Genomic DNA, 144,179 nt, shown 5'->3' with positions numbered 1-144,179 from the left:
GAGAACCAGCAAGATGGTGGTGGAATAAGGAGCTCCTAGACTCAGCTCCTGCTACAGAGCAGTTAGCAAACACCTAGAGCTTTCTGGAGCTAGCCGAAGCACTTATTTAGGGGCTCCAGGAGGCCAGAAGAACATCCTGCAACATCCTTGGGGAAGTGCCCATCTGCAGAGAAGACTGGTAAGTAGGGCACTCCATGCCCTGGAGGCTGGCGCCCATCATCCACTGGAGGCACAAGCTGCTTCAGGAGCTGTTCTGCAGCTGGAATTGAAAGCTCCACTTCCCAAAACGGGGGAAGAAGAGATGGTTAGGCACCAATTTCAGCTATAATGAGGAAATTCAGTGGGCTACATTATGATCCTAAAACAGCTAAGGTTTGGGCCTGTCCAGGTAAGAAAGAAGCCAGGAGCCACCATCTTAACTCTGCACGTGGCACAAGGGGAAGCAGGGCAGACTGAAAATCCCAGTGCTGGTGGGGACTGGCTTCTTCCCATCCAGATCATACTGCAGTTCTAGCCTAGGCCCCAGTGCCACCTCCAGCCGGGAGGAAACTGCGGGGACCTGCGCCAGCCTCTCCAGGAAATTACCTGCCAAGCCACGGAGGCTGGTGATCATCCTACTCTGGTGGCACAAGCCACCCTAGGAGCTGTTCTGTGATGGGAATTGGAGGCTCCATTTCCCAGAAACAGGGGAGGAGGAGACAGCTGGCTGCCGATCAGCTACTGATTGAGAGACTTGGCAGGCTAAGAGATAACCCTGGGAACAGCTGGAGTGAGAACCCGCCCAAGTCAGAAAGAAAGCAGTAGCCACCATTCTGACTCTGCTCCCAGCCTGAGGGGAAGCCAGGCTGTTTCTTTCATGCAGATCAGCCTGTAGCTTGCCTAGGCTTCAGCCCCACCTCTGGCAGGGAGGAGGCTGAGGAGCCCTGCACCAGCCTATATAGGTAACTGCAGGGAACTTTGGCTGCCATAGACTGAAAATCAGAAGTCTACCAGGGCAACTGGGGTCATCTTAGGACCCGCACTGCATAGATTGCTGCCCAGACCTGCAACTCCATCTCTGCCCCAGGTAGGGGAGAAAGGGATGTGAAGCTTCATCAGTCTCTCTGGGCAGTCTAGGCCTGCATGTGGATTATTCCACACAGCTGTGACTCTGTTCCCATCCCTGGCAAAGGAGAAAGTTGGAAGAAGTTTCATTGGTCCCTTGTGCAATGAGGGCCGCTTGAGCCTCCACAGTTTACAGTACCAATTACATGCTTGGCTCCTTCTGCATAACCAGCAAGGGAGAAATGATAGGAAGCCCTAAACTAGAGAGAAAAACTGCACCCAGAATAAATATTCTAGTAAGCCAGATGTCAAGACACCAACAAAAAATTACAATCCACACAAAGAAACAGGAAGCTGTGGCCCAGTTAAAGGAACAAAATAAGCCTCCAGATGACATAAAGGAGTTGAGGCAACAAATTATAGATGTTCAAACAAATCTCCTTAATAAATTCAATGAGATGGCCAAAGAGATTAAGGATATTAAGAAGACATTGGATACGCACAAAGTAGAATTTGAAAATGTACATAGAAAAATAGCAGATCTTATAGGAATGAAAGGAACAATCAATGAAATTAAAATAACATTGAAATCATAATGGCAGATTTGAGGAGGCAGAAGAAAGGATTGGTGAGCTTGAAGAAATGGCCTCTGAAAGCAAACATACAAAAGAACAGATGAAGAAAAGAATGGAAAAAAATTGAACAAGATCTCAGGGAACTAAATGACAGCAAAAGGTGTGCAAACATATGTGTCATGGGTGTCCCAGAAGGAGAAGGGAAGGTAAAAGGGGCAGAAGGAATATTTAAAGAAATAATGGTAGAAAATTTCCCAACCCTATTGAAGGACATAGATATTCCTGTCCAAGAAGCACAATGTACTCCCATCCGAAAAAATCCAAATAGATCAACTCCAAGACACATACTCATCAGAATGTCAAAGGCCAAAGACAAAGAGAGAATTCTGAGAGCAGCAAGAGAAAAGCAATGCATAACATATAAAGGATATCCAATAAGATAACTGCTGATTTCTCACCAAAAACCATGGAAGCAAGAAGACAGTGGTCTGACATATTTAAGATACTACAAGAGAAAAACTTCCAGCCAAGAATCTTATATCCAGCAAGACTGTCTTGCAAAAATGAGGGCAAAATTAGAATATTTACAGATAAACAGAAACTGAGAGAATTTCTAAGCAAGAGACCAGAATTTTAGAAAATACTAAAGGGTGTGCTAGGGCCTGAAAAGAAAAGATAGGAGAGAGGGGCCTGGAAGAGAGTCTAGAAATGAAGATTATATCAATAAAAGTAACTAAACATGTCAAAAGAGTGGTGAAAATAAAATATGACAGATAAAACTCAAAAAGTCAGGAATAAACTTAACCAATGATGTAAAGCCCTTGTATTCAGAAAATTGCAACTCAGTGTTAAACAAGTCAAAAAAACCCTAAATAACTGGAAGAATATTCCATGCTAATGGAGTGGAAGACTATATATGATTAAGATGTCAATTCTTCTCAAATTGATATACAGATTTAATGCAATACCAATAAAAATTCCACCAGCATTAAAGAAAAAATTGAAAACATGATCATTAAATTTATTTGGAAGTGTAAGGAGTCCTGAGAGCCAGAAACATCATAAAAAGGAAAAGTGAACCCTCATCTCCAGACTTTAAATCATAATATTTTTTTAATGTCAATTTTTTGTCATAATTATTTTTTTAATATTACATTAAAAAAATATGAGGTCCCCATATACCTCCCACCCCCCCTCACCCCACTCCTCCTCCCATAGCAACAATCTCCTCCATCATCATGAGACATTCATTACATTTGGTGAATACATCTCTGAGCACCGCTGCACCTCATGGTCAGTGGTCCACATCAGAGCCCACACTCTCCCACGTTCCACCCAGTGGGCCATGGGAGGACATACAGTGTCCAGTAACTGTCCCTGCAGCATCACCCAGGACAACTCCAAGTCCTGAAAATGCCTTCACATCTCATCTCTTCCTCCCATTCCCCACACCCAGCAGCCACCATGGCCACTTTCTCCACACCAATGCCACATTTTCTTCGAGTAAATCATTATAGTTTGTGAATAGAATATCAGTAAGTCCGCTCTAATCTATATTCTATTCCTCCATCATGTGGACCTTGGAATGGTTGTGTCCACTCCACTTCTATATCAAGAGGGGGCTTAGATTCCACATGGATGCTGGATGCAATCCTCCTGCTTTCAGTTGTAGGCACTCGTGGCTCCATGGTGTGGTGGTTGACCTTCTTCAACTCCATGTTAGCTGAGTGGGGTAAGTCCAATAAACCAGAGTGTAGGAGCTGAAGATTGTTGAAGCTCAGGGCCTGGCTATCATATGGTCAGTCCAGAGATTCAGATCCCCTGGGTATATATTAAGCCCCAGCACCAACTACAGTTCTGGTAAAAGTAACAGGAGAGGCTTGTGAAAAAAGGTCACATCTGAGTCAGCTCCATCACACAGAAACACAAACTCCAAAATAGGGCCAATTGACATGGCACTGAACTCCATCTGCCATGACCATAGAACCTGTGGGTCTCTGTAGCCCTCAGAAGAACCAATACCCGTGGTTGTAACTGCTTTATCTGTCTCTGGGACTCCACTGAGGTGTGCATAAGGGCAACCCCTCTGATAACCTCCCGGCTCTTTTTGGAGACTCATAGCCATATAAACTCATTTGTCCTTTCCATTTCTCCCTTGATTTAGGTCAAAAAGCATTTTTAACTCCTGGTATTATATGTAGACTGAGATATTCTGCTGGTCCAAGTTGACCCTTTTATTCAAGGTCATTTTCTAGTTACATCATCAGCTGGTACTTGGTAGTAATCCCTCGGCGCCAGGGAGGTGCATCATAATAGCTACCTATAGTGGTAAAAACAACATGGTACTGGCCTAAAGACAGACACAATAGAGCAACAGAACCAAATTTATGGTTCAGAAACAGATCCTCACAGGTATGGTCAAGTGATTTTTGACTAGCCTGTGAAACTCACACAGCTTGGGCAGAACAATCCATTCAACAAACGGTGCTGAAATAATTGGACATCCATAACTGAAAGAAGGAAAGAGGACCCCTATCTCACACCTTATCCAAAAACTAACTCAAAATGGATCAAAAAATTAAAAGTAAAAGCAAGAACCATAACACTTCTACAAGAAATTATTGGTAAATATCTTCAAGACCTGGTGGTAGGTGGTGGATTCTTAAAGGAGATAAGAGAAGGACTGAGTAGACTACTGATGTTTAATGTATGTAGAAGTTTTAATTAGCTTTACTGTAAAATTGTGGAAATGTATAGAGTAGATGGTAACACACAGTGAGTAACAGCTAGTATTTAAATGGGGATGTGACTGAAAATGGTAGTCTAGTTATGTAAATGCCAATTGACAGAATGCTTGAGAATAATCTAGGAACTGAATAGCACAGTAAACCAATAAGTGGGTAAGAATTGTGGTTGATGGTACAGATACAAGAGTGTCCTTTGTTAGCTAGAATAAATGTATATCACTACTGCAGGGTGTTGGGAATGTGGATAAGCATGGGAAAAATACAGCTGGAGTGACCTATAGACTGTGTTTAGTAGAACTAATATAATATTCTTGCATCTATGTAAAAGATGTACCGTGATGATACTGAGACAGTATGGAAAATGTGAGCCAAATATATACTATGGACATGGCAATAATCAGATGATATTATTTCATCTGTAGCAAATGACACACCACATTGTGGTGTGTTGATGGAGGGGTGTTGCTTGGAAATTCTGCACATGTGCATTATTGTTTTATAAGTTTATAACACTTGTCATAAAAAATATATTTAAAAAATAATAATAGGGTGGGTTGGGGGAAAAACACACCAAATGTAAGGAAAGAACTATGATTAGTAGTAAGATTTTTACAGTGTTCTTTCATAGTTTGTAACAAATGTCTCATGACAATGCAAGATGTTGGTGGAGGGTTGATGTATGGGACCCTCGTATGATGTTATGCGTGTTTGCTTTGTAAGTTCACAACTTTTACTATACACTTAATTGTTTATATATGTTCATATATAAATGATATAAAGAAAATAATCGGATTGCTAGGGGAAAAATACTTTGTTTAGTAGTAATATTTTGATAATTCTCTTTAATCATTAGTTAAAAATGTTTAAAAACAATGCAAGTTATTGGTGGTAGGGTGAGATGTCATATATGTTTGATGTTATATATGTTTTGTTTTGTAAGTTCACAACTATTATGCATTTATTGTTTATGTATATTTGTGTATGAGTGATATAGTTCAATAAATTAAAAAAATATAGAGGAGAATCTTTGATTACTTATATTAAGTTTTAATGCCGCTCAAGGAACAATGCTCAAAGCATTCATTTTATACAGTCAAGGGACAAATTTGCTTGTCTTGTGTGTGTTTTGCTTTTTGTTTGTTTAACTCGAGGAATGACTCCTATACAAATGTGATTTTTAAATAAAACCATTATTTACGGGCTGCCATACTATTAAAAAATGTGTATTTTATGAACTGAGGATATGAGGTAGAATTATGCATAAATACCCATCTAAAATAAATCTCTCTATTAAATAAATCTTTACAATTTATTAAAAAATGGAGATTATCACTGGTTGAAAGTGAATGCTATTTCATCAATTTACTTGTATGGTAATAAAGACAAAAAAAGGAAGTCTAGATCCATAATAAATTCTATTCACAGGTATTAAATCAGAAAAGGAGGTTGGTTATTTTTTAATACAAACTAAGGAAATATATTTAACCATAATATTTCTTCTTAAATATTAAAGTAGTTTTGTTATATGAAACAGCATTATTTCTCACATACACTGATGTTTATTAAGTAACCTAAACCATACCCCCCCATTTACTTTATCTTATGAATATTTATAGGACTATTTTTCCAAAGAACATGAAAGAATTAAAAAATAATATCTTAAAAATATTCATAAGATTTCCTGGTACATTACTATTAAAATAATAGCTATTATTAAAATGTATGGGAAAAGACCATTTATATTGTTTTCTTCTATTTTTACATTAAATTATTGCTCTATTTTGATTGATCGTTAAGCAACAAAGTTGCCAAAGAATTAAGCCTTCAGTTTGTTTTCTTTCTAGCATATCACTCAAGTTATCAATGAAGTATTAAGAAGCATTTAAGTATACCAATTGATAATTCATTTAAATAAATTGTTTTTTTACAGTGACTTTCTTTAGAAATACAAGTAAACTGTTACCAATTAATAGATTTCATAATAGTCACCAGGCAGAATTATAATATCATCACATGTGGGGTTTGAAGCTGTATATTCCCCAGGAAAACATGTTCTGTGTGTGTGATAAGGTCATCTCAGTTAAGGTGTGGCCTACCTCAATCAGGATGGGTCTTAATCTTATTACTAGAGAACTTTATAAATGGAATGAAATTTAGACAGAGCAAAAGGCAGAGGGAGCAGCTAGAAACTGATCATCAGTGGAACCCAGGAGAGAAAGAAGAGACCAGTAGACACCTCCATGTGCCTCAACATGTGACAAACAAAGAACCAAGGATCACCAGCAGCCAGTCCCAGAATGCCAGTCTTCAGGAAGAAAGCATCACCTTGATGATGCCTTGATTTGGACTTTTTCCCAGCCTCGAATCATGAACAAATAAATTCCTATTGTTTTACTCGACCCTTTTCATGTTATTTGTTTGAGCAGCCTAGGACAATAAAACATGATGGAAAAAAATTATATCTGATTTTCTTAGATGGTCAAATTTATTTGTCCAACAATTCAGTTGTTAGTGTTCTCATTGCCAAGTAGCCTGTAGTTCTGAAATAAAGATTTCTTTCATTTTGGTCTCTTTTCTAAATGAATCAAGCAATATTATCTATGCACAATTATTCTCTCCAAGGAAACTATGACACTTTTGAAAGTTGAGAATGTGTCTTTCCCATTTTTATATTCCTGCACCTTCCATGCCTGCCATGTATTAATAAATGTCTGACAAATGAATGAGTCAGTTTTATAATAGTGTTCAATGTTCCTTCAATAATAAAAAGGAATTATTCTTTTTATTTCTCCATGTCCAACTTCTTCATTTTCAATATCAAATTTTATTAGGCAGCTAATTGTATGGGCTCATTTGAATTGAATATTTTTAACAGGTATCCTTAAAAATAGGCAAATATTTGTGCTCATCAACATAAATGCCAAACTGATTTTTAAAAGAGACCAAAAAAACACAGTGGCCTAAATAAGGTAGATTGGCAGCATGGGTTTAATTTTTGGCACTCATACTAAGACACATTCTATCAGCAATAAAATTAAAACTTTGATCTTTATCTGCTTGACTCATATGTGTCTTTCTCAACTGGTTCACATCTTAGGTGATGAGGAGAAGGAGTGATATATTAAGCCCTTCTTGTCCCAATAGTAATTAAATTTATTGGGGAAGCTTTGGTCCCACATGATTTGTGAGTGTAAAATGGTTCATCAGAAATGTTCCAGAAGGACTGCAGTCAAATACTATTTTAATATTATTATAAAGAAAGCACTACATTTCTGTCCAAGGGAGGAATTTTCCAGCTTAGACCCAATATGAAAATTACTCTCCCATTTAAAAAGAGCAAACTATAGCACGTACCTTCCCTGCACTGCACCCCACATTTCCCTCCCACTCGTCTCTGCATCACTCCTAACTGGCAACACAGAGGCTGCAAGAGAGTTACAAGGCAGCAAAAACAAAGAGAAGCTATAAGTATGTAGCAAGGAGGACTAAAGAAAGCACCCCTGAAAATATGAAAAGAGTATTTACAAAGATATACTGATGTAAAATTCAAAAATTGCAAAAAGATTAAAAGGGCTTGGTTACAAAGATTTCAACAGCCCTGCAAGAGGAAAGATCAGCATAAAGCACACAGAACAGGGTCAGTAGAACCTGGACAATTTAAGAAGAAAATTTAAAGGAAAAGAGAAGAGAACAAGATCCTTCCTTAAGCATATGTGGCTTAGGGCTCAATAGTTGTTAGAAGGAAAAACTGCAAGTTGAAATCAAAACTTTACTGTATGTTAATATACATTCAATATAATTAGTCCCAAGTTATTCAGTATACTTCTTTCCATTTTGTGGCTTCACCTCTTCTTAATTTATCATTCATGTTGTTTCTATAAAATCCTATGTTTGGGGGACCTCCTACTGTTGTTAAAAGTATGTAGTGAGGCTGAAAAGACCACAAATGATACTTGCAGCCAAGATTCTGATACTCATTGGACACCGTGGGTACACAGCAAGCACCCCTGTATAGTGCTTCCTTAACAAGGCTTGTTTCTATCTGAGGGGACTTCAGGTCACACGGTGCAGCCACTGGATGTCCAGAGCAGAACCATCTCCTTTTCTGGTGATGTCTTAGTTTTCCAGGCTGCTATGACAAATACCACACAAAGGGTTGGCTTAAACAATGGGAATTATTGGCTCATTGTTTTGAGGCTAGAAGTCCAAAATCCAGGTGCCAGCAAAGTATATAACATTCTTTTGCTGGCTGCCGGGATCCTCTTCTAATATGCCTGCCTTATGTCACATGGTGATGTCCTCTCCTTTTTCTTCCAAGTTCCTTTGACTTCTAGCTTCCACTTCCTCCCCATGGCTTTCACCGCCTATGTCTGATTTTTTTTCTGCTTATAAAGGACTCCAATCATCTGAATTAAGACCGAACCTCATTTAGCTGAGCCACAACAATTTAAAATAACATCTTCAAGAGATTCTATCTACAATGGGTTCACCCCCTGAAGAACGTGGATTAAGATTAACAATATTTCTAAATTGGGGTACATAGTTCAGTCTGCCACAACTGATAAAGACCTAATCCATGACACTGGCATGTAAGTGATTTGAACCTTTGTATGGTTCATTGGAACCCCTTTTTAAGATTTTGTTAGGAAATGATTTGATTAATATATAAATGTAGTATTTCTTTTATATTATGAAACATACTTTCAGCATGCTGGATTCCTTCCCTTTCTCTTCTTCCCCATATTCAGTCATTTCAAGTAATCTTGCTTCTGCCTCTCAAGAAATTCTCCCATCTGTTTCATCTTTCCATTTAGCACAGGTCCACTAATTCTGTCTCTTGGACATGTGAAATAATCTACCAAATGTTTTCCATCTTAATTCCCCTTACAGCTCCAAGTAAATTTTCTAAAGCCAACTCGGATTATTTCTTTCTCTTGCTATAACCATTCCAATGACTCCCAAGTGACAATGGGATATAATCCAAACTCTCAGAGCAGGGGTTCTCCAAGTGTAGGAACCCCAGACTAGCAGCATCAACATCACTCAGGAATTTGTCAGAAACGCAAATTCCCTCCTCTCCCCCAGGACCTGTAGAATCAAAATCTTTGGGCTTGTGTCCCAGAGATCTGTGCTTTAACAAGCCTCCCAGGGGATCTGATGCATGTACAAGATAGAAAACCACTGCTAGAGGAAGGCACATATAGTTAATGCTATTGGCCTTGCTTCTGCCAGGATTGCCCTTGAACTTTGTGTACCTTAGAATATCTCAGAACTTCCCCAGCATGTCAAGCCCTTTGACACATCTGTACTTTGGCACTTCCTATGCCTTAATGCTATTCTACTGCTCCTCTGTCTGGTCAAATCCTACTTATCTTTCAAGCTTCCTTAAATCCTTTTGGAGTAAGCAGGATATAAATAAGTATATACTCATCTTCCCTGACCCAGCTCAAATATCACCTTTGCTGTGAAACCTTCCCTAACTCCCATACAGATTTACGCATTCCTTCCTTGATACTGTCAATGGATTTAACACTGTGTGATAATTGTTTATGCTTTCTTTCACTAGAGGAACCCTTAAGGGTTCATTGTGTCCCTTACAAAGGTGAGAACACAGTTGATATAATTAATTTTTAATAAGAGTTTATTTGGTGGTTTACCAGGAAAACCTGTCTAGTCCTGCTTCTTTTTTTTTTTTTTTTTAACTCCTTTCTTTTAACTTAAGAGGTATCCTTTCCTTCCTGGGAAGGTTTCCCTTTTCTTCTTTGACTAAGAGCATAGGTTTGTGAGGGAATGTCATGAAGAGATAAGAGGAAAGAATGCCAGCCAGATGTGTCACATTAATCTTGGAGATCAGCAGAGTACATTTCTCCCACCCAACTCATACCTAATAAATAAAACAGATAATTTTGATGTAAATTCAAATTAAATATCTAAAGAATTTCTCTGATCATAGATTTTCTCTTTCTTGATTTGTAAGAGGAGTTTAAAAATCATAAGGGCTTAATAAACATCAAAAAACATATAAACGTGGGAAAGTGTGGGCTATGGTGTGGAACACGGGACATGGGGTGCAGTGATGCCCGGAGATGTACTCACCAGACGCAATGGATGTGACATGATGATGGGGGAGAGTGTTATTGTGGGGGGAGTGGTGGGGTGGGGGCGATGGGGGCGAATGGGGACCTCATATTTTTTTAATGTAATATCTTTTAAAAAAATGAATAAATTGAGTAGAATTTGGAAAAAAAAAAAATCTAATATGGTGTGTGCATTGCCATGGAATGGAAAAGCCAAAGAACCCTAAAGATTGCTGGCTAGTGATACTGACCCAGGGAGGAAGCAAGCCTTTTAGCCTTTGAAACCATGAGCCAATAAATTCCTGCTGTTAAACCAAAAAAAAACCCAAAACTAATACAGTGGATTTTGTCAATTACTCCTTCCAGCAATTCTGTTAGGTCAATACAAGTTTAGAATTATGGTATCTTCCTGGCACTTTTTGTTTCATTTATATAGTAATCCATCTAAAAATGCCTGTGTTTGGGGAATATGAACTTGTATTTGTTTAATAAATGTCTATTTATTAGCAAAAAAAAAAAAACCAAAACATATAATTCTGTGTATGGTAATGTGGCTAAAAAATTAATTTCTTCTGTGGAAGTTAATCACTTTGATCATATTTTCCTATACCAGGAAACAGGGCTCATTGCAGCAGCATATTCTGAATTTTTCTTTTATTTGCTTTTTTTTAAACCAAAATTTAAAGTGAATATTTTATACTCATTTTTCTTCCTAATACCCAATATGGTATAAAGTAGTGGCTCCACTGAGCAGCTCTTTGTGCATACATCAACTTGTATAGTTACAAAATTGTAATAACGCCAAGGTTTGACATTTCACCCATTGTCATGAATGAACAAAACAGTTTTCTAATTGTTACTCTGAAATATTGTTCTCCATAGAATTAAGAATGGTGAAACCTGGAAACCCCAAATCCTCTGCCTGTTCTGGACTGGATGTTATGTCTGTAGAGGTAGCTTATAATTTTTCATTTGCCTACAGTTTTAGTTGGTTTCTGGCCTAACCAAACAATTCCTTAGCTAATATGATTGATTTCCTCCACTTTCTCCATTAATCCTTATCTGTGTCCTTGGTCAAGACCCACTTCTTCTGGGACACTCCTCGTCTGGGCAGGCAGGTAAGCACAATGATGGCAGAGCAAGGCTGGGTGCAATGACAGCATTTCCCAGCACAACTTTAATGCTGGATAGGGGAAGTTAGTGGAAGAAGATTGTAGCTCCAGGTGCAGAGGAAGACTTCAGTTTGAAGTGCCTAGATAAATACAACCAATACTGCTGAAGACCAGTATTTGGAAAGGGCTGCCCATCAGGAATCATTCTCCATGCCTTTGCCACCCTAGTCCTCTGGGTACCCCTCAGATGCACTCATTATACATGTCTTGTAATTGTAAGGTAGTTATTGTTCTCTTCTTCATAATTAGTCTATATCCCTTGAAGATATGAAATGCCTTTAATTCATCTTTACATACTCGAGAGCCCCGCAAAGCAAAGAGCCTCTTGTGGAAAAAATGGGATGGCTAAACATGTAGAAAGAATTAGTTGCCAACACTGAGATAGCAGTTTCATACAGGGTTTAGATAAACCCACATAGATAATATATTGTAAGCAAGTCTGAAAAGGGAAGGTACCTGTCTTCTGTAAAGTGCTCCTAAAGGGGTGTTCAAACTCTTCCTCTCGCTGGCCAGTGAGCCTACTGAAGTACAGCATGGTTGTGATGGGCCATGTGTGCTGTACACTTCTCTTTCATTTGCTTTGGGTGCAGGAGGAGTCGCTGAGGGATACCTGGCATATATGTTTATTTGGCACAGGGTTGTGTGAAGAATTCAAGGTTTCTTAAATCCCATTAGAAAAATAAGGTATTTTGAACCCTAAATTCTGCCATCCTCTTTCCTGCCTTCACGTTCAAGTTTACAAGATTATCAAGAGGGCTATCTAACTCTTTCTTTTTTTTTTTTTTAAAGATTTATTTATTTATTTCTCTCCCTTCCCCCCCCACTCCTCCCCTGCCCCGGTTGTCTGTTCTCTGTGTCTATTTGCTGCATCTTCTTCTTTGTCCACTTCTGTTGTTGTCAGCGGCCCGGGAATCTGTGTTTCTTTTTGTTGTGTCATCTTGTGTCAGCTCTCCATGTGGACAGCACCATTCTTAGGCAGGCGGCACTATCTTTCGCGCTGGGTGGCTCCCCTTATGGGGCGCACTCCTTGCGCATAGGGCTCTCCTACACGGGACACCCCTGCATGGCAGGGCACTCCTTGTGAGCATCAGCACTGTGCATGGGCCAGCTGCACACGGGTCAAGGAGGTCTGGGGTTTGAACCGCGGACCTCCCATGTGGTAGATGTACGCCCTAACCACTGAGCCAAATCCACTTCCCTCTAAACTCATTCTTTGCATTCACTTTTCTTTTGAAACTACTTTCCCTAAGGCACTAGTGACTATTCTTTTTTTTTTTTAACAAATCAGTTTTATTGATAAATATTAATAAAACATAAATCCAGTCAATGGTAGTCAGTATAAAGACATAATTGTACATTCATTATTTCAGTCATTTTTAGAGCATTTTCATTATTCCAATAGTAATAATAAAACAAAAAACTCTTCACCTCAATCTCTATGCTTCCCCTGCCATATACAGCTGCTATTCTGTTTTCATCTCTCTGGTTTATTTGTATTGATATTGTGTAAAAAGTCTTATACATGCCAGATCACCTGTATTTGTATTTTCCCTGAGGTCTCCCTATGTTATACAGTCCCTTGTTAACTTTTTAGCTTTCCTTCTAATACTATACATGACCTTGACTTATTCTTTCCACCACTCATACCCATATGATAGCTCTGCAAGTTACAAACCCTCTATGTGTTTTCACCATTTCTATTCCAAAAATTTACACAAAAAACCTTTTCAACAATTCTGCACAGATTAACCCTCAGCTTTCCGTTCTTCACCCTCATTCTTTTTACTGGTGACCTATATTCTAATTATTACCTCCATGAGTTTACACAATATATTCAGTTCATAATAGCACAATCATATAGTATTTGTCCCTTTGTGTCTGGCTTGCTTCACTCAACATAATATCCTCCAGGTTCATCCATGTTGTCATATGCTTCACAATTACCTTTCTTTGAACCGCTGCATAACATTCCATCATGTGTATACACCACAATTTGTTTATTCATTCGTCAGTTGATGGACACCTTGTTGTTTCCACATTTTGGCAACTGAGAGTAATGCTGCTATGAATATCAGTGTGCAGATGCATGTTTGTATCACTGCTCTCAGTTCTTCTGAATATATATCTAAGAACGGTATTGCTGGGTCACATGGCGAATCTATATTCAAATTTCTTAGGAACAGCAAAACAGTCCTCCACAGTGGCTGTACCATTTTATATTCCCACTAACAGTGAATAAGTGTTCCTTTCTCTCCACATCCTCCCCAACACTTACAGTTTTCTGGCTTTGTGGTAGTGGCCAATCGATAGGCATAAAATGATATCTTAGTGCAGCTTTAATTTGCATTTCCTTAATTACTGCTAATATTGAACTTTTTTTCCATGTGTTTTTATACCATTTCTATTTCTTCTTTGGACAATTGTCTTTTCAAGTCTTTTGCCCATTTTTTAATCAGGTAGTTTGTCTTTTTGATGTTGAGTTGTATGATCTCTTTATATATCATGGATATTAAACCCTTATCAGATATATGATAGCCAAATATTTTCTCCCATTGAGTTGACTGTCTTTTCACCTTTTTGACAAAGTCCTTTGAAGTGAAAAAGTGTTAAGTTTTGAGAAGATCTCATTTATCTATTTTTTATTTTGTTGTTTGTACTTGGGTGTAAGATTTAAGAAACTACTGCCTACCACAAAGATCTTGAAGATTTTTTCCTGTATTTTCTTCTGGGAGTTTTATGGTTGTTACTTTTATATTTAGGTCCTTGATCATTTTGAGTTAATTTTGGTATAATGTGTGAAATAGGAGTCCTCTTTCTTTCTTTTGGATATGGCTATCGAGTTTTGCCATCACCATTAGTTGAACAGACTGTTCTGGCCCAGCTGGGTGGCTTGACAGCCTTCTCAAAAATCACTTGACTCTAGATGTCTGAGTCTATTTCTAAGTTCTTCACTTGGTTCCAGTGGTTAATTTGTTTTTATGCCAGTACCATGCTGTTTTTTACCACTGTAGTTAAGTAATATGCTTTAAAGTCAGGAAGTGAGATTCCTCAAACTTTGTTCTTTTTTAAAGACATTTTTGACTATTCAGGGCCCTTATCCTTCCAATCAAATTTGATAATTGACTTTTCAACTTGTGCAAAAAACAAAAAACAAAAAAAAGCTGTTGGGATTTTTATAGGGATTGCATTGAATCTGTAAATCAGTTTGGGTAGAATTGACATCTTAACAATATTTAGTCTTCCAATACATGAAATGGAAGAACAATGACCTTCCATTTATTTAGGTCTTCTTTGGTTTCTTTTAGCAATGTTTTGTAGTTTTTTGAATACTTAAGTACTTTATGTACTTAAGTTTATTCCTAAATATTAGATTCTTTTAGTTGCTATTATAAATGGAATTTTTTTCTGATTTCCTCCTCAGATGGCACATTGGTAGTATATAGATATGCTATTGATTTTTTCATATTATCTTGTATCCTGCCACTTTACTGAACTTGTCTATAAGTTCTAGTAGCTTTGTTGTGGATTTCTCAGAATTTTCTCAGAAAATTCTATCTCAGAATAGATATAGTATCATATCATCAGCCAATAGTGCAAGTTTTACTTCTTCCTTTCCTATTTGGGTGCCCTTTTTTTTTTTTTTTAAGATTTATTTATTTCTCTCCCCTCCTCCCACCCCAGTTGTCTGTTCTCTGTGTCTATTTGCTGCATGCTCTTTCTTTGTCCGCTTCTGTTGTTGCCAGCAGCTTGGGAATCTGTGTTTCTTTTTGTTGCTTCATCTTGTTGTGTCAGCTCTCCATGTATGCGGTGCCATTCCTGGTCAGGCTGCACTTTCTTTCGCACTGGGCAGCTCTCCTTATGGGGCACACTCCTTGAACATGGGGCTCCCCTATGCAGGAGACACCCCTGTGTGGCAGGGCACTCCTTGCATGCATCAGCATTATGTGTGGGCCAGCTCCACATGGGTCAAGGAGACCTGGGGTTTGAACCGCGGACCTCCCATGTGGTAGATGGATGCCCTAACCACTCGGCCAAGTCTGCTTCCCTGGTTGCCTTTTATTTTTTTATCTAGCCTAATTGCTCTAGCTAGAACTTCTAGCACAATATTGAATAACAGTGATGACAGCGGGCATCCTTGTCTAGCTCCTGATTTCAGTGGGAAAGTTTTCAGTCTTATACCGTTGAGTACAATGCTAGCTGTAGGTTTTTCATATATGTACTTTACCATATTGAGAAAGTTTCTTCTATTCCTATGTTTGGGAGTGTTTTTTCAAGAAAGGGTGCTATATTTTGTCAAATGCCTTTTCTGCATCAATCAAGAGGATCAAGATTTTTCTTCAATTTATCAATGTGGTTTATTACACTAATTGATTTTCTTGTGTTGAATCACCCTTGCATACCTGGGATAAACCTCACTTGATTGTGGTGTATAATTCTTTTAACTTGCTTTTGGATTTGGTTTGCAAGTATTTTGATGAGGATTTTTGCATTTATATTCATTAGAGATACTGATCTATAATTCTCTTTTTTCATATCATCTTTATCTGGTTTGGTATTAAGGTGATGTTAGCTTCATAGAATGAGTTTGGTACCCTTCTTTCCTGTTCAATTTTTTGAAAGAGCTTGAACAAGATTGGTATTTGATCCTCTTTGAATGACAGGTAATATTCACCTGTGAAGTCATTTGGTCCCGGGTTTTTCATCTTTGGGAGATTTTTTATGACTTTCTATCTCTTCACTTGTGAGGTTTGTTAAGGTCTTCTATTTCTTCTATATGGTCAGTGTAAATTGTTCATGTTTCTAGGAATTTGTCCATCTTATCTATAGTGTCCAGTTTTTGACATCCAGTTATTCATAGTACCCTCTTATGATCTCTCTCATTTCTGATTTTATTTGTGTCTTCTCTCTTTTTTCCCTAGCTAATGGTTTGTCAATTATGCTGATCTTCTCAAAGTACCAGCTTTTGGTTTTATTGTCTCGACTGTTTTTTGTTCTTGATTTTATTTATTTATGCTCTGATCTTCACTATTTCATTCCTTCAGCCTGGTTTCAGATTAGTTTCCTGTTCATTTTATAGTTCTTCCAGGTGTGCAGTTAGAAGTACAGTTTTAGCTCTTTCTTCTTTTTTAATGTAAGCATTAAGTCTATGTTTTTTGATTGGAGAGTTCCCTCTCAGCACTGCTTTTGTGGTGTCCCATAAGTTTTGATATGATGTGTTCTCATTTTGATTCATCTCAAGATATTTGCTGAATTCTCTTAAAATTTCTTTTCTGACTCACTTTTTATTTAAGAGTATGTTGTTTAAGCTCCATATATTTATAAGTTTTCCCTTTTTCTGTCTGTTATTGATTTCTAGTTTAATTCTGCCTTGATCAGAGAAAGTGTTTTTTAATCTTTTAAAATGTATTGAGTCTTGCCTTGTGACACAATATATGGTCTGTCCTGGAGAAGGATCTATGAGTGCTTGAAAAAAGAATGTATATCCTGCTGTTTTGGCATAGAATGGTCTATATATGTCTGTTAGATCTAGTTCATTTATTATATTATTCAAGTTCTCTATTTCTTTATTTATCCTTTGTCCAAATATTCTACCCAATATTGAGAGGAGTATATTTAAGTATCCAACTATTATAGTAGAGACAGCTATCTCTCCCTTCAGCTTTGCCAGAATGTGCCTCATGTATTTTGGGGCACTCAGGTTAGGTGCATAAATATTTAGTATAGTTATTTCTTCGTGGTGAATTTCCCCTTTAATTAATATACAATGACCTTCTTCATCCCTTAAAAAGTTTTGCATTTGAAATCTATTTTGTCTGATAGCAGTATCTCTACTCCATCTCTTTTTTGCATACTATTTGCACAGAGTATCTTTTTTCAACCTTTCGCTTTTAAGCTGGTTGTGTCCTTATGTCTGAGGTCAGTCTCTTGTAGACAGAATATATTTAGCTCATATTTTTAAAATTCATTCTATCAGTCTATGTCTTTTGATTGCAGAGTTCAAGCCATTAACATTCAAGGTTATTACTGTAAAGGCATTATTTACTTCATCCATTTTGTCCTTTGACTTTCTGTTGTCATATCTTACTATTGTCTGTCTTTTTAACCTTTTAATTTACCTTTCTTAATAATCTTCATTTCTACACTTTTTTCAAAGTCTTTACTTTTTTCCCTTCAGGCTTTAGTATCTCTTGTAATTCTATTCTTTTAGTAACATATTCTATCAGTTTTTGTTGTTCTGTGAAGACTCTGAACTCACCCTCATTTCTGAAGGACAATTTTGCTTGATGCTGAATTCTTGGCTGGCAGTTTTTCTCTTTCAGTACCTTAAATGCATCCTACCACTTTCTTCTTGCCTCCATTGTTTCTGATGAGAGGTCAGCACTTAATCTTACTGAAGTTCCCTTGTTTATGAAGCTTTGCTTTTCTCTTGCTACTTTCAGAATCCTCTCTTTATTTCTGATATTTGTCATTCTGAATAGTAGGTGTCTTGGGATAGGTCTATTCAGAATTATTCTATTTGGGGTGCTTTGTCCTTGCATATTGATATTTATGTCTTTCATAAGAGTTGGGAAAGTTTTCAGTCATTATTTCTTCAAATATCCTTTCTCCCCCTTTTCCATTCCTTGTGGGACACCGATAACGTGTATGTTTATGTGTTTCACCTTGTCATTCAATTCCCTGAGACCCTGTTCCATTTTTACCATTCTGTTCTATTTCTGTTTTTCTGTCTTTTTCAGTTCAGATGTTCTGTTTTCGAAATCATTATTTCTGTCTTTGAGGAATTCAGATCTGCTCTTACATGCCTCTAATGTATTTTTAATCTCATTCACCATTTCTTTCATTCTCATAAGGTCTGTTACTTTTATTTGCAGGCTTTCAAACGTTCTTTATGCTCACCCAGTATCTTATTATTCTTTAATTCTTTAGTTATATTTTCTTTCAATTCTTTGAATTGATTTATGAGATTTGCATGATTATCATTCTTTGTCTTAATTTCTGTATATCTTCATGATATTTGGTTTGTTCCTTTGGCTGGGCCATTCTTCCTGTTTTGTAGCATGGCTTGTAATATTTTGATAATGTCTAGCATCTGAATATGTTGGTGAATTTATCCTGATGGCCAATTTCTCTCTCTTGCATATTGATTTGTGTGTGTGTGTGTGTGTGTGTGTGTTTCACAGCTCTTCCTTGATATTTGGTTTAACTTTCTAAGTTTTTAAATTTTCCCAGCTTAAGTTATCAAAATCAGGTCAAGGATTTGCTACTGGGGTGCCGATTTTCTCTCAGGAGTTCAAGGTAAGGGAACCCTAAAGCAGTTTTTCTCCTTGCAAATTCTTGGCTGGCCAGCAGATGGCAGTCATTGATGTACCATTCCATGGAGGTGTGTTTTGCAAACTTAACCTTCCTGTGTTTAGGTCTGGCCAGAGCTGAGATTCAAAGTAGGCTCTCCTAGCTGAGTTCACTGAAGAGTAGCCCAACAACTCCCCCTCCCTTTTCCCTTGTAAGAGCTGATGGGGAGGAAGTCATCTGTTACCCTCTCAGTCAGCTTCAGTGAGCCAGGGGTTTTATCCAGGCTTAGTATCTTGGGGGTGGGGTAATGGGAGCCCTTCCTTCCTGGCTGCCATGGGTGTTTGGTAACTCACATTTCTTGTTTCAGGTTCTTCATCTATCTGTCCCTCACCCTCCTGGGAGTTGTGGAGCACTGCCCTGGTCTTCTGACCCCCAAAGTAGGTCCCTCAGACAGTTTTTGGCACTTTCTTCATTGATTTTGTGAGAGAGTTGAGCCCTGCCTGCCTATTTCAGGTGCCATCTTCCCAGAACTCCCATAGTGGCAACTTTTAAAAGAGATGTCCAAGGGTTGTCAACCAGCAAGATGGCAGCAGAGTAAGTAGCTCTTAGAGTCAGCTCCTGCTACAGGGCAGTTAGTAAACACCCAGAGCTATCTGGAGCTAACTGAAGTACCTGTTTGGGGACTCTAGGAGACCAGAAGAGTGTCTTGAAACAACTTGAAAGAATGGAAGGAGGAGACTGCCCATCTGCAAAAAAAGATTCATAAGTAAAGCGCTCCAAGCCACAGAGGCCAGTGCCCACCCTCCATTTGCCTCGGGAGCTGTTCTGTGGCTGGAATTGAAAGCTCCACTTCCCAAAACGGGGGAGGAAGAGATGGTTGGGCACCAACTTCAGATATTGATGAGTAAATTCAGCAGACTAAAGGAAAATCCTGAGAACAGCTAAAGTTTGACATCTGAAACTGTCCAGTCCAGAAAGAGGCCAGTAGCCACCATTTTGGCTCCACACCTGGCATGAGGGGAAGTGGGACAGACTGAAAATCACAGTGCTGCTGGGGATCGGCTTCTTTCCATCCAGATGAGATTGCAGCTCTAGCATAAGCCCCAGCCCCACCACCAGCAGAGAAAAAGCTGAGGGGACCTGCGCCAGCCTCTTCGGGAAATTACCCGACAAGCTGCAGAGGCCAGCGATCATCCTACTTCAGCAGCACAAGATGCCCCAGGAGCTATTCTGTGGCTGGAATTTGAAGCCCCATTTCCCAGGAACAGGGGAGGAGGAGACAGTTGGCCACTGATATCAGTTACTGATTGGTGGATTTGGGTGGCTAGAGTATAACCATAAGAACAGCTAAAGTTTGAACCTGTCCAGGTCAGAAGGAGGCTGGTAGCCACCATTTTGGTTCCACCCCCAGCCTGAGGGAAAGCCAGGCTGACTGAAAATTACAGTGAGGATAGGAATCGGTTTCTTTCATCCAGATCAGCCTAGACGTCAGCCCCACCTCTGGTGGGGAGGAGGCTGGTGGGCCCAGCACCAGCCTATCCAGGTAACTGCAGGTGCATTTGGCTGGCACCAACTGAATAATTGGAAGTCTGTTGGGGCTACCACGGTGACCCACACTGCATAGATTGTTGCCCACACCTGCAGCTCCATCCCCACCCCAGGCAGGGGAGAAAGGGGAGTGATGCTTCATCAGTCCCTCTGGGCAACTACAGTATAGGCCTGCATGACTTGGATTATTCCATACAGCTGTGACTCTGTCCCTACTCCTGGCAAAGGAGAAAGTTGGGGAAACTTCATCGGTCCCTGGGGTAATGAGGGCACCTTGAGCCTCCACAGCTTATAGTACCAACTACATCCTTGGTTCCTACTGCATAACCAGCAAGGTAGAAAGGGAAGGAGGCTCTAAACTAAAGAGAAAAACTGCACCCAGAATAAATACTCTAGTAAGCCAGATGTCAAGACACCAACAGAAAATTAGAATCCATTCCAAGGTACAGGAAGATATGGACAAGGGACCAATTAAAGGAACAAGATAAGCCTCCAGATGACATAAAGGAGTTGAGACAACTAATCATAGATGTTCAAACAACTTAATAAATTCCATGAGATGGCTAAAGAGATTAAGGATATTAAGAAGACATTGGATGAGCACAAAGAAGAATTTGAAAGCATACACAGAAAAATAGCAGATCTTATAGGAATGAAAGGTGCACTAAATGAAATAAAAAATTTTTGGAATCTTATAATAGCAGATTTGAGGAGGCAGAAGAAAGGAATGGTGAGCTTGAAGAAATGGTTTCTGAAAGTGAACATACAAAAGAACAGATGAAGAAAAGAATGGAAAAAGTTGAACAAGGCTTCAGGGAACTAAATGACAGCAAAAAATATACAAACATATGTGTCATGGGGTCCCAGAAGGAGAAGGGAAAAGGGACAGAAGGATTATTTGAAGAAATAATGGTAGAAAATTTCCCAACCCTACTGAAAGACAGATATCCATGTCCAAGAAGCACAATGTATTCCCATCCAAAAAAAATCTGACTAGACCAACTGCAAGACAGATACTAATCACAGTGTCAAATGCCAAAGACCAAGAAAGAATTCTAAGAACAGCAAGAGAAAAGCAATGCATAACATATAAGGGATACCCAATAAGATTAACTGCTGATTTCTCACCAGAAACCATGAATGCAAAAAGCAGTAGTGTGATATATTTAAGATACTACAAGAGCAAAACTTCCAGCCAATAATCTTATATCCAGCAAGATGGTCTTTCAAAAATAATGGCGAGTTTAGAATATTCACAGATAAACAGACACTGAGAGAATTTTTAAGCAAGAGACCAGATTTTCAGGAAATTCTAAAGGATGTGCTAGAGCCTGAAAAGAAAAGAAAGGAGAAAGAGGCCTAGAAGAGAGTCTAAAAATGAAGATTATATCAATAAAAGTGACTAAAAGTGTCAAAAGAGTGGTGAAAATAAAATATGACCGATAAAACTCAGAAAGTCAGCAATAAACTTATTCAATGATATAAAGCACTTATATTCAGAAAACTGCAACTCATTGTGCAAAGAAATTTAAAAAGGCCTAAATAACAGGAAGAACATTCCATGTTCACAGATTGGAAGACTAAATATCATTAAGATGTCACTTCTACTCAAATTGATATATAGAGTCAATGGAATCCAATAAAAAGTCCACCAGCATTTTTTTAAATTGAAAATACAATTATCAAATTTATTTGGAAGGGTAAGTGGTCCTGAATAGCCAGAAACATCTTAAAAAGGAAAAGCAAACTCTCCTCTCTAGACTTTAAATTATTTTACCTAGCTATAGTGGTAAAAACAGTATGGTGGTACTGGCATAAAGACAGGCACATAGACCAATGGAACCAAATAGATGATTCAGAACAGAACCTCACAGATATGGTCAAGTGGTTTTTTAACTGGCCTGTCAAACCCACACAGCTTGGGCAGAACAGTCCTTTCAATAAATGGCACTGAAAGAACTGGATATCCATAGCCAAAAGAAGGAAAGAGGACCCCTATCTCACATCTTATCCCAAAATTACCTCGAAATGAATCATAAACAGGGAAGCAGACGTGGCTCAATCAATTGGGCTCCCATCTACCATATGGGAGGCCCTGGGTTCGCATACCAGGGCCTCCTTGTGAAGGCAAGCTGGCCCATGCCCGTGGAGAGCTGACGGCCCGCACATGTGGAGAGCTGGTGCAGCAAGATGATGCAACAAAGGGAGATAAGCAGACACAGAAGAATGCACAGCAAATGGACACTGAGAGCAGACAGCAAGCAAGCGGAAAGCAGGAGGGGAATAAATAAATAAAATAAATCTTTTAATAAAAAGGATCACAAGCCTAAAAATAAAAGCAATAACCATAAAGCTTCTAGAAGAAATTGTAGGAAAATAGCTTCAAGATCTGGTGGTAGGTGGCAGATTCTTAAAGGAGATAAGAGGAAGACTGAGATGGACTACTCATGTTTAATGTATGTAGCAGTTTTAATTAGCTTACTGTAAAAGTGTGGAAATGTATAGAGTGGATGTAACACATAGAAACAGCTAGTTTATAAATGGGGACGTGGCTGAAAATGGTAGTCTATGTATGTAAATTCCAATTAACAGAATGTTAGAGAATATTCTAGGGACAGAACAGCACAGTAAACCAAGAGGTGGATGAGAATTGTGGTTGATGGCACAGATGCAAGTGTGTCCTTTGTTAGCTAGAGCAAATGTATACCACTAATACAGGGAGGTAGGATTATGGAGAAGCATGGAAAAGATATAACTGGTGACCTATGAACCGTGGTTAGCAGTAATAATATAATATTCTTGCATCTTTGCCAAAGATGTACTGTGTTGATAATGAGAACAGTATGGAAAATGTATGCCAAATATACACTACAGAGTGGTAACAATAGATGATATTATATTATCTGTAACAAATATTTCACCAGTGTCATGTGTTGAAAGAGGGATGTTGTTTGGGAATTCTGCACATGTGCGTGATTGTTTTGTAAGTTTACAACTTCTGTCATAAAAAATATATTTAAAAAATAATAACAGGGTGGGTTGGGGAAAAATACCAAATATAAGGACTATAATTAGTAATAAGATTTTGACAATATTCTTTCATAATTTGTAACAATCATCTCACGACAATGGAAGGTGTTGGTGGAGGGTTGATGTCTGGGACACTTATACGATGTTATGCATGTTTGCTTTGGAAGTTCACAACTTTTACTATACACTTATTGTTTATGTACGTTCATATATAAATGATATAAAAACAATAATAATAATAGAGGGGGTTTGGGGAAAATACTTTGGTTCGTAGTAATATCTTGACAATGCTCTTTAATCATTAGTTTAAAAAGTTTAACAACAATGTAAGATATTAGTGGTGTGGTGAGGTGTGAGAATCCCGTATGATGCTTTATACATTTGTTTTGTAAGTTCACAACTATTACTGTACATTTATTGTTTATGTATGCTTATGTATGAGTGATATACTTCAATAAAACTAAAAAAAAAAAAATGAGAAGTCCAAGGAACAATTTTTGGTCTTCTTTTACCTGAGCCCTTTTCTACTTCTGGTGTTGCAGACTCCTTTCTTCTTGACCCTTTCCCCTCCTTGGACTTCTAGTATAAATGTTTCTCCTGGTCTCCCCTTAATTTCTGAATTTACTTTGAATTTGAAGTCCTGTAATACCACTTCTTCTCTGTATGGCTTTGGGTAAAGCTATGTGGCCTTAAGTGATACTTACACTGAACATGTCAGCCTCTGACCAGTCCCTTCACTGATAAGGGTCGCAGCAGGAAACAGAAGCTGTATTAAGGAGAGTTTAATTGAGGAATCTTAATAAGGGATGGTAAAGCATCAGGAAACCATTGCCAGAGTGGGGAAAGAGCTGGAAACTCCTTAAAGGGGCCCCTCAACATGAACTTTGGAAGAATTTGGCCATTGCCAAAAGTACAGTGAAGCTGGGTTTGGAAGAGATAATCTGACTACCTCTCACTCATACTAGTTTCCAGTCTTCTGCTGATGCCTCTCTTTAGTCAACTCTAACTGGAAATCCAGAGGACCATGGGACCTGGGTGACAGTATGTAAATGTCAGTCTCTTGAGATGCACAGCAAGATGGGGAATGCTGGAGAATATCCCTGGATGGAGGAACAATAGAGAAGAGCCAGCGTATGGTCACGACTTCCACCAGCTCCTTCGTTCATTAATAATAATAATAATGATAATAATTTATTGTGCCAGGGACTATTTCAGGGAATAAGAGTACAGGGGTTCACAAGACCAAAAAAGTATACACTTTCATGGTGCCTTCATTCTGCTTGGGGAACACAGGAAGGAATAAACATGCAAGGTAACTTCAGATGGTGATTAGTGTTGTAAAGAAAATAAAAAGAAATGCCATGATTTCTATTTAGGGAGGGCATGAACTAAGCTGAGGACAATCAGGGAAGTCATTTCTGAGGACATGACAGTAGAGCTTAAAGTGAATAAGAAAAAACAGCCTAAGAGCCAGGAGAAGAGTGTTCAGAGATATGAGCAAGGGCAAGTGCAATGATCCTGAGGTGGAAACTGGTTTGGCTCATTCATGGGAGAGAGGAGGCCAATGAAACTGGCGCATGTGAAAGGGAGGGTGACAGGAGATGAGGTAGGAAAGACAGGAGAGGCTAATCATAAAGGGCTTTGTGGCCCAGTAAGGAGGGTTTATTTTTATTTTTTATTTTTCTTCCTTCAACACAACAGAGGGTTTTAGACAAGGGGTAGGGGATTGGTGTGTGAAATTTGAACTAAAGAATAAGAGGATTAATTCACCAGTTGCTAGTATGAGAACAAACTAAAAAGGTAGAGATTTATTCTTTGAGGTGCCTCTGTTCCTAATAGCTCTTCATATATCCAAGTAAATACTCTCCACTCTTTAATTAAGGTAATCTCTAAGCTTCTCTTTCTTGTAAGCAAGAGCCTAACAAGCAATTGGTGTCCTTGAGGCTTCATTCTTAGGTGCCTTTCATTCACATCAGTCAGCAGTGACACATATATTCTTTGGTAACAAAATCTTCAAATCTCTGTGGCTTCAAACAACCAAGGTTTAGTTCTCACATTACATGTCCATCCTGAGGGGGCAGGGGACTATATCCTGCATCATCCTCCCTCCAAGACCAAGGCTGGTAGCACATCCACATTCTGAACATTGTTGATTGCCATGGCAAAAAGTCAAAAGAATTCTGGAAGGTCTTGCATCAGCAAGTAAATGGTACACTCACAATTCATTGGCAGAATGTCATGTGGCCCAACCCAACCAGAAGAGGGCAGATGTGTCGCACTATGTACCTGAGAGTTAGAGACCAGGAAATATTTGGCTCCATTCACTAACCGATAACCATGGCCTCAATAGCTGCCTATATATCATTGTCTCCCAAATCAAAATTTCTAGGAGAGATGCCCCACTTTAACTCTGTATCGTTATTTTCAATCAGTTACTGGGAGGCCACACTTGGATGTATTGTAAATCCTCATGTGCCAAGACTGAACCCATCATCTTTCTCACAAATTTTCTGTATTCTTTCTTTTGGTCAGTGGCACCATTATCTATCCATTACCTCAAATAGGAAACATTATCCTTGACTCTCTCTTCACTCACCAAGACTGCAGATGTTTTAAATTTATCCCCATCCTAATTACTGCATAAACTCTACTTTAGCCCCTTATGGATTCTTGCTCAAACAATTGTATTAGTTTCCTATCTTGTCTGTCTGACTTCATCAGTTTGTCCATAAACTGCAATAATATTTTTTCAATTCACATACATTTAAAGAGTGCTTATTGTTTCTTACATGAAATTAGTAATACATTTATCTTGGAGAAATCCAAAGTTTAAAGGAGATGTGATGTAAACAAAAGATCACAGCTCAGTAGAGCAAATGTGATAAAAGCTATGTAGAAAATAGAGTTGGAATGGAAAGGGTCGGTTGTGGTGTAAGGGTGACAGGTATGTGTGGGAGATCTTTGGAGACTTCACCTAAATGCTGAGAGAACAGTCGGAGCTGCTCCTCTGCCTGAATCACAGGGACATGGCTGTTGGAAAAAGGACTGAAAGAAGCAGCATGTGCCTAACACCTGTGAGGACTATATGACTTAGCAGAACCAAAGTGGATTGAGGAGAATGAAAGGAAGGAACAAGCAGGAAGAGGATCAGTAAGGACCTAAGGAATCCTGGTCAGTTATTCAACAGGCCACTTTGTGGAAAGTTCAAACATAAAAGATAACACAAAAGACAGGGTAGGTTTAGGAGGGAAATCATAATTTATTAAACACTGATTCCAGGCATAGTGCTAAGCACCTTTATTATTTTATTTAATCTTCACAAGTCTTATGAGGTATATATGTACTATTATCTTCATTTTGCAATTATAAAAAAAAAATTTGAGATTCAGGAATTAATGACACGAGCAGTTCCACAGTTAATAACTCTTGCTTGTTCCAGGGCCCAAGTTGACATCTACCAAGCCATGCTGAGTTTGAAGGGCCTACAAGCAACTCTGACGAGATGTGGTCACAGGTTGGAGTGCAGGGTAAGACTGGGGAGAGATACAGACTTGGTGCTCCTCAACATAGGGACAGTACCTTAAGATCAAAGCTGGGGGCTTGGATGAGATAGCTAAAGGAACTCTAAAAGGGAAGAGTGAAGAAGATCTGATAAACACCTTCTTTAAAGGGCAAAAAGAAGAAAAGAGACCTGCAAATGAGATTAGAAGACATCTTATAGCGCGAACCCTTAAAATGCCACTAGTATCTCTTTGAGAAGCCTCTAGTCCAATGCCTGGCACTCAGTAAAGGACCTTTGGGGTTAGAAGGGACATTCTGTCAAGGATGGATCTTCATGTCTAATTTCTCCAGCTCCTTAAGGGTCAAGCGATCTCCTGAAACCCTCACGGAGACCTCCTAGATGGGGACACAAATCTGAGGCGGGGAAGGTGGGGTGGAACACAATTAGCAATCCACCTAGGAGCAGACCAAGAACTCTTCTTCTAGTCTCCCCGAGGGAGCTGGGGATGCGAGCGCCTTAGCCACGCTCCGATCAGGTTACTGCGGAAATCACCAAACGGTATCGGGTGAGAATCCAAACAGCTTGTGGACGGAGGCCCCACGGTCCGCCGGGGAGGGCGAGCGCGGCGACACGCAGAAAGGCGCGAGTCCGCCAGGGAGGGCCGGGACCGCGCTGCGACCCCACCCGCCACTCGAATCTCCTCCGCAATGCAGCCCCTTCCCTCTCCTGGGCCGGCATAGCCCCGGGCTCTTCCCCTGCTCCCCGCGATTTCCGTGAGCAGCCCCCAGCCCAGGCCTCGCACCACAGACGCCCAGCCGGCACCCAGGCAGGGCCCTACGTCAGGGGGCGTGGCCAGGAGAGCTCGTGGCTGCCCCGCCCCCCCGGGCCGAAAAGGGGCGGCTCGGCCGGGGCGGGGCCCGGAGTTTTACCACTCTCTCCCAGACCTTCGCTCCGCGGCCCAGTCCTGGGCTTTCGCCGACGTCCTCACCTGCCCCCGAGCGGACGCAGGGACTCGAGGCCGGGCGTTCGGAGCGCCATGAAAGACCGCTGCCCGAGGGTCACCGCGGCGGAAGGGCTGGCCGGCTGACGGGCCCCGCCGGGCCGAGCCATGTGGAGCCCTGGCGGGAGCCTGCTCCAGACGCTGCCCCGTCTCCTGCAGCTCGCGTCCCTCCTGAAGCGCTCGGAGCTGCCGGCCCGCTGGGCGCTGCAGCGGGCGGCGGCGGGCGGGGACGAGCCCGAGGACCGCCCCCCCCGCGGGGGCGGGGCGAGCGCGGCGGCGGCGGCGGCGGCGGCGGCGGCCTCGGGCGCCCTGCTCGGCGCCTACCTAGAGCGCCACGGTCCGCCCGCGGCCTCGGAGCTGCCGGCGCCGGGCGGGGCTTTGGCGGGCGGCCCCGGGGGCGGCGGCGGCGGCGGTGTGGTGGTCGGCGTGGCCGAGGTGAGAAACTGGCGCTGCTGCTGCCTCAGCAGCACCTGTTGGTGCCGGAGCCTCGTGCTGGTCTGCGTGCTGGCCGCCCTGTGCTTCGCTTCCCTGGCCCTGGTCCGCCGCTACCTGCAGCACCTCCTGCTCTGGGTGGAGAGCCTCGACTCGCTGCTGGGGGTCCTGCTTTTCGTCGTGGGCTTCATCGTGGTCTCGTTCCCCTGCGGCTGGGGCTACATCGTGCTCAACGTGGCCGCCGGCTACCTGTACGGCTTCGTGCTGGGCATGGGACTGATGGTGGTGGGCGTCCTCATCGGCACTTTCATCGCCCATCTGGTCTGCAAGCGGCTGCTCACTTCCTGGGTGGCCGCCAGGATCCAGAGCAGCGAGAAGCTGAGCGCCGTTATTCGCGTCGTGGAGGGAGGAAGCGGCCTAAAAGTGGTGGCGCTGGCCAGACTGACCCCCATACCTTTTGGGCTTCAGAATGCAGTGTTTTCGGTAAGTGGTGCCCAGCTGGCCCCTCCCTCTCAGAGGCTGTTTTTGAGCCGTCGCGGGACCCCCCCCTCGGAGGGCGCGCAATCACATACTGGCAGTAAGAGAGCTGACCTTTACAATAGGAGTTAAGATGACTTTCCATAGCAGTTTCAGAAATCTGTCACACAAAGCAACTCCAAATCAGGGCTTCAAAAGGAGGTATGGTAGACAACTATTTCTTTTCGAAATGTAGTTTGATTAAAAATGAACAAGTCATTTTAAGTCATCAAAAGGACCATGGGGGTAGGCTAAATGGAAAGGTCCATTTTAAACCTTTGTCATCATAGTTCTGTAGCAGTATTGGCAAAAGGCAGGGAGTAAGGACTCTGCTTAGCTTTCTCTTGCTATAATGCCTCCAGGGTTTTGACCCGAGTTTTTAGTATCATGATGCTAAAATAGGAGAAGGGGAATAGGACAACTGTACACCCAGGATTTTGGAGTTTCCCAATATTTGTTTAGGCTTTTCTTCTCTATGAAAGAGAAAATCCTTTTGTGTTTCCTTGTTTGGAAGAGCTTGGACTTCGTTTTGAAATTACTGGGTGTTGAATAAAACAAAACAGGACAGATCATCTTTTGCCCAGTGAGCATAGGTTTTTCTCCATTAGATTCCTTTCTGCCCTTCTATTAACATGTTCTGCCTATCCTGCTTAGGTTTCTATAGCTAGCATGCTTCTCTGTGCAACTATTTTAGTAAAAGAAACTCTGCTAGTGAGGAGAAAATCGGTTTGGAAGAAACAAATCTGGTCTTTACAAACTTTGTGACTTGGGAACAAATTACTAACTGGATCTGGCCTGGCTTTTCTGTTTTCTAAGATGCAGGAGTTAAATTAGATTACTGAGTTGTCCAAATTCATTAATTCTAAACTACAAAGAGTTCATATAAAGATTTCTCAAGAACTCAACCCTTCACCTAGATTTAAAGAAAACTTGTATTGAAATAAAGAGATAGGACTTTTGAACCATAGGAATTGATGTGTTTTATGTTATGATTCGTGATTTTAACACTTGGTTTAGAAGAAAATTGTTAGTCTATTGAAACTTTCTCATTTTGCTTTGTATTAAGAATAATTCTAACTAGCTTACTGCTTCGTGATGAAATTAAGATTTTTTTCTTCATTTTTATTTTCAAAATGTCTTTTGAAAATCTGGTGATTCTAACCAACAGTAGCAGTGACTGTAGAATGTTGTGTTTGCTTATGTAGAAATTGGGGGTTTCCTGTAAAGTTTGGTTTTTACAGTAATTTGATATGGTCTCAGCCTTAAATTTTTCCCGTTTCCCAGCCCCCTGTGGTATGAAATATAAATATGATCTTTGACCCAAACTTGGGTAATAATACATCAGTGTCTGAATACTCTGAAAGAGGATTGGGACTAAAGGATCTGCATAGTTTCGTTTGCTGTGTCCTCCAGAAAGCTTGTGTTCTTGTGCATTTTCTTGTGTACTTACTCTGTGCCAGTAGCTGTGCTAAACTCTTTTCATATGATATTTCTAATCCTAAACCAGCGTGGCAGAAGGTGACTATACACGTATCACAGACACATTGTCTAATGGTCAGGAGCCCAGGACTGGAGCCCAGTCCTCCTGTCTGCCCTGGAATCTGGTGACCTTAGTCGACTTGCTTAGCCTCTCTGTGCTTCAGATTAGTTAGAAAATGGGAAAAGTGGTGATACTACTTCATAGTAAGGAGAGGATTAGATAAGATAGATACCTGGGACAGAGCTGACTTAACAAACACTCATGTTAGCTTTTGTGGTCATTACTGTTGTTACTTCCCAAAGTCTCCTAAGTTGTAAATAATTGGTAGATCCAAACTTTGAACGATGGTCTGACAGCAGGTAGTACATGTCTCTGCTAGTTCTTTTATGTTTTGTGCCTAGCGTGGTCATGGGTATATAGTAAGGACTCACAAAATATTTATTGATTGACAATGAGATAGGTTTTTCTTTTTGATAATGTCTCTTTTATACATTAAATATGTAAATACAAACTTGTACTTAGAAATAATTTAAAGTAATTATTGTAGTTGCAGTTAGCTTGACAAGGGGCAACTCTCAATTTGGCTGGCATTGTTGGGTCAAGAGAAAAGAAGAAGCAAAAAGAAAACCACCTTTTGAAACCCGTGTTATTGGCCCCATTTTCTTAAGGAAGAAATGGAGGTAGGGGGATCTCACACCTACCAGGTACAGCTGAGTTTGAACCCAGGCTCAGCTAATATGGTGCCTTTACTGTAAAATTCTTACTAATAGCCATTGCAGGGTAGGTTGTGAAGTCACTGGATATGATCCACCATGTTATTTTCATTGTTCTGACCTGTCTGCTCACAGACGCAGACCTTTCAACCAAAACGGCATACTGAATTCACCCAGGGAATGTGCTCAAAAAGAAAGCTTCCTTTAGGCTGATGTTGACTTTAGTCTAACCTTCTCGTTTGTCTTCTGGAACTTAATTCTGTCACCACTGTCTCCATCCAGTACCTCTCTGGCTGCCCAAAGCTGTTCTCTGTCCAAGTATAGTCTATTTTTCCTCCCTAACCTTTAATTAGCCTTTTGTCGTTTCTGTTCCAGTTAAAACTCATTTTCTCAATGCCCAGGATTAAAGAACTTTGTCTGGCCTCCCCTGAAAGAAGAACTGAGGTGTAATGTTCATGAAAAGCACAGGTTTTGGAATCATGGTCCTTGATCAGTCCATGCTGTGTGGCCTTCTCCATGTTTCTGCATATGTAGAATGGAGTAGGCTTGTGAGGATTAAGTGAGCGACATCATTGAAAGCATTGAGTATTTTGCCTGGCATATACTGTTATTACTGTTGGTGGAGGTGATGGTATTTATTTACATTTTAGGAACAGAAGCTGATTTAAAAATATGATATGGAAGGAAAGGGACTTTTGATTGCTTCTTGACTCTTTAACTGTAGTTCTTTCCTTCTCCCATGTGTGCCAAAAAGGATAAGCAAGCTGCTACTGTACTTTTAAAACTCTTGAAATGGAAAATATGTACATAACACTTTTTAGTATTATAGTTACTATATCTACAGGCTGTAAGAAGTACAATTTTTTGAGTCCTTATTTAAATTTTTCCCTTTTAAAAATGAACCCATCATTTCTGCTGCGATGTAAAGGCTTTTTTCTTTTTCTTTAATGTTTTTAATGTAATCTTGGATCTGTAGGTATTGCTGCCCAATAAGACAGATTTTCACACTTGTAGTTTGTGTTCTAATCTGGACACAGTTTTATCTGGATGTGTCAGTAAGGACAGCTAAATTATGCTGCAGTAACAGACCCCAGATCTGATTGACACAGCTTTTAAGTGCAGCTTGGTTGGGGTGGTGGAAATGGGTGGGGTGGGGTAGGCAGGCAGGGACTTCTAGCTTTTTATTTTCACTTTAGGATCTAGGCTTGATAGAGCCACCACCATCCTGCACTTAGACTTGTAGCATGAATTGTACACTGGCTTTTAAAGGTTCCACCTGGGAGTGATCTTAATTTTCACTGGTCACAAAAGTAAAGTGGCCAAATGAATTTGAACAGGGAGATGTGTGTGCCGCTTTACAGGTAGGAAAGAGAACTGGAGCATTTTGTAAGCCTTAGTGACTCTGAGCCACTTGCTTGGGCTACCTCCTCTCTCTCAGCCCCCACAGCTAGTCACTGAATCCTTTTCTTCTGCCTCCTAAAAGCTTCTACCACTACCCTGAGTCAGGCATCCTGGCCTCCCACCTAGTCTTTCTGCCTCTGGCCTAGGCTTTCCAATCTTTTCTCTATCCAGTAATACCTTTCTAAACTACAGATCTGATCTTGATAATCTCCTGCTTGAAACACTTTTCCCCTTGGGATAAATTTCACACCCTCACTGCTTACCTGTACTGCCTCTCTTGCCGTTAGCATGTGGTCTTTCATACGCTAGTTTATTAAATCCTCAGCACTATCCTAAGCACTTACCTACTCAAAGGTAGATAAGATATCTCTGACTCAGACATAGCATTAAACAATGTCTGTGGCCTTGAAACATCAGGTTTTCTTTTTTGGCAATTGCTGGTATAAGAGATAGATTAAGACTATTGATGCAGGTGCATAAATAGCTGGAAATCTAAAAGAGTAAAGCGAGCCAGAAGAAACTTGTAGGCAAAATTGAAAACTGAAAACATTCACAAGAATAACATCCCACTCTGTATTTAGTTCACAGTAAATTATTTTTGTAAGCTTGACTCTAAGATGCCCCCTTGGAGACATCTGGAGTTCTAAAGTTTAAAGTGACCTCCTGTGAAATGTGGCTTTTAATCCAAAAATATTATGGGACAATTGGTTGTTACTGGTAACAGTATTCAAATTGGTGCTTGCAGTTTCCAAAGAGGCCTGATTTTTCGTGGTGGTTGTTCTACAGATGATCGTAAAAATCATTTTCTTTTCTCTTTATACTTTGGTCAAAGGAAAACTTTAAAAAGTTATAAAGACTGGTAAGTCCCCTCTCTTAAACAATGGGAAATTTTGTTTCAGTCATCCATAAGTCTTTTGAAACCTAAAATAGAAAACATAAAGCCTAGCATGAAATGTTCTTTTAGTCATACGCTATATACCACTTTACAGTTTGTAGAACACATTCATGTTATATCTTAATCTTCACCAGAATCCATTGACTAGCTATCCATGACTGAAACAGGACAAAAGGAAGGAAAAAAACCCAACCCAGATAAGAAATCATACTTGGTTCTAGCTTTTACTATGTCGCCTTGAGCTAATTGTGCTTTTGAGCCACACTTTCTGATGTTAAGATGTGTTTAATAATGGCTGCCACAAAGCTATGAGAAAATACAGAGTTTGCCTGTTATTTACTATTTTCCTTCTCTACATCCTCTGCATTTCAGATTAAGGATTGAAGCTCAGGCTTTTTTTTTTTTTTTTTTTTTAATTTATGTCACACTAAGTGTAAGGCACTGTTCTCCTTACATGCTCATGTTATTCATTTAATGCTTACATCAACCCTACTTCTCATCTTACTGCTTAGGTAGTTGAGGCACAGACAGGTGAAGGAACTTGTCCAAGATCACACAGTTAGTAAATGATAGGGTCATTAACTCATCCAAATTGCTAGTTTAGTCAGAGAAAAGCTGAGTTTCTCACATTTCCTGGTTCCAGTTGCAAAGTTCCTGGCCTAGCATGCATCACATATCAAACATGGGGACCTCCCATGTACTGGGGCACTGTACGAGGTTCTACCTAGTTGAATTAAACATCACCATAGATCTTTAGAGCAGGCGTGGGCAAACTATGACCCATGGCCAAATTCAGACCACTATCTGATTTTGTATGGCTCAGCAAGTAAGAACGGTTTTTCCATTTTTAAATGGTTGAAAAATGATCAAAAGAAAAATAATATTTTGTGCACATGAAAATTATATAAAATTCAAATTCCAGCATCTATAAATAGAGTATTATTGGAACATAACGGTGTTTGTTCATGTATGTATTGTCTGTGACTGCTTTTAAGCTACAGTGCAGGGTTAAGTGGTTGTCACGGATCTGGTTCAGTCTGCAAAGTATAAAATATTCACTACCAGACCCTATATAGAAAAAGCCAAACTTTGCTTTAGAGCTGCAACAGTCACTACCACAACATAACCAATACAAAGCATGAGTTCCTGTAGGAAGAGACCCTTAAATTCTCACATACATCCTATTTAACATTTTGTTTAACTTTTTTTTTTTAAAGAAAAGCAATATGTGGGTACATGAGTAAAATTCAAACAGAATAGAAATGAATAACTTAGAAGTGTAAGTAAGACCTTGCTGGTCACCCTGGTTCACCCCTCAGTGGAATCACTTTAAAGAATTGTATGTTATCAAACTTAATTACTTTGCTTGTTTGTATGAGCAACAACAAAAAGATATCTTGTTTGTTTTGGGGTATGTGCAGGGGGCTATAAAATCAGGTATATTGACCAAAATATATAGTGACAGCAAAGGATAATTAAGAACAACCTGAAACTGATAAAAACTGTTCTCTGATAAATTCTCCTAGAGTTGACATTGAGTTATCAAGGAAAAGATAAGTTACTTTTAGTAATCAAGTTCACAATCAAACTGAAATTTATTACAATTTAAAAAGTTTTGACTGCTTAGTGACTGTAAGCCCACAAATATGGTAAAGTTTGAGTCCCATGGACTCTTTGGAGACTTCTAGTTCTGCCTCAGCTCTTGTATGACTTTGGTGACATCATTTAATGATTATGGCCTCCAGTTTTCTCATCTGTAAAATGAGAAGGTTGGGCAAGGTCTTAGAGCAGGGGTTCTTAACAAGGGGTCTGTGAGCTTGAATTGAAATTCAAAAAAACTTTATTGTGGGAACGCATTGGTGTGGGTGTGATATATTTATAAAATAATACACATTATAGCATGGACTTAGTAAGGGGTCCGTGGTTTTCATCTGACTGGCAGAGAGGTCCATGGAACAAAAAAGGTTAAGAACCCCCTGTCTTAGAGTTTGTGTCTAAAAAGCAAATGTTCTTAATAACAATCTGACATTTCCTTATGTTTTTAATTGTTTGGTAAAAACATGTTTTGTAAAAACAATATGGTCATCGTCTTATTACATTCTTATTCTGTATTATAGATAAAAGTGTAAATTGAATATAGAAGATGGGTTGTAATATTTCTCACTGTACCAGGGTATCTAATGATTGTTTCTTCTTACTATTGAAGTATTCTGATTTGCTATCTGTAGTGCCAACATCCTTAGACCTCTCAACACCTGAGTACATGAACCATTACTTCCTTGAATCTGTTTTCCCCTCTCTGTGCCTTTTTAGTTACATCATTAGCTTCTTTCGTTTTGGGGTGTCTCATAGGCTTTTGATTCACAAATTTCTCTCTATTTTATCATAGTAACAAAAATGTGGTTGCTAGATGTGTGTGTGTGTGTATACCTAGGAAAAAATATTTCTTTAAAGGCAGAGAGGTCTTATTAAAACTTTTAACAATGTATATTTCTGCTTACAAAATAAGTGTTCATTGTAAAAACTTTGAAAAGTATAGCAAGTATAAAGAAGAAAATAATTGTTAACGTTTTAGTGGAGTTTTTTTTCAGTCTTTGCACTTACTAGTACATGATTTTTTTCAGATGTAACACTGTGAATGTTATAGGTGATTTTTGCAACCTTCTTTTACTTGGCATAATGTGTTGCCCTACAACACAATTTTTAAAAAAAGATTTATTTATTCTCCCTTCTCCCTTCATTTTCTCCTTTCTGTGTCCATTCACTGTGTGTTCTTCTGTGTCTGTTTGTATTCTCATTAGGCAGCTCCAGGAACTGATCCTGGGACCTTCTGGAGTGGGAGAGAGGTGATCATTCTCTTGCACCACCTCAACTCCCCGGTCAGCTGCCTCTCTTACTATCTTTCCTTTGTGTAGCTTTCTGTTGCATCATCTTGCTGCACCAGTTCTCTGCATGGGCCAACACTCCTGTGCAGGGCAGCACTCCCACGCCGGGCAGATTCCATGCAGGCCATCACTCTGCATAGGCCAGCACTCTGCCTGGGCCAGCTCGCCACATTGGCCAGCTTGCCTTCACCAGGAGGCCCTGGGCATTGAACCCTGGACCTACTATATGTTAGACCAGGAGCCCAATTACTTGAACCATATCTGCTTCCCAGGCATAATTTTTAATGAACCCAGTGAGTTATGGTTTTCTAATTATTTTTGTCGTTGGATGTTCTACAACATGATTTTCAGTGACCACAGTCAGTTATGGTTTTCTATTTTTGTATATTATTTGCTACTCAGAGCTAGGCTTTGTATAGGGTGAGCATATAAATTTTTGTTGAATGAGTGAAAATAATAAACCTATTGTTTATCGTAAGTGTATAAAAAGATCCTTTCAACCTATTTTCCAGTATGTAATAAAGTGTGTGCTTTTTTTTTTTTTCTGGGGAGAAGCTTCATTCTCCAGCGTGTATATTTTTTATTCTCAAATGGATCAGTGACCCCCAAAATATTTAGGAACCATTAAAAGCAGTTTCTAATTTAGAATATTGTATGAGTGAAAAAAAAAATCTGTTTAGAGCAAGATCGCTTCTGCCTTAGCCATGTCTGTCAGTAGACACCTCTGTACCCTGAAGCCCTCCCCAGCTCTTAAAGTGGGATCTTTAGAACCCCTGCCCTGTTCTTTTTCCACCCTTTCCCTGTACTTTCAGGACTGCTCATACGAGAGGATATTAATGTTGACACAGTTCCTCTGAGGTTAACCTCAGAGCTGACTACAGATGCTTTAATACCACTCAGTGTTCATTCAACAAATAACTTATGTACCTACTGCATGCCCACTGCTGTTCTAGATGCCGGAGATGCAGCATTGGATAAGCAGAGACCGTCCTTCATCTTGCCTGGTGTTTGCAGTATAGTGGCAAAACTGAATTCTAATGGCCTTCTAGCTCTATCATGGCTTAAGTTTTGCTGATAATTTCCGTTTATAGCATTATTTCTGTGGGAGTGAAAAGGTATTCTCACTTTCTACATAACCAATTACAAATGAACTTTTGTATCCCAACCTGTTTATAAACTGGCAACTATTGTTAGTCACCAAATTTATACACAGAACTTTAGTTTTAATGTTGAGGCATTCAATATCCAATTAACATTTATTTACCATCAAAGATAGCGGGCATGGTGCTCAGTTCTAGAGGCACAGTGAAGAACAGGAAAGATAGGGTCCCTTCCCACACAATTTATAGTCTGTGGAAGGAATGAGAGGCAGACAGCCAGGAACCTTCAGTCCCCTTCTCGTGTGAGAGGGGCAGGGACATGTGTTATCTTGGAGCACTTGGAAGTTCTCACACAGACAGACCCAGGGGATCAGGGAGGGTTTCTTAGAGGACTGAGGAGTGGAAGGAGGGAAGTGAGTGTCCTTTGCTAGAAGGAACAAGGTACAAAGGCCCTGGGGGAAAAGAGAGCCAGGAGTGTTCAAGGAACTGAGGGTTTTGATGTGTCTGGAACACAGTGTGAAGCTAAGCATGAGACAGTCAGGCCAGATCTTGAAGCATTTGGCAAGTTGAAGAACCTGAACCTCATTCTGATGACAGCAGGAAAGAGTTTAAGGAGGATTTGGTTAGCGTTTTATATTTGTTGGTTTGTTTTAGTTTTTTTAGGTACTAGGGTCTGGGATTGAACCCAGGACCTCATTTAAGTGGGAAGCTGGCACTCAACCACTGAGCCACATTGGGTCCCCTGAAGTTTGTTTGTTTGTTTGCTGTCTTTTTAGAAGGCACTGGAAACCGAACCCAGGACCTCCCATGTGGGGAGCAGGTGCTCAACTGCTTATCCACTTCCGCTCCCCAGGTTAGCGTTTTAAAGATTTCTGCAGGATTTAGCATTAGTGGTGAGTGAGGTGATAAGAATGGGTGTCAAGATTGGGGATGGGCATTCCTTAGATATATGGAATGTGGGATCCACAAGATGTGGGGGATGAGCTGTGTGACTGACACTGAAATTTGCAGCAAGGGCAGTTGAGGGTGAGAATACAGAAAGAGATGAAGTGGTAGTTCAGTCGGAGGGGAGGGAAGGGAAAAGAATGGGCAGTTAATGTTTCTCCTTAAACCAGTATTAAAAATCTGGTATTTTAGAATGTCAAAACTAGTTACCATTTCTTAACTCCTTCTCCCTCTTCCTCAGCTGTTTTTGAAATAATAGTATTTGGGGGATATAGACAAGAGAACATAATAGCTTATAAATAGTAACTAGGTGAAAAAATAAAGATGTAATTGTGTTTCTTTTTACCTTTCTTAAACTTTTGTAGGGAATCCAGTTATCTTAAATATCTTCTTAAAAAGAATTTATATAATACCTGCCTTAATGGTAACTTCGTCAGTAAACACTATCCCTATTATACAATCTGAGAAACATGAAAGAAAGTATAATTTGCCAAAATTAATAATAGGTTGACAGAACTAGGAGTGGTGTAGCTCAGGGTTTGAGTGCCTGCTTCACCTGTGTGAGGCCCTAGGGTCAATCCTGGGTACCTCCTTACAAATAAAGATTCACAGAGTTGTGGGTAAAATTTGAGTTTGTCCAGTAGACACAGATCACCATGATATTCTTCATTACATCAATGTCAGGATATTCTATGTAAAAATGATAAAGTTTCTAAGTTGGTTAAATTAGGTAAAGCCTATGCGTAAACAACTATGAAGCGAGAAAGTCGGGGAGCAGGTTGGCAAGGGAAGCTGTTGTGTCTGAGGGGACACAGGCCCCAGGTTCAGTGAGCATCCAGTGATAGAACTACAGAGAGAACTTCTTGCTGGCTCCACAGATGCCATCTTCAGAGATGAATCAGCTCCTGCACCCCAGAATTAGGTTTTTGGTGTGTTTTTTTGTTTTCAGGTTTTTTTCCCCCTGATGGGCACTTCTGTGTTTTCACGTTCTGTTCCTTAAAGTAATGTTCTACATTAACCCTTACCAATGTAGATAAATGAATTATATCTCCAAGCAAATTACAGTGCCTCTGGAAAGAAGAATGTTTATACTTTTATGGTGCTTCTAGGGTTTTAAAAGCCTGGGAGGATGCAGTCACCGTCCCTGAGACTCACTGGAGAATTTCTGATCATAGAAACTAACCAGCAGGATAACATCCATGTCCTATATTGAGATTTCTAGGGATTTTTCTGATTAGAAGGACAACTACTGAGCTGAGATTCCAGGGTACTGTGGATAGGAATTCCAAGGGAAATATTCTAGGTTCAGGGTTAATGTCTTTCTGGAAAATAAGACAGGGAGAAAGATTTTTAAAAACTTGTTGGGAAGGGGTTTGCTAAGGACAGAAGTGTGGATGGGTCTCTTGATGGGAATAAATATTCTAAATTATGTTTGTCAGAAAATAGAGCTAGATCAGGATTCTGTGTGGGATCCTAGCTTATAAAATTTTCATTTTAGAATATTGTTTCTCTTTAGTAAAGTTATTAATAGTTTAAAAGCTATTAAGTTGTTGTTCCATTGGGTTAAATAATTCAACATTCCAGCAAAACTGTTTGCAGTGATTTAACCTAAATTAGTTTTTTTTTTTTTTTTTTTTTTGCTTTCTTTACATATACTGCTTCTCAGAAGGGAAATATGTATAAATAATAACACTTGCTTTTTTCCCTAGGATGAGGTTTGGTCATGAAGGATGTCACAAACTTCAATTTATTCTTTGTACAAGAGTCTTGCTAAAGAGTTGAGTGGCAGAGTTATTTCAGATTTATGATATTTTTTCTTAAAATAGCCATTTGGATAGTATTGATATTATCCATGAATGTCCAATTATGTGGTCTGTTTAGAGAAATTTCATTACATTTAAAGGCTATGAACTGAAGCTTTGCATTCTGAAATTTTGAACTCAACAAAAATACCTATTTTAAAAAATGACTTCCATGACACAATATTTTATGAACTGCAATATAGTAATTTTTATAAGAATAATTTTTGTCATATTTACTCATTCTATATACTTTCTTTTACAGGATTCTCTTGCATGTGCCTTTTAAATAATCCAAACTGCCAACTTCATTAATACATTCTGTACTTTCTCCTGTCTCATTGTTCTGGTTCATTCTCTTCCTAGAACATCCTGCCTTCCTCATCCCACCTGTTTTTGGCAATGTCAGTGTCCATTTTAAATGCCTCTTTTATCCACAAAGTTACCTCTTGGCCCCTACTCCTACACGAATTTTAAACCCTCTTTAATGCCGTGCGTGTTGTTCTTTTCAAAGCTCCCTTTCTGCCTGTCCCTAGGGTAGTTGGTGTGTACTTGCCAGTGTGCATATCATTGGAGGGTAGAGATTATGTTTTGTTTTCTGTCCCTTTCAGGCATGTACTGGAGCATCTTGCCTGAGGCAGTAATTATTTTAGTTGAATTGTTAACAACCAGTCACTACAGTGTCCTTCCTAAAACCTGCAGTGGTGTATCTCTAGTTAATGTCTTTAAATAGAAATGGCTAGCCCTTTATTGAAAACATATTTATATAATTATTAGATTGCATTGTAGTTCCAGAATAATATATAACTGATTAAAATACCAGGTCTTGAAATTAGTAAAAAAGCTTAGTTATTTGACCAATAGCTTTTGTGTAAACCAGTAATAGCCAGATAGGGGATATAGAAAGTTATGCTCAAAATTAATTAGCAGTAGTAATAACAAGATAAAATACATACAAATAAAATAATAATAAATGCATGAGATATGTGTGAATGAAACTACCAAACTTTAAGACATGTAAGAGAAAAGTTTGGGTAAGTATAGGAATATTTCTGGATGAGAATACTGAATTTTGTGAAGAATTCAGTTCTATACAGATTAATTTGTAAATTTATTTTAATCCCAACATAAAATGCCCTGATATTTTTTTCTTTTTGAATGACTGAATGATTCTATAAGATTAAATAGGTGTGAATAACTTCTCAGTTTTTAAAAGAAGAGTAATGAAGAGATTTGAGGGATGGGAAATTCCCTACCAGTTACTTTTATTTGTAGATTTACTGATAATTTTAGTCTTTTGTAATATTTTAGATGTTTCCTGTCATACAGGTTAATATACAAAGGTTTTTGGCATAGTCTTTTTTTTTTTTTAACAGCAAAAAATAAAAATCACAAGTACACAAAGAAATAATTAAGGAAGCAATTTATATGTTCCTCAGGAGAGGAGTAGTTAAATTGTGCTGTGTCCACACAGTGGTATATATGCATAAGAATAATTTTTACCATTTTGGAGTACTTGTCATGTGCTTAGTCATGTGCTATATACATTACAAAAACTTTTCATCCTTATGACCACCTTGTATGGTAGTGGTCATCTTCATTTTATAAATGAAAAAAACTGATGCTCAGAAACATAGAGTAGTTTGCTTAGGATCATTGAGCTCTCAGCACCTCAGTGTCATCCTAGGCTTATCTGACTTCAAAACCTAGTGACCAGGCTGCCATTTATGAATGCTGTGAAGCATATTTAAAGGCATGAGGAAAACTTACAAAACTGTTTTTACAGTGTTTGCATATGCTTATCCTATTACATGGAAGAAAAAAAGATAGTCATAGAGCTGGTCTGTCAGTGGTTGAATAATAGAATACAGAAGTTTTTCTTCAAGTTTTATTTTATTTTAAATCTATATTGGGCTTGTGTTCCCATTATCGTTTTTTTTCAAAATATGCATTGTTTTTTAAAGTTTCTTAATTTCCTCTATTCCCAAGGGGAAAAAAATGACTTAGACCCAAAGTTTTATGTTAAATTTAAATTTTGGTTGGTAATGAATAATTCCCTTTAATCTACTCTTCTAGATTACTGATCTCTCATTACCCAACTATCTGATGGCATCTTCAGTTGGACTGCTTCCTACCCAGCTTCTGAATTCTTACTTGGGTACCACCCTGCGGACAATGGAAGATGTCATTGCAGAACAAAGCGTTAGTGGATATTTTGTTTTTTGTTTACAGGTGAGTTTAAGGTCAAGGGTTGACAGTTTTTTGTTTTCTGTTTTTTTATTTTTTGTTTTTCAGTATTGAATGGCTAATTTAAACCTAACAGATTTCTTTCAAAAATAGTTTGAGGATTTTTCCTTCTTTTTGTTCTTTCAATAATCAACTTCATATTTTGGTAGCCTTTGATTTTTTAAAATTGTGCAGATGGGGTATGTAGAGCTGAATTAATACTTATTGAAAATTCTCTACAACAACAAAACAAAAAACAAAGGAATGATAAAATAGAAACTTTTTCTGCAGTGATTATTTTGAAAATCATCACTACACCAAATACTCTTATTTTGACTTTATATGAAGCATTGTGTTTCTGAAGGTACTTTTAGTAAGATTTGGTGAGTCTGAGTTTTTATCTTATTTATTGTGTTTTCAAATTATTGAAATTTTTATTGGTAATTTTTAAGAGTGTTCATTATACTAGCAATGTAGGGTTTTTTTCCTAGAATAATTTGATTTAGGACAAAAAAGTTGTTTTAGAAGTTTTGCTTTATAAGAAATGCCTATAGCATTCCATTATAATTAGGGTAATGCATTATTATTGCCATGGAAGTTTTAATATAGTTTTGAACACATATGATTCCATGTAAGAAGTTGATAAAAGAGCAAAATACTGTCATACAGGCAAATTTATTAAATCTGCTTTAAATCTGCATACAGGAAGAGTTACAATAAAAATTCACTTGTTTAATTGTGATATATTTCATTCCTGAGATTTATCCAAAATATAAAAGCATCATAATTTTTGATGGGTTAGCAAGATGATGATGATGGTAGCTAACTTATTGAGTGCTTTATCCATCACTAAGTTCATTTAATCCTTTCTACAATCCTATGAGGTGGATACTATCACTATATTTAGCCAGTTTCGTGCATCTCTTCCCAACACTGGGTTCAGTGACATCGTGTTGTAAGAATTTTTACACCATGGGAATTAACAAATGTTACACATCAAGCCCCCTCTTCCTTTCCACTTCCCCACCCTGCTTAGCCTGGGTGGTTTACCAGCACATTGTTGAATAGTAACTTGTCCACAGTCAAAGTTTAAGTGGTAGAACCAGGATTTAATAGCCAAGACAGCTGGCACTAGAAACTATGCCGATAGCCAATGTGCTGTAGTTTACTGAGCAGATGATACTAATGAGATAGGCATACATAGTTACTTACTGGTCCTTTAGCTTACTAGTTTTAATTTATACTGTTATCAAAGATATGGTACCATAATTAAAAATTTTCTGTTGGTGGCACTCTTATTCACAAGTTTTTAAGGTGCTATATTGAATTTAAAAGATTGATAAAATAGAGCCAGCATTAACTTTCTGAGTGTTTGTGTTGTCCGAGTTTAATAAATATACACAGGAATATTTAAATTGGAATGTTGTGTAAATAATGCTAGCTGATCAATAGAAGTGCTTCTTTTAAGTAAAACTTCATAATATTTTTGACGTTTGGGGAATCAGTTTTCATTTTTACTTTACTAATTTTTTTTTCAGGCTATATTTTATTTAGTAAACCTGAATCTGGGTTCTGTTATTGTTTAATTTTATTTATGTAGCATGCTGATCACATAAAGTTAAACTTTCTATAAATGATATCTACAGCATAACATAATAACTTATATTTTTATAAGCATCCTGACATATACTTTAAGATTCTGATATTCCCTACTGCATCCCTTCTAGCTTAAATGTAAGCATTTTTATGTTTTACTAATTTCTGAAAATAATCTATTTGAAATATTTTTTTCCAATATACTGTTTGAGAAATTAGAATTCCTCATTATTGGTGCTCACACTGGTTTTTCCCTATTGAAACTTTTTTCTTTGCATCTTAGTACACAGTCACCTCTAATTAATGGAGTTATAATAGCCTGAAATAGTTCATGCATTTGTCAGTGGTGCTTCCTAAAATATACAGTCTTTCCTCTGTGATCTTTCCCTTTTTTTTGAGCCTGAAAATTTAAGCTTAGTACACAAAACAAGTTGGGGAAAGGTGAATATTTCTTGCCTAACCACTTACAAAAAGCAAAATAGTGAAGGGATATTTGAGTCTAGGTTTAATTTATTGATGTTAGTTATAGCTTAATTCCCTTCAGGAAGGATTTAATGCAGCTTGCAAAATATATAGAGAAGAATAAAAAGAGGGAAAACTCATCCTGAAGGGAGAAGTTAGCATAGGAGAAAAAGGATGATGCTTAGGTTAAAGGTAGTAAAATAAGTGTCCTCAGGAGCTTCCTCACATTTGCTACAGATGAGCCACACATTTACCTCTGAGCTTTTATAGCCACCAACCTAAAGAGAATCCACAGTTCCAGTAAAATTAAAGCAATACAAATGATGTTCAGAGAAGCACAACTATTTCTTGTAGTGAGAGCAAACTTAGATTTCATGGTCATGAGTTCAGTTAGTTTTTTCCACGCCCTGTATTTTTCTCATGTGTACAAGTCAATATTCCAATCCTGAATGAATCCAAGTTTTGATATGCTTTGTACCTGTTCTTTTGGGGAAATCATTGCACCAAACAGATTGGTAACATTTAACTCATTGTTTCTCAACACTGTCCCAAATCCAACTGCTCCCCTTGTCTTCCACTGCCCCTGTTTTCCCAATGACTATTTCAGATTTTGTTCTCATCACAATTCAAACTTCATCCCCTACTTCCTGTTTCATTCTTAACACCTTACCTCTCTTGTTGCTTAACTAAAATTCTAAAGGCTTCAGCTGGGAAATCCCACAATTTCCTTCCTAGAAATCTACCAACCCTCTTGTGTTCTCAGCGTGCTTGCCAGTTAACAGTGGAAGAGATGCCTCTTTCTTTTTGTATAAGTCTTCTCCTTCTACCAGTGTTTGACTCTTCCATTTCAACAGAGAAACTTTTAAAACAGTTGTCTATACTCACTCTTTGCTTCTTTTAAAATCTCTCTCTTTTGTAACACTTCACTGGGCTAAAGGAAGGGGGTGTGTTTGGAAAGCCAGTACAAATTGTGAGATCCTAGGACCCAGAAGGACACCTGGAACATATTCCATGTAAGAATATTTACCCTTGCTGGGGCATCCTGGAAAAGGGCCTGCACTTACTGTCTCTGGTCCTGCCACATCCTCTCCTCAAGCTGCTTTTCCTAAGGTCATCACTAACCTTGTCTAAATCAGATACACTTTCTAGGCTTCGTTTAGCCTGACCTCTTAGCAACATAAGATGCTGTTGACCATGCGTTTATTATTAAAACTCTTTCTTTAGCTTCTTTAACACCACTATCCTGCTTTTTCCCCACTTGCCTGATATGTACTTCTTTGTCTCATTTGCCAGCACCTCCTCTTGTTTACAACCCTTAAAAACCGTGTTTATTAAGATTCTATTTGAAGCTTTCCAATCTCTCACTGTATGTAAGTTTTTTCTGGACTTACCCAACTAAGATGAAAGTTGCTATTCTGTGTATTGGTATAAGGACCCTCTCAATGTACATCTTCACCTTGACCGTCTTTCTGTGGCATCAGAACCATTCCTTAAATTGCTTTGGATGTCGAATTGGCATCTCAAATTCGGCATGTCTTAAATAGAACTTAGTATCTCATCTACTCTTTTCCTCCTTACCCCTTGAAGTTATTTCTCAAGCATTTTCTCCAATTCTTTAAATGATACCACCATCCACTGACAAGTATCAAACTGAGGGTTTTCAGTAAGCGTATCTTGTTTCTTTTAAGAAAACTGACATATTACAGAATAAAGGATGTAGACACCCAACTTTAAAATGCCTAATTTCTGTAGAATTGTACTGAATGACAGGTGTTCATTAATAGCACCCCTTAGCACAAGTACCGCATTCCTGCCTTCTTCCCGCCCTGTCCCACCCCTGGGAAGTTGTGTGCCCATTCGTTTCCCCCAAAGACAACACTTGGATTTAGTGTACTTTTCCCATTGAGATGTTAAAATTATGTATAGGTTTGATTGAAACAGTGTTATATATTAGGGTCACTTATGGTTTGAGCAGCCTTTGTAAACCTGCTGGGATAACACACAATACCTGCTATTATGTTGTTGCTCTGAGAATATTTGCTCCATACTCTATAAAACTGACTTGCAGATAAATTTTAGAATAAAAAGTCATTTAGGCTACGTGGACTGCTTAGACCTTCTGATAATTGTATATAGAATGTTGACACATAAAGGGACCATTTCCTATGGGACATGGGAAACTGAGGCCCAAATGACCGTAAGGGATTTTCCTAAAAATCACATCACTAGTGAATGGCTAATCCAAGACTAGAACATGAATTTGAGTTTGATACTTTTTCTAGTATCCCTTTGACTGGCGTTTGTTTTTTTCCTCATGGTCATATTTTCCTTTGTTTTTGCTTTTCCTTGAGAAGCAAGCACCCTGGTCAAAACATTTCTAAGCCAAATGTTTATTACATTTATTTTTCCCTTTTTTCTTTGTAACATTTTGATAACTCATGTTTTATTTTTATTTACAGATTATTATAAGTATAGGCCTCATGTTTTATGTAGTTCATCGAGCGCAAGTGGAATTGAATGCAGCTATTGTAGCTTGCGAAATGGAACTGAAAACCTCTCTGGTTAAAAGCAATCAACCAAATACCAGTGGCTCTTCATTCTACAACAAGAGGACCTTAACATTTTCTGGAGGTGGAATCAATATTGTATGATCTTATGAAATGTATGGTTGTCAAGAGCCTAATGTGCTGTCCAGAGCCTAGTAGTCACTTCACTAGTGGGCAGAGATAAGTTCTAATTGTATTACGGCACAAACAAAACTGACCAGGTTTTAAATTGCACACTTTTTTAAAAGAAGAATCAATTTCTGGATATGTAAGTGTAAATGTCAGTGCAATTTTGGCTGCACCCCTTTATCATTTATCTTGCCTGTAATGGCCTACCGTTCTGCACTTTTGTGTTTTTTAATTGTTTTATTTTGGAGTACTTACCAACAGAGAAATATCCCAAATATTTTTCTTGCTTAGTGTCTTTATTTATAAAGTTCATGAATAGCTATATGCTTCTTTCATACTTATAAAGATGAGTAAAAGTATACCAGTTTCAAGTATATAATATTTGTGGACGTTCTTTGCTTTGGTAGTCTTTCCAGAAAGGATAACAGTGTTTTTTGTCTGTTTTGTTACTCCTTTAAGTGGGACCACTTTGCTACCCTTTTCCTTTATAGTTTTAAAACAGATAATTACCTTTTGGTTGAATGTATTTTTGCAAGTCATCACATTGTGGCAGGGCCATTTACACATGTTCAATCAAGCTTAAATCCTACATTGTGGGACTGAAGTGCTCTTAAGATACCTTTTTATTTTCACTGTGTAATATGCAAAGCTAGGGCAAATTATTTAATGGGTGGTGGTTCAAATTAGAACTCTTGTTCTAATTCCATTATGTTGGCTCTACCCCTCCTTTATCTTTCATCAAAGGGCTGTCCCAATGCAATCGTACTAAAACATTTTTTGAAAATAAATTTTTTTGGCTTTTTATATCCATAATTAGCTTTAAAATAAAGATGTTATTCCTTTAAAATGATGGACTTACCATCATTGAAGATGTCACTCAGGTGGCCTTGTTTGATCAAAACGCCTTTTAACAAAACCAAGCTTTAAAATCACATTTACAGTTCCATTGAAGTACATCATATATGTTTGTCCCCATAGTCTTCAACTTTAAAACTAAATTTATTAACATTTATTAACTTAATTCCCAAATTTTATTATTTGCCCTTCTCTAGAGTAGATTTATTTTGTTTACTTTTCGGTATTTGTTTTTCTCTGATAAGACTCAGGAATTCTGAAATGTGAAATTAAGTATCTCAGTTCTTTCTCTTGTAGCATGAACTGAGTGTATTTATTAATAGTGCTGACCAGTATAGAATATAATTCGGCATATGATTCATATGAAAACATGTTATTATTTATCACCTTATATTCTTAAAATAGTTTAATTGTGAACTTGATTAGTTTTCTACAGATGAAATTATAGATATTAAATCATAATACAAATTTTCTGTTAGGTGCTTCTTTTTTTTTTTTTTTTTGCTATAAAGATTCCAACTTATCAGAGACCTGGTCCATTTGCCTTTCCATTAGAGTGAAATGTAGCCCTAGTTTACTAAAATACAGAAGAGTTCTCTGGAAGCAGATTATTCTAGTCCTATGCTAGAGATGCATTTGATTATTTCAATGTGTGATTTCTTTATACTATTGCAAGTATAAATATTTTCCTTTTCTTCTTAATACATGAGTTTCCTTACCTCTGAATAACAGGGAAGTTTGTTTATACATCCGTAGCAAGAAGACCTCAGTGTAAAGGCTTTGAGAGCACCTGGGTCTACAGCACATAATCGGCCTCCAAATCCTTCCTTGTATTGTTGGTAGAAAACACAATATAGTACTGGAATATTCTTATTCTTTTTTTGAATCCTAATTACGTGTGCTTTTTAAAAATGATTTGTTTAATGATCACAATGAACAATACATTTGATATATTCTTTTCTGTGTAACTCAACATTTTTCTTGTGCTTTTTGTTTGTTAGTTTTTGTTAAAGGAATCATTAAAATTGCTTGTTTTCCTATTTTACACTTCATGTATTTTGAAGTGCATTTATTTACTTAGCATTTTATAACTTGAATAATTTCACCAAATGAATACTTTTGGTAATTTGTAATGAGTTCTTCCAAATGTTACATTTTGCTTGGTACTTGTAATAAATATGTAAAGGTAAAAGAGAAATAATTTTTCTGTATTCTGCCAATCATAATTTTATAAAATAAAATCATCCATTTTTTCTTAAAGTAAAATAGTATGGATTGACTATTTATAAAATACTTAATCTGTAATTGCAGTTTTCTTTGTTTTCAATATTTCCAGCCTCCAGGTAGACAACAGTCCATTATAGTTGAGTTTGTTTGATAGTTCACTTTGTTTGCAGGGTTCTTAGGTTGTGCTCACTATGAAATGTGCAAAGCATTGCCATGCCTTATTTGCTCCTTTAGCCCTGCATCGCCTATTATGTCAGCCACATATTTCTACTGGATGCCCCCATATTGCCAGGTACTACATCTATCCTTATAGTGTACATTGATCAAGTATTCTGAAATTACCAAACTGTTTGAGTTCAGTATAAGGTTGATTTATACACATTTAAAATAGCATACTTATATCCAACCTCCAAATCTGAAGAAAGATAGTTTTACTTTTAATTCTTTAGGCCTTTCTCAAATATTTCCACATTTTCTGGTTATTATTAATTTTGTTACTCTTTGCCAAATTTTGTCATGTAAATTACAGCACCTCTTTAAAAAAATATGCATGTAAGTATCAAGTGCTTTCATTTACATTTGATCATGTGATTTCTGAAATAACTTGAAATCTGTACTCTTTGGCTTGTGAAAATAATATAACCAGATCACTGTCATTAGAATGTGTATTTTTGAGTTTTATGTTCAGAAGTAACAATGGGTTTGTTTGGACACAGTCGTTCTGTCCTCTGATGCACTTGTAACCAGATGGCTTTCCCCTGGTAGGTCGAGTATATGACTTTAAAGCATTTTCCTCCTTTTGAAGCTGAGTTCAGTACTCTCATTAGCCCTTGCTGTAACTGAACGAAGTATAACTATAAGCATATCCCCAGCATTTATGTGTTTATTAATATGCAATACTGATTTAGACTATTCTTAGGAAAGGTGTTATGGATTCCATTTGTCAGTATTTGTTAGCCATGGAGCTATCTTTGGAATGCTTGAGAATGCACTAGCGCTATGTGCCAGGTTGATGCAGGAAAATCCTTAATGCGTGGTAAATCCATGGCATTCGTTACCAAGCAGCATCTGCAGAGAAGGAGAGAGGTTTATGTGACAGTTCAGGAGCATTGGTACTGACCTAGGTTACTGACAGAGGTGGTGGTAATTTCTTTCAACCAGAGGCCACTCATTCTACCAGAAAGGTGATCCAGCATAACACCACCTGAATTTTATATTGAACATTGCTGTTTTCTGTTATATTATTTAGGATATTATGTTTTAAAAGGTCACCACTTTACTCTGAAAAGCCATTAAAGAAGGGAGAGAAACCACCTATTCTATAGTATATTTAAAACTCAGAAGTGCCAAAATAACTTTACATATTGAACATAAACTAACTGATTCCAAAATTTCTGATCACAAAGGCATTGCTGTGAACTATTTTCTAAGGTAGCTGAGGATTTAAAATAAATCATTCTAAAGGTGAATTAGTAAAATCTTTTGATCTTAGTATCCCAGATCACTTGTGTGTCTGATAAAATGAAAGGTAATATTTTCTCTCCTCTTTCCTTCTGTAATTTAATGGATGTACAGGCATGTTCCGTGGGAAGGGTGATTCAGAGGGAAGGAGGGAGGATGTGCTCCTAACAATGGGAATGTTTATAGTCAACTTTCTGTGAGTGGGTTATAGTTATAGCAGAGACCCAATGGAGAAATGATTCTGGTGTCCATATTGGCACTTGCTCTTCTCCTTTTTATTCACCCCGTCTCTAAGTTGTGAAATGCCACCTGCCAAAGAGTTGTTCGTTGTTTATCTTAGTCAGCAGCCGTGTTTATGATGCCTTTTATAATATCACAGGACTTGTTCCAATATAATTTCCTCCTGTCCTTTAGCCTGTTTTCATGACTGTGTCCTTGAGGGCGCATTCCAGCTGCCATAAAACTTGCCTCTTAGTACCCAGAATAATACTTGTCCTGGTTTATTTGTAGCAGATCCAATACTGTCACTTGTACATCTTTTGTTAGCCATTGTGGGTCAAACTGTTCGCTAGAACATAAAATAAGCCACAGGGGCTGTTGCTGCTGTTTTCAGCTGGAGTAGTACAGATTGGGAATGGGTGTGTGTTAACCTGGGCTGTGCTTGTGAACCAAGACTGTTGAATACTGCCTGCCATACTCGCCTGCCTTGGCTGAGGGTGCTTGACAGCACTCAGCATGGGGGCAGTATATATTAATAGTGTGCGCTATTAGAATGGGTTGAATTTATTTGAACATTTTAATACTGCATGCATCGTATGCATGGGAGTATAAACAGTGTACTTGTGTATGGAAAATGTACATTTAATCATTCTGCCAAGTTCAACAAAGTTGACTATCCAAATTGAGTAATTACTGATGTCACTGTCTTAAAAGTGACTTATTCTTCTGTAGGATAGTCTGCTGGGTGAAAGACTTTACAATTACAAAATATGCAGAGAAATTGAATAGAAAAAGTGAGTAGAACATATTGAATCAAAATAATTTTAAAATTATAAAGCTCTACAAGTATATACAATTCAAATCAGAGTGGTATGTTTTAATGTAAATATATTTATCATGCAATGGATAGAATTCATGACCACCATAAAGAGTTTTAGAAACTGACAGCAATAGAAGTCAAAGATGGTCTTTGTTGGTTATAAAGCCATTTACAATAGAAATGTTTTTGAAGCCTAGCTTGTTTAATACTGATTATCTCTTATAGTCCTGTCTTAAGTTGACTTTGGCATGAAGGACAGGGCATGAGTAGTCTTCCACTAAGTTTGTTCAGTTCATTACTCTGATTTTCAGTTAATTAACTGATTTTGTGACATCACATCTTTTTAAAAAATTTTTCAATTTTTTAAAAGATATTTCGATTACATAAATGTTACATTAAAAAGGTAGGGGATTCCCACTCCCTACCCCTCCCACACTTTCCTACATTAACAACATCCTTCATTAGTGTGGTACATTTGTTACAATTTGTAAACACATAAAGCATTGCCACTAAATGTGGATTATAGTTTACATTATAGTTTAAAGTCTCTCCCACACATTTTTGTAAGTTAAGATTATATAATGGCCTGTATCTGTCACTGCAACATTATTCAGGACAATTTCAGTGTCCTGAAAATGCCACCATATTAACACCTTTTTTTTTTTTTTTTAAGATACTTAGTATGTTCGTCAGCCAAAGGGGTGCTGATGCAAAATACCAGGAATCCGTTGGTTTTTATAAAAGTATTTATTTGGGGTAGAAGCTTACATTTACCAGGCCATAAATCATAAGTTACTTCCCTCACCAAAGTCTTTTGCCACATGTTGGAACAAGATGGCTGCCGATATCTGCCATGGTTAGGGCTTCCCGGGTTCCTCTCTTCCTGGGGTTTGCTTCTCTCTGGGCTCAGGGTTCCTCTCTTCCTGGGGCTTGCTTCTCTTTCCTCACAAACAAGCTCCTCTGTGTGTCTGCTTCCTGGGACTCCAGCATCAAAACTCCAACAACAAAACTCCAACATCTGTCCTTTGCCTTGTCTTTTATCTGAGAGTCCCCATCCACCAAAGGATGGGGACTTAACTCACTACTGATGTGGCCTAATCAAAGCCCTAATCATAATTTAATCACACCCAGGTACAGACTAGTTTATAAACCTAATCCAATATCTATTTTTGCAATTCATGAACAATATCAAACTGCTATACTAAGGTTACATAAATGTTACATAAAAATTATAGGGATTCCCATATGCCCTGTTCCCCACAATAACAACATCCTTCATTGGTGTGGTACATTCATTGCAATTGATAAACACATTTTGGAGCATTGTCACTAAACATGGATTCAAGTTTACATTGTAGTTTACACTCCCACCCAATTCTGTAGGTTATGGCAAGATATATAATGGCCTGTATATGTCGTTGCAATGTCATTCAGGACAATTCCCAAGTCCCTACAATGCCCCCATATTAAACCTGTTTTCCCTCTCCCTGCTTTCAGAACCTCCAGTGGCCACTGCCTCCACATCAATGATGTAACTGCTTCCATTGCTAGAATCACAATAAGGCTATAGTAGAATACCATTAAGTCTACTTTAGTACATAGTTCATTCCCCAATCCTGAGGTTTCTGGAATAATAATGTCCATTCCACCTCTAATTGAGAGGGGCTGTGATCCATTAGGGCTGATCGGACTCTTGCTTGCAGTTGTAGACTCTCTCGGTTCCTTGGCACAGTAGTTGTCAATCATCACCTCCTTGTCAGTTGTCCTGGGTGAGACCAATGAACTGGAGAGTAGGTGTTTCAACTCTGTGACATCTCTACTTTAAATATACAATAGAACAAGCTTTGCTTGGAATTACCATTCTAGGTAGGTTTCATAGCAGCACATTAACTAACTAGATGGAATTTAAGCAGATTCTGAGAACATTGAGCCTAACAGTCTTCCTTGGCCTCTGGCATCTACACACTGCCAATGCCCATGAGGCCTTTCTTCCTGGTGGGGGTCTTGGCAGAGAAAACCGGGGTGAGGTTTCTCCTACCTGGATTGGCAAGTGCTCTCAGACTCATGTCGTTAGCCAGGGCGGCGGGGGTGGGGGGGGGGGGGTGGGGGGTGTGTAGCGTTGAAGATGACTGGAGAATAGCAGATCTTGGTGAGTCTTTGACTTTCAACTCTGTGGGTTTCTGAAGGGAAGTTTGATATCAGTTCCACCAAATACGTCAGTTCTCCCTAACCCCTAAGAACCTGAGAAAGGAGCTGAATGGCCTGACTGCTGCCTGAGAATGAAAGAATTCAGGAAGGCCAGATACAGAGAAGCTTCCTGCAAGCTTTCTGCAAGGAACTCAATTTGCCTGCTTCATGTTCCACCACTGGCACTTCTGAAGCCTTACATTTATTGCAGCATTGTTTTTAGTGTCAAACAACTGGAAAACTGTAAACAACACAGTTTACCAGGGCAGTGCCTAAATGAATTATAACACACCCACACCTTGGAAGATTGAGTAGCCATCAGAAAGGGTAAATTAGATGTATCCCAGAGAGTTAAGGAGATTTCCAGGAAGTATTGTTTTGTGAAAGAAACAAGATGCAGAAGAGTGTATAAAAGTATTGCACTTTTGAGAAAACACCCTATCTGCCCTGTGTATGCATTTATATATGTGGGTTTGTGTGCATGTGAGTATGTATAGTTTGCATATAGGATAAAACAAGTAGGAAGGAAAATATGGAAGGAGACCTATACTAGTTTAACATGGATTACATTTGGTAGGATGGGGTGGAGGTGCCGATGAAGGTGGAATGAGAAGGAGAGGGAGGTAATAAAATGAAGGAGGAAAAAAAGAAGAAAAGGGGGAAAATGGCAGTAAAATTTTAAACACACAAAATAAAATGGACCTGTACTCCCATAATTGATATGGTAGAGGTCATCCTCTCGTTAAAATATCCCAGTTGATAGTCATTAAGCTCCAGTACCTTAGGCAATGTTGTGCAGTATTCAAGAGCGCCCTCTCTTGAAGTAGTTACCTTGTTGAAATCCCAGTACCACCCCTTAGTGCTTATATCAATTTGGACAAGCTACTTAACTTCTTGTGCTTCAGTTTCCTCACCTGTAAAATAAATTGCCCTATCTTGTGGGGTAACTGTGAGAATTAAAGAGATTAATAGAGGTTAAGTGCTGAGAGGAATACCTGGTAGGTATTAAGTACTTAATAAATGTTAGCTATCATTACCTGGAACTGACTTTTTCTTAGGCATGGAGAAGCAATTTCAATATTTTATATTTGGCAGACTACCTTGAGTTGGTTATTTGTAGGCCAGAGGGGGATTGGTGGGAAGGATGTTAAAATTCTTACCTGGCTCTTGCCTTTACAGGAGGGACAACATATACACAAATGACACCTGCACAATTTTAAAGGGTAGATTATCAATGGACAAATTACTGTAACACAAACTGAGTAATTAGTGTAAGGAGCTCTCAGTCACTGAATTTGGATGAGTTGGAAAAAGTTTTCAGGAGATCCATTTTGAGCTTTTTGTTTTGGTAGGTAGGGATTAGAAGGCATATGGTTCTCAAATCTGTGATTGAGAGAAAAAAATTAAGAAACAGTGATATTTAGGATAATTTCCCTTTTACCAGTATATTTCTCCCCTTAAGAGCTGGAAAGTAAAATTGGAATTCTCTGAATTTCCAGGCAGTCTGTCATTTATTTAGTAAATATTTAAAGAAAACCAGCTAATTATCAGGCACGCTGCTAGGTTTTGGGTAATAAAGATAGGAATAATACTAAGGGAACTTTCATCTAGTGGGGCAGGTAGAAAAGTAAAGAAACAGATGCAATAAAAAGTGATCAGTTCCCTAACAAAGATTTGTATTTTGGAAGGATAAGATAGAAGCAGGAGTTGTGGCAAGGTCAGAGGGTACTCAGGGGTGGGAAGGGATGCACCATGATGGGAATTCCCAGCCATTACTGAATTGTTTGAAAATATAAATGCAAATTGTCCAAGGGAAGAGGAGGAGGAAGGACATTCTAGAAACAGCACAAGAGAGCATGGCAAATAGTTCAGTACAGCTAGAACATAGAAAGGAGGTTGGGGAATATTGAACTAAGGCTAGACAGTATATATATATACACACACACACACATGCATACACATTCATACATCCTATGCATAGATGTGTATAAAATATAAAGGAGTTTGGGTTTTATGATAATGGATGAGGAGATATTGGAGTGACCATTGGAGCTGCATTTTAAATCACACAGCAGTTTGGAGAAATTGAAGAGAGTCAAGATTTCCAGTCTACAGACTGATCAGGAGAGAAGGGATGAGGGCCAGAAAAAAGACTCAACTGTAAGTAGGGAAATGCATTATATTTGAGAGGCCTAGAAAATCAGGTCAGTGAGTAATGTCGAAAAGGGAAGAATCTGCAATGGCTCCTCAGTTTCTGATGTGGATTATGATGTAAGTATAAGCAGTTTGGAGGAGAGGGAGATGATATTGAGATTGAAATGTCCATGGGGCATGGCGATCAAGACACATAGTGGGCAGGTAGATAAATGGGTCTGAAACAAAGAGATATGGGCTGGAGATAGAGTTTGAAAATTATCAATATACCTAAAGCATTTGGAAGCTTTTGGTGTGGGTTTAGTCACTAGGTGAGACAAAATAGTGACTATAGAATAGGACAAAGCATGAGAAGAGAGTCCTTCAAAGGAGACTGATAAAGAGCAGCCAGAGAGAGATGAGCATCAAGCAGTAGAAGGAAAAACGTTTTGGGAATTGTATGCCATTAAATACTGTAGAGAGGCCAGAGAGGTTAAGGACTTAAAAGTGTTCCTTGAGTTTGGCAGTTAGGCAGTCACTGGCTTGGTGGTAGATCACAAGCAAGTAGAGGGAATGGAAACAGAGCTGGGTACGTCAAGGCGTAAGAGGCGAGCGCGCTGAGACTGCAGGTGTGGACCATTTTCAACAAACTTGGCAAGGGGAGCAGGACAGTTCATTGATTACAATAAACACTGAGTTGGTTAGAAAGAGATCTGTTTATTTGCATTTCCTTACCCACCTTCATAGTTATGATACATTAATTATGTCATTTTAAAATTTAAAAAGTCTGACTGAATTAAAGAGGAGAAAGCAATAGCAGGGGCAAATATAGGAGGTGGTAGGATTATGGCTCACTCACATTTGAGGCACCTGGGGAATTTTTAAGAATTCCCATGCCCTGGTCTTATCACCAGTTAATCAGAATTTCTTCAGGTGGGGCTTGGGCACTGACTTTTTTTTTTTAAGCTCTCCAGGTAATTCTGATGCATAGAGTTGAATGTCACTAGAGGAAGGGTTTCTCTATTAAGGTGGGAATAGCTGAAGCCTGTTTAAATACTGGGGGAAACTATAGTTTGCTATAGTAGTTTGCTGTAATTTAATTAGTTTGTTATAGCTCATTGATATGAGATACCCTTAGCTTATATCAGAAGATACTCTGTTATCAAGTAAATAGTATATTGGCCTGCAAGAGAAAAGAAGATATCAATAATAATAAATAAATAATGTATTTTATTCCACAACTTAGCTATATAACTGTGCAAATCAAAAATATTTTCACATGCTATACAGTGTAAAGGTAATGACCTTTACCTAAGATCCATTTCAGTCTATTTTTTTACTTTCATCTACTTTTTGAGCAGAAATATGGCTTTCTAGAATAAGTATCTAATTTGTGCCTAGATACATCCTAACACTAATCCTTAGGTGGTTTCTTTTTCTTCTTTCTTCCATCTCTGAAGTAGGAATATCAAAAGGTTCACAAGATGAAGCATATCCAAGATGATGCTTTTAGAACTGCAAGACTCAGAGAAAACTCGCACTATATTCCTGTGCCCTCATAGTATACACTCCAGTGAAATTTGTTTTAAAATTAGTTAGTTCAGGGACTGGATGTGGCTTAAGTGGTTGAGTGCCTGCCTCCCACATGGGAGGTCCTGGGTTCAGTTCTTGGTGCCTCCTTTTTTTTTTAAAGATTGATTTTTATTTATTTCTCTCCCCTTCTCTCTCCCCCCCCCCCAGTTGTCTGTTGTGCCCATTTGCTGTTTGTTCTTTTTGTCTGCTTCTGTTGTTGTCAGTGGCACCAGGAATCTGTGTTTCTTTGTGTTGTGTCATCTTGCTGTGTCAGCTCTCCATGTGTGTGGCTCCATTCCTGGGCAGGCTGCACTTTCTTTCACGCTGGGCGGCTCTCCTTACAGGGTGCACTCCTTGTGCAAGGGGCTCCCCTATGCGGGGGACACCCCTGCATGGCACAGCACTCCTTGCGCGCATCAGCACTGCGCATGGGTCAGCTCCACACGGATCAAGGAGACCCGGGGTTTGAACTGCGGACCTCCCATGTGGTAGACGGACGCCCTAACCACTGGGCCAAGTTCACTTCCCCCGGTGCCTCCTAAAGGGAAAAAAAAAAAAAAAGCAAAACAAATGAAAAAAAAAACAACTCAGGAAATCCAATGTGGCCAGCTTCCCACATAGGAGGTCCCAGTTTCAATCCCCAGCCTCAGAAGAAAAAAAAAATTAGTTCAGTTTTAGACATTTTTAAAAAGTAAAAAGAATGACAAAGATCATCTGGTTCCAAATTCTCATTTCCATAGTCTCACAGAGCAAGGTAGTGGCAGAGCATCTTATTCCTCTGCCCTGTGCTTGCCAACTCTATGGCAGATGGGAGGCCTACAGAAACTCTGACACAAAAGCATCTTTGTTGCCTTGGTAACGTAAGTGGCTCCAGAGCCTTAGGTCCATAGATTGTCACCCTGATTTAGTAACAATTTTACTTAATGCCCACTTAAACTTGATAGAATTTGATTATGGTTGGAATTTCAACTGATTCTGAAACCATCAAGTCCTACAAAATTGCACATCTAATAATAAGTAGTTTGAGACATGAGTATATATATTCCAATCCCTAGTTTCCAATCTTTGCCATTAAGATAAAGAAAAATAAATATTAAGGCACTTAATTTTGATAGTTGTACTCAGAACAATGTGTTATATGTCAAAGTGGGTATAATTTCCACCCAGCAAAGAAACAAACTTTTCCACTGAAATAACAAATAGCTGAAAAGGAAAGGAAAAGTATTCCTAAGTAGCTGTTACAAGCAATATCCTATCTCTTGGCTATATGGCTATATAATTAGGGCATTATTATATCAGTTATAAAATAATTTCTGTTCCAGCCCTAGTCTCAAGTAATGACAGTTCTAGAGTTGCACATGGTCATAAACTACTTTCAGAGTTAAAAATGTTCACTAAGTTCTCTAGAACGGCTCTTATCAGCTGAACTTTATAGACTTCATTTATGTATCTTTTGTATCTAACTATTTAATGCAAAAAAATTAGAACCAAAACAGGATTTAGTCAAACAGATCGAAAGGAACAATTTTAGTTATAATACCACAGAAAAACAACTGTTACACAAACTGATTCTACAACTCGTTTTGCCCCAAAGTTCTGAATTATAGTGTTTAATGACTTAGCATGGCTTCAGATTCAGTTTTTGTGCTGTGTTCTCCCAAAAGAGTTCTGTTAAATGACGATGACATATGCAGAGCACCTACCCTAACCTCTAGAAGATACTTAGGAAATGTGAACTCCTGCCCTGTCCTTTTAGTGACTGACTGAATTATGATTTCTGCAGGACACTCTGACTGGGGATCACGTGGCAAAAGGGAGGCCCAAATATTTCCACTAAGTTATAAGGGATCAAATAATTTAAATTACATCTCTGTTGGGTGTCAGAGTTACTCTTTGCTCATAAATTCAGACAGAGGCTGTTTAAGTACAGCTGTTGCCATACAGTACCAAATGAGTACACAGACTTTCTTGGCTCCACGCTTATGACGGAAGAGGTGAAAACTGTTCATGTTGATTTAACTTGAAGTCAAAGTTTGACCTTTGGATTTGATAAAGCATTTTTAAAAAATGTTATGATCAAAATAAAACCATCTTCCTTATTATGAAAGTAGTCTGGTTGAAATTACCTTTCAGAATGAGAAGGGCAAAAATATTTTCTACATTTTTCCTTAGAGTAGGGATCATTCTATGTTTAAATGCTGTTTCTAACTTTTAATGGGAAAGAATGAGCTGGACTGTGGCCACTACTGTAAGGTGAAGGAGGCCAGTCCATCCCATTCGCAAATCACATATTAAATTCTCTCAAAATAAACATTAATTTATTCTCCTTGCAATAAATATTACAAAGCATTATTTTGTGTGTTTTAAAATCTTACAAAATGGTGTAAAGATTATCTGTAGTAATAAACATGTGAAAATATCCAGGAAAATTTTGAAAAAAGAAAAGTAATAGAGGACGTCCTATGCCAAAATTTAAAATATAAAATCATTGAAATCAGAAGAAATAGTCTGATTGATAGAACAAAAGAGAAAGCCTAGAATCAGATCCATGTGTACACAAGACTATATTATGTTAGAAAACAACAACAACAATGCGGCATCGATAAATGGCATTGGGAAAACAAGCTAACTTTTTAATTTAAAGACACATTTAAGACTTAAAATGGAAAAATTGAATGCAAGATATTACCACTGTAGCAAAGGAGCATGGCTAAATTTTAAATTTTTAACTTGAAAAAAACCCAAATTTTAATTCCATGTACCTAAAATACTATTTTTTCATCTATTATCTCACACAAATTGTTTAATACAGAAATATGTGTTCATTCCATTTTGTGTTCCTTTTAGTTAATATTGCTACACACTCTTTTTCTAATTAGTGCCTAGATATATCCTAACTCTAATCCTAAGGTGTTCTCTTTTTCTTCTTTCTTCCATCTCTGAAATAGGAATATTGTAATGGTTATTTTAATAATCTTTCTTTTTTGCATATATGGTTCATAGCTAACAGTATAGGGTAAAAACCCTTTGGAGTTTTTTTTTAATATACAAGTATATAATATATGTTTGTATGCATTTGCTTTATACTGTATATATTATAGTTATCCTTAATTTTCTTTCTCTGTGATAAACTTTAGAAACAAAATGACCTCTAGAATCACATTGTCTCATTTTCAAGTTCAAAACTAAAAGGACTGCTATGATTTTATTTGGAAATCAAATTGTAAATGTCATTGTTTTTCAATTTAATTTTTAAGCTGCGTGTTGAAAACCTTCCTACTTCAGGTTATCTATTTAAAAGAATATGTTGTTGCATATTATTTTTATCTGAAATTCTCTCCATTTTTATGGATTAATTTAGAACATTTCCATGTATTATTATAATTTTATTTTGTAACTTAAAATTTATATTCTCTTTTTTCTTCTGTGGTGTTACTTGTATGATGTACATTCTATTTACATTAATATTTTAATAAAATTTGGAAGTAAATATTTATCTTTAATATTAATTATAAACAAATTCAGGTAATTCACAAAAGTTCATAATACTACAAATATCAATTTATAGCTATCTAATCAAACATCCGACACTTTTGTTTCCTTTTAAGGGGAGAAAAATAACTTTATGCACCTGAGTAAGGTTTCTGTTCCCTCATTCTTCATCGTTTGTTAAATGGGAAAGTCTTTTCATTGTTGGTTGTTTTGTTCTAATGTTCCAGTTACCTATATTAATCAGTAATATTCCTTACTTTTCTAGAGTGTTCTATCAGTAATTACATAAATTTCTAGTTGTGGAGTTTTTTTTTTTTTTTTTACATATCTTTCATCTTCACAGTACGTATAAGTCCTAAACTGCTTCTTTTTGGGGCTCTTTAACCCTTCGTACAGAGTTCTCTTGAATCATCTAGAGATCTTTACAGGAAGCATATGCGTGGATGTTAAATACTGAAGGCCTAAAAATATTTTCTCGTACCTTTACATATACACGAGAAGTAGATTAAATATAATAACCTTGGGCTACATATTTATATTTTTTATTTTGACTTTTTATCTTGAGATAATTGTAAATTCACGTTGCAGTTCTAAGAAATAATACAGAGAGAACCGATATAACTTCGGCTCTCTGCTACCATTCAGTTTCTCTGAATGGTAACTGTCCACTTTGCCAGGCTTTTATGACAAATTGACAAATACCACACAATGGGTGGTTTAAAAAACAAGAACTTATTGGCTCATGATTTGGAAGGCCAGAAGTCCAAAATCAAGACGTCAGCAAGGCCATGCCTCTCCCCAAAGCCTGCAGCGTCCCGGGGCTGGCGCAGTATGGCTTTAATTTGCATTTCCCAAAGTCTGCTGCGATCCTTGCACCCCCTTGGCTTGCATCTCTGCCTCCCGTCACATGGCCGTCTCTCTCTCACTCCTGTCTCTTCTCGTTTCCGTTGCTTTGTGGCTTTTCTGTCGTCTCTTTGTAAGGCCTCCAGTAATATGGTCAAGACCCACCCTGATTCAGTGGGGCCACACCTGAATTAAAATAACATCTTCAAAAGGTCCTATTTACAATGGGTTCATGGAATAAGGGCCACAGATTAAGAATGTGCCTTTCGTCAGATACATAATTCAATCTACCATAGTAAAAACATCTTGCAAAACTTTAGTACAATATCACAACCAAGATATTTGCAGTGATACAGTCTAGGGTCCCTCATGTTGCCCTTTTTTTGTGTGTGTGTGTGTGTGATTTTTTTTTTATTGACTTTGTAATAATATTACATTAAAAATATATATGTGAGGTCCCATTCAACCTCACCCCCCCACCCCCCCTCCCCCCCCCAACAACACTCGTTCCCATCATCATGACACATCCATTGGATTTGGTAAGTACATCTTTGGGCACCTCTGCACCTCATAGACAATGGTTCACATCATGGCCCATACTCTCCTCCATTCCATCCAGTGGGCCCTGTGAGGATCCACGATGTCCGGTGATTACCTCTGAAGCACCATCCAGGGCAGCTCCATGTCCCAAAGTCATGTTGCCCTTTTATAACCACACCCCCTCCTTAATCCCTGGCACCAGTAATCTGTTCTCCATTTCTATAATTTTGTCAATATAAGAGTGTTATAAAAATGGAAACATACAATATGCAACCTTTTGGGATTGGTTTTTCTCACTCAGCATAATTCTCTGGAGATTCATCCAGGTTGCTATGTGCATCAATAGTTGGTTCCTTTTTATTGCTGAGTAGTATTCCTCAGAATGGATGTATTACAGTTCGTTTAATCATTCACCATTGGAGAACATTTAGGTTGTTTCTAGTTTTTGGCTACAGGGAATAAAGCTGCTGTAAAGGTGTATACAGGTTTTTGTGTGGTATTTTCTCTGGATAAATACCAAGAAGTGCATTTTCTGAGTTGTATGTTAGTTTTCTATTTATTTTTACTTGCCAAACTATTTTTCAGAATGGTTGTACCAATATTACATTCCTATCAGCAATGTATGAGTGATCCACTGTCTCTGTCTTCACATCTGCCTTTGATGTCATTATTTTTAAATTTTGCCATTCTGATATAATGTGTAAGGATGTTGCAATGGGGTTTTAATTTGCATTTTACTGATAACTAATGAGGTTGAATATCTTTTCAGGTGCTTATTTGTCATCTGTATGTCTTCTGCAGTGAAATGTCTTTCTTTTACCATGTTCTAATTAGACTATTTTTTTTACTATTGAATTTTAAGAATTCTTTATCTACTCTAGATATTAGGCCTTTGTGATTTTCTTCCAGTCTGTATCTTTGTCTTTTCATCCTCTTAATAGAGCATAACTTTTAAATTCTGATGAAGTCCAATTTGTGAATTTTTCCTTTTGTGAATTGTACTTTTGGCATCAAGTCTATGAATTCTTGCCCCAGCCCTAAAGCCTGAAGATTTTTTCCTATGATTTTTTTCTAAAAGTTTTATAAATTTACATTTTACACTTAAGTCAGTGATCTTTAGGTTAATTTTTATATAAGGTTGAGGTTTAGGTTGAAGTTCATCTTCTTGCCTACATATGTCCAGTTGCCACAGCACCATTTTTGAAAAGTTCATCTTTCCTCCATTGAATTGCTTTTGCATCTTTGTGGAAAATCATTTTATTTGCAAGGATCTAATTCTTGGTTCTTCATTCTATTCCATTAATCTATGTGTTTATTCTTCTGCCAAACACTGTCTTGAATACAGTAGCTATATAATAAATCTTATAAACTGGTAGACAGATTTCTTCTACTTTTTCATCTTTTGCATAATTGTTTTCGCTGTTCTAGTTCCTTTACCTTCCTATGTAAATTTTAGAATAAACTTTTCTACATATATGAAAAAATCTTCCTGGGATTTTAATAGGAATTGTGAAAACTTGTATTTCATTTTGGGGGAGAAGTGACAGCTTAACTTTATTGACTTATTTTTATCATTAAAAGAAAATGTATGTTTACGTTATGGAAGACCCTAATAGTGGGCTGAGAAATTTTTATTCTATAGTCTTGGAGAGGGATATTAAAATGTTTGTTTCCAAGGAAACAACACATCCCATAACCAAATAACCTGTCATAGTGAACTTTGTAACCATAGGGTTAAAAATTCATGAAACAATTTCTTGATGAAATCAGGCAACACTGACTTTTCTAGTCCATGAATACAGTATGTACCTCCATTTATTTAGATTTTCTTTGATTTCTTTCATCAGCATTTTGTAGTTTTCAGCACACAAGTCCTGTATACGTTTTTGTTAGATTTATACCTAAGTGTTTTTTTCTCTCTCATTTTTAGGCTATAGGTTATGGGTTATAAAGGGTATTCTATTTTAAATTTTGTTGTGCATGTGTTCATGCTAGCAAATAGAAATGCAGTTGGTATTTTTATGTTTTCTTGTAGTCTATGAGTTTCCTGAATTTACTAATTCCAGGAGAGTTTTTTTTGGTATATTCCTTGGGATTTCCTAGACAATTTTGTCATGTGCAAATAGGGTCAGAATTCTTTATTACTTTCCAATCTCCATGTTTTGTTTCCTTTTCTTGCCTTACTGCACTAGCTAGTACTTCCAGCACTATGTTGAATAAAAGTGCTGAGAGCAGACATCCTTGCCTTGTTCCCAATCTTAGGAGGAAAGCATTCAGTCTTTCACCATTGAGGATAATGTTAGCTGTAGGTTGGTTTTTTGTTTGTTTGTTTGTTTGTTTTGTAGCCTTACAATTAGGCCTTTCTCTTTCGTAGGCCTACAATTAGGTCTTTCTATTTCTATTTTTCTGAGTTTATTTATTTATTTATTATAATGAGTGGTGTTGAACTTTGTCCAATGCTTCTCCTTTCTCCTACATTGATTGATATGAGTATGTGATTTTTTTCTTTAGTCTCTTAATATGCTAGCTTACATTGACTGCTTTTCAAATATTGAAACAGATTTGCATCTCTGAAATAAACCATCCTTGGTCATGGTTGTAGAAGTCCTTTTACATATTGCTAAATACTATTTTTAATATTTAGTTAAGGTCTTTTGATGATTCATGAATGATATTGGAAGAGTGGAAGCCTGGCTCTACACTCAGCCTCTACTGGCAAGGGTAGGGGTGGGGCCACCTTTTTTCTATGCTTTTTGGCTAGAATAGAGTTTTTATTGTCTAAAAGTTTCTTTTCTTGCTAGGTTGTCCTTTTCTTCATCCTTTGGCTAGAGAAAGCTGGCTTTTATTGGGGCTTTATCTGTCTGTACCAATTGACATTTCCAGGCTGCAAGGCTGAGATATCCAAGGGAAAAAGAAAACCCAAGGAACTAACCAACATGTCGTTCCTTGGCTCCTGAGGTCCCTAGCCATTTAGACTTCTCCACCTTTAGCAGACGTCTTATGTCTGTGTTTAATATAATGCCCAGGACTATTAGGTGTACATAGCAGGAAGACTAGGGAAAAGTATGTTTACTCCCTCTCTCCCAGAGCAGAAGTGCTACATGCTATTTTTAAAACAAATCATTTTTTATACATATTAATAAAGCATAAATCCATCCAAAGTGTACAATTAATGGTATTCAGGATAAATACATAGCTGTGCATTCATCGCTTCATTTTAGAGCATTTTCATTATTCCAGTAATAATAATACTTAAAAACAAAAACCAACCAAACAGCCAAACAAACAAAACTCATCACCTCTCAAACTCTCTGCTTTCCCTGCCATGCATAGCTGCTATTCTGTTTCTTTTTCTCTAGTATGTTTGTATTTATATATTTTAAAAACAGTCTTATATATGCAATATCACCCATATTCCTATTTTACATGAGGTTTCACTCGCTACATGCTTTTTAAATTTTAGTATTAACTATACCATTGATTGTTGCAATTTTGATGTCTGGCACAATCCTGATGATGATCCCTTTAAAAGGAGCTTGTTTGATGTCTGAAAACTCAGAAACTTTTTTCCTTAGAATTTAGTAATTTCTAATCTATATTTTGATCTTGGTTTCTGCTTATTTTTTTTCTTGAACAGAATGAGTTCTTTCAATTCCAGTCTTATGCTTTAAAATATTGAAAGATATTTCTCAGCTTATCTGACATTTTTCTCTTGTTATTTTTCTCAGCATTTTGTATTTGCTTCATAAATTGACCTCCTATTTTGACTAAATTCCATTTGGTATTGATTGGGTTTTTTTTTCCCCAAGGGTGATACAAATTGCTTAAAAGACCTTGGTGTTTCTAAAATCTTTTCGGTTAGGGAATAACAGTGTCCCCATAGAAGTCTGGGTTCTACTCCAGGAAGGAACACAAAGTGAGTGGCAAACTGATGAGATTATGTGATTGGTTTGACACAGGAGGACTAAGAAATAAACATATTGAGGATAATGGAAGCCATGTTTCTTAAAATGAGAGAGTGAAGTTATAAATATGGAAAGCAGGAAAGCAAGAATGAAACTTGTGGTGTTGGATTGGAATTTTAATTTTGATTTCATGATTTTCAATGGATATAGAAATATAGATATAAATGTGTATATTTGTGTATGTATGTGCATAGTTTTTTCCTGGTTCTCTTCACTGAGAAGACCTGGGGACCTGGGATCAATGGCATCACAGTAACATTGAAACTTCCTGTTTCTGTCTTGAGCACCTAAGTGGATGTTAGTCATTGAGTGTAGTAAAAAAAGACTGGGGGAATAATGTTTGGGAGGAAAACAAAAACAAAGTTTTGTTTTGAAATTGTTGTGATCTAGAAGCCTGTTAGACATCCAAGTAGAGTTATTAGGTATGCTGTTGGTTATATGGGTGTAGAACTGAGAGTAGAATTCTGGGATAGAGATATAAAATTTAGGAGTCACCTGCATATAGAGTTATTGAAGTGGATAAGGCTACCTGGAGAGAAAGGAAGAAGGATCCTTTGAACCCTGATGACAGCCAACATTTCCACATCAGTTAGAGAATGAGCAGCCGAGGAGACTGATTATAATGGGACAAACCTAAATAACCATGCCTCTGTCCCTGTCTTCAGTATTGGAATAAAGGTAGAGTTCTGCATGTTTGGCCAAGGGGAAGGCAGGCCAGAGTGCTGGATTCACCACTCCTCTCACAGGAAGTGTTCTCAGCTATAATTTCTCCTCAGGCTTCAGGGGCTGAATACTCTTCCCTTCCAGCATCATTTGTGTTTTAATAGTCCTGAAACCTGTTAGGCTGAACTCCAAATCTAGTTTTAAATTTGCGCATGCAGTAGACTCAAGCCTCATAAGAACTTTGGGAATTACTTTTTGTGTAATGAAGCTCTGTTTCTCCTGGGACTCATTAGAAACTTCCTAGGGTTGACAAACAGGTAACTATTTATTTTATTACCTATATAAAAGGGAGAAGACTATGTTCGCTTTCAATTAACTATCAATTTACTCATCAAAGGGATTTGTAAATGAAAGTTTTCTTCATAAATACAGTGTAGTTTGAGGCGATTTACATATTCTTTCACAAATCATTATTTTAAAAAACATTTCTAACTCTGATCTGATTCTGAAAGATACAACACATAGGTGGATTGGTTTCACGTTTTGTGTGCTTGCTGTCACACAAACTATACAATATTTGACCTACTGAAGGTAGGAATAGCTGATAGGACTTGGGTAGATCAGTAGCAGGTGATCAGGAAGACAAAAGTAAAACTGAGTAGACTTGAAAGCAATCTTTCCTAGGATCAATAGAAACGGGTGGGTTTTATGATATTTGAGCAAGGAGATTTCTAGGAAGATGTTCACAGTGACTCAAAGGAATCTGTTCTAGTTTCCTGTAGGTTAGGTACTTTAACCCCTACTCAAGATGGTCTTGAGAACTGAACATGGAAGACTTGAAGGATTTTATCTTACTTGATCTGCTTGGTTAACAGAATGAATTTTCAGTTCTGCCATTCGCTTGAGAGAGGCTTCACTACATGGACTTTGACCCCATTTCTCTGTTGCCCCTTTTATCCACTATTTTATCCAGGCAGTGAATATGGTCATTAGGGTTTAGAAATTAATCTTTCTGCTTATATGTTGGATAGTTCAAATGTTTATTTTTTAAAATCTACTTTTATGTTAGATATTTCCATATTTCATAAATAGGGAGAAATTTATTTTAGACATGGAGGCATAAAAGATTTTTAGAAACAAAGAGAAAATTAGTCAATTACACAAAATAGCATCTCCCCAAAAATTGCTTTAAAGCTGTGTATTCTTTATGGAACCAGAAACCTTATTAACTCAATGGGTTCCAAACAAAAATTATTATGTTTTTCTTAATTATTTCCAATATTTGTAAACAGCAAGCACATGGTAATAATTAATATAGACAATGTTAATGATTTAGATATTGTCTGCCTACCTTGGTAATTGAATAAAAGATATTTTATTTGCTAATTTTCTGTTTTATTATAGAAATAATTTAGTAAAAGGCAAAAAAGTTTTCTTTTGGGATTTTGTCATTATAATTCATTTGTTCTATTCTAAAAGTATTCTTTTTTCATATTTCAAAGTTTGATAGAAAATACGTTTTAAGAAATAAAAAATCAAGGGAGGAAGAAAATTATGTGATTGGTGTAACATTACTCAGTTACAAATAAATTCTTTAGTTTCCTAAATTTAAAAACACTGTTTCTTTCTATGATTCATTGTGTTTAAGTTGTGATTAAGATGCATACGAAGCATTTATGTTTCCAGGGAAACTTTTCACATATATGAGTTGAATATTATTGTCCATATTATACACATAACTGGGAAGGTATAGTGCAAATCCAGCCAACATAAACAAAAAGTCACTGACATGTTTGACTCAGTTGATAAATGCTAACATTTCATGTGTGCTGAGACCAGCTCAGCAATAGGTTTGCACAAAGGGAAGGCGATGCAGAACTGAAGAAATAAAAGAACAGAAAGAAAGACACAAGAGAGAAAATAAAGATGGGACCAGGGGACTCAACAGCTTCTGGAACTGAGAGCCTCAACCCTAGTTTCCACATTGTATTTATTAGAAATTCAAAGCCGTAGTTATATATGTTTATTTTCAAGCCTGCTTGTTATTAAAGCTGCAGCACTTTCAATGCTAGGGAACAAGCCATACAAAGTTCAAATGCTTTCTCATGCAAACAGTTTTCATGCTGACCAGACAGCGTTCCATCTAGTCAAGGCCAGTGTTCCTAAGCCCACACTTTTTATCTGCGTTATGGAAACTTCTCAACTTTAAGCCAGGTTCCCACGTTCAAATTCAAGCTATTTTCCCTCACATGTGATGTCTCTTATCTCAGGCACATGAACTTTTCTTACTACTAGCAATAATGACAATAAAACAATAAATGTACCCTTCCAGGTGCCTTTTATAAATTAGTGTTGAAAATTTTTCCACTCTGCATTTTCTTCTTTTGTGTGCTACACAATATTTATATTATCCAGGGTAGAATTATTTGTGAAGAGAGTCTCCACAGATTTCAGATATGGATTATGTGTTCTAATTTTATGTAGTAGGAAGTGAAGTATTAAGTTTGCCCTTTTACCACAGAACATATGAATTGACTAAATAGTGCTAATGACATGTATAAGGTTGAGGTAGAAGCTTTGCGAGTTAAATTCTATTTAGGAATAACTTTCCTTTGATATTAACAAGTTTTCTGTCTAATTCATATAACCCCTTCCAAGGTAAGTAAAATCTTCTTGACTTCATTAAATTCATATTCAAACTTATAAATTTTTTACAGTAAGTTATTGTGTTGTAAGGCTATATTAGCTTAAATTCTTAATGAGGAAATACTGATATGGCCAAAATAAGAAATAATTGAAATGATGTTTCCCCTAATGTGAAAATATAGGCATTTCTGAAATAGGGATCTGTGCTGTAAATCCTGTATATTAGATTTGGTTTGACTTCTGTTATGTATCTGGAGGTATTCTTTGGAAAAATGTATTCCATAATCTAGCATAGCTATAATACTGCTCTTAGGAGCATAGCATGGAGATTTCTATAGTAACAAAGCAGCATTCTCTCTAGTGACCCAACTGCCCATCTCCTGGGAAGTTTGTGTACCTCTCTAGTCCACTACAGCATATCTGGCTTATACATATTCTAGCCCTTTGGACTGTCCCAGGGTTTTAGGACAAGGCAACAGCTTTGGGGTCCTATTGTGTGTCAGGCACAGTTTCAAGTACTACAGGAATGCTGTAGACCCTGTGAGATAGGATTCATTAGGCTCCTTTGAGATGAGGAAACCAAAGCGCAGAAAGCTCTCATGGCCAGGAAGTGGTTTAGAACATAACTTGATTCCAGAGCTGAGCTTATGACTTCTGTGCTATACTCCTTCTGCATTTTCTAGACTAGAACTTCTCAAAGGTGAATGGATTACAATTATGCCCATATATGGGTCCCTCTGCCCTTGGGGTTACCAGGCACCTGGAGCCCAGCATTCCAGATCTGTTCCTTTGGTTGTGGGTAGCTTCAACCATCTACCTCAGTGTGGTACACAAAGATTATTGTTTTTTGTGTGCAACATGGTAGGAACAAGTTTGGGAAGCACACTGCCCTAGAGCAAAGAAAACATTTAGAGATAAAGATATTAACTATGTTTCCCTGTTTGTAAATGGCATTAGAATAAATGTTCAGATTCAGCAATTCTCTCACAACTCTATACTGTGTACAAGACTATTTTATTTGGTTTCTCATCACATATTACACATAAATAGTTTGCAAGCAAAGGCTAATGATTTCTTCCACTGATAGTTTGCTATACTGCATATCAATTATTTTTACCTTTTCATAAGGCAACATTTATCCTGGCTGGAGTTACTATGAAGTCTTGACATTTATGTTAAAACTGAATTTAATTATTCTTGATAAATCTTTTTTTTCTTTTTTTTACTATCCACACTGTCTGTCTACTGCCCAGTTAATCAGAATTGGCAAATGTTTAGGCCTGAATGCTAAGGGACCATGTTTCACATAGGTAGTATAAGGTTAGTAATAAGGGAAGACTTTCTAAAGAAGTGGTACTTGCAAGTTAAAAAAGAAAAGAGAGATGAACAGGAATGACTTGGGTTGTTTTGGAACCCTTGAGTAGTACTGAAGTGACTTGGAAACTCCATATCACTTCAATACCTGGAATGAAAGAGAAACAAAATACTTAGAATCCCTCGGTGCACAAACTCAGGGGACCCCAACTGGTAATCCCAAATGGCTTAAATATAAGTGTAGTGATGCATAAACATCTTCACTCAGATGGTTTCATTGTGCATAAGATGATTTGTTTATAATGCATTATCAGTGCCCCTTTGTGCCTCCATAATATTCTGTAATTTTCTGGCCCTCCCCTCCCCATACAGTATGGTACTTATCTATTTTGGTACTTGTCTCACCTGCAACATGATAAAAATTCATTGAATAGTTATTCATCATTCTTAATGAATGGGAGAGGAGGAATGAGAAGGGATTGTGGTCAGGGGCACATTTCAGAAGTCAAGATCTTGGAGTTCTGATAAATTGGTCTGATGACATACCATTTCAAGGAACATAAGTGGACATCTATTGTGTCTCAGGTATTCCTGGAACTTCGGTTTTCTTGGTATTGGCCTCATTTTCAGACTGGCTTTCCTTAAGTGACTAAACAGAGTCAGCAATCACTCCTTCAAATGACTCAGCCCTGCTGAGGTCCTTCGTCAACCTCTGCGAGTCCAGGGAGGTGGGGCCCCTGACGGAGAGTACAGGGAAGAGAGAGGACACTTTTGAAAGCAGGGTATAAAATGAGGGGCCTAAATAAAGCAAGCTAACAGAATTCTAGAAATCAAGGCAGGCTGTCAGGTGCTCACAGTGGGATAATGATCTGTCTTCAATAGTGGGGAAGAGCGGGGGGAAAAAGAATAAATTGCCTCTCCCCCTCAGTCTTACTGTCAAAATTACAATCTACTATCAGAAAAAAGGATGCCATGACCCAGAATTTCCTTTGACTTTTGTTTGGGTTCAAGTAGATGAGAGAGAATTTAAAAAGAGACTAGTACCAGCATTGGCTGATAATAAGGCCTAAAAACCTCAGTGTTTGTATTTTCTTAAACCTTGCCCTTGGTTTGATATGAAGACATAAATCAAATATGAAAGTTTTATGTAAACTCTAAAAGTTTCTAAACATGTAAAGTATGAAATATATATAATGGCATAGCTTAGCATGGACTTTGGAAATAGATCCAGGTTCAAAGCCTGCTCCACCATTTGCTGTGTGAAGCTTACACCGATAACTTAAGCTTTTGTAACTCATTCTCTTTGAGTTAAGTCTGCCTGGAAATCCTTTAGCATATTTATTGCCCAGGAGTCAATACTGGTAGGTATTATTGGCATTATTGTTGTGACTTAAGAATTTTTTTTAAAGTAAATGCTAAATCCAGATTTTTAAATTATTGATTTCTGGGGATTCCTCTATTGCATGGGCTCCAATCCATAAACCTAAATTCCATCACCTTCCTGATAATACCTATTAATTCAAGCACCATCTCAGGAAAGAAAAGATCTCTACAGTGTATGCTTTACTTGTCCAATCTATTTCAGTAAGCATCACAGAAACTGATTTTTTTGAACACTATACAATTTGAAAGTATTTCTTAAAGGTAGCTCTTAAAGTCTTAGGTGCTTTAATTGTATATGAGGTTAAAAGTTTTCTGCCTAAGCAACGCATCTTTTTAGTGATCAGTTTTTTAACCTCTCACTCAATCTCTCAGGTGTGCATTCAGCTGTAAGCACAGTTGATCGCAAAGAGGCATTCATTTTTAGTATCTAAAACAAAAAGGTCTAAATCAATAGATAAGATTATGCAGAAAAAGCTTCATTTTTTTTGAAATTTCTCTCACAGATGTGTAGTACTACACAACCCATTTCTTTTTATCATTTATATGTGTTAAATGAGCTGTTTCCTTGCCTTGCAAATCTGTTTTCCTCAGTTCTACATAATGATCCTAAATCATGGACATAAAGCAAGAATCATTAAGCCTGTAAACAACAAGCACTAAAGAAGTTGTTTCTGGAGCAACAAATCACCCACCTGAAATCTCTTAGGATTTTTTCCGCCACCTTTTCTACTCCAATGAATTTTCAGTGCAAATGGTGCTGCTTCAGTCTCCTGGAAAGGTCCTAAGACTGACACTTGAGAATCTGGGGGCAGACTGTTTCTCCTTTGCTTTACTTGCCTCTTCTTTCTGCTGTCCATAATCCAGATTATAAGTAACTGTTACTGTAACCAACAAATTACTCCTCTGCTGCAATTTCTGCTTTGGGGCAAGCAGTTTCATTGGAATGATGAAGACAAAGGTAGCTCGTGAAAATGCCCAGCAGTGTGTGTGGGACCTAGTAAGATTTAGAAAAGAAATATGTGACTGCGTGTTGCACTTTTCCAGCCCTCTCCCACCAACCAAATCACAGGCCTTTTGCTCCAGTACTAGGGAACTGAAATTTCTACTTCTTTGCAGGTCCACTGGCAGGGCCTCAGCCTAGCATAAATTGAGACTGCAGTCTACAAACCACTGCCCTTGTGATTTAATTACCTTTATCTCATCCAAACTTTTGGCCCTCAGGATTTTACCCGCTGCTTTGTGGAGCAAGTTGGATAGACTCCTATCGCTAGCTTTTAATCTAAACAAAATAGCATTGATTCAGACAGACATTTGAAAGGACACTGATAAACAAGTGGGACTAAAATTCTATTAAGAGCAAAAGGTAAAACCAGTTTTTACACCTTAAGTCAGCCATGGGCTGTTTATCGGAAAGGGTGATGTGTTCCAAGTATGGACTTCCACTCTTTTAGAAACAAGCTGGTGTTTGTTGAGTGCTTACTGCAGTTCAAGCACTGAGCTCTGCACCTCATATATATGATTTCATTTAATCCACCCAGCAATCCTCTCTTACCCATTTTATAGATCAAGAAAGGAAGGCTTAGAAAGGTTAAGCAATTTGCCTAATGTCACACAGTAAGTGGCGGAACTAGATGAAAACCAGGCAGCCCTGAGAACCTGTGGTCTGGTCACCATAGCAGAGTGCTGAGTGGTATATTCCAGTGCAGCTGCTCAATCCAGAAAATGTGGTACTGAGTTAGTCCTTTAAATTAGGGAGCCATGGGGAGGGCTCTAAGTTGATGACCTTTTTCAATGCTCGTTTTTCCTCTTACCCTTTTTTTTTTCTTTTAATGAGGTCCTTTGGGTTTATTTTTTTAATACTAAATTATATCTGTTCTTCTCTGTTCCTTGCAGTAAGAAACATAAGGCTTCGAGAAGGCCATACAACCGTGCAAGTTTGAAATTCCTTGTCAAGGACCTGGATGTGTGACACTTTGAGCACATTCAAGAGTAAATGGTACCACAGTGATTTTTCTGATTGGAAATTTTCTTTTATAACAAAAATAGTAATACCATTTAGTAAACTCCTTGGAAAGGTGTGCCTGTAAATTAAGAATTAGGAAGGCTCCATATGCAATATTTCATTTCTTCAAGTCAGATATAAACAGCACCATGGGTAGAATTTATTGTCTATATGAAAAAAAATCAGAATCACTCAGATGATTTTGTGTGGGTTATAACATTGGTCCCCAGAGTAGGTCCACAAGATAGCCCTTCGGGAAGTTTCTATTTCTTCTATTAGTACTTGGATTTCTATGTTTTTTTTAGCTCATTATTTTTACAATTTTATTTTGTATATATTTTATAATGTACATAATAATACACACATTTTAAAAACATATGTGTTATTTATTTGTATGTATATAAGTAGGTGGTACATGCTCCAAAATGTTCTACTGATGAACTGACTGATCAAAAAAGTCTGGAGAGTACTGGTTTAGAGATCTTTTGAAAATATAAAATATTAGGAATTCTTGCAAATTTGAGAGTTAAATGTCCAGCATTTCTAAATCATAATAAGATTGCATTTAGTTGTAATCCAAACAACCAGTAGGTCATATAACCTAAATTTTTAAAGAAAGATAGTGTTTCCACAAGAAAGAGCTAAATGGTGCATGGTAAATATATCAGGTAGTAAAGTTAAAAGGTCATTTGTAGGATATGCCAGGGTCATCTGCATCAAGGTACAATGATGTTTTAAATCCATAATAATGTCCTTGGGGCCTTGTAAAACTTTCAATTACCCTCTAGTCTAAATCATCCTAATTACCTCTAGCTTAAAAGTAAAACCATATAGTGCCAGTCCTGGTTAAGTGATTTTATTTTCTTCAGGCTCTTTGCTTACACTTTCAGGGGCTCCCCGTTGTCCCAGATATGACTTATAGGACCATTTAGTATCTCCACAGTCCACTCCAACATCATTGCCTGCCACTGCTCTTCACCAAGGCTGTGCTCCCTTCACTTCTCTCTAAGAACTTTTCTTGCCTATAGACCTTTGCAGATTCCATTCCCTCTGGAAGAAAAAACTTTCTCAACACTTCCTCCCTGCTCTGTGCCTGGCTACTTCCTTCTCACCCTTCCAGGGGCAGCAAAAACATTTTTCCTTCCCCAAGGTCCTATTTGTTGCCTCTCCCTGTGCTCTATGGCATCCTGTATTTTCTCCTCTCTCAACAGTGAACTCATTGCATGTTTAGATGTCTGTCTTCCCGTCCTAAGTTCATAATTCTCGTTCTCCTATTTCTAACTGACTTCAGGGAAGATCCAGCAGATGGACTACCTAGTTTCAACTCTCTGGTCCCATGTGTAGGGCAGAAATCGTGACTGAAGTCTTCCTACTCGAGTAATTCAGAAGCTTCTCCAGCCATCAAATGGCACTGCACATGCCCCTTGTTAACCGGTTTGAGCTTTTCAAACTGTTCATTAGATGCTTTGATAATAGCTTCACTTAAATCAAGTATTTCCTCACTTTCTTCCTTTTTCCCTTTTCTTCCTCTCTTTTTTCTTCTCAGTTTATTAGACTGAGAGGTTACTTTTTTCCTAATATGGAAGAAAGTAATAGATTTTTCTTTCTCAGTTCTTCATATTCTTTTTTTTTTTCTTTCATCAAGAAAATGTGCTTTCTCTATATTTATATCCACTTGACTCCAGGGCAAGGATGCTAGAATTATACTGTCAGCAGAATTGTATTTGGTTATTAAGGCAAAAATATTGCTGAATTATTTGAAATTGTATGTTCACATTCTAATTGAAATAAGACCTTTATTTTGTTTGTGATAGATTGTGTATGATAACATTACTCAGCCATTTTAATGGATCATGAATTCAGATTTATAATTTACTCCTATTAGTTTATTCAAAAAGTTTTTTGTTTAAGTTTTCACTGTGTTGAATATTTCTTCTATACATCTGAATTGCAGATTCATTCTTCTCTCTCTCCCCATTGTAAACTTAAAGGAAATAGATGGTCTTAAAATAGATACCATCCTCAAGATTTATTTTTACAATAATTTTCAATTGCCTCCAATGCTACTGTTGGTTTTAATGTCTTCTCAAGATTGTGCCTTAGAAAACACAGAAAATTAAGTTTGTCAATTTCTTAGTATCCAAAACTTCCGTTTTGATTTTTAATAAATAAGGAAAATTCTTTTAAGTAGCTGGAAGTTAAAGTGTGAATTCTTATTTAAGGATTTCATTTTGTCTTTTTAATGATTTAGTCTATGATGCAATAAGCTTTCTAAGCATCATGTTATTAGAGTTATAATAATTGTCAATAACTTATTCTAAGTAAAGGAATGAATGACTGATTGGGAAACTATGTATCTACAGAATCATGTTCTGTTGATAACTATAAACTGAGAAGAAGCTGAGTTGAACTTACATATTAGTGAGCTTTTTCCACAGATATATTGACTTAATTACCCAGTTTGAGGAATGAGGTGTTTCACATAATTACCTTAAAAATTATTAATATATTCCTTTTTTAAAACATTATACACTAAAAAGTTTTTTTTTTCCCTAACATAAGATGTAGAAAATCTAGAAAATAAAGATAAAGTAAAAGAACATTATCCCCATAATCCAACTATCCAAAGACAACCAGTGTCAATATTTTAATATGAATACTTTTTATCCTTTTTTTAAAGCTAAAACTATGTGTGTATCTGTGGGTTTGTAAAATGAAGTGAGAAAATGAAAGAAAAAAGCTATAAACTGACAAATTTCCCCCAGTTCATGTTGCTAAACACCCTTTGGGTTTTAATACTTAAACTTTATGGAATTTATATATCTCTCAATTCAACACCTCTTGGCCAACATTTTAGTGGTAAAATATATTTACATCTCCAGAACTCAATACAACAATTTTAACAAAGCCATGCTTTGGAAAACCTTCAAGTTACATTGTAGACACAATTGGTAGAATAAGAATCAGATGTAGGTGTTTTGAAAATCTCACTCATCAACAAAGACCATTTGCTTCCCTGAGTTTGGTATCTGAAGATTCCCTATGCCTTCATACAGAGCAAAAGTTTATTAATTCTATTGGTTTGCAATTAGTAAGTGATTTTTAAACAATTTATAGCCATACATACATATAGCATTTTATATATAGTATATATTGCATTTTATTGTGACATATACAATTTGAGAGCTTGCGGGATTTGAGGTTGGCATGATATACATTAAAACAATGAAACATAGGCACCTATTTTCTTGCAGATTTTCAGGACGGTATTATCAATAAGTACAAGATGCCTGAATATTTAATTGTATGGGCATAGATGTCTGCAGGGGTGGAATTTAAGACGAGATGGTGGTAAGTATGAACACAAAGAAGAGATAAAAGGGGGGTAAGGGGTTGCCTTTGCTTGGGGCTTTGCGGGTTTGAGGGTGGCTGGGGAGGGACGGATGGGTAACGTTGCCCAAAAGTGGGGGGAGGGAGGGGTAGCATACGAACCAGGAGAGGGTCAGGTGTTGGTGGAGAGTAAAATGCCGAGAAAATCATATCAAAATATAATAAAGAGGGTTACCTGCTTAGAATGCTCGGAGGGGAGGGTCTGATGCAGGACGGGCTCCTGGGGAATGTCTAAATGCTCATTCTGCCAGAGTGGGTGACACCATGGGGTAGAAACCCAAGTAGTGAGAGTGGGGGTGGACCCACATCCTGGGGAGGACTAATGCCATCCAATAGAGGGAACTGTATCCCTCGAGAGAAAGGGTGGCTCCCAGGGCATTGGGGCAGTTGAGTAAGTTAGGCCCTGAACACTATTCCATCTATCTCTGGAAGTGGCTCCTCAGGAAACGGAGGTTGGCTATCACTGAGGGCACCAAGGTGGAAGGGAAAATGGACGTTAAATGTGTGGAACCAAAGTAAATGGGGGGTAAGAGAGGAGTTTCTTGAGAGTACACAAAGATGGATATAAAACATGTAATATTACACCATAACATATAGGAGATGACAGACTGATAATGTAAACCATAATGTAAAACATAGGATAACTAAAAATGTAAAGAACTGTGTATCCTAAAGTATGCACCATAATGTAAGCACAGATGTCACCTTGTTAGAAAGCTAATGTCTCAGACTCTGTACATCACTTTAAGTAAATATGATATGAATAGGGCGTAAGAGTATCACTGTGGAAGGGAAAAGGTTTTCTGGTGGATGTGTGGGAGTGCTGTATATTATATATATACATTGCTGTGGTCTAGGACTCCTGTGAAGAAAAGCTGAATAATTAGGGGGGGGGGGGGGGGAAAAAAAAAGGAAAAAATAGGATGTGGAATTTTTTCAAGTCAACATTCTTTATCTAAGTTCTTTATCTAACTTTATCCAAGTTCTTTATCTATCCTTTAAACTCATCGCTATATGCCATTCCCTAGTAAGGGACCATGACATTATATTGGGCTTCAAACTTCGGGGAGTTCTGGATCACAGAGTGTTTCAACAATGGCAATGGAGGGATACTGGTATGGGATACCAAAGACAGGTGATATATGACTGACAGGGAGCTCTACAGAACATATGTCCAGGGTGCATGGTAATGTTTGGATATACTCATAGTGGCAACAATTAAAAACCACAGTAGGGGGGGTACTGGGTTCCTGGCCAGTGGTGCTCTGTCGTGGTCCCTAGGGGAGCAGCGACAGTCTCCCAGGTACAGTGGTGGGGACCGGGAGGGAGTGAGGGTTCAACAGTGAGCCCCAGATGCTAATGACTATGCTTGTGAGCTGATAAACCCAAAATAAGAACAAGGCCTAGAGCAACTTTGTGCCTGGGAATTTCCTTCTGTCAGCCTTCATGTTACTCAAATGTGGCCAGTCTCGAAGCCAAACTCAGCATGTAAATGCAATGCCTTCCCCCCAGCGCGGGACATGACACCCGGGGATGAGCCTCCCTGGCAACGAGGGACCACTATCAACTACCAACTGATGATGCAACTGGAAAATGACCTTATACGGAAGGTTCAATGTGGATCAGCAGAATATCCATGTCTACATAAAATACCATGACTTTAAAATGCTGTTTGACCTAAAGTAAGGGGGAAATGGAAAGGAGAAATGAGTTTATATGGCTACGAGTTTCTAAAAAAGAGTCTGGAGGCTGGCAGAAGGTTTGCCCTCATGCACAACTGAGCAGAGTCAGAGAGACAGATAAAGCAGATACAACCCCCAGATATTGGTTCCTTTGAGGGCTAAAGAGACCCATGGGAGTTATGGTCATGGCCGATGGGGTTAACTACCAGGGCAGATGGCCCCTCTTTGGAAATGGTGTTTATGTGTGATGAATCTGGACTCAGATGGGATCTCCCTTCATAAGACTTTCATGCTAATGTGCTGGAGGTGCAGTTAATGTTGGGGTTTAAGATATATTTAGGGGATTTGAATCTCTGGACTGACAATGTGATAGCCAGGTCCTGAGCCTCAACAGACTCCAGCACCTACAATCTGATCTATTGGACTTACCACACTCAGCTAAGATGGAGTTGAAGAAGGACAACCACCACACCATGGAGCCTAGAGTGATTACAACTGAAAATGGGAGGATTGCATCCAGCATCCAGGTGGAATCTGACCCTCCTCTTGACATAGAGGTGCAATGGACACAACCAATCCAATGTCCACATAGAAGAGGTGGCATTGGATTGGGAAAAGTGGACATAATGGACAAAGGGTATGGGGAAAGGCAGGAAGAGATGAGAGGTGGAGGCGTCTTCGGGACATGGAGCTGCCCTGGATGGTGCTTCAGAGGTAATCACCGGACATTGTAAATCCTCACAGGGCCCACTTGATGGAATAGAGGAGAGTATGGGCCATGATGTGAACCAATGTATATGAGGTGCAGAGGGGCCCAAAGATGTACTTACCAAATCCAATGGATGTGTCATGATGATGGGAACGAGTGTTGTTGGGGGGGGGGAGAGGGGGGGTGGCGGGGTGGGGTTGAATGGGACCTCACATATATATTTTTAATGTAATATTATTACAAAGTCAATAAAAAATAAAAAAATTAAAAAAAAAAAAAAAAAGAAAGAAAGAAGAGAACAATATAGGGACTGAATAATATAGCAAACCTGATGTGGATGAGAATTGTTGTTACTAGTACAAATAAAAGTTTATTATTCTATAACTAGAACAAATGTTCATCATTATTACAAGGTGGTAAAACTATGGAGATGCTCTGAAAAAACATAATTAATATAACCTATGGAATACACTTATCACCAATATTGTAATATTCTTGCATCAATATCAAAGAAATACTGTGTTAATAGTAGGGGGTATGGGAAAAAAACAGATGTTCACTCAAGACCATCATTAGTTGTATTAGCTTGATGATGTTATGCAGATATTCCACAACAATGTAATGTGTTGGGTGTTGGTGGAGTGATGTGTGGACATTTTGCTCACTTGATTATTGTTTTGTAAGTTCACAACAAATTTAATAAAACTATTTAAAAAATAAAAAAAAAATAAAAAAAAAAATTGTATGGGCATAAACAGTTTCTGGAAGCATACACAGAAATTCATATTATTGGTTGTCACTGGGAAGCGGTAAGTATAGGAATGTCAATTTTGAACCATTTGTATTTAATAACTATTAAAATGGAATTTAAAAAACATGATCAAATATAGTGTGAGAAATCACACTTTTATCCCTTTTAACATGACATGCTTTTATCTACTTACAGAAAGCATAAACATGATTTTTATGACTCACAAATCAGTGACTCCAGTTCTCTATTGGTATTAATTATACAGTGGTTTACTCTGGGGCTACTAAGATAAGAGAAGAGGAATTCTCACACCTATAGTAGACTTGAGACTGCTGGGGTTTTGGAGTCCTAGTCAAGTATTGAATGGCCCCTTAAGAAACCACTGGGCAAGAACTAGCATGTACTGCTATATCTCCTTAAGGAGGCCTTTGGACACACGCACACACATACACACACAGAGAAGAAAATTGTCCTGAGAGCTCCCCATAGTTTTGCTTCTTTATGCTGGCTTTTTATCTGATTTGTTATTTTTTGTTCCCCCTCTCAACTATAACAAATTTAGCTCCAGGCATTAAATGGCCTCCAAGATGCAACTTGAGCAGCCAGATGCAATCTTGCCTTTCAGAGCACAGATTGAACTGTCTGCTCTGATTTTTGGAATTGCCCTACATGACCCCAGCCCTGGATGATTTGCCTAGCTCCAGCCTGGCATAGAGGTAGGATGTAACTTTGTTAGCTCATGAAGAAAACTCAGAGTCCCGCCCATCTGCAGGATTTTGGAGGCATGTATTCTAATTGCACAGTCTTGTTTAGACCAAAACCAGGGCTCTATTCTCATGTGGATTAATCTCAAGTTATAGAATTTTCCAATGTGGGAAAAGAGTAATGAATGAAATGATTCCTGACCACCTTTCAAACTGTTCACCCTTTTTCTGCCAACAGGTCGTTGTCCAATTTTTCTACCAATGCCTGTTTGAACTCTGCTGAGGTACCCTTCTTACTTCTGGGAACCAGGCACCTATGCTGTACTGCATGCCTTAACTACTGGCCTTATTATTCAAACCTAGTCCTGGAGGAAATAAACGTCATGGTCAATGGCTTCAGTAGATGGGTTGACTGAGTTTAATATTGGAACTTTAGCTACCTGACTTATATGGCCTCTCTTACATCCATTAGAAGTTCTGATGACTATTAAAGCTTATCAAGGCTTGGTGTTACTTCCTGTTGAGGACTCGTTAGAGTCAATTCTGATTACTTACAGCAGGATTCATGTTCTACCACTGAAGCCTCTGCTAATATGGGAGGCAGCCAGCAGAATGCCTCCATTAGCCAGGCTGACATTCTACTCAAGAAGCTTTAGCCTCTAACTATCCTGACAACATTGTCTCTTAAACAAAATCTTTAGGAATTCTGATGCCACCCAGCTCAGGCTGCACCAAATCAGCTTGCCCCAAATCCTGCGCTGAACTAAGCTACAGCCCCTGTATTTAATGAGAAGAGGTTTCCATTATTGTCATCATGTGTGCTCCTCTTATATGATGAACCACTCTGACAAGGACCCTAAAGCACCCAGTTCCTATAAGAGATCTCTACCAGGTCTCCTTTTATATCTTGCCGTAACGTTTCCATGTACTTCCCTGCTTCTAACATCCATTAACCTGCCTCGTGACTTTTCAAATTGAATTTTTGAACTTAAATAATGTACAAATTTCTGTGTTTACAGATATGATCCATGTCCTTAAGGAACTTATGTTTGAAGGGGAGAAGAGACATATGCCTAAATTACTATGATACAAATCATTGGTAGTGTATTATTTTGGATGTCCCATCAGACCACTAAAGAAATTAGAAGGAAGAGATTTCTGAACTGGAGGGGTAGAAGGCTTCATGGAGGAGGTAATGTGCCAGTTCAAGATTATGTTATAATTCAAAAAAAGAGAAAGATTACATTTGTAAACAGATCTGTTCCTCTGGGTGTGATACCCTTTGATTGCATTAAATTCAGCTGAGGTTTCTTTGATTGAAATAACCTGTTAAGATTGAGCTAGGGCTTTTATAATTTGACTACATCAGTAGGCCTGACTCAGGTTCAGTCCCCATTCGCTTGCTGGGTCTGATATAAAACAGACACTTACTCAAGAAGACATGGGGAAGAGAGAGAGTCCAGTTTTTTGATCCGGCTATGAGACAGAAAGAAGGTGGGTCAAACAGCTAAAGCCCTGAGTAGAAATGAATCATTTTGCCTGATAGCTTACAACAGATCTTGGGAAGAGAGCCAAGACTGATACAGGAGTCCTGGAGAGAAACTAGTCCTACACCAGCCTGCAGCTGGGATTGGGAAGAAGCTGGGCCCACATTGCCACAGGAGGAAGAGGAAGCCCAGAGGGGAAGGCTGAAACCTGGCAGAGATTGCCCACCATCTTGCTTCAACACGTGGCAGCTGACTTTGGTGAGAAAGTACCTCTTTTGGTACCTTGAATCCAACTTTCCACTGCCTTGGGACTGTAAGCTTTTACCTCAAATAAATACTGCGTATAAAACCCAACAGTTTTCTGGTACTTTGTTTTGGCCTTCCTTTAGCAGACTGATACAGGTAGCATCTGACCTAAGAGTTGAAGGCTCACTAGGATTTTGAATCACAACTAGATTTGAGGAGGAGCTGTCATTCCCGGCAGAAGAAATATTAAAGCAAATGGAGGAAAAATCTGAAATTATATGTTCAGATCAGAAAACAATCAGTAGCTCAGTTTTGGCTGAAAAACAGGATTCACGAAAATTAGTATGGGTTGGTTAAGGCTGAAAAGACATTTTGGCGTCAAATTGCAAAGTACCTTGATTTTCCTGAATTAAGGAATTAGGTTAACATGTAATAGAAGGGAAATGTCAGAACTGGTGCAATGCTTTAGATATTAATTTGACAATGGGATGCAGGATTGATTGGTCAGGGAGGGGGGAAAATAGTTATAAGATTACTGAAATAACAAAGCTTTGTTACAGTGTTATGAATGGGAATGTAGAATAACTGAATGTAAAAATAAGGGAGTGTGAATTAACGTATAGTGTCAATATATGGCAACCATCTAGGCATTGATGAACCTGATAGATGAGTGAGAAAAGGAACATTATCTTACTCCTCCATGTCTCCTATATAGCATCTATCTTTTTGCTTTGCTCATAGTAGGTGTTAAATAAATATGGATTCAAGATGTTCTAAAGGCCAAGGGCTCTATTCTGAGGAAAATACATGAGCTTCAGTATCTGCATTTTTAATATCTAATTACACTATTCAGGCTCTTTTGGGGGTAAATTAAATTCGATTTTGTTGTAGCTAACAATTTTGTTGTAGCTGGATTTATAATGACTGGTAATTGAAGTGTACTATAGACTAGTAATATGTTATCACTGCACCTCTTTTGTGATTCAACTTTTATAGCATGCTATCAACTTTAATCCTTACTTTTTATTTACAAAAGCAAGACATACTTGTAATAAATTGAAAGAATCCAAGAGCACATAAAATAAGGGTCACAAAGTCCAATATCTCTGGGGACTTGGCAGAACTTGGACTTTGAGGGTACACACGCCTTTTAAAAGGGGTAGCATTTACCCTGCTACAGCCAGTTGCTGCCAAGTAGGAATGCTGGAATGCAGGTCCTGGGCTTCCAAATTACACTAAACAAACACAAAACTGACAGTGGGTAACGCAGAATATTTTTAATTTTTAAAACATTTTCTCATGAATACTTTTAATTTTTAAAACATTTTCTCTCTTTCTCTTTCCTTCCCTCCCTATATGTGTGTCTGTGTGTGTGTGTACAAGATATATCTGCTGGTCGAAAATAGCCTATAGGTCACCAGTTTATATTCTCTGATATGAAGTAAAAAAAGGAAAGTCTTAAGGCCCCCTAGCCTCATATCTTAAAGATGTGGATAGCTGGCAATTTGGTGTCATGCCCAGAATCATGTTACATCTTCATCCTATACGCTGTTTTTGAAATTAACAATGTATTGCTAGCTAGCATTCTACATGCCAGCACATGAAGATACTCTTCTTTCTCTCCATCTTTTCCTTCTTCTTCCTACACTTCAGTCTCAGTTTATCATTGTTAGGATTACCATAATTAAAAGACCTATCCAACCCCTCTTAAGGAAAATTTATATTATTTTCCTTTTTGGCCATCACAATGAACAATAAATGAAACTCCTTATAGTTGTGTCTTTATTATCTTGTGCTAACAGAGTCTGTGATGTGACATTGTTGGATCAAAAAGAATAGGCACTTGATATTTTAATAGCCATTTCCAAATAGCACTCCTAAAAGGTAACTACGATTTTAGAGAATGCTAGATTTTTTATCCCTTATAAATGCTGGGTATAGAATTAAAACTCCACCCCTATCTGATTATTGGAAAGTTGTATATGATTATTTTTTATTTGTGAGGTTGAGCATCTTTCCCTATGTAACTGGTCATTTATAGTCTTCAACAAATTGCTTATTCATAGCTTTTTCTCATTTGACTGCTAGATTATATGCTTTTGTTATTGGTTTGTAGGAGCTCAATATTTTCTTTCATCCTCTTTGCTTTTGCTATGGCTTAGGTTTACTTTTGGGCTGTCTGCCACTGTATGGAAATTTTAATTTTTAAAAATTTATTCAAACTAATGAACCAGAGGGTAGGAGTTGCAACTCTGCTGAGGCTCAGGGCCCAGTTGGCACATGAACAGTCCAGAGATTCAAGTCTCCTGAGTATACACCAACCCTAGCGCCAACCACAGGTTCAGTAAAAGTGACAGAAGAGGCATGTGTAGAAAGGTCACATCTGAGTCCAACTCCACCACACTCAGAAACACAAATTCCAAAGTAGGGCCCACTGACACAGCACTGAATTCCATAACCACCTGACATGACCATAGAACCTATGGGTCTACCTAGCCATCAGGAGAACCAGTATTTATTTTGGCTGTCTCTGGGGTCCTGCTGAGGTGTGCGTAAGCACGACCCCTCTGATGACCTCCCAACTCTTCTTTGAAGACTCTTAACCATATAAACTCAATTGCCTTTGCCATTTCCCCCTTTTATTCAAGGTCAAAAAGCTAACAGGGAGGTGAAGATGGTCAACCACCACACCAAGGAACCAAGAGTGCCTACAATTGCAAGCAGGAGAATTGCATCCATCATCCATGTGGAATCTAAGCCCCCTCTTGATATAGAGGTGGAGTGGACATCACCATCCCAGGGTCCACAGGATGGAGGAATAAAATATGGATTAGAGTGGACTTACTGATATTCTACTATGGAACTATTGTGACTAGTAATGGAAGAAATTGTAGTACTGATGTGGAGAAAGTGGCCACAACAGTAGTTGCTGAGGGCAGGGAGAAAGAAGAAATGTGATGTGGGGGATTTTTTGGACTTGGAGTTATCCTAAATGATATTGCAGGGACAGATGCTGGACATTATATATCCTACCATAACCCACTGAATGTACTGGGGGAGAGTGTAAACTACAATGTAAACTATTATCCATGTGGTGGAGCAGTGTTCCAAAATGTATTCACCAAATGCCATGAATGTGCCACAATGATGAAAGAGGTTGATGATGTGGGAGGAGTGGGGTGGGGGTGGGGTGGAGGATATATGGGAAACCTCTTATATTTTTTGAATGTAACATTTTTTGTGATCTATGTACCTTCAAAAAATACAATTAAAAATTGATGGGGTGGGGGGTGGGGAGTGGGGTATATGGGAACCTCTTATGTTTTTTAATGTAATGCTTTGTGTGATCTATTAACTTTTTAAAAAGATAATTAAAAATTTAAAAAAATCAAACTGGCAAGTCACCAAATATTTCCTATGTGGCTATTGAATTCCAGGTCATGTTTTGGAACTCCATTTTCTCTTTAAGAATATAAAAGAATTCACCTCTATTTTTTGTTATAGTTTACATATGTGTATATACCTACATGTTATGTTAAACTTAGATATTTAATCAATCTGAAATTTGTTTTTCTATATGATGGTGATAAGGATCTGTCTTTTTCCCCTAAATGGTCCCATTGTCCAAATACCATTTTTGAAACATATATTTTCCCAACTGTTTTGAAGTGCCACCTTTGTTATATGTTATTTTCCACACATATTTGAGTTTCTTTTTGATGTCTCTAGTCTATTCCATTGATCTTTTTACATATCTTAGTACCAGTACCAGATTTTAAAATGCCTAGCATTATATTACATTTTTTTGTGTCCAGTAGAAACACTCCTTTTAAATGTGTTCTTTTATAAGTTTTCTTGAGTATACTGGAGAGTTTACTCTCTAGCTAAAATTTTGAATCAATTTGACATCTTCACTGTATTGAGTTTTCTGATTTAGGAATAAATTATGTCTCATCATTAATCCAAATTTTCTTCAATTTTATTTGAAAAAGTTTTAGAGTTTACTCTTAAATGTTTTATAGTTGAGGTTGCTGGTATGAGTGAGATCTTTTTTTTCTAACACATTTTATTACTTGAGTAGGACTGTCATATAGGAAAGGTATTAATACTTATAGTATTGGGGGGGATTGTGTTATCTAACATAATTATGTCTAAGGAGATGATTTCAGTTCCCTGTTCTGTAGGATCTTGAAAAGAAAATAGTCTGTGACTTGAGAAGCTATAAAAGCATACCGAGGTTTTGGCAGCCTTGTGTCTCTCTGAAAGTTTGCCCAGAGTAGGCTATGATTTTCTGTGACCTACTAATGCTCCACAAAAGGAAAATGAGGTGGATTTCCAATATCCTTTGTTGATCCAGGAAACTCTCAGATCTAGGCAGTGTTGATAACATACATTTTAAAGCAAATTAACCACTAATTGAAAATAAATTAGGATGTTGGCATTGCATTCTCAAAGGAACAGCAGCACTCTTAGAGTTCTGAAGACAACTGAAATATATACTCTGCTATGAATGATTGTATTAAGAAATTTTAGTCTGAAATGCTTGCACTACAATCCAGTATTGTATTGAGGTGGAATTTTAAAAAATTGACTATAAACTTGAATCAATAAACATGTTTTACATGTAGCAATGGGATTACATTGAAAGGAGAAAAATATCAAGCTTTTTGATAAGTTAATTCTAACAAATATTTACTGTAGGAGTAGTGGCCATGAACATTTTTCATAGCTTTATAAGTTTACATTGCTCTTTAATATATGGAAGGTCATTTACTTCTCATAAAAGTGCCTTGAGACAGAAAGGGAGGCTCTAGTAATAGTCTCACTTCGTTAATGAAGAAACTGAAATTTAATGATGTTAAACAAGCTGCTCAAATTCCTATAACTTGTAGGTGGTAATGTCAATATTTAAATACAGTCCTCTGATGCTTATGCCAATGTGCATTGCAATTCTGAAGACTTCAATTAATCCAGCTTATTTTAAAATAAGATGTAAAATGTCCTCACTCTGACCAACTTTATCACATTTTTGAATACCTATGTCTGACCATTTTGCCATGCAAGTCTGATGGTTTGCCTTTTTGCCATGGCCAATGACTTATTCACTATTTTTTATTAAGCAATTGTGTCCCATGTTATAATCAATAGCAATATAATTCTAAAAGAAAATTTTCAGGTTTTACACACTAAGTTCAGTGAGCTTCCTACCCTGCTATGGTGTTACTACTTGATGCTGATACAGTTGTGAAGATTTTTGTGAGTTTTAGAACCTAGACTATTTTAGAGCATTTTAAAACTTTTTTTAAAAAATTAGTAGGCTTTAGAATTCCTTGAATATTATTTTCCTATCCCAAACATCCTCTTTCCTTGTCAAGAGGGGCCAGGACCAAGAGGATAGAATATTAAGAATTCAACTTATCTAAAATGATTGGTACTTTTGTTCCCCCAAATACTGCAGTGGACATCCTAGCGAGGCCTGGGGCATACTTTGAAATACATTGGGCCAAAAAAATTAATCCTTTCTTCAAAATTCTTAAGATTCAGGGAAGCAGATGTCGCTCAAGCAGTTGGGCACCCACCTACCAATGGGAGGTCTCAGATTCAGTTTCTGGTGCCTCCAAAAGAAGAAGCCTGACAACGAGCTGACATGATGGACTGACAATTTGGTGAGCTGATGCAACAAGATGATACAAGATGATGCAACAAGGAGGCACAACAAGGAAACAGACACAACGAGCAGGGAGCCAAGGTGGCTCAAGTGATTAGGTGCCTTCCTCCCACAGGGAAATCCAGGTTCAGTTTCTGGTTCCTCCTAAAAAAAGGTGAAGAGCAGACACAGAAGACAAAACAAACAGACACAGAGAGCAGACATCGAGTCCAAACAATTGGGAGGGGAATAAAAAAAATTCTTAAGATTCAAATCTTCTAAGTTGTACAGTCTTGTGTAGGTATTCATATATTTAATTATATCCTGAATCCTTCAAACAATTTTTGAGATCATCTTGTTAGGCTCTTTATTCCTCTCTTCTTATCTACTCTTATTCACCCTGATCTTACCATATCACTTTTTCTCCAAATTCTTTGCCAAATCCATGGGGCTGACTCTGATATCCAAAGTCAGCCCTATACAAGAAATTGTTGAATAACAGATAGGAAAATGAAAGAGTTCTGAAAATATTTTAAATTGAGTAATAATTTAGAGTGTAAGCGAATACCATGTTAAGGATTAACTTTAGAGTTCTATTCTGTGCTGGCTCTGTCAAGCTTCAATAATTTTGACATTAGCTAAAAGAACATATGACCTAAAAGTAATCAAAATGAAATAAAAACAAAACAAAACACACAACTCTTTCTGTGAAACTCTCAGAAGTTCCACTCAAAAAAGGAAATGTACTGTGTTCATCCATTGGTTCAGGCTGTGTCACGGCTTCACACAGCTAACTCACACTCCAGATTATGGCTGGTGGGAAGCCTCTCTCTAGACAAGTGACTGCAGTGAAGACTGGGATGAAGGTCATCTTAAAATGCTCTCTTTCAAACCAAAGAGTCCCTTAATGAAACGCATCTGAGTTTCTTATAAAGTGGAGATGTACGGTCAGAGTATTTCATCTCTAGTACTGCATATTTTGAAATATACAAAATAGTTGCATGCTTTTCTATATAGCATTCTAACACCTGTGTAGTTTTCTCACTTATGCCTATGAGTTGTTTACTGTTTACTAGGTTGAAGAATAAGATATTACCATAATGACTCAGAATGGCATATTCCCTTGTTCCTCACAGAGAATTCTCCAAAGATTTTGTTTCTTAGCATCAGTTTCTGCCTGGTTGTTAATGTTAATATTTCAGGCTGCCTGACTAAGTGGACTTAGAAATGTACCATAAAAGGTTTTAATTAAAGAATAATTTTGAGATGAACATACTCCATCCCCATATTTCTCCACTAAAAAAATGCAGCAAAGAATCTCTACATCAATTAGCAGTGAATTATAGGGGTTGCCTTTATTTTAGAAAAGAGGAACCTGTTCAAAATTTTAATTCCTGAAATATATTGGAATTTACTGTGTATCAGGCACAATGCCAAAAATCTAATGGGATGGGTGCCTTATTTATACCCATTTTACAGATATGGAACCTGTGCCTCAATTTATATAAAGCCACAGAGTCAGCAAATGGTAGATACAGCATTCAGTGCAGGGTTATTTACATTCAGAGCCCAAAAGTTTAACCAGACAAATAGGTACGAGGGAGCAGAAGGAATATTTGGCTTCCCCTGAACATATCCTTCAAAAGATAGACCTTTCGGACAAGAAAAGTAAAATATTACATTGATACAGTGGTGGTTCTAACTGATAACAGCAGCAATATGAAAATGATGTTAGAATCTGGCAACAACCCTGCTTTTAACTACCGCACTCTTGTATACTTCATCATGAGGATTTTTTTTTTCTATTTTATCTATCTATCCATTACCTGCTTAATATTTTCTAGTTTTAGAAGTATTCCAGAAGTCAGATATCACCTTTATTTTAAAGTTGTCACATTTGGAGAGGAAATATGTGGTCTTCCCCAAATCCTAGAATCCCTGGAGTGACCGGATATCTCTCATGGCCCACAGTTGTCCTGTCTTCTATATGAAGGTGTTGTTGGTAGCCCATGAAATGGAATTTCCTTTTCCTGCTAGGGATGATGACTGCAAATACTTATAGTCATACCCCTTCTCTTACCCAGAGACATGTATTTTTAGGTCATCTGGTAATATTTAGTAGGTTAGAGAAGCGTGTGAATGATTAAATATATTGAGCTACAGTTTCAATGGCAAGAGTAGGGATGTATTTGCACAATCATCACTACTAGAAAAATAATTTGGATTGTCCATACTTAGGATCTCATCCACAAGTTTTTCAACCGCAAAGATGTTCTGCACATGGGTAGATAAGAGAGAGCTTGGTCAGGAGTTAAATATGATCTGGGACTTGTCAGATGCTTGCTTAGAACACTGGACAATGCTAACATTGTATTCAACTAAATGCCCAGGTCTGTGGACAGCTCACGCAACTAAAATACTTAACCCATATCATCTTGGTCCTTCACAAAAAGGTCTTCACTAATTTAGGATTAAATATATGTCTCTATGGCTTCAGAGTGTTAATTTGAAAATGTTCTGTTTAAATAATCTTTTGTATTTTTTAAAGCTATTGTTAAGATACCAACATGCTACAATAAAAATCAGTATAATAAATTCCTACTTGAGTTTAGTTGCAAGAAAAGTTTTGCATTAGTAAGCTAAAGTAAATGCTCTCCTTTAAAACGTATGCATCTCAATATATTTCCTTTTTAAATTTGTCATCCAGAAAGTTTAGAACCAAATGTATTGTTCAAAATCTGTAATCTATTGAACCTGTGTGCCTGGAAGCATCTACTCTCTCTGCTCACTTTAGCTGTCTCTCTTGTTGTATCATTACATGCCTCATCTTGATTTAATTCATAAGTGGTTTCAAAGTCTTTCAGAAATGGAGGAAAAAACAATATTTTTTAAACAAATAAATGATAGTATATGTCCTCTAGAAGTTATGATCTGTGATATTCCCAGAGAAGTTTGAATCATTAGCTAGAGAACATCATTTGGACAATCTTGAGAACAACTATACATAAAACAAAAACAAAAATAGAAGAGAAGGAAATTATGCCTTTTGTGTCAAGGAAAACCCTTGTGCAACCACCAATTAAAAAACAGCAAACACCCAAATGTTTTCCCCTTATTGGTCAATTCACCAATAGTAGTACATTCAATAACTGATTCATTATGTCTACAAAAGGCCAATTTTTTGTGTGTGCACGTTGAGATGGGTAGAGGTGGTGCAAGATCAAGATTTCTTTGAAGAAACAAGTCATCAGAAGAGGAGAGCTTATGGTGACAAAGGCCTGAGCAGGGAAGCTCAGTGGTGACTGTGATAGCAGGGCTATATAGAGACAGCAAGATGCTGCAAATAATCAGTCAGCTTAACGTCAAAAATGAAGAGAACCAGTGAGCCAATACTGAGTATCAAAGAAGTTTTTGGTTTGGTGATACAAATTGCAGCTTGCAGTTCTACACCAAAGCACGTTATGTCAGAGACACCATCAGCTCAGAATTGCACAGCTACTTTGGTGCAGGGAGGATAGCATGGGATTTAAGAATTTGCCTGCCCCTTTACAATCCACCATGTGATGGCTGTATCAGACACAGCAATATGCCAGGACAAGTGAACCCATACATTCTAGTAGCCCAGCAATGGAGGTGGAGGTGAAGTTTTGTCTGCAGCCCTCCCTAGATGCTGAGTGTTCATAAGCTGTCCTTTATCTCTATGTCATTCTCCCTTTCCCTCAGCTATCATTGCATTTATTATTACCTGAACAGTTGTGTGTTCCAGGCTGTCAGAGAATATTTTTCTCATATAACCCTCTCAATAACCCTGTGAAATAGATACCATTTAACCTTGCTTTAAGATAAGGAAACTCAGGCAGATAAGTTAATAAACTTTCCCAAGGTAACCCAGCTGGTGAGTGGCTGAGCTGGAATTCAAACTTAGATCTGTCAAAATTTTAAGTGTTCCTAACCAGCTTTTTTATGGAATAATCCATAGTCACTTCCCTGTTCCGAAACTTCCAGAACCAATATTGTCTAACACATTCTCTCCTTCAAAAAAGTAAGGCTTTTTACAAAATGCCCCACCATCCCTTTCCAGCCATCATCGTCATTTCACTAAAGTCACCTCTTTTGCTCCCCAGAGCTGCTGACTACAGTTTAGCTCTGGATCCAAGGGCTTTCAGATTATAATACCCACTTGGCATCAGCTGTAAATCTGCCTCCTGAGTTCTACTTAGCCTCTCAGGATGATTGGCTATATCCCCAGTGTGACCCAGTTGGCTTGTGCCTCTGTGCAAAGCTAAGGATCTAGAGTCACAGCTATTTAGGTCTGAACATGTTTTATGCAGGAACTTCCATTACTCTGGTCTTACACAAAGGAAAAAAGATGGGGCATATGGAGCTAACCAGCAAGGCTTTCCTTCCTTCTTTTGGCTTACATTCACATATTTAAGTCAAGAAACTATACTGACAATGTTCATATTTTGAACCTTAAACAGAGTAGGCCCCAAATATCTGAAATGTCATCATTTTTTATGAAGAATCATCTTACCAGAGCATTTCACAATATGATAACCCCATCAGAGTATTCCACTCAGTTTTGGAAATAAGGGCTGAATGGTTGTCATTTTGGAGGCCCAGTGGTGGGTCTTAAAAAGGTAACCCCTTTTTATAGGAACTGGGTTAGTTAATGTGGGCAGCAAATGTTGGCTTTTAATATTCATTGTTCAATTGATATACAATTGCTGAATGTCCTATATTTGCAAGTAATGGTAAGAGATTTCTTGAACTTCCTTGAGTATATTGCCCCACTGACCTTTGAGTGCTGAAAGTCAGGCTGAAGAACCAAAATTTATTTATTTGTGTAAATTTCATTTTATTTTCTTCCGCATACCAGTCCTGAAATGACTGCTTGCTTTCAGTGTCCGGGTCAAATTGTAGGTCTAATGATATGCCAAATAATCCTATACAAAGGTGAAACAGATTATAGATTATCAAAGAATCCAAAATAAATGTGCATGCCTATATTAGTCATTTTTGTGTTTACTGTGTAAACCAGTTAAAATATGACCACTATTTCCCCTGCACCTTCCTGTGGCTAATAGGAATTTATATTCAAAACCTCTTATTCCAACCAGACTTCATAGAAGACTTTTGGATTCAGCTCCTTTCCTTTTCAAATTTTGCTCTCAAGGGAGTACAGCTAATGATAGTGAATCTGTGTGGTGGTTATTTTAGAGAAATTCTTAGGCTCATGACCCAGTTCTGCTGCTCCAATTTCTTAATCCTGCACAGAACATGGCCAAAAAGCACCTTAAAACTACTTGCCACATAGCTGTGGTGATTTCAGAACCCCGTGGCACTGGCTCATCTCAGTAAAGTTAGTCGCTCATTGAGGAGATGAGTATACTCAGGAAAGGCAACATAGAGATGTGTTCTGGCCTTATTTAAAATGGTTTTATGCAAGATGCCATTTTATGCTTTGTGGTTAGTGTTCCTGGTTTAAAAACACTATTCCTCAAACATGAACATCTTCCTGCAATATGTTTCATTCTGGCCAAGATTATTTTCCACTGAGTTTTAAATATGACATTTTAAACTAAGTAACATTAAAATACATACACTCATTTAAAATAAACTTTCATTGAATATGTTACTTTTAGAGTAAACAATGTCTGTGACTAGCATATTTGATTTAACTATTCAAAAATATTGAGTATCTATCAAAAGTAACTTGTGCTTCATAACCATTCTCTGAGATACTACTATTTTCATTTTTATGAATGAGGAAACCAAGGCACCAAAAAGAAACTTGCCAAAGTCATAGAAATAAATAGGTTTTAAGCCATTCTCTAATTTAGCTCAAAGGTCATCCTTTTTCCACCATAGTAGATGTTGGATGTTACAAAAATGAAAGGAAATGGTCTCTTCCTTTAGACAGCTGGTAGTGTATTGGGAAAGCAAAAACTCATACTCAAAAATTGTTAGTGTCAGGTGAAAAGAAATGCTTTGTAGACAATGTTGTATAATCCAGGGGAAGGATAGATTACTTTCAACTGGGAGCATAAAGAGAAGATTTACAGGAGAGTTCCAAATATTTTACCCTCAGAGGTAGGGCTAGGGCTGGGGCAAATTGGGTGAATGGAAGCAAGACAATCTGGAAAGTATGGATTAAGTATGGAAAACAGCAAACAGTTAATTTGGGTCAAATTGGGGGGCGAGTTTGTTTCCCCTAAGGACTGAGATTTTGTATGTAAAATACATGAGGTTATTGAACATTTTTGAGCAGAAGACAAGCATAACTGGCATTTTAAAAAATTGTCTTGCAGGATTATACAGGGTAAAATGAGGAAGAAGAGAGGCTATTTTAGTAGTTAAAGCAGGAGATCATGGGGGATAGTAACATAGAGAGAAGAGGAGACTGATATGAGAGCTATTGTGAGCTGGTTATATTTTGTGGAGAGTGAGATGACAAGTCAAAGGTGGTGACTGTGAATGAAGTTGGGTCCTGTGGGGATGCATGGGTTTAGACAAAAGATGAGCTCAGTTTTGAACATGTGGATTTTGAGTAGCCAATGATGGGTCAAGGTAGAAATATCATACAGGTGGCCAGAGAGTTAGGACTAGATCTCAAAAACCCAGCCAAGGTTGGAGCTACAGATCTGTACATCTTCTAGAGGAGAGAGCAGAAGTGGGTAAGCAGACAAGACAGAAAGGGAGAGAGAGTCTCAGGGTTGAGAAGAGGGATAAAGACAGGACCTTGAGAAATTTCCTTTCAGAAAGAAGAAAAGGTTAAAAAAGAAGGGGTCATTTTCAGACTCTAAGTTCTGTGAAGGAGGGAATAGAGTATTTTTATTATCCCTATATCTTTAGTTTCTACAGTACTTGCTAAGTAGTAAATATTTGACATGGTTTAGTAAAATAGTGCTAGAAATTGGCAGATCAGGTGAGAACAGGATGATAAATACTCAGGAAGAACAGGTTGCAAGTGAGAGGTAATAAAAGCTACAGAGAATTTATCAAGGTTGAAGAAAAGCTTTCCAACTAGGAAACAAGAAGTGACTAGTGCCCCTCAAGAGGCTAGTTTTTGTCGGGTCAAAGGACAGAAGTCAGGTGTCAAGGGATCAAGGCATAAGTGGGTCTTGTGGATGTCTCCAGACACAAGTAAAAGCCAGGAGGCGAGCTGGTGACTTGGTGAGTGGGGCAGAGAGCTTAGGTAAGCTTATTTAGCTTACATGAGGCATATGCTTGTGGGTTAAAAGGTAGAATGCAATTCAGAGAAGGAACTGAATATACAAAAGAAGGGAGAGTGGCAGTAGGTCAGAAGAGGCTAAAGGGCTCAGGGGAAGTTAAACTTGTAACAAAAAGAGTGCTTTCATGGAATCAGAAGAGAAGGGGGAAAGGTGGGGATAAGTATTGATTTGCTAAGTTTTGAAATGGAAGTTGAGGGATGTCAGATGGCATCTATTTTCTCAGTGAGGAAGATACAAGGGAGACTTGAAGAGGGGGAATGTTTCAAGATAATTTTGTGGAAAATGTGATAGAAAGTCAATGAAAGATGATCGAGAAGAATTTTGAGCAGGCAGGCCTGAGTGAGATTGCATACCACAAGTCTCTAAGAGAACAATCACTAGGGTTGCTTTCCAAGTTCAAGTACCCTCACTCCTGGGTCTATCAGCTGTGCACTGAGGATACACAAAGCCCAGAATAAACAAAGCACCTCTTCCTGTGGTGTCAATTTTATATAAAACATTTGGAATGAAATTTCAGAACCTTGACTAAGTTTTTTAAACTTTAATTATTTTAATATGGTGGAATAGAATGAAAGATCTGGGTAAATTTTTTAAAGATAAAATGGGAAATTTCAAATAAAGTACAGGCTTGTGTTAAGCTGCTCTTGATCATAATCCCCATCACTCTGGTCTGCTACAGGTATCTGTTAATTTTCTTTTTGCCGTTAGGAATATCTGTGGAAAAATTTGAAAACACTCAGCTAGGATTACTGGTATACTCAACAGCGTAGATGATGTGAACAGGAACAGAGGGGAGACGGTGGAGTTCGTGCTGGGATTGGCTGGGGCTGTAGCCCAAAGGGGCAAGGGATTCTTAAGGTCCTTGTGCAAACACTGCACTTGGCACTTTACTCCATGGGATAAAGTGATTCTCACAATCACTCTTAGATGTTACATTGTCCTTATTTTAGACGTGAGTCTGGAGTGGTGAACAGTTTTCCCAAATTACACAGTTGATAAGTAGCCATGGAGCTGAGTGTGGTCAGAAAGGCTCCAAAGGCTTATGAGCCCAGGAGGAAGAGGAGGGATTGACTCCACTTTGTCTCTGAGGGCAAGGAAGGGCCAGAGGAAGGCAGGGCCTAGACAATGCAGAATGATAGGAAAGGAGGGCACTGTTATTTATGGGTTATTTGATACCAAAAGCCATGGCTTAAATTCTGTAAGCTCTGTTCAAAAACTTCAAAAAGGCCGTATACCTCCGTCTGTCAGGGTGGAATGTTCCTCTGCCTCCCCATCCCTCTTTCCCAGTTGATAATAGTACAATGAGACTGAAGTTTCCTTTTACACTTAGGCATGGATCACTACATATAATACAGTCTTCAAGAAACTAGAGTAAACTATATTGCATTAGTTCTAAGAAATTCAGTTATCCTCCAATCCATCTATTTGGTGAAAAAGAGCAAACTCTAGCAAACTGTGTCTCTCTGCTTCTCTCTATTAACACACAAATATTATGCCAAAGATTTGGGGAACGTCTGAGAGTTTCAGCTCCACCTACTACACATCATTGAATTCTCTGTGGTCTGGGCTCAGATGTTTCCTTTTCTTTAAAAGGATTTTTCCATGTTAACATTAAATGGTACCTTTTCATTCTCTTGGGATTTATTATGATTATTTGTTCATTTAAAGTGTACTTCTTTCATACAGACTACATTTCAACATGTGATATAATTTTCTTTTTTGGAAAGTAATAAGGAACTTAAAACCCAGGGATCATCTTTAGCTGCTACCTAATTTACTTACAAATCATCCCTAAAACCATTTGCTTTCTGATAGATAGAAATTATAAAAAGTAAGGTCAAATGTGATTGTGGCTGAAAGGGGTAGTCTAGGGAGGTTAATGTCGATTGAAAGAAAGATGGAGGGTAATCTAGGGATTGTATATCATAGTGATTTCAGTGGCGGATGATGACTGTGTTTAACAGTAAAAATTCAAGAATGTTCCTCTATTACAAGGTGTTAAGAACATGGAGAAACATGGGAAAAATATAACTAATACAACATAAAATTTAGTTAACAGTAATATTGTATTATTTTTATAGCAATGGCAAAGAAGTTACTTTATCAATACTAAGGGTCAATAATGGAGGATATAAGGAGGTTTGAGATTTTTTCCTTTTGGAGTAATGAAAACACTCTGAACTTGACTGAGCTGAATCAGCACAATTCTGAGAAGAAATTGAGAGCCAGTGAGTATACACTTTGGAAGGATTGTACAAGGCAGGGGATAGTATAACAGAGTGAACACTGTAGTGAATGATGGACTGTGGTTAACAGTACAAACATAAGAATGTTCTATCATGACCTATATAAAATACATAATACTAATTCATGGTGTTAATAATAGGATGCTTTTTTGGGAAAAATACACCATGTATAAGCTATGGACTATGGATAACAGTAATATTATGAGGGTCTTCATTTCATCATTTCAAATTTATCACAAGAATGTAGGTGGTGGTGGTAGGGCAATGTATGAGAATCCTGTATGGTATGCATGACTGTTTTGTTAACTCACAACTTCACAAATTTAAAAAAAAGGTCAAATATAAGAGGGAGTTTGCAGTAAGTCTGGTTGGTCCAGTTTGGAACCTGATGTCTCCAGGGAGAAAGGATCCAGGAGACTGTTAAGAGTCAGTCAGGCAGAAGACAGGATAATTCCGTCCATCTGCTCAGTGATATCCGGGTCCCCACTCAGCCTAGGGCTGTCAGGGCAGACATCTTCCCAGGTCCCTCAGGATTGGGGAATGTACATCTGTGTGTGTGTGTGTGTTTGTGTGCATGCGATCATGGACCAAAGTACATTAGATGTTATCGTGGATGTTATCTTGTGTTGCCAGAAGAACTGGTAATATTGATGTAGAGATAGCAGTTGCCAGGGGTTCAGAAGGGAGGCAGGGTCCTGGTGTGATTCCGTCCTGCACAGCTGTTCTTTGGAACAGTGGTTGCCTATCTCCGTCCACATTCTCTCCCACCTATGTTCATGCTACCAAGCCAAGGAAGATTCGATGGACATGTACATGAGCCCCCTGAGGGCCCAGAACTCTCTTACGTTGTGAACTAAAGGCCGAGAAAGATCATCACTTTAAGGTGACTAATAATGAAAATGAGCACCAGTTATCTTTAAGAACGATTAGTTTAGGGCCTGAAGCAAAGGATGAATTGCACATTGTTGAAGCAGAGGAAAATGCAGAGTAAGAAGATGAAGAGGAAGATGACGTGAAACTCTTAAGCATATCTGGAAAATGATCAGCCCCGGAAGTGGTAGCAAGTTTCCATAGAAAAAAGTAAAACTTGCTGATGAAGATGACGACGATGAGAAAGATGATGAGGAAATGGAAGAAAAAGCTCCAGTGAAGAAATCTGTCAGAGAAACTCCAGCCAAAAATGCACAAAAGTCAAACCAGAATGGAAAAGACTAAAACCAACACCATGAAGATTGAAAGGTCGAGAACCCTTAAGAAAAACAGGAAAAAAAAACTCCTAAAACACAGAAAGGACCCAGTTCTGAAGACATTAAAGCCAAAATGCAAGCAAATCTAGAAAAAGGTGGTTCTCTTCCCAAAGTGGAAGCCAAATTCATCATTTATGTGAAGAACTGCTCTGGATGACTGACCAAGAGGCTATTCAAGATCTCTGGCAGTGGAGGAAGTGTCCTTAAGAAAATAGTTTAAACAGTTTGTTAAAATTTTCTGTCTTATTCCATTTCTGTAACAGTTGGTATCTGGCTGTCCTTTTTATAATTCAGAGTGAGAACCTTCCCTATCATGTCTGATAAATGTTGTCCAGGTTCCTTTGCCAAGAATGTGTTGTCCAACATGCCTGTTTAGTTTTTAAAGATGGAACTTCACCCTTTGCTTGGTTTCAAGTATGTAAGGAATGTTATGATAGGACATAGTAGTAGTGGTGGTCAGACAAATGGAAATGGTGGGGAGACAAAATAGAGTGAAATAAACTCACTATTTTAATAAAAAAAGGGGGGGGGAGGCAGGAATGAATGGATAGAACAGGGCATTTCTGGGGCAGTGAGATTTTTCTGTATAATACTGCAATGACGGACACAGACATTACATGATTATAAAGGCCTGTGGAACTGACCAGCACAAAGTGTAAACCATAATGTAAACTATAGGCTTTGGTTAGTAGCATTGCTTCAGTATTGGTTCACCAATTGTAAAAAATGGTACCACACTAGTCCTAGAAGTCAATAACTGGAGTAACCATGTGTGTGGATGGGTGGGTGAAGGATTATAAGGGAATGCCCTGTACTTACCATGTAATTTTTCTGTAAATGTAAGTCAGAGGAATGGGGCCACCAAGGGTGAGCTAAAATCATTGTACATCAGCAGAGCTGGAAGGCCAAAGTAAAATTCTCTCATATTACAGAGGTCAAAGATGCACTTGGTGTGCTGTAAAATACACTCATGGCTGTGTGCCCAGGAGGTGGCACTCAGTCTGGGCAACTCCATCCTTACCTGGAATTCCCTTCCTCAGTTCAATCCATGAGCAGTAGGAGCTGCTGTTTAAAAGAGCCCAGAATGGCTCTATTTCTGCTAATCCTACCACTACCCTCATTTCCTACCTCCTAGAAGCCACTGTCTCTATAGGTTGAATGAGTTTGTCAAAAAATGGTCCTGTGACATGAAATAAGCAGGGCAATGGAAAAGGCGAATACTGGTTAGAAGAGCTTGCCCTCCTTCGTGAGCCCAGAAGATTTCTCTAAGAATAAGGAAGTCTTGGTGCTTTGTCTGGGAATCAGATTCTTTAAGATTCTTTCCATGTATTTTGACCAGTTGAGTATGACTGAAGAAACATCGCTGCTTTTCAGACAAGTTAATTGTTAGCTTAGTACAAAGTTAACTAATCTAACTGGTGTTCATCTGAATTGACCAGGAGGACTTCACATAGTGCAAATCAGTTTTCTGATCAAAAGAATTTTTGAGATCATTTCATTTCACTAAAGGCAAAAAACAAGTTTATTTGGTTTATATTTTAACAGAAAATACTGAAAGCGTAAGTAAGGCTAAGACACATGAATGATTCATGATTGTATTTTGAATGCCAAATTGGCAAAAATCCAAAAATCACTTAGTCATTCCAAAGCAACACAGAAGTGCTATAAGGAACATAAATGTTGAATTCATAAAGTACCATCTGACAGACATTTGGCTTCCAGTTTGGGGGAACAGGAGTAGTGGAATTTAAAGGACAATAATGACAATGGCAACCAAACCTAGGAGACCCTCCTGTCTTTTTCATTAGACGTTTCCTCAGCAGGTCTGAGGGTGTTTTCACAGGGAATTTGGAGATTTTATCAGGATGACTTGCTTCTTCATGGATTCTAATGGAAGGGGACAGATACAGGTGCATGCCACCAGTGCAGGCTTAAGACAAAATAGCCTTTGTAAGAGTATGCCACATTCACTAACCATTTTGGTGTGCAATCTATGCCAAACGTCAGGCTAACTCTGAAAATCGACATTTCATTTTTCTACCATTAAATGGAAAGGGAAGGGCATGGGGAGAAGGGCATTGTGAAAATAGTAGTAAGAGAGAGATGCTAGGAAATTATGGGGGAAAAAATTGAAGGAGTCTCCTAACACCTGGACAAATTCAAGTATGCTTAGGAGAGGACATTTAGAAATCATGATTGTAGTGCGGTCTGGAAATTAGAAATCAAAGTTTGCTTTTAAGTCTATTATACCAGATGTAAGGTGAATTTAATATATAAGCTAGTGTTTATATTTCCTTATTAAGCCAAGTCAAGAACACAATGCTTTCATTTTTCAAAAGACCAATGAGAATTATTTCATTAATTGAGGAAGCCTTATTATGAGCAATTATCGTTACCTTCCTTTATCCTGAAACCCTGTTCACTTTTACCTTGATTCACTTTAAAGTGCTTTTTAAAAAGGTGAATGAATTCATGTGACCCTCAATTTTCTATGTGCCTTTAGGAGAGAGGTCCAGGTAGCAGACTGTATTAGAGAGAGCAACAGTTGATTGAAAGGCACTGGGCAATTGAGCGGCAGGAGTAGGCGACCTCTCATGCAGCTCCTTCAGGTCCACCTGCCCCGTGTCCAGCAGCCTGGTGTCACTAATAAGCACCAAGAATTGTGGCCAGCAGGACGCCTCTTCAATCACTCCTTCCTCAGTTTGGACTCTACTTTAAAGTAAAAAGCAATATATCCTTTGTCCTCACTGACCTTTAATGTAACAATTGGACTTGACCTTTAATGTAACAATTTTCTCTAAATTTAGATTTCAGCAACTTTACACCTGAGACCAGAGATTAGGTTATAATAGCAACTATTTAACGTGTATTAATCTCTGACATTCAAAAAGAGAGGTCACTTCCCTTGAGCAATTTTTCATCTAAAAAGAAGGAAAATTTACTTGTGAAAATCATTTTGCCATCTATACCTAAGAAATGAAAATATAAAAGAATGTTTAGCATTTAATGATGATGACAATAATAAGAGCAAACACTTAATTCTATGAGCCAGGCACTATGTATGGCTGTTAATAGGCGTTATGCCATTTAATCTTCAGATTGACCTCTGAAGGCTTAGCCTATTATTTTTATTTACAGATTATTTTAATTACAGCTGGAGAATGGTCGAGCCAGGGTCAAAAACAGGCCTGTGTGCATTTAGCCACTACAAGTCATTATTTGTTCCTACTTATCATTCTTTTCGGATTGAAGGAAAAGGGATGTAAGGGTTCTGTTATGATAAACAGAGAAAAGATCACTAGTAACTGGGAGAGAAGAAAAAGTCAAGATGAGAAAGGAAGAAACACTGAGAAAGAAAAGAAGTCGAAGAGAAACAGGAGGAGAGGAGGAAGAAGGGGGTGTGAGTAAGGGTAAAAGGGGAAACTGAGGCCATATGGCTCTGGGGCATTGTATATATAGCACAGAGTGCTCCCAGAATGTAGGAAGGACTGGGTTCAAATTCCAGCCCCTTCTCTTATGGGTGTCTGCCTGTGGCATGTTATTTAATCTCTCCAGGTATATTTCCTCACAGTTGGGAGCAGACAGTCTAGGGTAGGAGCTAAGAGTGTTTTTCCTAAAGTGATATTTTGAAGTTTGTTTTTGAACTTGATTACTTCCATTTAATACGTTTCTTTTCTTTTTCTTTTTTTATTTTAATGCGTTAGCTTTTAACCCTTTAAATCTATTTTCTTGTTGAAAGACACACATACACAAACTAACATGCAAGTTTGTGTAGGCAAGTTACTTAACCTCTTTAGGTAACTCAGTGTTCTCACTTTTAAAATAGGGGTGAGACTATTTTATATGGTCATCATGATGATTAAAAGGCCACATGTAGAATGTTCAGAACAGTCCTTAACACATAATATATGCTCAGTAAAGAAGGATTCATGTTGTTACATGAAAAATGGGAATCTCATTAGCCTTTGGTATTATTAGGAAGATTAGGTAGTAAGTAGAGAGCAAACAGTTAAGTACCGCATTTACTGTTATTTCTACACTGAGTTTAAAATATTCTTTTTTCTTAATTTTGAAAAAGTGCTTTCTTTTTCCATGTATTAAATCAATGCTTGCCATTCTCTGAGTTGACATCATGTGTGTGTCTTTATATGGGAATCCCCTATATTTTTATTAAAAAAATTTTTTTAATAGTTTAAAATTGTATTATTTCTTCCCTTCCCTCCCCTCCCCCCCTCCCCCTCTCCTTCCTCCAGCTTGTTGTTTTTGCTGTCTGTGCCCATTTGCTATGTGATCCTCTGTATCGATTTCTCTCTCTTTTTTGATCTTCTCTCTCCTCTAGGAGTCATCAGGATTTGATCCTGGGGACCGCTAATGTGGAGAGAGGTTCCTTGTCAATTGTGCCACCTCAGTTCCTGATCTCTGCTGTACTTCACCTTGACTCTCCCTTTCGTCTCTCTTTTCTTGCACCATCATCTTGCCAAGTGACTCACTTGCGTGGGCACTGGCTTACTGTGCAGGCACTTGGCTTGCTGCGGAAGCACTTGGCTCGCCATGCTGGCACTGGCTTCGTGCACGGGAAAGGTGCAGGCGCTCAACTCACTGCGCAGGCACCCATGCGAACGCTCGGCTCACTGAGTGGGCACTGGGCTCACCATGCGGGCACTGGCTTGCTGTGCAGGCACACTTTCTCTTCTTCTTTTTCTCCAGGAGGCCCCAGGGATTGAACCCATGTCCTCCCATACGGTTGGGAGAGGCCCTATCACTTGAGCCACATTTGCTTCCCCCCTATATTTTTTATGTAACATTTATGTAATCTAAATATCTTTAAAAAGAAAATACCCAGAGGGGCAAGTGGGAAAAACTCCAACCCAAAGCAGAAAACAAAGCTATGGCAGAGGGCAGAAAGAAGACACAAAGAACCCTAAAATGAAAGTAAAAGCCTAGATGAGTAAATGTGTGCGAAACGGAATCACAAACCTGATCTTTATACAGGTTTGAAGTGATTAATAACTTGATATAAATTTAAGTAACCATTTATTTACCAATTAAGTTCACCACTATGTACACATTGGCATGATATGGCTTGCTTACAAACTGGCTGAGAACAAATTGCAGCAAGCTCTTGAGATATTTCTAAAGATCCTGACGTTTTATGATTGTTTTTAACAAAATTCTCAGATTTTAAACTGGATCGTTAAGTTTCTATAACAGTGCAGGTGAGGATACTAAGATTTTTGTAGGTAGTTGTTCCGGTCTCTTTTTTCCAGTCTTTACTGGACTGTAGTAGACTATTCAAATTGCTTGGCATTGAAAGCAGTGTCTCACTAGATTTGGGAAAGGTATGAGGAGTGAAACAGTATTAAATGAAATTTAGAATTTCCAATCTGCCCCTTCAGTCCTTTACAGAACTTCTAGTTTTTAGGAAAAATGAAATGTGGTATACTAGCATGGAATCTGTATTATAAAAACAAAACACCTGATTTTGGCCACTGGACATGAGTAAGTCAGGCTGAGGCGGAGAGTGGAGGACTGGGGTGATAAGAGGTTGTAACTCCCCGTCAAGCCCAAGAGATACCCCTGGAGTCTTCCAGGTTCTTTTAAGTTAAAGGTAAACTCCTTAGAATACTGAAATCAGAATTTCACTTGGTCTGACAAGATGTTTCTGTTTATTAAAATACAGTATTTAGCATATTATTTAGCTCTTGGAATCCCTTATCTGGAAGTAGCTGTCAAAAGTTTAAAACACAGCATATGTTTAATAACAGCATTGTCTTTTCTGGGGCCTAACACAATGGGCATTTTTAATTTTAGGATGAAGTGCATTTTCAGATCTTTTAGAATGCTTCCCTATATTTTGGATACTTTTAAAAGAACTTCATTGTTAATATAGAGCTCATCAAATCCTAACTGCATTTCTGATACTCTGGGATACCCCTGTGGAAATTCCGAATGAGCTAATCCTGTACTATTTGACATAACCACAGGATGGCAGGATGCTAACACTTTTGCTCTTGGGTTTCACTAAACCTTGGTTTTATGTGTTCTTTGGGAGTTTTCTTTACAATCTTTTTTTGGAGGTGTGTGTGCATGTGTGTATGGGTGGGGGCGGTGTTTAAAAGATTAGCTATATGCATATATTTTGAGTGATAAGTAAAATATTAAATACTTTGATTTGCAGGAATATATTTTTATTAGTCCTAAACCAAATTATGTAAGACTTTTGTACATTTCTGGAACAAATAGACACATTTTATCCTCAATGTCCAGTACAGTACTTGTAATTTAATAAATGTCCCCAAAACATGTGTGGAGTGAATGGTTTGTGGTGATACAGTATATCTGACTTTTTAGGCCTGAGACCTGGGCAGCTCCCATCTCCCATCTCCCATCTCCTACCCCACCAAGTCCATTCAAAAATCTCTCCCAGGCACATCTCTTCATTAGAAGATTAAGGTGTGTCTGCAGGGTTTTCACTGGAGAAACAGTCTCTGGGAAGTGAAACTCAGTTGATTACTCACACCTCAGTGCCCATTACTTGGAAGAGATCAGCACCTCCTGGAGACCAACTTGCTTAGTGTTTCTTTTCATGGATGCAGAACGAAGAATATGAAAAAAGAGAAAAAGGAAACAAGAGAGAAATGTATGTGCTTCTGCCCAAGATCTCCTTTTTGGGGGGACCCTCTGGATTACTTGCCCCTGTAAATGCCAGTCCCTTTATGGTCAGTCTCCTACTTACCAAGAAAAGACAATAGAGAAAGAGATTGTACATCATTTAAGATTTAAGCCAAAGCATGTGTTTTGGGACACACTTGGGATAATCAGATTCTCATGGTTACCTTGCTGAGCCACATTGTTGCACAAACTTGGACAAGTTGATTTACTTCTCTAAGTTCAATTTCTTCATTAATAATATCCACCTGGTAGAGTTGGGAGGTTAAAATCAGCTTAAATACATTAAATACATAGAATATACCTGCTACAGAATAGGAATTCAATAAATGGTAACCATTATTGCTATTATAAAGTAATGGATTTTAATCATGGGTTTAATGCCTCAGAAAATGGAATCTTCAGGTAGTTCTTTGCAAAGTGCTTCAAGAATTTTCTGCAGTTCACAAAGAAGATTCTTCATAGTACAAATGTTCTAAGGAACTTGAAGCCATCTGTAAATTTTGATATTGGACAGAAAATCTAACAAGGGGTGCATGTACCCAAACCATTATCTCATGGTGGTCTGAGGACTGCTGAATCCAATGTCTCCTCCTTCAGTTTCTAAATGCTGAAATATCCCTGACTCAGACCCTGGACTTCTCTTCTCAATGCACTCTCATGCCCTTAGTGATCACGTCCATTCTCATGTTGCCAAGTACCATCATCAAACACCACCCCAGCAAGACCTCTCCCCTGAAATCCTCTCTCAGCTATCTATGGAACACATCCACTTCAGTGATGGTGAGCAAATCAAATGCAACATGTCCAGAACAAAAGTTCTGATCTTTGTTATACTTTATAACGGTTACTCTCAAGTCTCTCATCTCAGGAAGTAGCAAATCTATCTTTCCAGTTGCTCAGGCTAAAAACCATAGATTAGCCCTTGATCCCTCTCTGTACCACAGTCCACATTCAATTCATCAGCAAATCCTGTTAGCTCCTCCTCCAAATATACATACGTAAATATATATATATACACCACATGCAGATACATCCATACATATACATCACACTTATATAAAGAACTGTGTGTGTGTGCGTATAACTATTTTTTAACCACCTTCACTGCTACAATTCTAGCTGGAGCCACCATTCTCTCTCATTTAAATTTTTACAATAATCTCCCTACTGATGTCCCTTTTCCTGCCTTGGCCCTTTCAGTCTATATCCTCAATACATCAGCCAAACTGGTATTTTTAAAACCTAAGGCAAATCTCAAAGTCATTTCTCTGTTCAAAATCTTTCATTGGTTTCCCATTTTAGAGTAAAAGCCAAGTCTTTCCAACTGCTTATTAGACCTGGTTGCTTTGTTTTTCTTTCCTCATCCTCTGCTACTCTTCCCTCATACAATTCCTTTCTGTCTCGTTGGTCCTATTGCTGTACCTGAAGTCACCAGGTAACCCCTGCCTCAGAGCCTTTGTACTTCCTAGACTTTCTGCCTGGAATACTCTTCCCCCAGATATCCTCATTCCCTCATCTTCTTCATGTTCTTACTCAAACAGTCCACTCCAAATGAGACCTTCCTTGAGCACCCTATTAAAAATCACCACCACCACACATCCCAATACTCCCTGTTTTTCCCCCTGCTTAATTTTTCCTCAAAGCATGTATTTCCATCTGACACCTTGTTTATTTGTTTACTGTCTGCTTTAGGTTTTCAACAAGTGAATCCACTTGCCAGCCAAGTACTAGAGGTGCATGCAGTATACCCCAGAAGGTAGAGATTTTTGTCTGCTTTATTTACTGCTCTATCCCTACTACCTATTAGAGTGCTCAGTAAATATTATTGCATAAATGAATTACACAGCAGAGGACGACTTAAAATCCTGTGATAAAGCTTCATGTATCATTGATTCTGCAGTGGCCCTGGTAGGAAGATTTTAATCTCCAGTGTGGTCAAGAGTTTCAAAGTCACAAGGAAGATGCTTGTTGCATGAAATTTGTTCTTCCATTTGGATCTAGGAGGGCACTGCATCTGCTGGGAGATGCTGAACTGAATACCTACAAGGGGCAAGGTCCTGGGTTGAGGAAGATGCTCACAGGTGCCTTCAGTGCCATACTCCTAAGGCTTCATGGAGTGGGTTATTTGCAAGTCATGCAGGTAAGGGTTATCAGCAGAAAGCTGGAGGTTTGGACCAGGATATCAGAAGGGATATTGGGGAACCACATATTTTGCATAAATAATAAGTAACAATATAAGAGAGAATGAACATAAACTTTGGGGCTTAGGGGAGAGATTGCCTTTTGCGCTGTTGTGGGAACCCAATCTGGGCGGACAAAAAAATGTTTTATTGTCAGAGAACAGAAATAGGGAGTTTTTGTGAGTGAGTGAGAGAGAGAGAGGGAGTGTGGGAAAATAATTACCTGTTCCTTATTGTAAATGTTGCAGCTGTTCTATTGTAGATGTTGCAGTTGTTCCTTATTATTGTAGATGATGTTGCAGTTCAGATCGCAAACAGCTGCTCAGTAGTTTCCAATAAATACAAGGTGGAAACTAGGGTTGAGGCTCTCAGTTCCAGAAGCTGTGAGTCCCCTGGTCCATCTTTATCTCCTCTGTCATATCTCTCTTTCAGTCATTTTATTTCATAAAGTTCTGCACTGCCTTTCTTTCAAGCTAACCTATCACTGAGCTGATCTCAGCAACTGGTGCCCAACGTGGGGCCCAAAGGGAAGAAAACTCGCAGCAACTGGCACCCAAACAGGGACCTGAAGGGAAGAAGGATTGCTTTGAGCAAAACTAAAGTGGTTGTGATGTTGCAGAGCCCCGAGTGGTTTGGAAAGCCTTCTAAGTCCTTGAGGGTTTGCTTGTATTTCCCCAGGAGATAGAGAAGGTCCTGTGTGAGTACCAGCTCATTGGATAAAGCCATACCATGAACTCCAAGAGATGACAAAAGTTCCTGTGGAACCCAGAACCTATGGTCATGCAGATGGAGAGACAGATGCTGAAAACTACATGGCTGGATCTCATTCCAAAGACTTGAATGGCTTTACATCAAAGTATTTAAACTATAGAACTTGTTCATAAAGCAAGTATTACTTGGGGACAGAAAGAGATTAAGAAAGAAATTGAGAGGAGGAAAACTGGAAAAGAAATGTTGAATTATAAAAGGAAGCAATGCAGAAATTCTAGATTAATAGATTTGGAACTGCTTTTGTGTTTGTCAGTTCAATGTCAGTGTGTGTATTGTAATTGCTTCAGTGTGTATGATCAAAAAAGAAAAAGAGAAAGGAAGGAAAAAAAGAAAGAGAAAAAGGAAAAAAGAAAAAGGAAGAAGGAATTGTCAGTGTATATGGTGATATAATTTGATAAATAAAAGGTTCTGAAAGAGCTCTATTCAAAGGTCCAAAAAATTAAATAAGTGCTTATTACTTAAGTTTAAAATGTTAATGAGATCTCTATAGTTGTAAGTCTTGATTAATAGAATAACTATAAGTTTCTTCACAAAAAATAGTTCTTGCTTAAATTGAAGTTTATTTTTCTTCATAGGATAAAATGGAAGATATAAAAGTGAATATTGAAAAAGATAAAAGGTTTGTGGGAATGCTAACTGAAATTTAATAAGGTATATTGTGTCCTAAAATAAAACGGTTAGTTTTATAAAATCAGAAAAGGAGCTATGCGGGACAGAACTAGTATGCATATAGCAAGTTTTAAAAGTATTGTGGTTGCATTCAGTGGGATAATGTGTTTTGCAAAAGTAAAAGAAGCCTGAATGAATACAAAAAGTGTAGAAACTGTGTGAAAAGGTCAACAATGGACTTTTGCAGTTCTTCAAGTTTTTCTGCCCTGGCCTGATGGCAATGAATCTGGCTGCATAGAAGAAACCTGCAGCAGTGACCCTACTAAAAAACATCATAAACAATGATATTTTAAGGGACTGGAATAGGCAAACAATTGGGACAGTCTGAAAGTTCCCTGCTACTCTACCAGGTTATTAAATGTTGTTTGGTTGGGTAAGACAAAACTATACTCTCTGCTGTAACTGATAAAGTAAAATGTTTTCTCATGTTAATAGAATTTGTAATATTGTTGGAATACTAAAAATCATTTATCCCTCACTAAGATGTATAATTAGGAAAGGTCCTTCATGGGAGTAGGAGGAGCTCCAGTAGGTTCCTTTAAAAAACAAAAAAAAGAGGGAGATGGTGGATATTGACTTAGCCTGTGAATTGGATGTGGCCCCAGGTCCAGTGAAGATGCTGACAGCACTATACAAACTGGGGAAAATGAGATAGTTTTTGATCGAGTACCAGCCTATATAGCCTTGTTGGTTGGGAATCTTAAGCCAATGAGACATGAAAGTCTATTTATTAAATGTCTGCTAGTTGGAAGTCTTATTGTTTGTTGTTGTAGTTATGGATTATGTATAAAATTCTTGAGTACTAACCAGAACTTTAATAATGTAACATATTGTGTTCTTAAGTGATTTTGTGAACTGTAAGTGATATATAAATGTACCTTGTTGAGTGTATATGTAAATCTCTTGTTTTAAGTTTGAACAATCCTGGGACTGAATATATTGAGAAAAAATTTAATGAATATTATTCAAATCTAAAAGTGAAAATATCATGCAGGAATCTTTGTTAGTCAGTAAAACATCACTTGTGTAGACTTAGCAAAAATAAAAAGGGGGGAAGTGGATTTGGCTCAATGGATAGAGCATCCATCTACCACATGGGAGGTCCAAGGTTCAAACCCAGGGCCTCCTAACCCGTGTGATGAGCTGGCCCACATGCAGTGCTGATGCATGCAAGGAGTGCCATGCCATGTAGGGGTGTCCCCCACGTAAGGGAGCAGATCCTGGAGAATTTCTGATCCTTTCAAAATGTTCAAGCTCACGTTCTCCAACTTAGCTTGACCTAGATGCTCAACTAGTAAATCTATTCACCATACAAGATTTATAGGTGAAAAATGATTGACAGGAAATCTTTTCAACAAATAAAGCTAAATAAGTAACTGAGGAATATGCCCCAGGCTCAATCAGGATCTCTATCAGGATTTCTGTTAGGATCCTTTATGTACAATGACTAACAGAGAGTCCATGGTGCCATGACACTTAGTAAGAGACAGACCTACTCTAAGTAAAACACACTTACACTGGTTAAGATAGGAAGCAGTGCAGCTAGCTAATCCCCAGGGAATAGGGACATTTTGGAGGAAGGAAAAAGTGGCAATACCACCAGATGGCTTCCAAAAATGACCAATAGTGGGCCAGCGATCCCCGGACCCGACTGGGAGGCAAGGCTCAGGCGCCATGTTCCTGACCACTTCCTTCGCCGCAATAAGATTCCTGGAAATCAATGGATCGGGAAGCATCGGCGGCCGCGGACTGTCTCTTTCTGTGCTAAGTAGAACATGATCCATCGCCTGGAGATCGAAGCAGAGAACCACTACTGGCTGAGCAGGCCCTACCTCACCGCCGAGCAGGAGTATGGCCATGCCACGGTCTGCCGGGCGCAGGCCTTCGAGGCCATCAAAGCAGCCACCACTTCCAAATTTCCCTCGCATAGATTTGTTGTAGACCAGCTCAACCATCTCAATGTCACCAAGAAATGGTCCTAGCTCTGATTCATCCCTCTCGTTTTTATAGATCGACAGGGCTGGGGTCTGTTGACCTGGTCCTGGAAACGAAGAACTTCACAGCCTAGAGGAAAATGGGAGCCTTTAGGACTGGTCATGTGAGGAATATCTGGAGTCCTAAATTCCTTAATACTCTCAAGTCTGTGGTACTGTGTTTCTTCTTTGGTCGGATAGGAAGATACCAGGAATTTCCTGGGTCAGAGATAGAAAACATATTTGGAGGAAAGTTGCAATAAAGCTACGGACTATGCTTTGTTTGGGGTCTATGCTTATAAGACGGGACTTTAGCATGCAAACATTAGTTTGTTAACCTTCTGTCAAGAGTAATCGCATAAATTTAAATGGAAAGCGGAACTTTTTCCATTGCATTTATTGGGAGGGTAGTATTTGAAAAGTGAACAATTAAATGAAGTAAAAGGTAAAAAAAAAAAAAAAGACCAATAGTTATCCATAATTAGCCAATTAATCAACTGAAGACATATGAGTTCTTTCTTATGTGGTTGAAGAGCATGGTCTTGAGAACAACGGAAAACCCTGGACATCTAGTTGTGTGCAGAATGTGGGGAGGAAAGTAAAATTGTCAGTGATCGGGAAAGAAAAGACATATTTATATAATATCACAACTTTGCCTACTCCGGATCCTACAGCTATGTGACAAAGATTAAGTCATTGGGCTCATGACAAGTTTCATCTGGGGTGGCCAATCCCAATTACTCTTAAATGGCTTCCTGGAGCACAATGTGGAAGATTATAAAGCTACTATATTTTAGCTGTGTGGGAAGGAGTGTGGACCAACTCAGTGTCTGCCTGGGAAGAGGGGAGTGGGAATGTTAATGCCTTTGCCATCCTTGGCTAGGAGAAGCTCAGCAGAACTTTTATGTCAGGAATGGATTTGAAACATGGTTTGTAAAAAAATTTTTTCAATATAGTAAACATAAAAACTTATTTTTTTTCCCATAGAGATCTTGCTGCTCTTTGCACTTTAAATCCTAAAATTTTAGCAAAGTAGATACAATGTGCTTGTGCTTGCTTTACCCTCTGACTTGGAAAGCCCTGTAGAGATATCCTGGCTACTCAAGGGGTTTTCTGTATAGAATTGAGGTAACAAGTACATTTATTTTCAGCACAGAAGGGAAGTTCCATTATTTGTTGGCAATGGCCATGAGTATATGCTCCAGGAACTGTGGCACACTCTGATACAACTTAATTGCCACATGAAGGGTTTGAAAATTTCTATGTGTGCCATGAAGAAAATCTTGTTTTGTGTTGCTGCACACTTGAGATCTCTGAAAACCAAACCCAGAGCCTCATTGTGCAAGTAGCAGGTTACAACGGAACTAAATTCTCAGCTTGCAGGTGTCTGCTGTTAAACTGAGGGCATTGATTGGCATGGAAGGGAATTCTGAAAATTGGAATGAGGACATACGGGTTGACAAGGATGGCAGTGGGAACATTGAACCCCCAGAACTGCTCAGTCTTTGCCAGATAAATCTGTAATGCTCTTCTGTAAAGAAATAGCCACCTCACCTCCAGACTAGCCTGAGGAGTCTGCCAACCAACCTCCACCTGAAGAAATTATTCCTGTTTCATCAGATGAAATAGCAACAGAATGCCTTGAGGTAACTGGCTTGCAAGAAACCTCTAATTTTTCTCATTACCCAATCCCCACCACCCCTCTTTATTTCCAGACCTATAAACAGACTAACATTCCAACAGTCCCCAACAGGCCCCAACAGGCCCCAACAGGTGATGTACAAAGGAATAGGCACACACTCCAGATATGGACCTGCCTTCATGCAATGCTTCTGACGAAACTACCATCTGTGGACTTACAGAATGCCTTATCCACCATCATGGTATCCCATACAGCATTGCTTCTGGTCAAGGTACCCACTTCACAGCAAATTATGTGTGGGAATGGGCACATGCTCATGGAATTCACTGGTCTTACCATGTTCCCCAACATCCAGAAGCAGTTGGATTTATGGAATGACAGAATGGCCTTTTGAAGTCTCGATTATGGTGCCAACTGCATGGCATTACCTTGCAAGGCTGGGCCAATGTTCTCCAGAAGGCTGTATATGCTCTAAATCAGAATCCACTCTCTGGTATTCTTTCTCCCACAGCCAGAATTCATGGGTACAGGAATCAAGGTATGGAAATGGGAGTGGTACCACTCACTATTACCCTAGTGATCCACTAGGAAAATTTTTTCTTCCTTTCCTTGCACCCTTAAGCTTTGCTTGTATACAGGTCTTAGTTCCAAAAGGAGGAATGCTTCACCAGGTAAAACAGTAACAATTCCATTGAACTGGAAGTTAAAACTGCCATTTACCCACTTTGGACTCTTCATGCCTCTGACTCAACAGGCGAAGAAAGGAATTACTGTACTGGCTGGGGTGATTGATCCTGAGTATCAAGGGGAAATAGGACTGCAACTATACAATGGAGGTAAAGAAGAGTTTGCTTGGAATATGGGAGATTTCATACATTTCTGGATTTATACAGGACAGTTTGTTAGGTCAAAATATGACTGTTACTGTTTTTATTTAGAGATTAAGTATGGTTTAAGGAGATGTGTATGGCTGCCAAGTTGACAAGGACTGGACTGTGATGGTTAAGTTCATGTGTCAACTTGGCCAGGTTTTGGTGCCCAGTTGTTTGGTTAAGCAAGCACTGGCCTGATTGTTACTGTGTGGACATTTGATGGACTTAAGTCATCTGTGGCTAATTACATCTATAATCAACTGAGGAGATTGCCTTCAACAATGAGAGATGTCTTATCCAATTAGTTGAAGGCCTTAAAAGGAGAAGTGATGATTTCAGCAGTCAAAAGAGAGAATTTCCATCTCTACTTCAGCCAGTCAGCTTCTCCTGGGGAATTCAAAAACCTTCACTGAGTTCCCAGCTTGCATCCTGCCCTATGGACTTGTGCATCCTCATGGCTAGATGAGACAATTTTATAAAATCTCATAATATTTACAGATATTTCCTCTTGGTTCTCCTTCCCTAGAGAACCCTGACACACACTCTAATGGAACAACCAAGGTCAGCACCTTTAACCCTTGTGCACATTATCTTGTCCTCAAGTTCAGAGCTCTAAATCTCCCCACAATGAGCTTTCTTCCAATCTTTGCATACCACTAGAAGTTTTTATTCAGGCTCCTCCTATCCTGTCTATATTGCCCTTTCACTTCCTCTCCACCCTAGTATCCAGGTACCAGGACCCTCTTGTGTCCTCCCAGTTTACGTAATTGGAAAGATTTTCCCTGAATCCTTCCCCTTTCTCCCTCCAACATGCCCTTTCCAATTCTTGTTAGTGCCCACTTTAACTGCCCAAGAAGAGCCATCTGGTTAACTTATTCATTGCAAGGCATTAGCAACTGAAAAACACTAAAGGTGCAACCCTCCATTTTAAAAAGAAAACCAGGAACCAGACCATTTCATATCCAAAAAGGGGATATTTGGATAGAGGCGCTATCTCACTGAGGGCATGTAGAGACAGCCACTGTTAATGCATAAAATCAGTCCTTCCAGAAGCATATACTGATAGATATGGAACATAAATTCTTATAGAAAGACACTGACAAGTAAAAACATTCTGTTTTTTTCTTAAAAGTATCTGTCAAAATAAGATGGAATCAGAAACTAAATCTCTTTAATGTTTTTATTTTCATTTATACGTTGTTGTTTCTTTTCAGTACAGCATGAAGCTTCTGTAATCTACTGGAACATAAGTTTTAAAGGTTTCCCTCATGTCTTGCTTCCCATTCCACAGAAAAATCTTCAAAACATTTTAGAAAAAAGGAGAATTGCCAGTGAACAAAGACTTCTAAAAGCTAAAGAAACTAGGTTTGAAAGATGGGACGAGACTCACAGTTGAAGAAATGTGAAGATTTAACTTGGAAAGCAAAGCAATAAATAGATGTGAACAACTAGAACAGATAACAACAAAGAAGATGAATATTAAGTCCCTCCTTTTAAGAGCTGGAATAAAGCAAAACTGGAAACTGAAAAAACAGTGAAAGGAAGAAAAGAAAGAAGAGGAAGTTGGAAAAGTATTTAGAATAAAGGTATCAAAATAACATTAATTTGTAAATCTTCTGATTTTCTCTTTTGTTTTAAATTTATTAAAATATTAATACATGATGTCATACTTGAGGTTTGATAGGACTTATTTTTTTTGCATCATTTTAACTTTCTGTTGAAAATTCAGGCCATCATCTGACTGAATAGCCCGTCATTAAGGGAAAGCAGCCCTGGGAGAAGAGATGACTAACAGGAGGGCAAATAAAAAAGAGAGGCAATAAGAAGGGGAAACAGATCACAATACCACAACTACAAAAGTATATTTGCAACATTTGGGATAAAATACTGGGTAGTGGTTAAATTTTTAAAGTTAGATAGATTGGGATTTAAATTCAGATTCTGTCATCTGATGCTTGTGTAGACTTTGGGTAATTTATTTAATCTTCTCTGTCTGTTCAACTCTGAAACCCTGTCTCTAGAACAGTGCCTGGTACAGAGAGAATGCAATTAGTGTTTGTTGTATTAATGAATGAATGACTCCTCCGACATGAATAATTGTTCCCTAATTGGGTTGTGGTAAGGATCAAATGCAACAATATCTAGTAGCTTATCATCATTAGAATAGAACCTGAACTGAAAGTGGACTATATGCTGAGTATTGTAGAGTTATACATGAAAGGGGCAGCTTTTCATGGGCTCTTAGCACATACTCTGGGACCCAGAGTAATAGTTAGTCATATGTGGTCCCTGAGCTTCTGCGTTGACAATCATGGATGGGTCACCTGCACCCCCTAACCTCTAACACCCTGTGCTACAAATTACCATATTCCTTGTCCCATAATGCAGTATATAGATATATATAATCTGATACACAGTGTTTAAATGCAAAGAAATTTGTGATTAAGGGCCCAAAACTGAAATAACATTTGGGTATTCAGATAAGCAGTAAAATCAGAATAGTTAGTATGGACATGGAATTAGCACTCCATCTACACATCCTTCTCCCCTTTAAGACTTTGCTTGATGAATATGGAGACAATATGGTGGGCTGCACAGATATGGAAAGTACCACCCACTCCTCTGCAAGGCCTAGGTCTATACATAAAGAAATATCAGATAAAATGTGTTAAAATGTTATCTTAGATAAGTTGGAAAGTAAGAACAGGAACTAATTAGGAATTTGATACAAAGAGATACTCAAAACCATCATGATGAATGAGTGAATGAGAGTTTGAAACCATGGTAGTCTGTGGGACCATGTGCTGGTATTCCAACATCTGTGAGGAGATCTAGGTAGTGGGAAGTTGTACTCTCTGAATTCTCACAGGAATTTTCCAGCTCCTGAGTTGATTAATTCTGTCCATTATCAACAGCACTTGAGCAGAGGTGGGTGTCAGATCACTGTACCCACAAGAAATCAATACCAAGCCTGTGGGTGGGGAGTGAAAACATACTGTCTTCACAAGGCAGAAACTCAGCTGAGTAGCTAATGCTAAAACTGCTGTGGAAGCTAAGAAACTCATAAAGCTTTGGAAGAGGCAAATGCAAAGCCATCATAGACAGAATTCCCCTGCAATCCAGAGCACTGGAAGCATTTTCACAACCACCAGAAATGAGCTCAATCAACTAAAATAAAACACACACAAAAACTTACCGCCAGTAGAAATTCAAACCCAAAACAACAGTGACAATTCACAGCCATGGATCTACAGAGGTAGATGGTATGAAAGGAATTTTTCAAACAAATGTTTAAACTAAACAAATAAAGGAATGAGTGTAATCTATAAGATTGACTCATGATATTAGGAAAAAGTATATTTGGACTTATTATGAACCAAACAGTAATTCTAGAACAAACCAGTAATTCTAGAAATGGAAAATGGAATATTGAAATTTAAAATAATAGATTAAACAATAGGGTAGACCTAGCTGAAGGTAAAAAATGTGAATCAGAAACTAGATCAGAGGAAATCATTCAGAATGTAACACAGTGGGGAAGAGCTGGAAATATGGAGAATTATGACACATACAAAATAATTAAAAGCTTCAACGTAAGATTAGGTAGGAGTTCTAAAGGTGAATGTGAAGAGAATGGGTTAAGGGCAATGTTCAAAGTGGTAATGGCTAAAGTATTTCAGAAATGAGGAAAAAATAGATTGAGGTGACCCCTTTCCCCATTCTGAGCTTACTTATTTCAGAGAGCTTTGTCTGATCCCACAAACTAGATCAGCTGCCTTTGATCTATGCTTTAATAATACTCTTACATATTTTTACCATTGCCCCTATCTCTTTGGGCACAAAATAACGTCTCATTTATCATGTTTCTTCAGTGCCTAAAGTACTTAGCACTAAATAGATGCTTGATAAATATTTTTGGAGGAAGGGAGGAAGGAGAGAAAGAAATGGCATGAAGGAGGGAGAAAAGGAATGGATGGATAGGTTAGAGAGAAAAAGAGAAAAGAATCTATCAGCATTAAACACTAAATAACTCCTTAAAATGATATGTAGATGCATCTTTATATGTGCATATATATGTATATGTATATATACACACACACACATACACAACACACACATGTGCCCATACTAAAACTGATTATGTATAAGCCTATTAATTGTTACATAAGGGGCTTCTTCCATTTACAGAGAAGGAAAACAATATTTTAAGAAGAAAGTGCTACATATTCAACATCTTTTCAGGGTTCAGCTATAATGAATAGTTATGAGTAATCATTTGCACAAAAATCAAGTACAAAAGTTAGCAAGTAGGGTAACTGTTTAGTGCTCACATGGGCACTGACATCCTGCCTGATTTTTAAATGTATCTTGTAGATACAGGTGATTGAAGTATTTTCACTTCCTACTCAAAGTTAAACTAAGTTGTATCTGCACACCATTTAACAGCTGACATATTCTATCCCAGAGAAACTTCCTTTACAGCAGTGATTGACATGATAAATGCTGATGTTCAACTTATAAAATAATTTTCTTTTTAAAAACATCATTTGAAGTTATAAAAATCATGAGAAAAGTGTTTGTGGAGGAATTTCAGTATAGTACATTGGACAAACTTCATCTTCTCAAAATAAATGAGAAATACTTGGGGAATAAACTTCTACCTATTGAAGACATCTGTGTGCCTTCCAGGGGGCACTTGACACAAATTATATCCTTTAGTCCTTTTCCAAATCTCTACTTTATGAAGAAACTGTGGTCAAGATAGGATGTATATATTGCTTAAGAGCACACAGTAGGAAAAGTCGAGTTGACAGGAACCTAGCTATCTGTAAATCCCTTCCTCTTTCCTCCATCAAGTAGAGGTTGTTCAGATTTTTACAATAGTCTGCATGAATGGTATTTGATATGTAAACATGAATGATATGAAGAGTTAAAGTGACATTTTCCTATCCAGTCATGAGGGAGTAACTGGCACGAGACTAGTCCTCTTGCTGTAAACAAAATAAAAGTGAAAAGAATATACGAAGCAGGCATTAAACAATAAGTACCTCAGGGCGCTGAATTCTAAGAAAAGAGAAACATATGAGTGCACTTCACAATGATCCTAGTCTCTACCTGGAGGCACTTTTTGGATCAAGGGGTAGGATGTAGAGCCCAACAGAACATGAAGCTCATTGGTGAAGGAGATTGGAATCCAGAAAGGGGAAAAAATAGAATGAATACTGGAGTGGGCTATGGTGTGGACCACAGGCCATGGGGTGCAGCGATGCCCAGAGATGTATTCACCAGATGCGATGGATGTGTCATGATGATGGGGGAGAGTGTTACTGTGGGAGGAGTGGTGGGGTGGGGGCGGTGGGGGTGAATGGGGACCTCGTATTTTTTGAATGTAATATTTTTTTAAAAATGAATAAATTGAGTAGAATTTGGGGAAAAAAAGCATAAAACACAACCCACCAGCCTGCAAAAAAAATAAAAAATAAAAAAAAATAAACACTCAAAACACTAAAAAAAAAAAATACTGGAGTGTTGGATTGGAAACCAGGGGTATTAGTGTGATCTCACGATTTGTAATAAATATATGTGGATATAGAAACAAATGTAGATGCAAATATCTCTCTATAAATATACATAAATATATTTCCTAGCTCTGCCCACTGAGAGGGTCTTGGAGCAGCAATACCCCAATAGCAATTAGTAGAAGTAGAGCCCAAATCTTTGGTTGCAGATATCATTTTCCCCTAAAAGGAACTAGGGCTTCTCAGAAAAATAGCTAATTCTAGGTATATATCAGGGGAAATACAAGATGAGCCTGGTGTAACTTGTGCCCGAAAATGAAATAAAATGCTGAAAGAATGATTGGAACGTATCAAAAGGAAACAAAAGCTCTTGCAGGCCAAATCAGGGATAATCTGAGCATGAAAATAAATAATGACAATAATAGATCCTAACTCAAAGGAAGAAACCATGAGATGATGACAATAGAAATAAATGAATTAAAATTTTCTTGAAGATGAAATATTTATACAATTTCAAAGTAGCTTCTCATACAATACTTACTATAAATGGGAAAAGAGTCACTTCATAATGGAAAAAATTGGCTGATGCCACCCGAATCAAGTGATCAAAGCACACACCATGAGCAATAGAAAAAATTGGTATGTACTATTTGATAAGCTGCAATGAGAACTCAGAATCATTTCTGTGATGTTCTGGTCAAAGATCAACCAAATCTAATACTGAGGAAACAGTAGCCCAAACAAATCAAGAAACATTCTACAAATAACTGGATGGAGAACTGTCAAGGTTATGAAAGTCAAGGAAATTTCAAGGAAATTTCCCAGATTGAAGGAGACTAAAGAGACATGACAAAAAATCTAACGAATATTCCTGAGACATTTTCTATTCTTTCTAGATATAACTGGGACAATTAAAAATTGGATATGAGTTTTCAATAGTACTAATATGCCAATATTACCATCCTTAATTTTGATGGTTGTACTTTTGTTGTGTAATATTGATCTAACACAGAGTATATTCTATGGCCATGGCAAAATTAAAACAGAAATCAATAATGAAAAGACCTGTAAAAATCTCCAAATATATAGAAATTAAGAAAAGCATTTACAAATAATCTATGGATCACAAGAAATCATGAAGAAAATTAAAAAATTTTTTTCAAAATGAATAAGATTGAAAATGAAGTTACAAGTTAGTATAAATGACCCAAGAAGAAACAATTTTAAAAAATCTAGATTTAATATAAAGCCCATATTTATTAGTGAGATCAAACTCGTAATTAGACACTTTAGCAAAAGAAAACTCCAGGCCCAAAATGTTTCACTGGTGAATCCTACCAAATATGTAAGAAAGAAATAACACATATTTTACACAAACTCTTCCACAAAATAGAGGAACAGGGATTCCAACCATTTTATAAAAGTGTGTAATGCTGCTAGAAAATACAGGCAAGGGCATTACAAGAAAACCACAGACCAATATTCCCCATAACTATAGATGCAAAAGCTCTTAACAAATATTAGTAAATTGAATCCAGAAATATATAAAAATATTATCGTGATCATGTAGAGATTTATGCCAGAAATACAATGTTTTAACATTCAAAAATCAATGTAGTATCTGTATTTCATATTGTATGAGTCCATTTATATAAAATGTAAATATAAATCAATTTATAAAGATGCAATTAGATTAGTGGTTATGGGCTTGGGAGGAATGCAGTAGTTCTAAAATTTGAGGTGATAAATGTACAACATTGTGATTATACTAAAAGCCATTGATTATACACTTTGAATAGATTGGTATGTGAATATATCTCAGTAAAACTGCTTAATAAACAGAAAAAAACCTCAATGTAATTCACCATAATTAACACGATGAAAAAGAAATTAAATCATCTCAATAATTGAGATGATATAATTGGAATGCAAAAAAAAAATTGCAAAAAAAGCATTTGATAAAATTCAACATCCATTCATGACAACTGCTTTCAGCAAACTAAGCATAGACTGGAAATTACTTGACAGGATAAAGAACTTCTATAAAAAAAACAAAACAAAAAGAAAAAAAAAAACCCTGCCTTGTTTACCTAAAACCTTATTTAATGATGAAAGACTAATCACTTTCCTTCCAACACTGGGGAAAAGTGCAATGTCCACTCTCGAAATTTATATTCAGAATTGTGCTGGAGGTCTTAGCCAATACAATAAGACAAAAAACATAATACAATAAATGTGTGCAGATTGGACAGAAAGAAGAAAAGTTTCATTTACAGACAACATAACCGTGTATGTAGAAAATTCTATGGAGTTTGAAACAACAAAAACAAACAACACAACTAATAGCATGACTAGTAAGTTAATTTAGCAAGGCCTCAGGACTAATACAATTTCAACATACAAATATCAGTTTCTCTAAACTAGCAACAAACAGATGGAAAGTAAAAATTAAAGCTAATACTATTTAGAACAGCTTCAAGAACAGAAATATCTAGAAATTTAAGAAAGCATAAAAATACTCTGAAATCTACAAATCATTGTGAAATTAAAGACAAACATAAATAAATGGAAATATTTGCTACGTTCATTGATTGGAAGACTCAATATTCTTAAGATGTTAATTCTCCCCAAATTGATTTAACCATTAACTGACTTCCAATTAAAATCCAAAAAAGCTTTTCTGCCGTAGAAATTGACAACTTTATTCTAAAATTTAAATAGAAATGCAAATGACCTAGATTAGCTAAAACAATATTCAAAAGAAGAACAAAGGTTTAGGATGTACACTACCTAATCCCCCCACCCCTTGCAGATTTTTGCTTGCTGTCTGCTCTCTGTGTCCATTCACTGTGTGTTCTTCTGTGTCAATATTTATTATTTTTATTTACCTCTCCCCCCCTTACAGCTTGCTTGTTGTCTGCTCTCTGTGTCCATTTGCTGCGCTCTTCTGTGTTATTTTGTTCTGTCTTCCTTTCTGTTGTGTTACTTTGCTGAGTTGCCTCTCCGCAGCACTTGCGGGCCAGCAGCTCTCCACAGTGTGTGCACAAGCCTGCCTTTACAAGGAGGCCTGAAGATGCGAACCCAGGGCCTCCTATATGGTAGATGGGAGCCCAACTGATTGAGCCACAGCTACTTCCCTACTACCTGATTTTGAAACTTTTAATAAAGCTTCAGGATAGTTCTGGAGGTCACACGATAGGGCCTGTGACCCTGGGTAGAGAGAAGCAGCCTACCTGTGGAAACTTGATGGAGAGAGCCAGGTGAATAAACTCTTAGAATCCCTGCTTGTGCTGACCAATAGCCAAACAGAGTCAGAAGAAGACATGGTAGTTTGACACAGTTAATGAAGGTCAGTTGTCAGGACACAGAACAGGGTGGATAGGGGTGGAGAACAAACCTGTAGAAGCAAATGGAAATATTCCAGATATTATTTTATAGAGCTTCATATTCAATTCTATCTCTTTGTACAGTCATATACCATAAGATTGTGGAGGAAAATGGGACAAAACCTTAGAATTCTCTTCCTGATATAAGCCCTGATCACATCTCATTCATATAACACACAAGGGACAGATAATTATGTATTTACAAATGGTGCACATTAAATTAATGCCAAGGAAAATGAAGATGATTCTTATCAGAAGAGGTTAACTCTGGCTAGCACTGCTATTAGTTAAGCTAGTTGAGCACTAATTAAGGCCATTAGGCCACTGCATTCACAAATATATGATCCCATGGGCTATCCATAGGTAAAACAATGAAAAAGTTGAGACTTTTCTTCAGTGATTCTTCTTACTCTCTGACTTGTGTATCCTTTGGACCTTGGTCAAGTGTCTTCATGCTACCCTGGTCATCCAAGAGCCCCAGAGTGATTCATAGTCCGAGTCCACACTCATGAAATAATCCATGGTTTTGATATGTGTTTTAGAAATGTATTCTTGATCCTTAATAAAACTCATTCCTCCTGGGTCCTATTCTAGTAGATCCTGAGTGGGACAAATAAATTAAGAAATCAATTCAAACAGATGTGTTTAATGGTGAACAAATTCTTAATATAGTGCCCTTTTTCTTATATAACATGGTTCTTCAGTGGCTCAACATGAAAGAGTTTCAAATAAGGGTGTCTTTTTTAACGCATATCAAATCAGTGAGAACCATGTTGACTACTGTTTTAGTTTTCTGACTGCTAAAAAAAATACTGTACAATGGGATGGCTTAACAAAAGGAATTTATTGGCTCATAGTGTCAGAGGCTGGAAGGCTTGCTTCCTCCTGGGGTCACATCTTCTGACCGGCTGGCAATCTCTGGGGTTCCTTAGCTTTTCTCTCACATGGCAATATAAATGACAGCCACTCCTGGAGTCTCCCTTTTCTTCCAGATTCTGTTGCCTTCCATCTTCTGGCTGCTCCTTGTGGCTTCTCTTTCCCTTTAATGTTGACTCTGCTTATAATGGACCCCAGTAATCTAGATCAAAGCCCAACACGATTCACCTGGGCCACACCTTAGCTGAAGTAACTCTTGGGGAGCTTATCTATACTGGGTCCACACCCACCAGATTGCAGACCAAGACCAAGACCTTGTTCAAAGTGGGGTACACAATTTAATTCACCTCACCTATGCAGGGTACAAGGCCAGGGCTGTGTTTTATCTTTAAACTGCCATTCATTTATTCAAACACAAGCATTTATTTGAGGTCTGCTATATGGCAGGCATCACACTAGTGTTAAGAATACTGAGATGCAAGTGGTTTTGTTGCTCTCAAAATGCCTAGAATCAAGATGCCATGTCACAGAGACACAGTGGGACGAGGGCTATGAAGGCTGAATATCAGGTGCTACTGGAGTAGAGAATAGGAGAACTATTTCAAATTGGGTGGCAGAGAATAAGGGAGAGTCAGGAAAACTTTCTGAAAGAGTTGATTCTTCAGCTGAGTCCTGAGAAATGAGCAGAAAAGGGTTAGGTGAAGAATAGCATGCTTAATCTAGCAGCTGTTTAGGGGATAAACTAGAGATGGTATGGGGAACCTGATGGCAGGGAGACCAGTCAGGTGATTAGTGCCAAAATATAAGAAGGAAATAAAGATGCATTGAATTACAGCAGTGGCAGTCAAGATGGGAAAGAGAAGATGCACTCACAGGATATTAACAACCGGGAGTCAAAAGTGCAGAGTTAATAGTTTCATGGCTCCAGAGCAGTGGTCCTTAACCCTGGCTGTACACTCTTATCATCTGAGGATCTTTTAACAAGGCAGTGTCCAGACTTCACCTTGGATCAATTAGATTAGAATGAGTATTTTTTAAACTCCCAGGGGATTCCAATGAGCATCCAAGGATAAGAGCAACTAGTCTAGAGCAATGGTTTTTAAAGTGTGGTCCCTGGACAAGCAGCATCAGGTTTACCTGGTAAATTGTTAGAAATGCAAATTCTTTGCCCCACCCAGGATGACCACCTGTCCCAGTTTACCTGGGATTGAACGGTTTCCTAGATTGTGGGTCTTCAATACTAAAACTGGGTAAATCCTGGGAAATCTGGGTTGGTTAGTCTCTCTAGCTTCTCAAACCAGATCTAGCGAAACAGAAACTGTAGAGGTAGGGCCCATCAAGATGCATTTGCAAATCACTGGTATAGTATGTTCCTGAAATTGATTGAAAGGGAAAACTATGGGCAAAATTAAAGCATTTTTTTAACAAATCAATTTTATTGAAACATATTAATAAAAAAATACAATTCATCCAAAGTATACCATCAGTGGTATTTGGTATTATCACATAGTTGTGCATTCATTGCTTCAATCATTATTAGAGCATTTTTACTATTTCAATGATAATTCAAAAATAAAAACAAAACAAGAATATTCTTCACCTCTCAATCTCTTTATGCTTCCCCTGCTGCACATAGCTGCTATTTCTGGCTATTCTTGTACAATTATTTATTTAGCAGTTTTGCTGAGATATATTCACATACCATATGATCTACTCAAACTGTAAATCAATGGCTTTTAGTATAATCACAATGTTGTGCTTTTATCATCACAAAACATTTTAGAACAATTTCATTATTCCAATACACTCCCACAAAACTCCACAACCCTTTGTGGTCTTTTTCCAACCCTAAATAACCTCTAATCTCATTTATAAATTGATTTATATTTGCATTTTATATAAATTCAATCATATAATAGGTAGCACTTTGTGTCTGGTTTCTTTCACTTAGCATAATGTCTTTTTTGGTCTGATATTAACATCTTTTACTATTAACACATATTTGTTCAACTTCAAAGAAAACGAGTCTTATATACACAATTTTACCCATATCCTTATTTCACGTTTTATTATGCTGTACGTTTTCATGTTACCTTAAAGTATTTTTATTCAACAAAACTACTACAGAAATAAATTGTAGCCTGTTCATTGTATGTGTGTTTTTTAAATTCAAGGCCTTTATTTACATCTCAACCTCTTTATGATGGACTCATTTTTGAAATTACTAAAATGTCAAAATTTTGTTTATGGCTTACTTATCACTAACTCACTATCTTGAAAACAAGTCCATTTATTTTACTTGAAAGAGGAGTTTTTCCTACCCATTTTGAAAGTTGCTTAAGCTTTTTAAAAGGCTGTTTTAGCTAAAATTTCCCCCTTCCCAGTGTCTTAATAAAACTGGGAAGATTAAGATTTTAAAACTTTTGCTAAACTGCTTAAAAATTTCAATTTCACGACAACTATCAGAACTGCTAACTTTGTACTCATAGTTGGGTAGGTGAGAAGCCAGCATTAAGTTTGACTTTTGCCTCTTGAAATACTCTAGGATTCTACACTACAAAGTTAGCACTAACAAAATATTCCAGAGAAAATGTCTCAATTGATTTCACAGGTTTTAATTTAAATTAAAAAAAAGAGAGAAATGAGACTGGTTGCTGTTCTGTAAATAGTGATCTTGATTTTTATATAAAGCAATACCACTTTACAAGTACTTTTTGCTTTTAAAATTGCTGGCCAATAACTATTCAGTTGACTTAACCTGTTAACAATATTGCTTAGTTTCTTTAGTCATATAGGCAAACATTAAGATCTTTGGAGGTCAAACTCAACGGCAGAGCAAGCTTGGTAGAAGCTTGAAAGAACTTTCCTTTATCTTCCTTTTATTCTATACCCAATATTTTGAGTTGCAGTTCATTTGCCATTTTTTTGTACACTCATTATAGAAGCCTATCAAAATAAAGTTTTGTTATGAAAACTTAATAGGAACTTAGATGCCCATGTGACATACTATTTGTGCTCACCAACAAAAAATGAAGACATTATGATAATCTTTGGAGTAGATAGGACTTTAATTTTGGAAACAATCTGCTCATTGAACCAAGTCTCTCAGAATCTTGTGGTGGAGGAAATGTTTATTTTTTCCAGAGGGTAAGTAGTCTCTATATTTTCTATGTTTTATAATGGTCTCATATCTTTTCCTTCCCATTCAATCTGGATTGACAGTTGGAAATTCTGATTCAGTTTAGAATTTCTATGAAACAGAAGCTCCATGGCATTTTCAAATATGGTTCTTTTCCCGTCTTCCCTGCACTTTTCCCAAAACAAAAAGGTCTTGACATTAAAAATTACTGGACTTTTATTATTTTAGGTCTGTATATCTTCTAGCAGTATACTAATTAAGTCCTTTTCAAAAACTGCACATGCTTTTAAGATAACTAATGTACAAAAAGCCCGTTACCCAGTTCCAGCACAAGGCTCTCAGGTCAGGTGCCTCATTCCATTTGAGGATGTTTATTCAAGTATAAAAAGTACCATGAAATAGGTGATTATTGATAAGGTCACTGGAAAAAGTTGATGACTCCTCAAAAATAAAATCTTGAAATAAACTGGGACCACAGAATTCAAACAGAGGGTTCTTTAGGAGCCTTGCAGTAAATGAAACTTGGGAAACACCACGCGGAAGAACTAGAGCCTGGCGTTCTCCTTACAGATTTCAAGATCGCCCGATTTTGATTATGAACGTGTCCAAAACTGTTTACACAGTCGAGTGTTTCCTGTTTCTGCAGGGTTTTTATTTCTTACTTTTTTCTTCTTCTTTTGGTTTTTGAAATGGATTTCCTTTATTTGCACTAGTTTCTTTTTCTTATTGTGCAACTTCTAGAGGTCTCCTGGGAAGTGCTTCACTGGGAACATTTTTTTTGGTCTTTTTTTTTTTTATTGTTACATTCAAAAAATATAAGGTCCCCATATACCCCTCCCTACCCCCCTCACCCCCCTCACCCCACTCCTCCCATAAAAACCTCCTCCATCATCATGGGACAGTCTTTGCACTTGGTGAATACATCTCTGAGCACTGCTGCACCACATGGTCAATGGTCCACATTATAGTTTACACTCTCCCCCAGTCCACCCAGTGGGCCACCGGAGGACATACAATGTCCAGTAACTGTCCCTGCAGTACCACCAAGACTACTCCAAGTCCTGGGAACTTTTAGCTTCGTGGAGTCGAGGACAGCAAACGGCTACTGCCTGAAGTCTCCTCTAGGACCCTTTTGACTGTCGGGGAGAAATTCAGGGGCACTTGCAAAACTCACCCTGGAGTATCATTTAACCTCCATCGAGGCTTCTCTGGTAAGGCCTGTTGGAGATTTGGACCCAAAGGGTATCGGGAATGAAAGAAAGAGAGCGAAACAAAGAAAGAAAGAGAGCGAGCTGGGATCAGGGGGTCTACGAGTAGTCACTTCTCAGACAACTTTATTTTCTACATGTGGCATTATATATACTTAAACTATCGAGATAACAAGCAGTGTAACTACACACATCTTAAAGTACAAAGATTCAGTATTCCTTTCAGTTTACAAAATGTGTTTGTTCGTATTTCTTTCTGCCCCAGACAGCTCTATCCTGCTGACTCAAAAGGCTTAATTGCTGCTTTCCTATGTTAAAAGCGTAGCCATGGAAACAGCACATCCTCCTTTGTGAGACCACCATGCCTCAGTTTCCAACAAAGCCCGTTTTACTGGTTCCGCCTACTAGGCACTCTTCAGGGCGCGCCCTGGCCCTGTCCTCCCAGGCCCAAAGCAGAGAGACGGACCCGGGTGCGGCGGGCGGAGGAAGCGGAGCGTCGCGGCGCCGGTGGAAGGGGTGCTGCAGGGGCGCTGCAGGGGCGCTGCAGGGGCGCTGCAGGGGCGCCTCTCGGGCCTCAAAGCCCTTTGCAGGCGCCGGCGCTCGAGTAAGGCCGGGGTGTTGAGCTGGACGGCCAGGGCCCACCAAAAAAAGGCGACCCTTTCCGGCCACAGTCCTGCGCGTCCCGGGCCTCGGGAGACCGGCTTGCGCGCGCGCGCGGCCCCCGCCTCCAGCCCTGCGGGCGGGTGCGGCCACCCTCGACAGCCAGTCTGGCCCCGCGAGGCTGCAGTCGCGGGGAGTGTGCGCCTCCTTCCGCCGCCTCTAGGGTCAGTGTCCTCGGCGCCCTGTCTTTGGGAGGGCAGATTTGGAACTAAATTACTCGCAAACTGTAAAGCTGCCGCCGGGAAGGCCCCCGAGGGCGCGTTGTGAGCGGCGACAGGAGAGGCCGAGGAGCGAGGACGCCCGGCGGGGGGCGTCTGCGGGGCGGGGATCTCGGGCGGGTCTCGCGGCGAGGCCTCCCTCCAGGCGGCGGCGGCCAGGTCTTGGGGCCGCCTCTAGGGGCGGGTTTCGGTCTTGGAGGGACGCGCGGTGCCGAGCGTCACCACGGGCCTGTCCTCTTGGTGCGGTTCTTTTTCCACCGCTGTAGGGAAAGGCGCAGGTGCCCCGCAGCCGCCTCTTCAGGGACACTGGTCCCGCACCTCTGTCGTGGTGGTTCCCGCGTCCCTCCTGGGCCTCGGCCTTTGGGAAGCTTTCGGTGGAGGCCACGAGGTCGCCGTACCCTCGAGGGTTCCCATTAAGACCCCGCGGCTCGAGGGACACCGAGTGGAGTACACAGGCGGGCACCCCTGCCCTTGGCGGGGCTGGGGCAGGCTGGGCGCGCGAGCCCAGGCTTCGAGCAGACGCTGCCATGCTGCTGGCCCCCAGGGCCAGTGTGTTTAAAAGATTTTTCTGACATTATTATCCAATATAGGAAAACCAGTTAAAGACTAACGTTTGTTCGGATGGAACTTTTGATTTCCTGAAATTACAGTTGCCAAAAAGTTAAGCAACATATCCAAAGCCTCATTTAGTGTAGCAGTCAAGGCCTTACGGTCAGTTCCTACAGGGCAGGGGCTACATCCGTTTCTTATAGCCCATAGCATCATATTTAGCACATGCTAAGCTCTTGCAATTTCGCTGAATGAATAAATGAAGGAAGAATTTAATTCTATTGACAGTGCTCTTTTTAAAAAACCAGGCTCCATTAGCTTGGGTCACACTCTTCTAAGTATCACACTGGTCGGCAGGTTAGATGTTTAGTTCTTGAAGATTACAAAATGAAGGTCTGATATGAACTGCATTGTTTCTTATTGGCAGTCTTTCTTGGGTTTAGGTTTTGCCTTGTTGGGTTCTGCCTAGTACTGATTGGACATTTGGCACAGTTGGGATTAACTTGTATTTGTTTTTCTTTGGAAAGTTTCCAATTTAATATAGATGTTGACAATTTTCAAATTATTATCCCCTTCATTGACTAGAATCAGATGTACCAAGGCCTAGGCTCAGTGTTGAAAATTGGACACCTGTGTTCTCCTTTTGCCACTTAGAGAAATGACCCCTATGCATCTGGAAAAAAAGTCAATGTCTTAGTTTGCCTGAGCTGCTGTAACAAAACACCGTGGACTAGTTGGCTTAAACAAAAGGAATTTATTTTCTCATAGTTTTAGAGGCTAGAAGTCTACAAAGTGTTGCCAGGATTATGCTTTCTTGGAAGTCCATAGCATTATGGAGGTGACCCTGGTGATCCATAACATAATCTCTTCCTCCATGAGAAGCTGTCTCTCTTCCATCTGTCTCGTACTGACTGTCTTTTGCTTATAAGGACTCTAGTCATACTAGATCAAGTCTTACCCTGATTCAGTTTGGCAAGACTTTAATAACATCTTCAAAGCCTACTTACAAATAGGTTCACATCCCCAGGGCCAGGGTTAGGGATTGAACAAGTCTGTGGGGGCCATGACCAATCTATACCCATCAGGCAGCCAAGCAAATACAAACATACCCACACAACTGGAGGGAGATTGGGAAACAGTTGGTGCTGTCTTGTTTTGAGGCATAAGTAGGGCAGCCATACCCTGTGGTTTTCCTGGGACGGTTATTCCAGTGTAATTATTAATGGTGCCCCTTCACTCTCAAAAGTGTCCCCCTTTGGAAGACTAATTATTATGGTCACCTAAAAATGAGAAATTGGAAATTGATGTGGTCCAACCCCAAATCATGTACTAGGTTAGTGATGGAACTGGACAAGTGAAAAAAAAAAAATCTGCTTTTCAAATAGTTTATAATGGGATGGTGTTTAGTTTCAAGGTTTAATTATAAACCATCACTGCAATATTTTGAAAAAAATATATAGCTTGTCCCTACGTTCAGTTTGTAGGCTTAGAGGATCCCAATGAAGATTATTTCCAGCATAATGACACTGAGTTTAAAGTTTATAATTTTGAAAATCCAATAAAGGCAATCTCATCTCAGCAATAGTGTGGCAGTTAAACATACAGTTTGCAACCAGATACCTATGTTTGGATCCCAGCTTTATCAATAACTAGCTCTGTTGCTTTCATTTTCCATGCCTCAGTTTTTTCACTTATAAAATAGAGATGACGATGGTTATACCAATGGACTTAACTCATGGTTTTAAAAGAATTAAATGAATTGATGATATATAAAGCACTTAAAGTGATGCCTGGTACATAGCAAGCTCCATGCCCATGCTATCATCATATCATCTGCTACAAACTATTCCCTTACCAGCACTTCATGGTCTTCATGCTTCATAAACCTTGCACATAATGGTTATAAAACTCTAATATATTTATATAGAATTATTTCTCCTGTTTCCAAAACCAAACACCTTAAAGGCAGATACTATGGCTTATTGATTACTTCATCTCAACTAACCAGTGTGGAACAACAATGTATGCACTCAATATATGCTTCTTGAATAAATGACTGAGAGGAAGAATAAATTAATGGACCTATGCATGTGATAGATGTCTCTACTGCAGTTTTCTCTAGGAACTTTATCTTAGCTTCTTCAAAGAAAATAAACCCCCCAAAATCTTGGATCATTTAGAGAGTTCCTGGTTCAGAAATGAAGGAAGAGAAACTCTGAATAAAAAGATAGGGAAGCTGACACTAGGGAGATGGATGGCCCTGTTTCTGTGATGGTCCACTGGGCACAGATCACTAGAATTTTAAAATTTCATTCTATATTGCCTATAATACTCCCAGTTGGGATAAGAATTTAGGTTAATAAAAACCTTCTTTGAAAAAATGGAAATACCCATGAGAAAGGTAGAACATTATCAATGAAAAAAGTAATACACTTAAGTTGAATCAGATTGCTCTTTTCCTAATGCCAAGTAAACTCACCTTCATTGAATTTAATGGTGATTTTGACTGCAGAAGCAGAGGAGATGGAAAGAGGAATAAATTATTTTAGAGAATGGAGTCCTTCATAGGAAGGTACAGACCTGGTAGAATTTCTTAGGATGGCTCAGGACCTGGGGAGAAGGGTAGTAATAGACGATAGATATAAAAGGAGAGAAATATTTAACTGTTTCCCTGTTTTCTGTATTTTTTTTTTTTGAGAGCCATCCCTAAACAAAAGACAGAGGAGTAAACCCCTCTTTTTTTTTCTGTTCTCTCACAACTATGTGGACACTGCTCCCTCATGGAGTTTGTAGTGTTAGAAATAGCATAGAAACTATTTTTTCTTTTTTTTTGAGGTACTGGAGGACCTCATAGGTGGGAAGCCAGACTCAACCACTGAGCCACATTGGCTTCCCTATGTTTTTAAAATGTGCCTTGATTTAACGAGGGAGAAACAGGTATAGTTCTAGGTGATGATAGTCAACTTACCTATATTAATCAAAGGAGGCAGAGGTATAGCAAGTTCAAAATAACCAATAAGCCAAATATTTCTAGACCTTAAGCTTCTTGAGTACAGGGACCAAGTCTTCCTTATCCCTGGATCACGGTAACCCAGCCCAGGGTCTCGCTCATAGACTCTGTGGAATGAACGAATGGCTGAAGGTGCTTTGGAATCAAGCTAGAGATACCTGTATTCTTTCTTTATTGTTTTGCTCCTCTTTTTTCTTTTTTCACCTTTCTCACAGCCTGATTCAGTGGTGCCTTTTTTGGCTTATCTCTATTGTCTGAAGTAAAAGCTATTTGAAACTTCTCCAGCCAGCTAATGTTAAGGATACATACCAAATGGAATTTACAGAAGAGGTGAACCACCACCAAGCCAAGGAGAAGGCCCTTGGAGGAAGGATCCCCTGCAGGGCTTTTCCATTAAGGACAGCTTCCATACTCTCAGCCTGGTCCCCTGCTTCAGATTTTTGAGAGACTCTTATTGGCTACCATACAGCCAGTAGATTTTTAAATTTTTATATTTTTTATGTTTTAAAAGAGACTTAGATTACATAAATGTTACATTAAAAATGTAGGGGATTCCCAAATGCCCCACTCCCTACTCCTCCCACACTTTCCCACATTAACAACATCCTTCATTAGTGTGGTATATTTGTTACAACTGATGAACACATATTGGAGCATTGCCACTAAGTGTGGATTATAACTTACATTATAGTTTAAACTCTCTCCCACACATTCTGGTAAGTGACAAGATATATAATGGCCTTTATCTGTTACTGCAACATCATTCAGGAGAATTCCAATGCCCTGAAAATGCCACCATATCACACCTATTTTTAAAAAATATTTTGTGTAGCAGTTTGGCATTGTTTATGAATTCCAAAAATAGTTACTGGATTATGTTTATACACTGGTCTGTCTGAGGTTCCACTTTTGCTTGATTAAATTATGATTAGGGCTTTGATTTGGGCCATATCAATAGGGTGTTCAGTCCCGACCCTTGGTGGGCAGGGACTCACAGATAAAATGCATGGCAAAGGACATAGTTAAGAGTTTTGAGCTGGAACCTAGGAAGTAAGCACACACAGTTTTGAGTAGCTGAACCTGGAGAAAATCAAGCTCCAGGGAGAAAGACTGAGCCTGTGACCTGATAGTCTACAGCTGGCCTTGTGGAGAGAGGCAAAACCTAGAGAGCCTCATAGTTCCAGCTGAGCTTGTGGAGAAAATAGAGGAGCTGAGCCTGGAGAGAAATGAACCCCCAGAAGAGAGGAACCCAGGAAGCCTGGACCCTGGAAGACATGGGCAGCCATCTTACTCCAACATGTGGGAAAAGACTTTGGTGAGGGAAGTATCTTAAGCTTTAAGGCCTGATAACTGTAAGCTTCTACCCCAAATAAATACCCTTTATAAAAACCACCAGATTTCTGGTATTTTGCATGAGCACCCCTTTGGCTGACTAATACACCTAGGTTACATAAATGTTACATAAGAAATATAGGGGATTCCCATATCCCCCGCTCTCCACACCTCTCCCATTTCCCCACATTAACAACATCCTTCATTACTGTGTACGTTCATTGCAATTGATGAACACATTTTGGAGCATTGTCACTAAGCATGGATTTAAGTTTACATTCATTGTAGTTTACACTCTTCCACCCAATTCTGTAGGTTATGGCAAGATGTATAATGGCCTGTATCTGTCATTGCAGTGTCATTCAGGATAATTCCCAAGTCCCAAAAATGCCCCTGTATTATGCCTTTTTTTCCCCTCTCCCTGCCCTCAGAACCTCCAGTGGCCACTGCCTCCACATCGATGATGTAAGTTCTTCCATTGCTAGAATCACAAGTTTTTAGTAGAATACCAGTAAGTCTACTTTAGTTCATAGTTCATTCCCCAATCCTGAGGATTCTGGGATGGTGATGCCTACTCCACCTCTAATTGAGAGGGTGTTGTGATCCATTAGGGCTGATGGATGGGGCTATCTTCCTTCAGTTGTAGACTCTCTCAGTTCCTTGGTATGGTAATTGTCCATCATCATCTCCTTCTTAGTTGTCCTGGGTGAGACCAATGAACTGGAGAGTAGGTGCTGCAAATCTGTTGACATTCAGGGCCCAGATGCCACATGGGCAGCCTGAAGATTTAAGTCTCTCAGACGTACTCCCACCAACTCTAGTACTCATTATAGGTTCAAATAGAAGAACAGAAGAGCCATGTGTAGGAAAACCACAACTGAGTCCAACTCTGTGAACCTGGGAAGCATAAATTCCAAAGTAGGGCCCAAGAGCCAGTGGTTTTGTTCCTTCTGGTTTGGTGTTCTTCCCTGGCCCAGGCAGCTGTGGGCAGGAAGGGTAGAGCCAAGCAGGCCTAGGTCTTCCGTCTTTGGTTTGAGGAAAGGGCTCATTCTCTGAAAGAGCTGCTGGAAAGCGTGGATGTTTCTGGTATTACTATCATTGAAGGCTCTACTGGCTGGTTATTTAGGGAGAGTAATTCTAAATGAATGTTCATAGATAACCAAGAGCAGACAGTATTGGACATAATACATTACACATACATACCCCACCCCCCTTGTAAATGTAAAGTGAAAACATTTCTTTGCAAACTAGCTAGAAAACAATTTTTTTTTCAGTAAAAGAAGGCCATAAAGTTCTTTTTATTATTATTCCTGACATCTAATCAGAAATCCAAATTACTCCTAACTTGATGTGTGAAGTCATCCTGTCCCCATTTCACTTTTGAGGTATGTGCCACATGTGGGATATAAGTAATTATTCCTGACATTGGAACCTGGCCCTTGAAGATTCAGAGAATACTTTAAAAAGGCATACCTAATTAAGCTCACGCTCAGTTTTCAATTATTCATCATCCCCAGGGCAGGGGGAATAGTTGCCAGAGTCAAAACAAGGGCAACAAGCAGTCTGGGTTAAGGCCCTGTAGTATAGAGCTGTGTATAGTGCGGTGGAGACAAGAAGGATGAGACAGAATGAATATGCAGTTCCAGCAGTCTCTGTTGCTGCCTTTGAATCCTACTGGGCAACAGCAGCCCCTAATCAGTGGTGTCACTGTCTTCATAAACTATGCATATGCACAGCAAATGAGGGACAGATATGAAAACAGAATGAGGAAGTGAAGAAGATGCAAATGCACAATTTTGCAGTGCTGCCTACGTATCAAGGGCAGCTTAGCAATAACGCTATGGGAAGCTCACTGTGGACCAGGTAGAGTTCAAAAGCCTAAGTGCTTTTCTTTGTACCCTGATGCCCCTTAACTTTTACCTAAAAGTGAGAGAAAGTTCTAAGGTTTGGCTAGGTAAGGTGGTGGTGGTTTTACTTCAGGATGGATTCACAATTCCCACATCCATGTTTACTGATATTTAGTGTAACCCTAAATTAGGAAGAGTGGCTTCTGTGTAATAGTGAGACCATGAGCATAAACATCAGCTTAGGGTAGAGCTCCAGCAGGACGCCACCTAAGAGTATTCTGTTTTTACCAGACAACCCTGACCCCTATCCACCCACAGTTAATATTATAGGCTCAACCATCTCATTTGTTTGTAATAAATGAATGTGCTAGTGACAAGGCTGAACTACAGCCATTTACATTAAAAAATAAAAGGACAGTATTTGTTAAGATTTCCCCCTAAAGTATTGAATTTGACAAATTACTTTCTATCTTCCAGATTTTGTAAAAATATTGTAAGTACCTGGGCAGGAATTTTAAAATTTAAAAGAGAAAGGGAGAAAGGATTTAGAAAGATGGTGGAATGTTTTTTCAATATACAAATAATAATGCTTCATTTGTTAATGACAGTGTGGGAGGGAGAAAGGAACTCATTTAATGAGTAGCTAACATGTATCAGAATCTGATCCAGGAATATAGATATTCTCATTAATCTCACAACGTTCTATGACATACATTTTCATTGTAGCAGAATTGTTTAAGTATGTTTTGACTATTGTTTGATTATGAAAACTTTACCATTTTACTTTTCCTTTCCTTCTTTGCTGTATTGGAAAGGTGGAAGGCAAATTTCCCCTTCTTGCCTTCCTCCCTCCCCTTGCTTCTGGGAGCCTTCAAAATTAAGTCTTTTCAGTCCTAGATAAAAAATGAATTAGTTTCTGTAATTGATTTTTCAGTCTAATGGGCCATTACGTCCATTAGGAAACAAACAAAAAGAAGAGTGCAGAGATTTCCTAAGGAGCAAGAATGACTTGGAAGGAGAAACAGGGAGTAGGAGCCCTCTCCAACCTATGAAGAAAAAGGGGTCTCCCTGCATGGGTGGGAGGGGGGTGGGATGGAGAGGGGAATAGAGGACTTGCATACTCTTCCCTGACAGCATCCCTGGAGATCTGAAAGAACCCAGAGAAGAATGGCAGGGTGATATGGCCAGGACCACGAATCATAGGGCCTCAAAGAAATGCTCCACATCCCAAGCCTGGAAGAAAAGAGCAGAGAGAAGGGGCCATGTGGACAGGAACGGAACACCTGGAAGTAGCCTGTGTGGAGACTGGGCCCATGACCAGAGGGACCCTCTTAATTCCTTGGCACTGCACAAGACACAAAAACTGTGGGACAGCCTTGGGGAATCCCAGATTTACTGTGGTTGGGTTTCCTACCTGTCAAGCAGAATGGGTGTTTCTGCTTAAGATACATGAAATAAAGCAACATTTTTTGAATCTTGGGTTTGTGACCTGATCTATACCCACTTGGTCTTTGGCTTCTGATCTGTACCCACTTCATCTTTGGCTTCAGAAAATGAAACTCATGATCAATGGGTGTTAGTAATTTGCCTCATTACAAATGAGCATAAGTGGGATTCTTATTCACATTTATGCTTTGAATGGACCAAAGCATATTGGTCACCGGTGTTAAGAGTCTAGGAAAGTTTTAAGTTGTGGTTAAAACCTGAGAAGTGGAGAAAGGAGTTGAAATGGGCAAACCTAGCAAAAACCATTTGAGTTGCCCTGGAGTCTCCGAGACAGTCAATGGTCTTCTGCTTGTCTTAGTCCAAGATGACACAATACTTATAGGTAGATCAAACAGCAGTTCTGAAGTTTAAGAACCTAAGACAATCACAAATGATGTCAGAAGACCTATGCTAATTAATGACTTAGATAAGCATATTTTCTTGATGATTAGTTTGCTCTGGTAGCCAAGTTTGTCTGGAGTAGGATTCTCTGGCTCATAGGTCACTTTTGCTGGATAATTACCTTAATCGTGGACATGTCATGCTGCCTTGGAATTCTGACTCTCATTCTGCAGTAGGCTTTTCCCCCTCCATTTCCACCACTATAGCTCTAGTTCACAGTTTCATTACCTCACAGCTGCATTGCTGCAATCCCCAAATTTCTCTCAGCCTTTAGAATTTCCCCTTTCCCTTCAGCATACAGGGCTTCCAGGCTTGCTTTTTTTATTTTTATTTTTTTTAAGAATGTCATTCTGTCATTCCACTTCTTTTTCAAAAACATTGCTTCCCACTGCTGAAAATATCAATTCCTGAATTCTGCATATTGGCATCCAATACCTGAGCTGACCCCAGTTTATCCCCTTGTTTAAACTTACCCTCAAGGACTTGTATTCTCAGATATTCTAGCCACATAACTTTTTGAAATGTACTTAATCTATAAACTTTTTTAATGACTATTTTTATGATATGCTATTTTAGCATTACATATGGTATTCTTTTGATTATTTTTTGTTTCATGTGTTTGTTCTTAAGTTTAACTAAGAGGCTATGTAAGGGATAGGATTATTTTTCAAATGTCTTTATCTTCCTGAAATAGTGGCACTCCTATCCTTGTTTCATGAGTTTGTTCTTATTTAGAGGTGCAGAAAGGGAAGGATCATTTTTGCTGCTTTGTCATCCTGCAATAATAGTGTACTTATCCTTAAAGAACTGATTCATATCATGGAAGACTTGCTCCTGGAAATCAAAACAACAATGTTTTCCATGCACATGAATAGTTTTGAGATTTCATTTAGTGGAGAACTGTTTGCCAAGGTCAGTATTTCTTAGGAGTAATTTAGTCAGAGATAAATAGCTTTTGGCAAAGATTGAACTAATAGAATGGGTTTTAGATATTGAGGCTTTATAGCCTACATTTATACACTTATCACACATGTATTAAAATTAGCCACATCATTTTTCCGACTGTTGTTACACATTACACTCCTCCTCTCCTCCACACACCTGTTAGTGCTGCTGCTTCTCCCCATGATGCCCTATTGATGGAGAAGAGCAGGGAGGCTCAGGTTCAGTTAATGAGCCAAGAAACACGAGGGTAGGCATCTGGAAAGGGGAACCCAGGGAAAGTCCAGGAGAAACAGGGTTGTAGATGAGAAATAACAGCCTGGGAAAATGGAGACAAAGTTTGTGAGGGGTTCTAGGTAAGAACAGGAGATACTATAAAATATGGGAGGCAAGGTAATCCATCTCCATTCTGGAAAATGGGGTGGAGCTTGATTGGCTCAGGGGCTTAAGCAGCAAGTGAGGAGCTCATGGGCAGAGTGAGAGGGACGCGTGGGCTTTGCCTTTACTCTGGTCCACACCTATCCCCCACCCCTCAGCTGCTCACACTGTTTCCCTGTCAGGGTTAGTTGTGAACTCAACTTGGTGCCCTCTCTGTAGGCTCTCAGGCCATTGCAGTGCACACCTGCTCAGCTTCCAGTCACCTGCACATCCTCCTCTTTGCCTGAAGGCCTTCTCTGACGTCCACACCTGGACTTGTTCACATAGCCGGTGGGCCGCACCGGAAAGACCCATCCCCATGACTCTGAGGTGTGTGCTCCACATTGTCTCCTTGAGTTCCCTGGCAAGGACAAACCCAGTGGCTCCAGGTGTAGCTTGCAACCTTTACTGGTTGTCTTCCTTTCTCACTTCCTCACCCCCCTGCTGGTGATTCCATCACCTCCCAAATAAATTATTTTCTCTCGAATCCTGCTGTAAAACCAGTTTCTTGGGAAAACAAAACTAATAGAGAAATCCACATCTCTTATTACGGTGTGTTATAATTATTTTAAAAAATTGTGTGCTGTCTCAGCATCCATCTTACTTTGGCTAAGCCATTGGTTTCAATAAGGAGCTGCCGCCTCATTAATTATCAGCTTTCCAGCCCTGGGGCATAAACTCCCCCAGATGCCAAACCTGCAACTGCCGCCACCATCCATACCACCCAGGCACCTCACCCAAAACCCGAAGCTGGTCCCAAATGATGCGCTAAACATCCCCACTGACCTCAGACCCCCCAGTCCCTTTCCCTTTTCACACCCATTAGCTTTAAATTAACCAATTCTTGACTCTCCCAGCAAATTTACTAATCTCCACTCCTGGACAAGAGAAAAGGCACTAGCCCACGGGTCCCTCTCACTCTGCTTGTGTGCTCTCCACCCGCTGGTTGAGCCACCTGAGCCCATCACACTTTCCATCAACCCCCCGTGGCACCCCCCGCCCTACCCTCTGGGTCCATGAGTAACATTTGCTCTCATGAATTGTGGTCTCAGTCTCCATTGTGTCGCACCTGACCTCCATGCCACCCAAATTTAAAATCCAACTTAATCAATTTGGAACCCAGTGCATTATAACTATTTGTTAAAAGCGAGAGTGCTTTTGAGAGCTGGGATTGTGTTTTTCATCCGTATTCCCTGCAGTTAACAGAAATCATGTACATAGTTAGCATGCAGTCAGTGTTCACCAAGTCACTGAACAGCGCTTTATAGATAACCTGCTGAGCTGAACTAGAAAATAGGATTTCTTAATCTTAGAGGGAAGGGGACAGATATTTCTCACATGGCTTTGCTTTGGGGTGTTTTCCAGTTTCTTGCAAGGTTTCTGCAATAAAATTCTGTTAGTGGGGATTTGTAGGATAATTTTTGTTTCCTCCAACTGATTTTGTGCATTTCTTTGCACTGATTATCCATAACATCATGTAGCAGTTCTCAGTGCATTGAGCTGCTCTTCAGAAATGAACAAATATGCTGATGTTAATCTCAGAAAGTCCCTTTTCTATACCTCACAGCATAGCCATCAATTCAGGGTTGTGAATTTTGTACATTCTGCATTTTCTTTTAATTTTGGATAATAACACTTTTGATCTTCATTTTAATCCTGATTGCTGTCATCCAAATCTATTTAGAAAAAAAATTTTCACAGAGGTAAAAATATTTTCTTGTTTATAGTAACAATTTTGGACTTGATTCTTTCTGGATATTACATATCAGTAAGCACAGTAATTACATTTATTGCCAGCATCAACATAGCTTCTCTTAAAAAATTGAAACTAAAACTCCAAGAAAGTGCTTTTCCTCAGTTGTCCATTGGAGCGGTAATATTTTTCAAATACCCTGTCCCAAATAAAATGATGTTTGCTTCCCTTTGGTGATAAACCCAAGCTGCATTCTGTAGGGATTAAAACTGCCTGTGCTGGAACAGATTAGCCTGTCTGGTTCCCACTTTATATCAACATTCATTTTCTTTCTCTGGAGCCCTTGCCTTTGATTATTCCTCAAGTTTATGATTTCATATATAAAGTATTTTTGAAACTTCCAAATAAAATTTTTGCTTTCCTAACTTCACTTTAGAATTTGCAACTATTGTTTAGTAAGTATTCAAACTTTCCTTTCTCCCTTTCCCAGAGCAAAAAGAAAACATTTTTATCTCATTGAAGTTGGGATGTGAATGGATGTGACCTATCCTGTACTCAAACAGAGGCTATTCATGAGCTTCCATGCTTTGGCTTGGCCTCTTTCACTACTGCTTGTGCCATGAGAAGGATGTGCCCCAGGGGCTCTGGCCCCTTCAGCTTGGCCTTGAGAATGAGAGTCATAGGAAGGTGACCTAAACATGCCTTTCAATATGAAGTGGGGCCACCTCAGCCCACCTGCAAAAATGTGTATAAGACATTGGTTTATGTTGGAAGCCAATAAGATTTGGGGGGGGGGGGTGTGTGTTTCTTATGCAGCATTATCACCTCAAAGCTGACAAATATACCACATCTTCATGTGAATAAGTAACACAGTTAAAATTTAATATACAAAAGTTTAATATTTGGCAACAGCTTATTCTCTATGTTCATTATGAATAGTAGAATTCAGAAATTTATCTCAGGTAAAAATATTAATAAACATACATGTGGGAGCAGTGGTTAAGCACCCACCTCACACATGGGAGGACCTGGGTTAGGTTCTCAGTGCCTCCTGAAAAAAAACCACAAATGAACAACAGGCAAAACAAACATAAAAACCAACTGAGGGAAGCCAATGTGGCTCTGTTGCTGAGCGCTGGTTTCCCACGTATGAGGTCCAGGGTTCAATCCCTGGCACCTGGTACCTCAAAAACCAAAAACAGGTAATACTTTGAAAAATGCCTTAATCACTGAGTTTTCATTTTGTGTTTCTTTCTTTTTAAAGTTTGTATATTTGACTCCCATTTATACATTCTAATTCTGCCAATTAGAGCTAACTAACTTCCACCAAAATATCACAGCTAATTAGAAGTTGCCTCTGACTGTTTCCATTAGAATGTTTATGAGACTAATTTGGGCAACTTGTGTTATAAGTGTAGATGAAATGCTTTGAGAATGACCAGAACATTCCTACTTCTTTGTATTCAAAGCATTTTGCACCATAACTGACACAGGATGGGTAATTTATAAGTGTGTGACTAAATTTAACTGCAGTGTCTTGATGTTATTCTACTTGACGATTATCTGCCAGAGATAGAGAAAGCATCATAGTTGAACAACTATGCTATAAGGCTTCTAGACAACAACCTTGTGATTCAGCTGTGCTTTCCTTTCCACACATTGAAAAGTATCATTAGTCTTTTCATAAGACAAATAGTTATTGATCACAAACCATATACCAGCCCTGGATTCCTACTGTTCACATGCCCAAATTGTTCATGGTGTAATTGGATAGAAAATGTGACTGCAAACCTGTGGATAAAGGTAAGGGATGTTTTATCACCTATCACTGAGGATAGCAAGCTTTGTTTCCTTTCAGTGCTAGGAGAGGGAATCAGTGGCAAGGTAATTATGCACCTCTTTGGGGAAGAAGAGTTCTCAACACATAGTTTGATTCTGCTTGAGCTAATTATGATGGCAAATTTTCTTGACCATTCATTGCCATTTTAGCTTCTAGCAATTGTGCCAAGAATCTTCTTCTTGAAGAAAGGAAATTAAAATGTTCTATCAAATTATGAAATATTAGCACGTTTTACCAAGAAAATAGAATGTGGAATAGGTACTTGTGGTGCTTATTTTTCATGGAAGGGCACAGCATTTTCCTAGCTTCAGGTCTTACTTAAAATTGGTTTGATCGGGGAAACAATCCTTTGTATAGATAACTAATCAAGATCAAACTTTACATTTTCCTGCTGACAAAAAAGGCTTTTAAGTTGAATTCTGAGACCCTGTTAATTTTCGGAGGAAAGCCGTTGTGAGATTTCCTTCCTCTATTGCAGAGGTCAGCATACCATGACCTGTGGGACAAATCCATCCGCTCTTATTTTTTAAATAAAGTTTTATTGGTGCACACTCACACTCATTTGTTTATTCTCGACAACAGACAAAATGGCCTGCAAAGTCTAAAATAGGTACCACGTGATCTTTTGCAGAAAAAAAATTTTCCCACCCCTGCTCTATTAGCTATATTGTGATCAGTGACGGACTATGGTTTTTCTGCATTATTACCTGAAATATAACTGATGTAGACATTATCTCCATTTCCTTGAGTTAAATCTAATTGTTTAAGCAGTTAGAGATAAAATAATGCCTGCTACTTTAAAGGCCCCTTTGTTAGGAGATTTAAGGATTTTTGCCATGTTGTGTTTATGCATCCCTTCCACAGGACTGAGGGTAAATGTCAGGTCTTTTGATTTCCACTTTGTAGAAATCCTAATGTGGTGTATGTGGTGAAGATTAAAGAAAAATGTACATGTATATTGGGTAGTAGGAAGATCAGAAAAATTTTCAGATGATGATGAGTCTCTTAAATTGCCTTTCAACTTTTTCTGGGTGTCCTTTTTTTTAATATACTGCCAAATGTGGATAAACATGGAGGAAACAGGAAGTAAGTAAATTGAAT

At 38.4% G+C, this 144,179-nt stretch overlaps 1 protein-coding gene across 8 annotated transcripts; it reads left to right on the top strand.

Moving 5' to 3' along the window:
* Positions 1-27,986: 27,986 nt before the first annotated feature.
* On the top strand, positions 27,987-86,552 carry TMEM64 (transmembrane protein 64). Of its 8 annotated transcripts, XR_009180452.2 has the most exons (8): positions 27,987-28,900; positions 42,228-42,383; positions 46,895-47,066; positions 74,324-74,426; positions 81,907-81,952; positions 82,688-82,860; positions 83,215-83,413; positions 86,050-86,552. XR_009180452.2 is itself a non-coding variant. In XM_058275709.2 (3 exons), exons 1-3 carry the CDS (start codon positions 28,094-28,096, stop codon positions 47,084-47,086), a joined length of 1,155 nt encoding a protein of 384 aa, XP_058131692.1. In that variant the 5' UTR covers positions 27,987-28,093; the 3' UTR covers positions 47,087-49,231. The 8 variants fall into 8 exon arrangements, 2 of the variants coding, with proteins under 2 accessions (XP_058131692.1, XP_058131693.1); XR_011645647.1 differs by lacking the exon at positions 81,907-81,952; XR_009180453.2 differs by lacking the exon at positions 86,050-86,552 and having other exon boundaries at positions 83,215-83,509.
* Positions 86,553-144,179: the final 57,627 nt, after the last annotated feature.

This window comes from Dasypus novemcinctus, chromosome 14 (assembly GCF_030445035.2).
Source record: "Dasypus novemcinctus isolate mDasNov1 chromosome 14, mDasNov1.1.hap2, whole genome shotgun sequence".
NCBI lineage: Eukaryota > Metazoa > Chordata > Mammalia > Cingulata > Dasypodidae > Dasypus > Dasypus novemcinctus.
This window is presented reverse-complemented; position numbering and strand designations above follow the sequence as displayed.

What these genes read in the sequence shown, in the direction of transcription:
- TMEM64 (XM_058275709.2), top strand. Translation starts at nt 28,094, where the DNA reads ATGTGGAGCCCTGGCGGGAGCCTGCTCCAGACGCTGCCCCGTCTCCTG. An exon ending in TTCAGAATGCAGTGTTTTCG is followed by an intron (nt 28,901 to 42,227) that starts GTAAGTGGTGCC and finishes CTACTCTTCTAG; the next exon opens with ATTACTGATCTCTCATTACC. An exon ending in ATTTTGTTTTTTGTTTACAG is followed by an intron (nt 42,384 to 46,894) that starts GTGAGTTTAAGG and finishes TTTTATTTACAG; the next exon opens with ATTATTATAAGTATAGGCCT.